Source organism: Monodelphis domestica, chromosome X (assembly GCF_027887165.1).
Source record: "Monodelphis domestica isolate mMonDom1 chromosome X, mMonDom1.pri, whole genome shotgun sequence".
Lineage (NCBI taxonomy): Eukaryota > Metazoa > Chordata > Mammalia > Didelphimorphia > Didelphidae > Monodelphis > Monodelphis domestica.
Window position 1 is genome coordinate 73,320,811 of NC_077235.1, and position 117,845 is coordinate 73,438,655.

Sequence of the window (117,845 nt, forward strand, 5' to 3'; positions counted from 1 at the left end):
CTTTTTAGCCTTCCGATTCCATCAGATCCCAAACTAGGCGATCCAAGGAAGGAAGGAAAGCAGTTAACCCTAAGCCTTGGTTCCTTTGGGGTACAGTAACAAAACCGAGGAACAGCTGGGAAGGCAGGTTCCAATCCTGAATGTGCCACTCCCCAAGCACAAAAGCTTCACCCTCCCGCTGAAGGGGAATCTCCTCTCCCAAATCCTCAACAGGTGCTCCCCCAAGCTGGAAGTCGGCTCCTTTGGAGAACGGGCCTAGCTCACTTATGGCCAAGTGATCCCCTTCCCTTCCGATTAATTCCTCTCACCCCTATTTTCATCATTCATGGGGACAAATTGAGAACGTCTAGACAACCCTTAAATGAACACTTTCCCCCAGCTAAGTGTTCCTTTCAGCAGGCTAAATCATCCATCCCTTTCTCTTCTCTTCTCTTCTTCTAGTTCAGTCCGTCCACCTCTCCGTGACTTCACCTGGGGTGCTTGGCAAAGATCCTGGAGTAGTTTGGAATTTCCTTCTCCCCTTCATTTTACAGATGAGGCAAACAGACTTAAGCAATTTGCCCAGGGTCACGTAGCTAGTGCTTTAGGCTGGATTTGAACTCAGATCCTCCTGGATCCAGGCCCAGCTGTGGATACACTGTGCCACCTAGCTGCCTGAATTTCTCATTTTAGCACCTCAGAACTGCCTTCTTTTAAGACTTAGTCACCATCTAAATCCCCAAAGCCCACCCAGTTGTTTTTTAAAAAACTCTTTTACCGTCCATCTTAGAATTGGTTCCAAGGCAGAAGAGAGGTTAGGCAATGAGGGTGAAGTGATTTGTCCAGGGTCCCACAGCTGGCGAGTGTCTGAGGACAGATTGGAACCCAGGACCTCCCATCTCTAGGCCTGGCTGTCTATCCACTGAGCCACCCAGCTGCCCCCACAATGCTTTCACAGAAGGCATCCAGACTCAAAGAAATGAGCTGGTTCAGTAAATAGAGCTGCTCATCAGGATTTGGAAAAGAATGAAGATGGCACTGGCGGTGCCCATCCCCAAGCTGGGATGGCAGAAGGCCCCAGACCCATGGTAGGTGGGTGCCAAAGAAATCTCCTTTACTACAGTGTTAAACAGGCCGATTACCTGCTGCCCCAGGGGAAAGAAACCAAAACAAAAGCTCATCCCCAAGATGGCTGTTTAGGGAAGTGCCAGCCAGGGCTCTGCCCTCGGCCCCTCCCCCCAGGGCCACTGCTCACATCTCACAGGAAGCTCGTGAGGAAGGCTGGATCCAGGAGCGTCACCCTGCTGTAATGAGCATGGGCTCCATCCTACCAGGGGGTGTGGGAAGAGAGGCCACTTGATTCCTGTGCAGGGTGAAGGGCAGGGATGCAAAAGGGGAAAAGGACCGGGGAAGCTTTGGACCTCACAGCCCCTGGGTCTAGAGAAGTCACGGCAGCCGCTTTGATGAACAAAGTTTATTTCTCCAAGAGCAGCTCTGTGTGCACACAGGAGGGAACCATGCCCAGACAAAACCCAGAAGTACCCGCACTGGAGAGAACACAAGAGTCCTCATCCCAAGAAAAAAAGCACAGGGTAAAAGGAGCACCACGCCAGACCTTGAACCACAGCCCAAGCAAACAAGGGCCCTCTCCCCAGACTGCCAACCCTCTGTTCTTTCTGGGGAAGACAAGGAAGGAGAGATGAAGGTAGATTTGGGATGGGGGCAGGGGCAGCAAGAAGGGGCCCAATCACCTCCAGGCACTCTGAAGAAGAAGCTCTCTTCTTCCATCCCCAACGCTGGGGCTGTCCTCTGGATTCAGGGTAAGGCAAGCACAGGACTGGGGCTGGGGCTGCAGTTCTGTGGTCCAAGTGGGGGGAATGTCAAAAGCAGTTGTGTCAGCCTGGGGAAGGGCATGGGCCCCAAAACCAAACAAATGAGGGTTGCATGGAGCAGGGAGCACATCCCTGCCCTCCTCCCTTCCAAGGTGACCCAGAGGGAGGTGGCTGGTTGTACTGGGTAGGAATGGAAGCCAGCTGATGGAAGGAGAGGAACTTGGGGAGGAAGGACACCAACCCTTCACTCTCCTTTCTTGTTTGTAGGACCATCCACAGCAGCCTAGGAGGGAAAGAAACCAGAGTAGCAGAATGGCACAAGAGCTCCCAACTTCCCCTTGGTAGTGGAGGAGACTGTGCACCCGGGCCTACTTACTACCTGGGGCTCCTTCCTTTAACCCTGGCCCCAGCAGGCTAGTGCCAAACATCCTGTTTTCACCCCTTCCCCCAAGAAACATCCAGGCTGGGGGGTTGGAGGGGGTGGAGAACCGTCAGCCTTCTGAATCTCAAATCCAAGTTAAACCTTCAAAAGGGGAGGCTCTCCCCATCATCCCTGGCAGTAACTCCAAGTCTTGGAGCCTGTGGCTGTGATGTGGCTGCCAGGACCCAGCCAGGAGCCTGGTGACTGAGAAGGGGATTGAGTGAAGCCTGGGAAGACAGCCCGAGCAGAGGCTTCAGGAGGGGCTGGGAGGCTGGGCCCCCACTACCGCCGCCGACAGGGTGGGGCCAACTGGAAGGGACCAGACTCTCCTGTTTACCTTCTCAGAGCACTAGCAAGAACCAACTCTACCACCAACAGTCTCACCAGCCCCTGTACCCCCTGGACTAAGGCCCCACCCCCCAAAGCCTTTTGTGCCTCCAGCCAGTTAAGAGTAAGGGAGGGGTGGCAGAGCAAAAAGCTGTCACCAATGGGTAGCAGCTTCTTTCTACCCCCCCCCACTCCTCACCCCCCCTCCCCCCGTCCAGCTGAGCCATGCCATCCCAGCTGTGGCAAGAGCCCATAGGGTCAAAGAGGGCAAAGATAGGAAAGCAATAAACAACCCTGAAGGGCTCAAACTGCTTCCTTGGCTACTTCGGGGCTCAAGCTATGTCCTATCAGCTGATGCCCACTACGGACACCAGAACAGGGCAGCTGCCAAGGTGGGCACCTAAGGACCTCCATGGCCAACCAAACCATTGCTCCCAACCCCCCTACAGGCCAGGACTGGCCGTGACTGCCCAGAATAGCTGCTGGGGGCCTATAAATAACTCCCTACCCCCACCTGAGACAAGATCACTTGGGCTCCAGAGTCGGCCCTTGTGGTTTCAGAGCTATTTTGGGGTAAGTATGGGGGTATGTGGGAAAGCTGGCCCATACCCCAACCTGTCATGCCCATTTCTGACTCAAGAGAGGGCAGTGGCCTGCCATCACTTAAGCAGACCTTCCAGGCAAGGGGGAAGCTAGGAGCTGCTGAGCCCAGCTGTGTGACCAGAGGGAAGCACGGCTGGCTTTTTTCCTTTTGCTACATCCAAGGGGAAGGGCACACACAGACCTGCGGGGAGGGCCATGGAAGCCAGCAGACCAGTCAGTAGCAGGGGAGTGATGGAAGAAGATGAAATCCCTAAGGTGCTGGTTTCTCTGGGCTGGGCCACCCCCAACCCCCCACCCTATACAGCCTCAAAACCTGGAGCCAGTTTCCCCTTGTGTTGTCTGCTCTGTCCCAGCATTCGATCTGGGCACTTTAAACAACTTAGCTGGGAGGGCACAGCAAAGATGCAGAGACAGAGGTCTGAGGGGCTGCCTGAGCCCTCCTCTCTGGGATCAGCTGTCCCCTCCCTCCCTACGGAGCTTCACTGCAATCCTCAAGGCCATTTTGGCAGCCAGCCTGGGAAGGAGTCCTCAAACATGCCCTCCATCCACCACATGCGCTGGCTCCCATTCTTCTTTCACAGAAGTGCTGGCCCAGCAACTGGCATCACTTGGCAAAAGGGAGGGGTAGTGCTGTCTGGACCCCCCTGCGCCTCGGCTATCAAAGGCCCAGGGCAAACCAGCTTTCCTTTTCTTCTCTGAACTGCACTCAGTGTCCCAGGGGATGGGGACAGAATGCCCTGTGACCATCCCACTCCCACTCACATACCTGGAGGCGTGCATGCTCTTCCAGCAAACGGTCATATTCTTTGGTCAGCCCGTCTGACTGCTTGCGCATGGCCAAAGCCTCATTTTCTGCTTTCTCCAGGCCTTGGAAGGGGAGACAGATGGGAGACAAGTTAGGCTGGGAGGGAATGGTCTGTGGTCTCCAATGGAGAGGCTGGTAAGTCCAAAAGGAGCTTACGCAGGCCTTGGGGATCTGCAGGGTTGCCCCTTCCCCCTCCAGCACACGTATAACCTTAGAGGCTAGGGAGTGATGGCAAGGAAGAAAGAAGAAATGTGCCACGAGAAATCATCCCTGTACTACCACACAGCAATGCTCTGAAAGCCAAAGCCACAGGAACCAGGTGGCCACAGAATGTGTTGGCAACAGAATACCCCAAATCCACGAAGTCTGGAGGCAGTGGGGGTCAGGACAAAGAAACTGACCAAATGACCAACCAACCAATCAAGCCCTGGGCTTTTTGTACATTTAGTCCTGAGCTTGGCCTTGGAAGGCTCGTCTAGCCCACCTGCCATGGTAGGGGAAAAAAAGCCCATCATCTCTTAGGACTCTCCCCCACTGACCAGTGGGGAGCAATAATCAGAGACCTCAGGAAGAAAGCAGAAGCAGGCCAAAGCTGGTGGGAGGAGATAGAACAGATGGAATGAGAATTGGGATGCTTGGAGCCAATCGGGATTTATGAGAAACTCCACGGTCCACTTCCTTCCTGAATTTCTCCCTTTCTTCATGGCCTTTGAGCCTTTCTCCTTCCACCTTCAGCACTCTACCCCAACACCCTTTTCTGTTCTCAGCTCTCCCTTGGCACAGCCCATTTACACTGTGTGCTCCTGCAAAACATCATTCGCCTTTCTGTACCCACTGGCACTGCCAGCCCCTGGCCTCTGCTTGACATTGCTGGGTCCCAGGATATCTTGGCGTGGTCAGTAAATGGGGTGGGGGTGGGGGTGGCCTGGCAGGAAAAAGCAAGGGGGCAAACTCCCAGCGGGCAAGCTGGGGAGTTTTTCTTCCCCAGCTTCCCGGAACAGGGGGGCAGCCCAAGGGCCAAGCTCTTACTTCGCTTGTTTACAGCCAACTCTTGAGTCAGTTTCTTGAGCTCGGCCTTCAGGTTTTTGTTCTCCGCCAGCACTTCATCTTTCAGGTCCAATTTGCCAACCCCAGTGCCAGCTCCCTAGGAAGAGCACCACAGAGGCTGGGGTTACTCAGCTTACAGGGCATAACCAGACCCACCCTTCAACAACTCCCAATTGTGTTGCCATGGTAGGGAGTAAGGGAGGAAAGCCTAAGCCACTGGTCCTCCTGAGCGGGCCAAGAGGAAGTCTTGCCCATGGTCTTGATTTCGAGTCATTCTTGCTTTCGGGCTGTGGGGAAGGTGTAAGCAAGCCATTTACTCTCTCTCATGACCCCCATAACCAATGTGTTGGCAAGACTCTAACAGCTCTCACATCCATTTGCCTTTTCTCCTGACACTGACCTGCCCAGTCCTGTCATTACTGCCACAGCCTGCCTCATCTCTTCCCACTGCAATCCATCCTCCATTGAGCTGTCAAATTGATTTTCCTAGAACTCGGGTCTAGCCATGTCCCACCTACACCACCCCACCCCCAGCCCCCTCAAGCAACTGCAATGACTCCCTATCACCTCCAGGATCAAATATAAAATCCTGTGTGATACTCAAAGCCTTCCATCACCACCCCCACTCCCCCCTCCAGGCTTCTGATGCTATTCAGCCCAATATACTCTGCAACCTAGTGACACTGTACTGCATGCCTGGAATGTTCTCTGCCCTCCCTGGCTTCCTTCAAGCCTCAGCTTAAATCCCACCTTCTAGGGGAAGCCTTCCCTCATCCCCTTTCATGCTCCTGCCTTCCATCAGTCAATAGAGTCAATAAATATTGATTCTGTGCCTACTAGATACCAGGCTCTGTGCTAAATGCTAGGGATCCAAAAAGAGGCAAAAGAGAATCAATCCCTGCCCCCCGAGGATTACCCCCAATCGAACAGCACTTAATGCTGTTAACTGAATATGGCAGGGTGACCCTATATCCCAGAGTAAGGACCAGACCCTTCCCAGGAGAAGAAGCAACTTTCCTTCCCCAATCAATGGGCCTACTAGCAGGATACCCATCCTAGGCCCCTATCATCACAGCAAACAAATCCCATTATATTGTTCTCTGCCTCTGACTATCCACTTCAGTCAAGATAACTTCATGTGAAACATCCATTTAGCCCTTCAGCCAAGAAAATCTTCAAGAAAAAGATTGACCCAACACAACTGCGGGCACTCATTACTCATGGCAGCCATCTCAGTCCTCAGGGATTTAGATCTACCCTAGCTTAGCAGTCAGATCCCTCCACCATATCAGGGATTTGCCAGTCCAGGGATGAGAAAAAGAGAACCCTGGATCCTAGCAGTATCATCCCCTGTTGCTGAAGCTGATACTTATTTTCACTAGACTGTCGTCTAGCTAGAATGGATTTGGGCCCATTGGCTCCTATTTCTAGTCCAACTTCTTACAGTTCCCAGTAAAAGGCAGCGCGCACACACACACACACCAGCCAGGCTGCTGGCTCACTGGTTTGCCTCAGAAAAAGCCCAGAGGTGTGCTGGAACCAGCTGGGACCAGCTACCAAAAGCCAATTGACAAATTGGGCCTCAATTTATTGCTCTGTTGATTGTCTAAACCAGGGGTGGGTAAACTACAGTCCCACTGCTCCATGAGTTTGTGCAGGTTGCTTTTGTACTATGCCTGCCTGAGCTAAAAATGGTTTTTACTTTTTGAAATAAAACTTTTGATTTCATTAAAAAATATTCATGGGCCTTCAGGCTAGAGAGTTTGCCAATCCCCGAGCTCAACTTAAGAAAGTGATGAAGAATCCATTAATAATGCAGAATAAAAGTATTTCACGTACATGGTCTTCCCCAAGATACGGCTGTTAAACATTTGCCAGTACGCCCTTGGAAAAGAATCCTAGGGAGTAAGGAAAAGTGGAAAAGAAAGGGGAGGGGGGAGGTGTCCTGCCACCTCAGTGATGGAAACCTTAGAGCTGAATCACTGGGGCACCTGGGAATGAGTCAACACCACAGGAAACAGCCCACCCAGTCAGGCAGGCTTCTTGGGTCTTTCCACAGGCCAGCGGTTTTACAAGATGTTGTCGGGAGGGACATTTCCAGGCAGTATGAGGCGAGGCCACTTGGAGTCCTGGCAGCTGTAGCCAGAGCAGGAGCCCTTGTGCCCAGCCGATTGCTCGAGGCTGCCCACCTGGCACAGCCCCAGGGTGTCATGTGGTGAAGGGAGGGGCCAGAACTCACCTTCTTCAACTTGTCATTCTCTTCTATGTATTTCTTGGCGGCTTCACTGGCACCCTCAGCCTGTTTTTTGAAGGCCTCGTTGGAAGCCAACAGTGTGGCCTGCTGGGAGATAAGGGTCACCAGGCGTCTGAGCAGACTACAATTGTTTAAAAAGAAAGAGGATGATATTAAAAAAAAGGAGCTGGAAAGGGAGAGAGATGTCATGACCTTGTCTCAGTGGGGCACACTGTCCCCCACCTTCTCTCCAGCCCTGACACTTCTGGGTGAAGGGGAAGGTTCCTGCAGCATCCCTAACAAGGCACCCACTGTCTCAATTTATATCTGAGTTTGGGGAGGGGGGGGAGAGAGAAAGAGAGGGAGATAAAGACAGAGAGAGAGGGAAAGAAAGAGAGAAAGGGGAGGGGGAAGAGACGGAGGAAAGGAGAGCACATGTTTGCGGTCAAAGGGCTGGGAAGCAATCTCATCTCATTACAAATAGAGCTACCTGAAGGTCTGGGTCCAAGAGCTCACCAGGGTACCTAAACATCATCAGACTGAGCCCCTGATATTGGATTTCTCAGGGAGGGAGAAGACACACACCAGGGTCCTTGGAGATGAAGTGGGAAGTGAGGATCAGAAGCACTTACAGCCCAGGCCTGTTGATATCTATATATATCATCTAGGCCTCCTGGGTCTGGGAAGAGTTGCATCGGGCATTCCCAAGGAGAGTGGAGAGGATGCTTCTTTAACTCCCACAGGAGCAGGCCTGCTTTGTGTGGTGAGGGAAGGGCAGCAGCCCCTTAGACTCCACTTTAACTTCCCATCCCAAACTTCACAGCAGGCTAAAGTCTGATTAGCAGAAAGCCATCCCAGGAAGCGCAGTCTTCGGGGCAGCATCAAAAACAACAATGCAGGCCCAGGGCCCAGTCTGGCTGAGCTGCCTCCCTCACCCTCCTCCTGTCCCCAATCTTGGTCGTCTGTGAGAGACTTAAGGATTCCCCCATTTCCCTGAAATCTGGGGAGACACTTCTTTGCCCTCCTAATTTGGGGAGCCATTTCTTCCACACACAGTTGGGGGGGAGGGAGAGATTTGCTGGATTTCTCCCCTCCCATTTGGCAGAAGGACACAAAGGTCACAGTAGGAGTGAGCAAGAAGGCTTTGCTTCTCAAGTCCATTCTCAGAAAGGGATAGCGAACAAACAGAAGAACTGCAACAGGCCAAAAAAGTGAGGCCTGAGCTATGGCACTGGTGGGAGGCAGGGGGCAGTGCTCACTTGGGATCTCTGCCACCCTTTTCCTTCTTCCTTCTCCCCACGCCCAACAAATGCTCACCTCTTCTTGGTGGATTTAACAGGGAAAAACCCTTCCAAAATGAAGATGTGGGAGATTTCCCCAACACTACCCCCACCCTTCCCAGTGCTTGGCTTTGCCCAGCCTTGGACAGCACTCAGAAGACAGGAGTGGGGGTGGGTCATGGAGGAACCCCCTGCCTTTGCCTTTTCATGAATTAACAGCTACTCAGCCACATCCCAAGTCAGGGGTTCAGGAACCAGGGGGGCTCCTCCAGGAACAGGCCTAGGGCTGGCCAAATTGCTGCCATCTGGCAAGACCAGTGAGTTTCCAGTGACATGTACCCTCTAAAATTAGCGGGCTCTGGGATCTCGTGGCCCAAGGCTCAGATTTCCCCAACTCAGGTTGTAGGACCCCTACTCAGCCAGGCCCTTAGGCCCAAAGGCCTTCCACCAGGCCAGGCTGAACTGCTTAGGAGCCACCAGGCCACTGTCTCATTCATCTACACACAAAGAGGAGGCCTGGAACCAACCACTAAGGGGGAGGGGGGGCAGCGGGGAGGTTGGCGCAGTGAAGGCAAGAGATAGATGGGGACCACAGGGATTGGAAAGGCAGCCATGTCTGAGTCACATTAGCCCCCGTTCTGCCAGCACAAAGCCCTCTGTGGCTCCAGTACAGAGGGAAAGATGACGCCAGGCCTGGAGGACCACCCCCTCTATGGAGGAAGCAGGGGACATCGGGGTGCCACCTGGTGGCCAAGATCAGAACCAGCAGGCACTGAAGGAACTTGGAGGGCCAGGCGCGGAGCTGCTGAGCACAGACAGCATTGCCCTCCCCTTCTTGAACAAGTGGCTGGCATGAGAAGTGTTCGAGAACACTGGTAAGTGGCCAGAGGTACATTGTTAAGAGGCCTGGGTCAGGCAGTGGCAGGAGCCCATCATGTGCAGGGGCGGGGGGGACAGACTCAGCCAATCCCAAGCCCAAGAGCTCCCCTCTACCCCCTTCCCTGTCCCTGCCAAACCAAGCCAAGGTGAAGCCTCGTCTCCCCACCATCCATCCCTTTGATTTTTCCAGAAAAATCAAGGCCATCCGTCTTGGCCTTTGGCTCCTCCAAGCCCCTCACGCTCCTCTCTTCAATCTGGGGAAGACATAACCCTACATCTCACCAAGGGCCACTTAGGGTCCTGACCCCATATGTATGAAAAGTGCTCTACAGCTTACCCTGTAGCCAACTGGGCTGTCCCCACGGCCTTCAAGTGGGTTTTGGTCTCCTCAGATAGATACTTCCCTGACTGGACTCTGCCATGCTCTTAAATTATCATCCAGGGGGGCAGCTAGGTGGTTCAGTGGTTAGAGCCAGGCCTGAAGACTGGAGGTTCTGAGTTCAAATCTGACCTCAGACACTTCCCAGCTGTGTGACCCTGGGCAAGTCACCTACCACCCATTGCCTAGCCCTTAGCATTCTTCTGCCTTGGAGCCAATACACAGTATTGATTCCAAAACTGAAGGTAAGGATTTTTTGCTCTGTGTGTGTGTGTGTGTATTTTTAAGTTATCCATCTCTCTACCCCATAGCACAATTAAACTCATGGAAAAAGCTATCTAGAGGACTGCTGGAGGTTGAGACGTGAGAGAAGAAGGGGCTTCTGGGCCCTCAGGCTGAAGTTGTGCTCTCCGAGGTTGGCCAAGTCCTTCTCAGGCCTTTTCTCCTGCCACTTAGCCATCACTTCTGACAACTATCACCCACTCCCTCCTATTTTCCGCAACGCTATTTATCTGTTTTTCCCATTACCTGACGTTATCGGAATCTTTTTCTGAGATATCACCTACCTTCCAACCTGAGGCGTACCCTCAAGGCTCTCTCCTGAGCCACCTTCTCTTCATAGCCACATAGCCAGCCCTCATCTGTCTCCTAAACTCCAGTTCTATGCCATCAGCTACCAGGCAGATCTCTCTCCAGGGATGTTCCATCTGTATCTTGAACTCAGCATCTCAAACTGAACTCGCCCCCAAACTTCCTTATTTCCTTCTAGTTAACCAGATTCATAATCCAGAAGTCTTCCTTCTTTGTTGCCCCTATATCTGATCAGTTGCCAAGCCTTATCAAACGTACCACCACCACCTCCCAAGTCACACTCACTGGGTCAGCACTTTAGCTCAGAGTCCTGTCACATCCAACCCGGACTACTGTAACAGCTTCCTCATTGGTCTCCCTGTCTCCAGTTTCTCCCTATACCAATCCATCCCCCACACAGATGCCAAAAGAATCTTCCTAAAGCACAGGTCTGATCATGTCACTCCCCTCCTCAGAGATCCCTTGGGGTTGTCTTAATGCCCACTTGTTGTCTTAATGCAAACTCCTCTGAGCAAGGGCATTGCAGGCCCTTTGCAATTGGGCTCCAGCCCATTTTTGCAGACATGTTTCCCATGATTCCTTTTCCTGTACTCTGTTCAGCTAGACAAGCCTACTTGCTCATTCCCAAACATTCCACCTCTCTTCTCCATTCCTGTGAATATAGGCTGTTCCCCATGCTGGAAATGTAGTCCCTCCCTCCCCTTCTGTTTCTTAGAATCTGTAGCTTCCTGCCAGGCTCAACTAGGACACTTTTCCTAGGGAATCTTTTGAAGTTCTTCTAGTGGTCTGTCTTGTCTCTCTATACTTACCTGTTGGGAGGTTCCCATTTCCCACCTGCCACCTGGGGGAAGGAACACCTCAGGGCTGTTTTCCAAGTACGCACAATACCTTATTCTACACAGCAAGTATTCAATATCTGTTGGAACCCCTATTTTACATATGGAGATGATGGAAAGGGAAGGGTCACAATATAGCCACCTTTTCCAAATTACGAACTCAAAGAAGCCAATACAGAAAGTTGGTTGGTAACATCTATGGTCTTACCTAAAAGGCCTTGATACAGGCCCTAGCCTGTAGGCCCAGAGCCAGAGGAAATAGCTGGGCTGGATATGAATGCCCATTATGAAAAGCACAAGGAAAAAAGGATGAGGAAAGAGGTAGCCAGGTAGACTACAGGGGAGAACATGGGGTCAAAATGAAAGCAGGGAGGAAGGGCTGGAGGAAGACTTGAGAGCAAGCAGGCAGAATGATGAGAACAACTGTTCTCTCCATCTCCCTAGGAAAGCTCACATGGCCAAAAAATCAAGCCATTCCTCAATTGATAAATGGGCAAGAGACATGAATAGGCAGTTTTCAGTTAAAGAAATCAAAACTACTAATAAGCACATGAAAAAGTATTCTAAATTTCTTATAATCAGAGAAATGCAAATCAAAACAACTCTGAGGTACCACCTTACATCTAGCAGATTGGCCAATATGGTAGCAAAGGAAAGTAACGAATGTTAGAGGGGATGTGGCAAAATTGGGACACTAATGCATTGCTGGTGGAGTTGTAAATTGATCCAAACCATTCTGGAAGGCAACTTGGAACTATGTCCAAAGGGAGCTAAAAGACTGTCTGCCTGGATTTGTACCCCATAGATAATAGGGAAAAACACGCACACAAAAATATTCATAGCCGCGCTCTTTTGTTGTGGCAAAAAATTGGAAAATGAGGGGATGCCCTTCGATTGGGGAATGGCTAAACAAATTATGGTATCTGTTGGTGATGGAATACTATTGTGCCCAAAGGAATAATAAAGTGGAGGAATTCCATGTGAACTGGAACAACCTCCAGGAATTGATACAGAGTGAGAGGAGCAGAACCAGGAGCACATTGTACACAGAGACTGATACACTGTGGTACAATTGAATGTCATGGACTTCTCTACTAGCAGCAATGCAATGACCCAGGCCAATCCAGAGGAACTTAGCAGAAATGCAGAAGAAAAACAGCTGCTTGATCACAAGGGTCGATGGCGATATGACTGGGGATGCTGACTTAAAAAGATCACTCTATAACCAGTGGAATCATGCGTCGGCTATGGGAGAGGGAAAGGCGGGGGGGGGGGGGGGGGGGGGGGAGGGGAGGAAAAGAAAACGATCTTTGTTTCCAGTGAATAATGTATGAAAACGACCAAATAAAATAATATTAAAATTAAAAAAAAAAAAGATCACTCTATTATAAATATTAATAATATGGAAATAGGTTTTGAACAATGATACATGTAAAACTCAGTGGGATTGCTCAGGAAGGGGGAAGGGAGAAGGGGAAGGAAAGAATATGAATCATGTAACCATGGAAAAATATTCTAAATTAATGAATTAAATAAATTTCAGAAAGATCATTCACATGCCTTACTTTCTTGGGTGGAGGAGACCCTGTCTCTGATTCTTTTTCCATCCATGGTACTGCCATTCTTCTAAATCACCTGAGCTTAAAACCCCCATCACCCTTGATTTCTCCTTTCCTCTCTTCCAGGCCTCCATCCCGCCAGATGGTGAGCTCTGCTGCTTCTATCTCAAGAATTTCTCCCAAATTCATCTACCTTTTTTTCTGAAAAGGCCCCCTCTTTTCTCATTGAAACAACCATGAGCTCATTTCAACTAGCCACTACTCACTCCCAAATCTATCCTGTGCTTTCTGGCCTCACTCTCCTCAAGTATTCCCTCCTTGGCCTAGAATGCCACACTCACAACCAAATCTCTACTGACTGGGACCCAACCCCTTCTTTCAAGGTTCAGTCCACCCCTCACCTGCTATCTCTTCAGAGAAACAGAATACTTGTATCCCTCTCTCATTCATGAGCTTCCATTTTAATTCCTATTAGGAGCACATTACTGCACAGAGCTCACTTCTACTCAGTTTGAAGTTCCTTCAGGGCTAAGGACTGAATCTTCTTGTCCTTATATCTCACAGCCTGGCAAGTACAGGCCCTTGAGTATCAAGTTCCAAAATGCAAGGCTTACATTAGATCAGTAGTTCCATGAACTTAAAATATGCATACGTATGTATATAAATATCTCAATATCATTAGTTCCCTTTTTAACCTTATTGTTTTTACTTTATGCATTTAAAACCATTCTGAGAAGTGATCTCGAGGCTTTACCAAGCTGCCAAAGGGATCCACGAGCCAAGGTTCGGAATCCTTGGTCTAGTTGATCTGAGGTCCTTCTAGCTCAAACGTTCTGGGATTCTGAGGGCTTAGGTCCAACTCGGGGGCAGGGGAGTAGTAACTTAGATCCCCAGGGAAGGCTGGTTCCCTGTTCCTCAGGAGGTGCCTTGAAGCTCGCTTATAGCAATATGACCCAATTTGATGATTAGAGGGGACCTCGGGGGTTATCTAGCACAATCTGGCTCTGAAAAAGAGCCTCTGCTGCAATATCCACACCAAGCTGCCGTATGGTCTTTTCTGGAAGCCTTAGGTGAGCCTATGTCCAAAGGTGGTATTGAGGGGCAGCTCAAATCAATCTGAATTTGTCTCTGAAGCGTTCCTCCATTGCTCCAAGCTCTACCCTCTGAAGTCAAGGAGCAGAAGTCTAATCCCTCTTCCATGAGAGCTATCAGTATGTATTTAAGTGGAGAGATGGGGATAGCTAGATAGCTCAGTGGATTGAGAGCCAGGCCTATAGATGAAACGTCCTGGGTTTAAATCTGACCTCAGATACTTCCTAGCTGGGTGACCCTGGACAAGTCACTTCACCTCCATTGCCTAGCCCTTACCACTCTTCTGCCTTGGAACTAATCCACAGGATTGATTCTAACATGGAAGGTGAGGGTTGTTTGTTTGTTTATCCAAGTTCATTCATTTCCTGGGGCATCTAGATCAGTCTCGTTAGAGAGATGCCTTTTTTCTACACTTTCTGGAGAGCTCCCCACACCTCCTGGCCCACTTCTTCAATGGAATTTTAGGCCATGGGGTCCTACCTAGCTTGTCTCCGACACCTTTGAAATCTACTCTCCTGCAATCTAGGAGCTGGGACTGGCTTCCTCCTTGTATCTACTACAAAAATTCAAGATTTCCCACTCAAGTGCCCAGGTTCTCTGAGCTGAGGAGAAAGCACTTGGTTTCCTAATACCGAAGAAATTGTAGGGTTTCCACTACCAGGCAAAACCTGTCACCAGAGTGCCACCTACTGGACAGCAAATGAGCTCACCCAGTCTGCTGTGGCGGAGGGCTTGGCCTTTGCCTATCTCTGATCTTCCTTTATCAGGCCTCCATATGTACTGACCACATTATAATTTGCCTTATAACGCCAAGGACCTCTAGTCATCTCAGTACCCTACAGACAAAAGGTGTTTAATAAAGGTATTAAAAAAGAAAAAAACAAGCAAACCCATAAGAGCCTATTTAGGTTGCAAACCTGCATTTGAGCACCTGGGAAGCTATGTGAGGGTAGCTACAAGGAATTAGGAGATGGGGATAAGCAACTTGGGACCATGATTCCTGTTCTAGGATCCTAGAAATGAGGGACAAATATTAGTAGAAAGGATGCATTCCAAAAACTTAGGAGAAACAAGGGGCTCCAAAGGGTGTACCTGACACCTCGCCGGAGCAAAGGATTATAGCCAACAGAATTGAAGCTCCTTGAGGGTAGAAACTAGGTACCACCTTTGTATTTTGATCTCAGAAAGTCTCAAAGGTAATGGGAGAAAAACCCAGCAGTCCAGCTCTGAGTCTAATATAAATGGCAGAGCCTACTTCACTGGCCAAAGTTTGGCCTGGGAAAGAATGCACCAAAGATTGAGCAAGAAATGCAAAACATCTAAGGAAGCAGGAGAACGGGAAACAAGAGCTTTGGATAAAGTTTCTCAGATAAAGTATCCATCAGATAAAAAGCATTCCTCAAGTCCGGGGGGGGGGGGGGTCACACAGACAAATCTTTAGGAAAGTAAAGCCTCCCAATCTGACAAAAACTGCTGAAGAAATTGCAAATCAGTCTAGTAGAAATTTGGTTTAAACCACTATCTCAGATCACACTCCACCATAAACTCCAAACGAATATGAGTGAAATATTTTTTTTCAAATACCTATAAAAATGAGAAGAGAAGCAGACGATATGCCACCTTTCAATTATCTGAAGCATATGTATTGTTGTTTTCTTAACCCCTTACTTTCCATCTTAGAATCAATACTCTGTATTGGTTCCAAGGCAGAAGAGCAGTAAGGGCTAGGCAATGGGGGTGAAGTGACTTGTCCAGGGTCACCCAGCTAGGAAGTGTCTGAGGCCAGATTTGAACCTAGGACCTCCTGTCTCTAGGCCTGGCTTTCAATCCACTGAGCCACCCAGCTGCCTCCAGCTCATGTGTTCTTAATCAAAGAGACAGAATCCCAGTACAAAGAGTGGTGCTATGTGATCAAAGGCTACAGACGACAATTCTCAAAGGAAGAAATCCAAAACTATTGACAGCCATAGAAAACAAAACCTCAAAGTACTAGTAAAAGAAAGACAGGGTACCCCAAACATCTTAGTGCAGTTTTAAGGGAAGAAAGCTTAAAGCTATTCATCTTTTGTCTTCTTTGGCACTCTTGGGCATGAAATAAAAAGCTGTTTTGATTTATACAAGGTATTACAAAAGTCAGTGCACTTGAAAAGACTTCTTACTATCAGTTCTAAGACAGAAGAACAGAAAGGGCTAGGCAATAGGGATTAAGTGACTTGCTCAGGGTCACATAGCTAGGAAGTATCTGAGGCCTGACTTGAACCCAGGACCTCCTGGCTCCAAGCCTAGAACTCTATCCACTGTGCTACCTAGCTACTTCTGAAGTCAGCACACTTTTAGACTAAGAAAGGATATGGGAAGAAAAGAGACACTGATATACTATTGGTAGAATTGTTAATTGGTCTAACAATTCTGGAAAACAAATTGAAATTATACTCCAAGTCATAGCCTTTGACAGAGCAAAAGTACTACTAGAATATTCCCCATGGAGGTCAAAGATAGAGGGGAAGGTTCCATATACACAAAAGCGTTTACAGCAGCATTTTGGATATGTGCTGCAAATGTAAGAAAAAACTATGCCATAAGAAATTAATATGAACAATTCAGGGAAATTTGGGAACACTCAAGTGAACTAATGCAGAGTGGAATAAGCAGAAACAGGAAGATTTATACTAGACCAAAATGTAAAGACTTCCCAACTCTAGGACAGCTAGGTGGTTGAGTGAATAGAGAGCCAGGTCTGGAGATGGGAGGTGCTGGGTTCAAATCTAGGCTCAGACACTTCCATAGCTAGGTGATTCTGGCCAAGTTACCCAACCCCCATTGCCTAGCCTTTAAGGTCTTCTGCCTTGAAACTGCTATTTACTGTTCTAAACCAGAAAGTAAGGGTTTAGGAAAAAAGACTTCCCAACTTTGATTAATGCAGTGCCCGTCCCTTCCCACATAACGAGGCCTGGCCAATGAGTTGATTTGTTTGGCTTGATTATATTTATTTGTTAAAAGAGAGGGTAGGAAAGTGGTCATTGAGAAGGGGGAATTAAAAGCATAAAATGATCATTTTTTTAGGTGTTGGCATAAAGATGTAAAGTAAAAACAAAAAAAAATGTCTCCAAAATAATACACCAAGTGTGCCCCTCACCAAAACAACCATGAGCTCATTTCCCTCCCAAATCTACCCTGTGCTTTCTGGCCTTACTCTGCTCAAGCATTCCCTCCTTAGCCTAGAATGCAACCAAATTTCTACTCAAACACCCCCCCCCCCCCCCAGCATCCCAAGTCAGGAACTAACAGGCAGGACAAATTCATTCCTTCAACTGTCTGCCCTTTGATCCAGCCATAGCACTGCTGGGTTTGTACCCCAAAGAGATAATAAGGAAAAAGACTTGTACAAGAATATTCATAGCTGCGCTCTTTGTGGTGGCCAAAAACTGGAAAATGAGGGGCTGCCCTTCGATTGGGAAATGACTGAACAAATTGTGGTATCTGTTGGTGATGGAATACTATTGTGCTCAAAGGAATAATAAAGTGGAGGAATTCCATGGAGACTGGAACGACCTCCAGTAATTGATGCAGAGCAAAAGGAGCAGAACCAGGAAAACATTGTACACAGAGACCGATACACTGTGGTACAATCAAATGTCATGGACTTCTCCATTAGTGGCAGTGCAGTGATCCTGAACAACCTGGAGGGATCTAAGAGAAAGAACATTATCCACATTCAGAGGAAAAACCGTGGGAGTAGAAACACCGAAGAAAAACAACTGCTTGATCACATGGTTCGATGGGGATATGATCGGGGATGTAGACTCTAAAGGATCACCCTAGTGAAAATATCAATAATATGGAAATAGGTCTTGATCAAGGACACATATAAAACCCAGTGGGATTGCATATTGGCTACAGGAAGGGAGAGAGGGGAGGGAAGGAAAGAATATGATTCTTATAACCAAGGAATTATGTTCTAAATTGACTAAATAAAATTTAAAAAAAAAAAAATTCATTCCTTCATTCCTGCTTGTCCAGAAGAGGGAGCCACTAAAGGAGGAAAACAGGTAAGGCCATGAAGCCCATCCATCAAAGAGAAACAGGCCTACAAAATTACCATTAGAGTTCTCTGTCCATATCAGAGGCTATAAATCCCCATCTATGCCTCTTTGGAGAAATCAATTTGACTATTATTTTGTATTTTACACCAACAAAATTTCCCCTAGTATCCCTACCTCTCCCAGAGAGCCATTCCAAGTAACAAATATCTTTAAAGAAAGAAAATAACCAGGGGCTCCTGGGTGGCTCAGTGGATAGAAAGCCACGCCTGGAGAAGGGAGGTCCTGGGTTCAAATGTGGCCTCAGCCACTTCCCAGCTGTGTGACCTGGACAAGTCACTTAACTCCCATTGCTTAGCCCTTACTACTCTTCTGCCTTGGAACCAATACTCAGAATTGATTCTAAGAAGGAAGGCGAGGGCTTAAAAAAAAAATCTAAAAAAATATGCAGTGTTCTACACTTACTTCTGCAGAGGAGTAGGGTGGGGGACATCTTCTATCTCTTCTGGGGGGAAGGGGGTTGTAATTTTGTAGCATTCACTTCTGACTGCTTGCATTTTATTTGCTTAGTTCTAAATTGCTTTCCAAAACGGTACACATCATAATCCATGTCTAATCCAGATGGACTCACTTGTCGGCACTGGGAAGGGAAAAGGAAAGGAAGGGAAGGAGGGAGATAAAGTTCAATCACGTAACTTGGGAAAACTTGTGTGGAGACTTGTTATAGTAATATGTAATTGGCAATAAATTAATTAACTAAAAAAAATTACTTTCCAAAGTGGCTATACCGATTTGCAGTTCCACTAACAACACATTAGTGTGTCTATCTTTCCACATCGCCTCCAACACTGCCTACTGCCATCTTTTTTCATTGTTCCCAATTTGCTGAGTTTGAGGTGAGCGAATCATCAGGGGTGAGTCGAATTCTTTCACATGATTATTAATAGTTTTCTGTTCTTCTTTAGGGAACATTTCGTTCATATCCTCTGATCCCTTATTTATGGAGCAATGGTTTTTGGCCCTAGGCCTTTTTATATTCATGTGGGTAGAAAATAAAGTTATCAGAAATTCCAAGGGAAGAAGAGTCCGTGCAGTTTTGAAAACAAGCAACTCGCCAAGGAGCTAGCCAAGAATCTAAGACCACTTTTCAGAAAAACCCCAAATCTCTGACTAGACCTTTAAAGGTTTAAACTAATGAATACAGAGCATAGGAAGACAAAAGTGAAGTAAGCAAACCAGGGGGGAAAAACAGGAAGAACAAAATAATATTTGAAGCTTAATGCTGCAAAATTAAATAGACCAAATTGGGCCCCAAAGGAAAGGCAAAAATATCTACACCCTCCTCTTTGAAGTTCTTTGCAGAGGTGGGGAAGGAATTTGGAACACATGATAAAAGACTTTTTCTGTGTCAACTAGTTTTGTAAAATAGGTTTCCCCCTCTCTTTGTAGGGGATGATTCTTTGGGAGAAGGAACACTCATGGAGAAAGGCAGATGCCATGAAAACAAAAGCTAACCAAAATCCATTTTTTTTTAAAGTATGAGATTTCGATTTAGCCAAGAAGAGTTCAAGAGGAAACTCCACACAAGAAGGCCTAATCAGTCACCACTGTTAATAAAAGCAAATTTGGCAACCAGATGGTTCTATGTAGATAGCACAGTCAGACAGCTTTGACAAAAATCTGGACTTAATGGTCACTGATCGCCTATACCCTCTTCTCTTCCAGAAAATCTGGCAATGAATGACTGTCAGGAATCTCCTAGCTGACAAAGCTGTATAGCAATGGGGAGTAGCAAATGAACTGTTAGATTTCAAAAGTTGGGACAAAGGTCTACAAAGATCAAGCCAGTATTCTGCGCTTGGGAGGTGTAGTCAGGGATGGCAATGGAGACAAAAGGTTTCTCAGTGGATAGTGCTCGGGCTGGAGGCAGGAAGACTTGAATTTAAATCTGGTCTCAGACACTTACTAGCTGTGTGACCCTAGGCAAGTCACCTAACCTGTTTGCCTTAATCCATTAGAGAAGGCAATATCAAACCACCCCCATATCTTTGCCAAGAAAACCCATGAATACTATTTTTACAACATGGTCCACAGGGTCACAAAAAGTTGGACATGACTCAACAACACCAAAGTGGAGGCAAAAATTCTGACAAAGGAACTAGGAGATCCACTAGTGAAACATGAAGCCCTGAGAAAAGAATTTGTAAGGGCATCTAAGTGGCTCGGTGGAATGGCCTAGAGTCCAGGAGGACCTGGGTTCAAATCTGACCTCAGACCCTTCCTAGCTATGTGACCCTGGGCAAATCACTTAACCTCAATCACCTAACCTTTGCTTCTCTTCTATCTTACCTTGTCTACCAAGACAAAAAGTAAGGATTTTAAAAAGAATGAAAAGAACCTGTGAAGATATAGTGATCTGACCAGATCCCTGGAGAACCTTGAATCCAAGGCACAGTGAGAACTTGAAGAAGGGTAGGCAAAAGTATAAAGAGACTAGAAGTGACCTAGCAGGAGGTAGCCTAGTCAAGTTTATTTTCTTTCTTTACAAAAACAAAAAAAATCTAACCTTCCATTTTAGAATCAAGTATTGGTTCCAAGGGAGAAGAGTGGTATGGGCTAGGCAATGGGGGCCAAGTGACTTGCTCAGGGTCACCCAGCTAGGAAGTGTCCAAGGCCACATTTGAACCCAAGACCTCCCATTTCTAGGCCTGTCTCTCAACCCACTGAGCCACTTGGTTGCCCCTCATTTATTTTGCCAAGTTCATAAGACAAGAACTTTTAAACTGAGCATCAAAAGTGCCAAGCTAAGGGGAGGGATGAAAAATGACAAAGCACCAATTACTACTTACCGATTTATAGAGACCAACTGAACCCAGATTGTAAACAAGCCTCAGTGAGAGTTTAGGAATTGTGGATCTGGAAGACTGAGCGCCACTTCAGGACCCAGACCTATGCCCTGGGCGGAGACTTCATTCCTACTTGAAAGATCAATTTGTCTTTTGAGGTCTAAAGAATAGGAAATCTGTTCAAGCTATATCCATCTAGATCACCAAAGAAAAGCCGATCATCAGAGTACTGGAGCCTAGCTAAATTTGGAAAGGCTCTCATCAAAGAAGGCTGGCCACAACACATGAAGACTGTCTGTGGCACAGGACTGAAATCTGTCAGGAGGCAATGCCTATCCCAAGATGGTCAGGGAAAACCAGGCCTTGGTTAGCCACAAGATAGATATAGAAGACTACATACAAGATACCTCCCCCTTTGGGGTGAATATTCTCACAGAGGCTATTAAGACCCTACAATTGGAAGCAACTTCCCCACAGAAGAACCTGGTCTTTGGTACATCAAGATTCTAGGTGTATTAGAGAAAGGGAAGAACAAACAAAACAAAACCTATCTCAGAAAGGCTGAGAGTCCTTGGCAGCTTCACTGATGTCACCATTTTTAGCTCAGTTAAGGAAATACATCTGGGCCATTTATAGATTCTTCTCTAGGTCAGGCAGAAAAAAGGGACAGCTATGAAAGCTAACTGGCACTGAACCAAGGCCCACAGTAGAAGCAGCAAAATCACCTGCTTGGATACCAAGGAGGAAGCAATTCAAAAGTAGGGAACCCCAAAGACAAAGAAAGGGGCTAGGCTAGGCTCTGTGGATCTGACATACATCCCCCTTTTAGTTTATAGCCCACAGCCCATCAACATCTACCCCAGCCTGGATTTTTCTTGGCTATAAGCCTGACTTGGACCCAAGGGTCTAGAAAGTATTGCCAATTTAAAATCCAGTTTTCTAGGGGCTGAAAATCCCCAGTTATTCTAAGAGATTTTTAGCAGCATTCTACTCTAAACCATGGTTTGTAGTCTCCTTATGCCAGACTAAGTAAGGAAAGGGTCCTATAGTTTCTTAGCAGAAGTGATGCTAGAGAAGCTGCAACATAATGCAATATACTTACTGTCAGGCTTCTGGAAAAACTGAAATCATTGGTGGGCCTAATCTTTTTTTTTTTAAACCCCTCACTTTGTCTTAGAATCAACACTGTGTATTGGTTTCAAGGCAGAAGAATGGTAAGGGCTAGGCGATGGGGGTTAAATGACTTACCTCCCATCTCTAGGATAGCCAGGGCTCTCTATCCACTGAGCCACCCAGCTGCCTACCCTGCTGTCTAATCTTTATAAAACTGGGGAAGTAACAGAAGATGAAAACATGATGGGGGTGGAGGACGGAAGAGATAAATTTTGGAAACTATCAACAGTTGGGCTTAATTTTGATTCCAGGCAGAATTCTAGTGTAATTAAATGGATGGTGTCTAGACACTTGGGAAAAGATACAAGGAGCCAACATAACTCAGGAGGGCCAAATTAATCTTCGGTTGTTTTTTTTTCCCCCAACAGTACTACGAGACTAATGATTCAAGTCTGGACTACTACTAAAGAACGCCAAAGGGCAGTCTGACCAAAAATCTCCCACCAGCTCTTTGGGGCCAAGGTGGAAAAGAGTGGTTTCTTCTATGGCCATGATCATCAAAAAGGGCTTCCTGGAAGAGGTGCATCTGAGCTGAAGCTTGAAGGATAACCATAGTCCCAAAGACTGGGGAGAAAGGAAAACTCTTGAGCAAATCCACAGGTGGCTTCCTGTCAACATGGGCATTCTCTGGTGGCACCCCTGAGGGTTCAACATCAGCATAGCTGAGAGATTGGCTTCTTCAATTTACATCCAGTAAATCTGGAAAGCTGCTTTCTCGGCTGCCATCATCACCGTAAGCTTGCTGTCATTAGAAGTGTTAATGCAGAAGCAAGAGAAGCACCTGTCAGGATGCTGCAGAAGGTTCCCCTGTGGAGTAGGTCATGCTGAAGGCTCTCAAAGGGCCCTTCCAACTCCCAAGATTTTATACATAGTGCTAAATGAGTGGCATGATGAGTGTGACAGAAGCCAGAGTGGCTGGGCAAGGAGTGGGAGACAAAATAGCTGCAGGGCTGGCAGTCTGTCCTCGGGCCAAAGGAGCCTCAGTTCTGACTCTGCCACAACCCCACAGACACACATATGTCCCACAGTAGCCAAAACTTTGAATTTTTTCCACTGCCCATATAATGTGCTAAAAAGAGCACTGAATTGGATTTTCAAGTCCAATTTCAATTTTACAGATTAAGATCTTGAGGCTTAAGGAAGTGCCTTGGCCATGCTTAACAGAGTTGGTCGAGTTATCAGAGGCAGGATCTGAACCTAAGCCTTCTTAAGTCCAGAGTGCTACCAAACAGGACAACCTTCAGGTATCTATGAAACAGTTCTGCCCCATAGATTATGAGCTCCTTGAAGGCAGGGAGCATCTTCTGCCTCCTCTTGTACCCTCAGCACTTAGCCTGGTACACAGTAGGCTCTTCGTGAATATTTATTGACTTGAACAGCCTGCTAATAATTTGTCTTTCATTTTTCCTCTCCCAGATGCCGGTCTCTGAAGTATTGGGTTCCCCTCAATTCTTTCCTATTTACCAAGTTTGATATCTATGTGGAAATCTACCAAGAGTACCAATCTACCAACCTTAGGTACTGTTTTGCAGAGGTCCCCTCTATTACTGGATTCCAGTCAGAGGACTCGGGGGCACTAAAGTTCATCATTTGTCATTTTGTACAAAGATCACGTTTCTTTTGTTCCCCATGGACATACAGGTGTGTTTATCACTTGTTTCTAAACCATTACCTTCTTAGAATCCATACTAAGTATAAGCGGTAAGGGCTAGGCAATGAAGATTGAGTGACTTGACCAGGGTCACCCAGCTAGAAAGTGTCTGAGGCCAGCTTTGAATCTGAGACCAAATGTCTCCAGGCCTGGCTCTCTAGCCACTGAGCTACTTAGCTGCACCAGATGAGAATATCATTCCTGAACCGCTATTATCTTCTTCTGTGAATTGTTAGGCATCTCTCTCTCCACTGTAGTGCCTTTTGTATATCCAAGTTTATCACATTTAAACTCAAAAATGAAGGAGAGGGAAGAAAGAACTCATGTGAATATTCTCAATTAAATCAGTAAGTCTCTAGTCAAAGAAATCTGCTAGCCCGTGAAAGACATTCCGTCCCTAGACAAAAGACCATCATTCTGCCATCTTCAACCATGGTTCAGAATAATAAATTCCACTGATAGCATCTAAATATGTGGCCATTTGTTGCCCTTATCCTCTCACTTGCAAAGCCACCACTTTCAAAAGAAAGGGAATGAAGACATCACTTATGCCCATGTGTCTCTGTCTCCCTCACCCCCACCCCAACCTAAAGTCCTTTGTTTTCCTGCCCAGAATTTCACTCCAGGAGATGCTTTTAGGTTTCTTTTGCTTGTATTTTTTATCTCCACATAAATCAGTAGAAATGGGTAGTAGGCCAGCAAGTGGAGTAAATCTATCTCTGCAGGTTCGGTCTTATCCTGGGTCCATTTACCAAGATGAGAATCTGATTTCCTCCTGGCCACATCAGGCCCACACATAGCCACCTGCATATTGTTGCCTTGCCCCAGGGAGTCACAGACTCTTGGCTAGTGCCATTAAAGGGATTCCTCACACTTGTCATTCCCAGGAAACCTCTTCCTTGGGTTATTATTATTATTAATATTTTAACATTTACCTTCTGTCTCAGAATCAATACTGAGTATCGGTTCCAGGGCAGAAAAGGGCTAAGGCAAGGCAAAAGGGATTATATGACTTGCCCAGGGTCACCCAGCTGAGAAGTGTTTAAGGCCATATTTGAAGAAGCCTCTTCCTTGTTTCACAGAGCACTGGGCGGGGTTTCTCTTTTCTGAGAAGCTCTGTGGGGAAAACCTAATGCCTCCTATCTAGCTTCAGAAGTTTGGCTTCTTTCTCCTCCTCCCCTCCATACCACATTCTTCTACTCTACAACTCGACTTTGGTGTCGGTTCATCCCCTTTTCCACCCCACACCTTCTTCCTAGATCATTTCTTCATCGTACCTACTCAAATCAGGCAGCATTTCACAGGCTAGGCACTGGAGATCCAAAGACAAAAACAAAACCTCAAGTAGCTTATGTACTATTGGGGAGGGGGAGACAAGACAACACATACAGAAAACTGTAAAACCCAGGCGAGGAAAAATAATGATTTCTGGAGAGAATGGAGGACACGAATGACAATGTCAGGAATTCCATGGCTCAAGGGAGAAGGAAGCAGATTTTGAGCAAATGTGTCAGCCTCAGCAAAGGCAAGGCAACTGGAGATGGAATGGCAAACATGAGAAAGAACAAATGAAGGCCAATTTGGCTGACCCTCGAGTACACAAAGAAACAGTTTAGAAAAAGCCTGGAAAGGCAGGTCAGAGACCTGATAGTGCAGGCTTTATATGCCCTGCTGAGGAGGCTGCATGTTGCCCTAAAGGCAGCTAGCACTAGAGCTGCTTCAGAAGTATCCCTTTGGCAACCCTGTGGCAAAGGCTTGAATAAGAGCAAAGAATTGAGGCCTGGCAATAGCACAGTCCCTGCAAATCACTGAAGCCTCCCCTTGGTTTCCACACTTCCTCATATCTTTACAATAGGGTGCAAGAAATCTAGGAGCTCACCCAGCAAACTCCTGTTCCCCACTGACTGCTTGCTACACCCAGGCCTGCTGCAATGTAAGCTAGACTCTTCCACTTTTGTGCCATTACAAACCTGAATCCCTAAAGAAACCTCACTGATCGGACTATAAGAATCACACATTTGCTACACCCATTTGTGGCTGGTTCTCAGTGTCAGAGCCAACTGGCATGCCACAGGCATGAACATGGCATCCTGAGGCCATAGGGCAGGGGCACAGTAGCCAATTTGGGCAGACCCAACACTTCCACAGCCTTTCTTCTTCCTACTTCCCAAACTAATCCCATACTCCAGGCTCCAGGCATTCCATTCAGGCCACTTCAGCCCATATGTTTGCACAGCTCTATCTATGGCACTCATTTGAACTCTGGTTGATTTGAGGGCTTTCTAAGGTCAGGAGTTACCTCTATTCCTTCCTACAGTCAGAATAGACTCAGTAACTTTTGAAGCAGTACTAGGGTCTCATAGGAGGGGTCCATAGCAGCGGCTCTTCCTTGAGAGAAAGGGGAAATTCCACTCTTGGAACTAGAAGGGACTACTATGGGAATATACCATTCTTTACTTTATTTCCCCCATGAATTTTCCTCTAGTGTAAGCAATACATATCTTCTTTCACATGATGAACATGGAAATAGATAGTATATGATAATACCTGTACAACCTAAATCATATTATCTGCCTTCTTAGGGAGGAGTGGAAAGGAGAGAGAGAGAGAGAGAGAGAGAGAGAGAGAGAGAGAGAGAGAGAGAGAGAGAGAGAGAGAGAGAGAGAGAGAGAAAGCATGGGTTGAAAAAATATAAGAAAACAAATATAAAGAAATTGTATTGATATGTAATCTGGAAAAAAATAAACTTTATAAAATGTTTTAAAAAAAGGACTAGAAAGGACTTTTACCATTGGCTAACCCAAGTCCTTTATTCTGTGGGAGACACAGACACAGAGCCCAGTTACTGTCTAATCAACAGAATTTGATTTGGCCTTTTCCAGGAAGAAGACCCTGAGGGAATCAGACTGGCAGCCCCAAAACAACCCAAGTTTAAGCACAGAAAAACATCTCCAAATAGGAGAGCCAGTCTCCTGGCTTCTTTCCCTCCTTGCCCTTGCCCCCTCCCCCATTGGATTTTGGTGACATGGTCCAGAGAAGAGTCATGTCTCAGCAGCTGCTCAAAGATAGCCAGCCCCCACCCTCCTAAGTAGTGGGGACTCACAAAGACAGCAGCAGAGAGAAGCCAGCGATGTGGAGGTTTCTCTGGGCCCGGAACAACTTCATGTGGAAGTGCTCCATGGCCCCAGGGTTATTCTGCAGGTTCACCTTCTCTGTCACGTCATCATACTTCCTGATCTCCCGCACGGCATCTGTTGGGGGGCAGGAGAGGAAATACAGGAAGGGGCTCAACCACACCCCAGCAGGCAGTTGAGGCTGCAGTGTGAGGCCATGACGTTTCCTCGCTGCTTCAAGTTCTACTGTCTTCTCATCAAAACTCCCCATGCTAGTGAGCTTCCCTCTGCTATCCATCTTCTGGAAGGGCAGCCCAGGAATATGGCCTCCCAATCCCTCTCCTGAAAGATGTGAGATTCTGGAAATTCTAAAATTCCCCAAAGTTCCTACCCCATGGTTTTTGCTGCATTTTGATATGTTCCAGGCTGCCTAAAAATTTCGTTTTTTTCCTTTGGTCTAGACCTTCAACCTCATTAGTCTAGGAAATTCTTCATAGAAAATCTCTCTTTAACTCAGTTTTAGAGATTGCCTGGGGACATTAAGAGCCCATCACTAGCTTAAACTCTGCCCAAGTAGCAGAGGCAGACCTTAAACCTCAAGATCAGCCTGCTCTCCACACTGCCTTTCAGCCCCTCAAGTCTTCTGTGTACCAAGTTGTAAGCTGATGGGAGGGCCGTACCTAACAAACCCTGCTGTGCCTAGCACCATACCAGTCATCTGCCAGCACTGGTTTAGGAAGGCAGAGAGAGAACCAGCTCTGGGAAAACACCTGTCCACAAAGTTACTTGGCAGTAATTCGTTCTAATGCCCAAACCATACACTGAGAGCCCAGAATGAAATCCAATCATTTCATTCTCTGCCAGACGGTCTTATTTTCTCTAATCTTTCCCTACCATCACTACCTCTTCCCCACAAGGCTCACTTAAATTTACTGAGAAGTATCAACAGGGTGAAATGAGAAAGCAAAGACATTTGTTAATAAATGACTCTCCCATCCACCTAACTCTCTTCACACTCAGCCTTTGGTCAACTTCAGAGGCAAACAGAAGGCCTCTCTTTAAGCACTCCCTGAAACTGATATTAGTCCCACAGCTAGCCTGTCTCTCATTGATTATCTTAATATATATTATTAATAAGAGATATAGATTATGTATGTCTATATTAATAGTTCTATTGGCAGGGAAATGTTCTCTTTTTGTGTAAACACGTGTATGTGTACACACACACACACACACTCTTTCTGTTAAGACCAAAAACTGCTTGGGATTCAATTGTCCTTACTGAAAAATGGCAAGGGGGGGGGGGGGGGGGGGGAATGAGAAATACTGAATTAGAGTGAGTGAACTGTCTGCAGTTATGCAATCAAAGTGGGAAAGGATAATCCCAGAATTGCCAAGTGCTCACAGTCAACCCAAAAAGGGAGACTTGGAACCTAGGCCTGGTTCATGTGGTTTTGAATTTCCAGCTCATTGTACTAACCAAAACACATGGGATCAAAAAAGTAGGAGCACATGTACCATCTGGATTGAGATAGAGTCCTGAACTGAGTCCTAAAGCCATCCCACCCTCCCACCAAAAAAACCTCAGCCTCAAAATGGCCCAGAGGACAACATAGTCTACTGGCACTATCTGACTCAAAGCCCTGGGAGTAAGAACCTTGCTTAAAAGCAGCTACCTTCCAGGTAAATGTATCATACATAGCTATGGGTATGGTATGCAGGCAGCTGAATATGCTTGAAACTGGTGTGTCACACCCATCTTACTAAGAAACAACCTTGCCTGGACACATCCCCTTGAGTCTTATGAATTAACCTGCCAAGCCCTAACTAGAGAGGTAGGATGGGAGCTTAATATTGTTACGGCATGGAATTCTGCCCTGCTTGGACTAACAGGGAAACAGAAGACCAGTTAGTGAAGCCACTAAAGCTCTTTTGAAGCAGTGGCCTGTTCTTTCCTTCCCACTGTGGGGTCCATTTACCCCCAAACCCAAAGTGGATTAAGAGAGCTAGGTTCTAGTTCCAATTGTGACACCAGCTCCTAGGTCCAATGTCTCTTTTATGCTCTCCTATTGCTTTTCTTGAGTCTTTGTTAGGAAATTTACTCTTTCTGCCTTTCTTTTGCCATAAGCTCTTCAAGGATTAAAAAAATGGAACTTCAAATTTATCTTTTCAACTTTTACATGGCTGGCTGATTCTAAAAACCTATATTGGTTACTGTAAGGAAAAGCTTGTCCAAGCCTGGGGTCCAGATCTGTTAGACCAGTGGGTAGAGCCTGGTAGGACTGAGAAATCAAGGCATCCTGAAGATCATCCAATAACATTATCCCTATTTAGGAAGGGTATCAGAGGAGGACGGATGCCTGTGATCCCAGACAGAGTCTGGGAAAGGGGGTGCGCCACAATGTTGGAGACTAGATGAATGGAAGAAATGGAATGTGAGAGGTTCCAACTTGGGGTCCTGCCCCCAACCACATCTCTGTCACTCACCAATGAGAAGCAGAACCAGAATAACAATGAGAACCACGAAGAAGGTGTTACCATAGCTCACCACCAGCTGCACCAGGCGAGACTTAAAGATCTTCTGCCATCTAAGGAGAAAGAAACAAAAGCTAGAGGCATTCGAAGACCAGAGGCTGAGATCCTTCTCAGGCCCAATCAGTTGAAGAAAAGATTAGCCTCACTTTCTTATCCCACCCTCATCACAGTTAACTTTCTCAACTTTCCAGTTTGGGAAGTCTGTGCCCTTGGACAGCCAATTGCTTAATTCCTGACAATTCTGGAGAGAAGAGTTAGGTAAGAGATACAACTAAGAAGAAGTAACTTAGAGACCTTGGCTATTGGTTGCATAAGGACCTCTAGCCTCCCCCATTCACCTCCATTCCAGACAAGTCACACTAATAACTTGGCTCAATAGCAAAGACCCAAAGGTAAAAGGGGAATGGGGGAGGGGAAAAGATATCGGTAAGATTCCCTGTTATAGATAAAGGGCTTTATATAAAATGGTATTAGCAGATGAAGAACCATACAGGAGGCTCTGCCTCCCTTTAGGAAAAACATGCCTAGAAAAGCTCAGTCATTCCACTAGGGAAGCCCACTGGCAACAAGTTTTCTTTGCTTCAGCCTGTTCTGACTCCTAGGGCTGTATGGGTTAGCCATCAAACCTATACACACAGGTCATGGAGCTCAGCATTGCACAATTCATTGTCCAGGCACTTTGAGGCCTAAAGTTGATTGCTCTATAGGCTGTACCTTTTAGGAGAAATGAAAGGAATGCAGAGCAACAGCACAGCAAAGACCTCAGCATAAAGGAAGGTAGCAACCGCTGTCCACTGGAGACTCATCTTTAATCAATAGCTGGTTCAGACCTAGAGGCAAAATAGACTGAGCTTTGAAATGTTCAGAAAGATTTGAGGGAAAAAAGGACATAAGAAATAGGGTAAAGGGAATGGATTGACTGGCAACAAACCCTCCAAAGAGCCTGTGCTCACCCATACTTCAGCAATTCTATGCTCCAGCTTTCAGAACCTCCCTGTCATTCTTCAAATAGGAATTAAAACAAGCAAGACAACTGAACCCCATTAACAAGGCAACTTCCAAAGGACATGGGAAATCTCTTGGTTTCTGTAAATAACCTACCAAAGTCTTGAGAGTATGGGCTTTAAAAGTCACAAACATAGGAACTGCTAGTGTTATTCACAGAACTACTATGTTCCTTAAATCAGGTAGCCGAGTAGAATCTTGAAATACCAAGAGAAATTAAATCTAGTTGATTTCCAATGGATAAAGCACTAAAAGTAATCTGGACGACTTTGGCCAAGTCACTTTACCTCTCTGGGCTTCTTTTTCTTTTATATGTATAATACAAATTAATAATGATGAACATAGCTGAGAGTGTGGGCTTTAACGGCCCCAAACATGGGGGATCAAATCTAGTTGACTTCTGGTGAACAAAGCAATAAAGATGATCTAACGACTTTAGCTAAGCCATTTTACCTCTCTGGGTTTTGTTTGGGGTTTTTTTAATCGATATAACACATTAATAATGATAATTATATCAGCTTACATTTGCGGAGTGATTTCAAGTTTTTCAAATCACTCTACATATTTATCGTAAAACGAATGAACTGAACTAGACGACTTCTGGCCCCTGTAGGGAAGAATCTGGAAGGGTCTGGGTCTTCCAGATAGGCAGGAATTAGGTCCCCTTCTCTCCCAATGAGTAACCCTACTCCACCCCTTTGCTGGAACCTGATCTGGGCTCTTTGACTATGCAGTAGGAGCCCTTCGCTGTTCACGCCCTGGTCAGAACGCTGCGACAGCTATGGGTAGCTGGCAGTGCTAAGGAGGAGGCCCGGTCCGCTACTTGGGGCCCAAGGGGTCCTATTTCCTGCTGCTGCGTGAGCAGCTGTCACTGCCCACGCAGCCTCGCCTGCCCCCCAGTCCCTTTATTCCCCAGTTCCCTAAGCACCCCTCTTACGCCAGCCCTGCAGACGCCTCCTGCTCCCCCCCCCCCCCTTCCAGGCGTGAGTTTTACTGACTGGCCTGGCGGGAGGAGGCTCTTTCAACTCGGGAGATCAGCTTCGTGGGGGTCCCTCCCCAAGGCTCACGGTGACCCACTGGGCGCCTTGCCCGCCCCCGGAAGCTGCGCCTTACCTGCTCGCCTCAGCACCACAACCGCAAGATCAGAGAGCTCGAACTCTAAACTCTCTCTTCCAAATCCCTCCCCTCTGCCTTGTGCCCACCGGCCGGAAACAGGAAGTCGTATGCTCAAGCCCCTCCTCCTCTCCACCCTCCCACCAACCGCAACACAGCTTCCACTTACGGCCACCGTGACCTCCGAGGCCTGGCAGGAAAGCGTGAGAATCCGAAAGCGCTTGCGCCGAAAAGGAGTCAACGCCTGCTCTCTACCGGTGCCACCTTCCCTGGGGGCGGGGCCAGCCGGAAGGTGGCCTGGAAGGTGGCCTCTCCAGCCGGCTGAGTCCTCCACGGTCTCTATGATTTCGGAGGCGGGAGGAGGGGAGTAGCTAGAGGCGTGAGGTGGGCGGAGTCGCCGTAGCCCGCGGCGATCCAAGCAGCTGCGGCTCCGCCTCTTCTCCCCCCTCAATCTGTCTCGCCCCCGGGGAGGGGTGGGTGGGGATTATGGGCCGGTGGCGGAGTCTCAGTCGCTCCAGTCGGGCTGAGGAGCGGTCGAGTTTGCTGCCCTGGGGAGGGGCCGCGCCCTGGGAGGAGGAGGAGGAGGAGGAGGAGGAGGAGGAGAAGGACTAAGAAGAGGAGGAAGAAGAGAAGATAGCACTCCCTTCCCAGGACCCCCTCTACCCCAAATCCTGACCCTACATGGTTCACGAGACTGTCAGAGGGGTAGGGATCCCTGACGGCTGACTGACTGCCTGACTGAGGAGGGTGAAGAAGGAGAGTGAGACTTTGATAGAGGAGAGAGAGAGAGAGCGAAGACAGAGACACACGGAGAGACAGAGACTAGAGAGACAGACAGACTGACTGAAAGCTAGGGAGACCCAGAGAAGTTACCCCGGGGAGACCTGGAGAGACCGCAAGGCCACCCCGCCAGGCTGGTTGCTGGGAGCAACCACTTAGGTGGAAGCCCTTTTGCCTGCTGGGATCCCTGGGAACCGGCCTGTTACCAGGGCAACCCTCCCAGAAGCCCCAGCGAGCAGTTCACGTGCCCACCCTCTCAGGCAGACGCCATGCCAGTGCTCTCGAAGGCACAGCCCTCCCGGGCGACCTCCCTGCGGCGCCTGGCTGTGGTGGTGGCCCTGACAGCCTATGGGGTGCACAAGATCTACCCCCTGGTTCGCCAGGCACTGGCGATGCAGGCCCAGTCCTCTTCTTTAGCTGAGGCAGAGGCTGGTGGCCAAGGCGGCAGAGGCAGCAACAGTGGTGGTGGAGGCAGTGGGGGCGACCGAGGCAGCGGAGGCAGCCGCAGCAGGGACCTGAAGATCAGGGCAAGCGCTGGGGCAGTCACCGGGGGCAGCAAAAGTAGTGCCAGCGCCAGCGCCAATCGGGTGTTCGCACACCGGCTGCTATGGCTTCTCAGGCTCCTCTTCCCTAAGGTCCTGTGCCGGGAAACTGCGCTGCTGGGCTTGCATACAGCAGCCCTGGTCAGCCGCACCTTCCTGTCGGTGTATGTAGCCCGACTGGATGGGCGCCTGGCCCGCTGCATCGTTCGGAAGCAGCCACGGGCCTTCAGTTGGCAGCTGCTGCAGTGGCTGCTCATAGCGCTGCCAGCCACTTTTGTGAATAGCGCTATCCGCTACCTGGAGGGCCGCCTGGCGCTGGCCTTCCGCAGCCGCCTTGTAGGGCATGCCTACCGCCTCTACTTCAGCCGCCAAACATACTACCGAGTCAGCAACATGGATGGCCGCCTGCGCAACCCTGACCAGTCCCTCACGGAGGACTTGGTGGCCTTCGCAGCCTCCGTGGCCCACCTCTATTCCAACCTGACCAAGCCCCTGCTTGATGTGGCCGTGACCTCCTACACCCTGCTTCGAACGGCGCGCTCCCGAGGAGCCAGCACGACCTGGCCCTCAGCGATTGCCGGCCTCGTAGTCTTCCTCACTGCCAAGGTGCTCCGGGCCTGCTCGCCCAAGTTCGGGGAGCTGGTGGCCGAGGAGGCTCGCCGAAAAGGAGAGCTGCGCTACATGCACTCCAGGGTGGTGGCCAACTCGGAGGAGATCGCCTTCTACGGAGGCCACGAGGTGGGGAGCTGGCAAAATGGGGGGTAGGGGGAGACTGGGCCCACCCTCAAGAAAGGCTCTCCCTAGCCTTGGAGTTGGTGGCAGAAATGGGGGAGGGATTATTGGGGTTAGTGATGGGGAGGGAGTCTGGGTCCACACTAGATAAAGACCCCGGAGTTGGTGGCAGAGATGGAGGCAGGGAATATTGGGGTTAGTGATGAAGAGGGAACCTAACATGGGGCGGGGGTGTCACACTGTGCTTGTGGCTAGTTGAAGGGAAGATGCCTGGCTTGGGGGGCTGTATAAGAGTTGGGGAATGCCCCTCTGGGTAGCACAAGAGAACATCCATGGTTGGTAAAGGGTTCTTTCCCAGCCTGCCTGTGTTACAAACCACTGCTTTCTTGTATACTAATGTTTATTTTGTTCTCGGATTGTCAGCCAGAAAATCTTAGCGGTTTGAGACTAGAGCATCCCATTCAAGTCTCTGCTTGTCCCTCTTCATCTCTAAGAGCCTCCCTGGCCCCCTCAGCCTTGTTCCTTGAGATCTTCCCAGCTTTCCATACTCTAGGGCAAGTTCCCTTTTGCCCTAAGCCCCAGGAAGTCCCTGGGTTGGGTCTGTCTAACCTAATGACTGAGCTGGGAAGATGCCAAGGACTCACAAGGGGATGTGTTCTATGAGGACAGAGCTCTTGGCTTCCCTGCTGAGACATGGGGAAGGAAGAGAAATGCCGAGTCAGAGGGACTCAGAAAGATAGAATACAGGGTTTGGGGGGTTTGGGCCATCTGGGATTTTGGTGGGCCCTGAATGAAGGAAGGAGGGCAGAATGGGGCCAGGGAAAAGGGGAACTATAGAGCTGCCTTTAGCCATGTGCCTGGAACTGGTTGAATCAAGACCCAGTTTCTTGATCTTCTGACCCCTCCCTTCTCCTCAGTTGTTGAAACCCAGGTAGCCCTCTGATGGGCCCCATAAGGCGGGGGTGTTCAAAGAGTGAGTCAGACCCACGCGGGGTTAACAAGCGGCACCAGCACAGACTGGCCATTTGGGGTTGGGGGCCAGGCCTCTGCTGACCTCCTTCCTCCTCCAGAAGATCCAATACCTCCATGGCTGCTCCTGCCTGCACAGCTCTGCAGCCAGATTGGGGCCCCAGCACCCTCCCTTTTGCTCATTTCCTTGAAAGGGAGGGAATGAGGGGATGCTGAGATAACAGACCCAGTCGACAGAGGTCACGGGAAGTTGTGTAACTCCTGTTTGTCTTGGCCTCTGCTGCCAGCTTTCTCCTTGTCCCCTCGCCCCTCCCTCACTTTGCTATAACCCATCTCTCACCCGGGAATTGGATACTCGAAGGCTATCCTGAGCCCTTTCTCCCCACCGACCTGCCGGCCCCTTGGGAGATGAGGCTGCTGTGGGCCTCTTCCTGCCCATGCTTCCCTACCACGGAGGGTGACCGCCCTTCCGCAGCTCTGACCAAATCCTGCTGCCTTCTGGGGAGACTGGATCCCCAATTGGCCTGGCAGAGACTGCCCCCAACCCGAGGAGAGGAGGAGGATCCCAAGTCGGAGCGGAGCGCCGGTTGGAGTTTTTGCAGCCCTTGGCTATGGCCTGTGGAATGCTCCCGCAGTGTGGAGTCAGCCCCAGCCCAAGCTGCATACATAACTCTGGGGCTTCGGGAAAGGTTACTCAAGGCCAGTGCTCTCTTTATCTCCGCTCCCCTCCTCGGGGCTAAGTGGCTCCAGCACGCAGGCGCGCAGGCGCACGAGCGCCAGCGCCTGCATCCCTCTTTCACTTTCACCCAGAGCTGAGGGAACTAATCCCCCAGTCCCCCCGCCAAGGCCATGCTTTAACACTGAACTCTTACTGGAGATGGGCCCGAGGGGAAAGGTCTTTCCCTGAGATCTCTTTGTACCAGGCTCTGTGCTCTGGGGAAACATCTCCCCTGCTGTTTGTTAGTCCAGTGACACGTGGCTCTCGGGGAAGTGCGTGTGCATGTGTGTTTGTGTGCGCGTGCCCGCCAGCCAGTGAGGGGAGGAGGAGTGGAAAAGGGGAGGCATGATGTACTCATTCCCTCCTCCGAAGTTAGATATTAAAAGATACATCTTTGAAGAAGTTCGATGGAGCCACTCAGAAGGGCTTCCAAACCAGGGAGCTGCCCCCACCTGAGGACTAGCAGCCAAAGGAAATGGGACGTCAGATCCTCGAGCTCAAACCCCCAAGGGAAGCGAATCCTTGGACCTCAGTGTTGAATGAGAGCCAATTGGCAAAGTCCCCAAATGGAAATCGTCAGCCTGCATCCCCAGATCCTCCTATACCTAGCAGGACAGCCCCTGGATTCAGGGGTGCCACGGCAGTCAGAGCCAGCAGCCTTATCTCATTTCTGGGCCAATTACTGTACTTGGTTTGCTCCAAGCAAACACAGTCCAATCTCTGGCAATCTGGATTTACCTGACAGATAATTGGAGAAGGAATGCTTAGTAAGGCCTTATCAAAGGTTTTGCCACAGGACAGCAACACAGCTATTAGACTTCAGATTATATTTCACTTCCATAATCATTTCCCAAGTCCCCTACTCGAGGTTCTGCAGCCTTGCCCTCCGGAACCTCTTCCTCTGGTACGAAGTTGTAAGGCTTGCCCAAATAACTACAGTACAAATTAGGTAGCATGCTTTAGGAACTAGATTTCGGTATCTTTGATTTCCTTCGTTAATCCTACGGATTTCATTTTATACATTTGAAAACATGATTCTGAGAAAGGGTCCGTAGGCTTCACCAGACGGTCAAAGAAGACTGACCTCAAAAAGTCAAGAACTCCTAGAATAGTGGCTAGACGGCCGGGCTGGAAGGGAGGCATGGGTTCTCTCCATGACTGACAGAATCAGGCTGATTGATCCTGAACGTGGAAAGCAGCATGATAGAGTCACAGGAACTGGATTTGAGCCCCGACTCTTCTTTTCTACCTATGTGACTTGGGCTGGTCTCTAAATCTCCTTGGGCCTCAGTTTCCCTCTTCTATAAACTGAAAAAGTAATGAGGGGCTTTCCAGTCCCACACATATAATCCTATGACTCTAAATTGTTTCATTTCTCAGGGGCTCAGGCAACTCTCGGAGATGCTAAATTGGAGGAAACTGAGGCTCAAAAGAGAGAGGACAGTTTGCCAGGGCTCCCAACTCCAAGACCAACCATTTTACTGTTTCTCAGATCAAAATTATAAATGAGAAAGACTCCTCTGTGAGGAAAGAGTTAGAATTAAGGAGGCCCACCTGGCTGAGATTAGAAGGAAGGAGGAGAGGCTGGGGAAGGAGCTATTTGGAGGAGAGCAGTTGAGGAACCACACAGTGGATCACTACCATCTTCTCTGTAAAGGCGCAGGCAGGGTCAGCTGCCAAGATCACTGATAGAGTTGATAGGGAGGTAGGGTTGAAAGACCAAAGAAAGAGGAGACACTGTGGACAGCTGGCTAGTGAGTCAGTTTAGAAGTAAATCAATTTGGCCAGTGAGCAGGGCCGCCTGAGGTTTGGCACCCTGTATGTAGCTGGAAAGGGCTCACTCATCCAAGTTTCAAGATTTCCGGTTCTGTCTTTCCAGAATTGGAGTCAGTAATGGTAAGGTCAGTAGGGTAAGACCAAAGCAGGTCATGAGCACAAGGAACTCCCAGTGTTGATGAGACTCAGGTAGGTGAGAAGGTGCCCGCCTGGGGAAATCGGCTCCCCAGGAGGCCAGAACCTCCAGATGACTGAGGAGCCCTAGAACTCCTAGAAGGGATTCCTTTCAGAGCTGTACTTGTTATTTCTTTTATGTAGTAGTTACTTGATATAACACCAAGTTGAATATGATTTCCTTTTCATTTAAGGCAACTCCCTTGTGTATATTCTGTTGTAAAAGAATCCAGGAAAGAAATATAATTATATAGCCATCTCTCCCACACACGTGTGTGTGTGTGTGTGTGTGTGTGTGTGTGTGTGTATTTGCAAGGGAAGTAAAGGTGGAACTAGAACCCAGATCTCCAGACATCCCGTCCTGGTCTTTCTCTGCTCTAATCACAGATCCCCAGTTCCCAGTTCAACTCTCAGGGTAAATATATGAAAGGTATACTCAACACATTTTTTGTCTGTGCACATAAATACACTTTTATTATAACACACAGTTCACTTATATTACAATACACAGATGTTATCGACATATATGTATAGTTCAAACTTTAATAGCTTAAAATTACACTTAAGACTTTTGGGACATCCAGTATAGATGCCATTTCAAAGCCAATTAGAACTGATTTGTTTTGGATTATCTGGGTCATGGATATTTTTTGTTGATAGGTTGAGATCGTTGATGATTGACCAACTCTTTCTGTGGTATAAGTTTTGGGGAGCCAAGAAATGCAGTGAAGCCTGCCTTCTATATACTTGCCCTGATTCTGAAGTCTGACTTGTCCCTCACACCTAAGAGACCACCATGGTTGGTCAAGGATTTCTGTCCCACCTGGGACTCACCACTACTGGGGAACTCCATCCCCTTCCTGTCGTTAGGGCCCTTATCCCCTTCTCTCTTCCTATTCCTGCTACCACAGGGGGCTAGTTTTTTCTCCTTCTTCCCTTCCACTGCTAAGTCACTTGGCCTCAGATTCCTCCTCTGTAAGAACTAGATGAACTCTAAAGATACTTGCAGGTCTTGAGTCTTCTCTTCTTTCTGGGGCTGATGCCACCAAAGAGCTCCTTCACCTGCTCCCTGCTCTGATTCTATAACAAGAAGGCAATTAGAAAATAGAGTTGATTTCAGATTCTGGCTCCTTAAGCAAGTGACTTTACCTCTTGAGTTTCTATCTCTGTAAACCCAAGGAGGTTAGGTGTTCAAGGTGGGGGAAGTACAGATAGTGGAAGGGTCTTGAAGGGCCATTGAAATGAAAGTCATTGTGCCCTATATAGGGCACAGGAGATGGGGGAAGGGGAAGAGGGAAGAAGGGAATGAGCCTTTGTTACTTCTCAAGCTTCACCCATAAGCTTTCTTACAGAAACCATGTTATGTATGGAAGATAGTAATAGTATAATTTGTATATTTGGTCCAAGTCACAACATTCATTTAGCTACGTTGTGGGTTAAAAGGGACCTTGTGGACTGGCCCAAGAGCCTGAGTACCACATACTTTTAAAATTGTTTCTGTGACTCACACCACTTGAATACTCTGGAACCCAGGTTTCATATTATCTACTCAAAGGAATCTTGGGAAGAAAACCCATTAGTGAGCTGAGGGGTGGGATGCAAAAGGACATTTACTCTTCCTCCCTCTCCTCATCTCTTGCTGACCATCTGACCACACAAGGACTGTGTGAAGGAAATTATTGGGTAAATTGAGTCATAAGGGTAGAACAGCAGCCAGAAAAATGGAGTCAAGAATATCACGAGACAGGGGGCAGGGCAATCTTCCCTGGACTGCTTCCCCCTGGGCAGCCCAGGCAAAATGGAGCGCCATGGTTTGCAGTGAACCTTTCTGTGACTCTGTAGATGTCCCCGGCAATGGTTGGCTCCTGAGATATCACATGTGAGAGTTAGTAGGTAGATAATAGGTTTGATAAACTGAGGCAAGAGTGGATTTCCTTCTCTTCACTTCTGTATTCTGGTACTGACTGGACTGCTTTGTGAGCTTGGCTAAGGAGGCCCTCATGGTAGCCATAGATTGAGCAAGCTAAATGTAGCAGTAAGTATCTTATATCTCTTCCTCCTATTTTTCCATCTTTTCTCCTACGACTTTTGATTTAATAAATTTATTAATTTATGGCCAGTTTCTTAATTTTAATTCTTATAGGGGACTATCTGTAGATGTACATATTATACATGTATATGCAGAATATGCATACAATATACACACACATAAACATATGAATGTGTGCCATTTCAGAGTCAACTAGAACTGAATTTGATGCTATCTGTTCTTTTGAATTATCTGTATCATGAGTATTTGCTTTTGAAATATTGAGGTGATCAATAATTAACCATCTCTTCCAGCGCTATAGGTATTGGAGAGCCAAGAAATGCAGTGAGGTGTGCCCTGCCACATTCTTAGCATAAGAGTTAAACTGTGGAAAGAGATATTGTCATAAAGTAAAAGAGAGAGCCCTGGGCTAGGAGTGGAGAAATCTGCGTTCCAATCCTGCCTTTCCTTGGGACATGTCCCTTTATAACTCTGAGCCCCAGTTTTCCCATCTGTTCAATGAGATTAATTTAAACCAGAGGTTCTTGTTTGAAGTATTGCATTTTCATTTTTAGGGATTTCTTTTCTTCAGTAAGTTTTTGTTCTCCGCTGTTGATTTTTTTCTATCATTTTCTAATTTTTCTTAGTCTTTTGTTATTTGTTTTTCTATCCTTTTTTGGAGCTCCTCTAGGAGTTCATTTTGGGAGGTCAGAAGTTCTTGACTTGAGTTCCATGAATTTGTTTGTTTGTTTTTAATAACTATTTTAATATAATTGGTTTCCTTTATTATCCTATATATTTTGTGCACTTAAAAACACGATTCTGAGAAGGGGTCCATCAGCTTTGCCAGATTGCCCAAGTGGACTAGGACACAAGAAAGGCTAAGAGTCCCTGGTCTCGATTCTGTCCAATCACATGGTTATAAGAACACCTCACTGACTACATCTCCTGCTTTGCCCAGGCTGTCCACTCCAAAGGCAGGGCAAGTGGGCAAGCCCTCATCAAGCCTCTTCTTTTCACCCAGGTGGAGCTGGCCCTGCTTCGGCACTCTTACCAGGACCTGGCCTCCCAGATTAATCTCATTCTGCTAGAGAGGCTTTGGTATGTCATGCTGGAACAGTTTCTCATGAAGTATGTGTGGAGTGCCTCAGGCCTTGTGATGGTTGCTGTTCCTATCATCACTGCAACTGGGTACTCTGAGTCAGGTAAGAAGACCTGAAGGGTCTGGGAAAAGGAATCCATAAAAAGGGCCTAGATATGGATGTGGGGGACTAGAGAGGAATTGGGGAGAGTTCTACAGTCAGGGCCTGGGGTCTACTCCCAGCTCTCCCACCTCCTCCCCATGTGACCTGAGCCAAGTCACTACCTTCAATTGCTCATCTATGATAACCAGCTGAACTCTAAGCGCCATGTCTGCCTCACATCAGTGATCACTGGCTTAAGGCTCAGATCTCCTGACTCCTTCCTGCTCCTGGCCTCATTCTTTATACTATATCAGGCTAAAAAAAGGAGCCTACTTTTCCATTCTAGTCTGCTTCCTTGCCCCTACATACAATACACATCTTGCCCACAATTTCTCTTTCTTTTCATTTCAAACACACAAACTCACCTTTGTACTCTTCCCCAGGTGAACCACCAGAAATTTAGGTAAAAAGCTTCACTTGACTCATCACCAGATATACTCTCCCTCCTCACACACGCAATTGATTTTCATTATTAAACCACCAAATGGATGCCTTCTGTCTTTCCTTCACAGCCTTTGCCTACCTCCTTCAGATCAAATCCTCTTATGGAGCACAAATGGCCTCTACTAAGATAGTGTCTGTTTTAGTTGGCCCCTGGCCCATCTTTCTGCCCTAAGGGAAGAGATATGGTTTATTGCCTCTTTTCTGAGACCTTCTACCTTCCACTTAATTAGTTGGCATCATTGTTCATGTTTTTCTCTTGATTCTTCCAACTTCACCCTGGCTCACTTCCTACAAATCCACTCAGTTTTTCTGAATTCACATTTGTCATTTTGTGCTGCATAATAATACGCTAATACATCATGGGCTTTTTTTCAGCCATTCCCCAAACAGGGACACCCACTTGGTTTCCAGCTCTTTGTTATTACAAAAGTACTTCCCGGAATATTTTGGTGTATGTATGCCTTTGTTTTAGCCTTGAACTTCCTTGGGGCATATGCCCAGTAGTGAGATTGCTGGATAAGAGAAAGGCTTTGAACAATTTAGCCTGTTTTCCTGGGTAATTATAAATTGAAGTCCAGAATGGGTGGTGACTGTGCAACTCCTGTAACACTGAATATTCTTTATCTTTGCCTTGGTGTGGTTCAGATTTGCCTTTTTCTCACTCTTGGTGATTCACAGCATATTTTCATGTGGTCACTTTTCATTTGCAATTCTTTTGAAAACTCTTCAAAAAAAGATGGAAGTAGTCGATTTCAGAAGGGCTTCAGGAAGACAAGCTTGTTCATATACTATTGGCTCAGCTGTAAATTTGGCCAAGTGTTCTCAAAAACAATTTGAAATTATGCTAAAACAAAGGTGACTAAAATGCTTATACCCTTTGACCCAGAGATCCCATTGCTAAGCATGATATACCACAAGGAGATCACTGACAAAAAAGAAAGGCCCCATCTACACCAAAATATTTTATCAGTTGGGGAATGGCTGAACAACTTGTAGTCCATGAATGTGATGGAATATTCTTGTGCAATAAGAAACAGTGACCATGATGACTACAGAGAAACCCAAGGAGACTTATATGAACAGATGCAAATCCAGGCAGACAATTAGAGGAGGACACAACAATGTAGACAGAAAGAACCAAAACCATAACCTAAGCCAGGCTGGGCACCAGGAAAGATGTAAGGCAAGGCCCTTCCCTCTTTGCTTTTCTGAGGTTAGTGTCCATGGTTATGGAACATTGCACCTGCTGGCAGACACTGCTGACACTCTGATATGTTTTATGGAACTGCCTTCTTCCCCCCTCTCTCTTCTATTGGCACCACTCTGAACTGGTATGGACTGAAGTGAGCGGGACCAGAAAGACACTGTGTTCAATGACTATAATAATATAAACAAAACATCAAAGAAACTGACCACTCTGTGATTTTTAAATTTATTTTTATTGATACCTTGTCTTCATTTTCCATCGTCTCCCCCTCGTCTCCTCTGCCTAACAATAAGAATAAGAAAGAAAAGGGAATAAAAAGTTCGACAAAACCAGCCAATGCATCTACCATGTCTGAGAGTATATACGGCGGCCCACGTTGATAGTGCATTTTTTAAACCATTCTCTGAAACCAAGCTTGTTAACACTGGATAATTATAATGACCAAAGACCTGGCAGGTCTACTGGGGAGCTGCTGCCTGCCATTCAGAACAATTCTACCTTCCCCCAAGCTGTCTCCTCCCTGTCCCACCCACCCAGTAAGATGTGTCCGAGGAGGAAAGGTTTGTTAATGCTATGCACCTTTCGTTCAAACCTTTTCTCATTATTTCCTTTGACCTTCTTTGTTCTTCTATTATTTTGTCTAGTTCTAAAAACTATCTCTGAAGTAATTCGGTATGGCACCAAGTCTGTAAATTAATTTAGCTTGCTTTGTCATTTTTATTATTTTGGCAGGTCCTAACTGTGAGTGGTGAATGTTTTTCCAGTTATTTGTTCCCCTTTACTTCTGCCAATGTTTTGTGATTTTATTTATATAAATCCTGGGTGTGTCTTGGTAGGTTAACTCAAATATTTATGCATTTTATAGTTGTTTTGAATATCATTTCTCTTATTTCCTTGGGGGTTTTAATGAATATTTTATAGAAGCACTGGTGATTTTTATGGATTTATTCTATATCCTGCTTCCCTGCCAAAGCCATTAATTGTCTCAGTTTCTTTGCTGATTCTCTGGGATTTTCTAAGTATATTGTCAAGTTATCTGCAGATAGAGGAATAGTTTTGTCTCCTTTGCTAATGTATGTATATACCTTTGATTTCATTTTCTTGTCCTATTACTATAGGAAGCGTTTCTAGAATTATTCCATTATTAGGGAAAAGGGGGCACACACACAGTCACAATCACAATCACAATCACACAATCTAGCCAGCCTTTGATCACCTGACCCTAAGAAAGATCCATTATCCAAACACTACTTGGCTTGTTTTCTAGCCTCCATCATTTACAGGGTGTGTATAGGAGTGGAACATGTCAGGGATCGGGGAGATAGAATAATCATTGTTATATTAAAATCCTTACCTCTCTCAGGCCTCAGTTTCCTCATATGTAAAATGAGGGAGTCAGACTAAGTCAAAGTCCTTTTCCAGGTCTAACACTCCATAACTATGAAATAACTTTCTTGAGTATCATCTACTCATTCAGCAAACATTAAGCTGTCTTATTTATGCAAGGCACTTTGAGAGATACACAAATAAAATTCACTCCTGTGTGGAGGAGTCAAGACACAGAGTCATAAAAAAAGAATGAATATTCCAGTGTAGTTAATACTCGGCATTTAATGAGGAAGCAAACAGAAAAATAACCATTGTAGGCAGGACAGGAGCTAGGCCTTGAGGGGCGAATAAGATTTAGATGAACAGAGTCATCTTTTGGGTTTCCTTTGGGTTCCAGACAGATTCCCTCATTCTGATAAAATGGTTCATTGTCTGGAATCTTGGTTGAGGGTGACCTTCCGATCACACACTGATTACCTGAAGAGACTTTACCTGCAGAGATGACCAGAACCTGATTACACCTAGTGGCAACTATTGCTGCTGCCCTTCCTGCAGGGTCTTCTCTTCCCCCTGCTTTGCTCTGCCTAAACAAGGAGGGCTTGTGTTCCCACACATGCTTGACCTTGGTGGGCCCTCATGTATGTATCCCATATGTCCAGGGGATGATGCCTCAGGCTTCTCTGTTACTATTTCAGTAGACAGCAAGCAGTTGCTTCTTTCATCTCTTTGCGGGGAGGCCAATTCTTTTCCTCTTTGTTAGTTATGGTCCCTGGAGGACCATCGCACGTTAGCCTGTTAGAGCTAAAGGAAACCTCTGAGATTAGCACAACCAAGCAGCGAAGCTGAGGTTTTCTGTCCTGCCCCCAAGTCCAGACCCTTTCCTTGGACACCAACTGCCTCTTGGCTCCGAAACCATACAGATTTGAAGGATGATTTCTTGCAATGAATTCTTTACCTCCTTCCTCCACTATTCCTCTCCCCTCCCCACTATGGATCTGGGCCTCCACTTTGTCATCTGTAAAATGAAGGGCTTTAACTAGATGATCTTAAAGGTCCCTTCCAGTGCCCAAACCCCACAATTCTACTGCTGATTCCCACCCATTACCTGGTTACATTGGCCCATCAATGAGCCTTTCCCTTGGCATGGGCCATTTCATAGCCATTGTCTCAGGTGAGCCATATGACAACCTAGTAAGAGAGGTAGGTCAAGCCCAGGTCACCGAGGGCTTTGAATATATCCAGCCAAGGGATGTGCACATTGACCAGGGGGCAGTTGGGAACTGTTGCAGGTACTCCTGCAGAGGGATCTCATGATCTAATGCCTGCTGTAGGCAGACCAATCTGCAAAGGAGGGATTAGAAGGGAGAGAGGTTAGAGTTTCCAGAAGGCTAGACTAAAAGAAAGATAAGCCCAACAGCTAGGTAAGTCTTCATTCTGCTCCCTTTGCCTCCCCTATAGATTCGGAGGCAGTAAAGAAAGCAGCCTTGGAGATGAAGGAAGAGGACCTGGTGAGCGAACGCACAGAGGCCTTCACCATTGCCCGTAATCTGCTGACAGCAGCTGCAGATGCTATCGAGCGAGTGATGTCATCCTATAAGGAGGTACTCCTGCCCCCCACTTTCTCCAGACCTCCCACTAGAGTGCTAAGGCAAAACTGACTTCTCTCCCTCACCCCTAGATAACAGAGCTGGCAGGCTACACTGCCCGCGTGTTTGAGATGTTCCAAGTGTTTGAGGATGTCCAGCAGGGTAGTTTCAAGAGGCCTGGGGAGCTAGAGGACTCCCCAAATAAGGCCCGAACTGGAATGCTTGTGAAGCATGGGGTGCGAATGGAGGGACCCCTGAAAATCAGAGGTAAGGACCCTCTTTCAGTCCCCTTCATTCATTCAGCTCCTCAACATGCCAAGCACCGGTTGTGTTCCTTTCCTTCTTCCTTTTGTTCTTTTAACCCTTATTTTCTTTCCTAGAATCAATACTGAGTAGCAGTTCCAAACAGAAGAGCAGTAAGGGCTAGGGAATTAGGATTAATCACTTACCCAGGGTCAAACAGCTAGGAAGTACCTGAGGCCAGATTTGAACCCAGGACCTCTCATCTCTAGGTCTGGTTATTTATCCAGTAAGCCACCTAACTGCCCCACCATTTGTATTTCTTGAATGGTTTCTATCTTGTGCTGGCCCTATTCATCAACCCCCATAATTCCCTATTGCCTATCACAATCTTAACTCTATTGTTCATGGCCGCACCTACAACCCAGTTCTGTCCTGTATCTTCAGACTCATCTCTCTCTGCCCCTACACAAATCTTTTACGCCAGATGGGCCAAGCTTATATGGTCTCATTCCTCTACCCCTCTGAATCCCCCCTCCCATCCTTCAAGGCCCAGCTCTAGGTTCCCCTCCTCAATGGAGCCTTCCTTGTCTAACCCCCTCATTTGGCTCATTACTGCTGCTACTGCTGTGTGGCTCATTCTCTCTGGGCACCTAGGATTAAAGGGTCAAGAGGGAAAATAGATGGCCGAGGTCAGGTAGTCTAATGCCTTGGGATTTCCAGTGAGAAAACGGAATCCCTAAAAGTTTGCCCTGCGTCCCATGAGGAGGTAATTACTAATGCCTCCTTTTGGACCCAGCCCAGTGCCCCTGCCTTCAAGCTCGGTGTGGCCTTTTCCCAATAAGCCTTGGCATGGCTGCTGGATAATCTCTTCCTGTTGGGGACTTCCCACTCAGTCAGTGCTCAGTGGGTCAGTCTGGTGCCCTCTGGGGTCCCTGTCAACTTACCTCTATATACAGATGCCATCTCTCCAGCCACTGCACAGACTCACAGATGTCCGTGGGGGCCGGGCAGGCCCTCACTTGTATGCTACATAGATACACACATGTCTGTACACATACCCCCCCTTATAGTCTTTAAGTGCTAATTTGCATCTGCTTTGCATATGAGAGACCTGCTTCCCCCATGACGCTCCAAGCTTGAGGCCTTTAGTCTCTGTATCCCCCAGCATGCCTAACCCAGTACCCTACCACATCCGGGAGTACCTGGGTCTCTCTCTTCTGCCTATCCCTCCATTTCCTTCTAGCCCCTGGCTGGCACGGTAGGGCATAGTTTTGAATCCTGGGCTGGCCTCCAGAGTCAGTCATTCTACCCCACACAAGTCTTAGCAGAGACCTCCAGGCAAAGCATCAGTCCATCCACCAGTATAGACGTTGATCTCCTACTGTGGGTGACCCATATCACACTAGGCATTGGACGGGCAGGTACACCCAAGTGCCAAGGCTCCAGGCCTGCCCTGTCCTCTGCACCTTCTAGTTTAGTCACTAGGGAGCTGGGATATATACAGAAGAACAATTGTACACAGTCTAAGATAGAATATGTGTGACGAGTAAGTGGTTGTACTTGGATAGGTGGTAGGGAAGCAATGGGAAAGCAGGAGTGTTTGGGGAAGGAGTACTTCCCAGAGGCATGGGGGTACAGTTAGAGAGTTTTGTAGAGGCGCAAGGGAGACAGATGAGACATTCCAGAGAAGAGGAAGGCATACAGCTGGGGGTGAGCGTGGTGGATAAGCTGCTGTGACGATGGCCAGGCTGGAGCAATGTGTGTATGTGTGTGTTTGTGAGCACGTGTATGTGTGTATGGGGGGAGGGGGCTACGTATAGGAATTCTTCTGAATGGAAGTGTATGTGTACATGTGTTTGTGTTGGAGGGCTATGGGTGAAGTCTTGAGAGCCAGGCAGGGGATCCAAGATGTGAATTGGAGGTAGGGTCCTAGAGCATTCGGTGTGATGGCAGAGAGCCATAGCCTCCGGCCTTGGGGATCCCCTGGTAGACAGACGGACAGACAATATGAAAGGGTTTGGTAAGAGCCTCTTCCTAGCTCCTGGTTCCTCATCTGGGTGACCCATTCTGCATCCTGCCCTCTAACAACTCTGGGTGATTTCCAGTGGCCTACCATGAGAGGTGTGGCCTGGGGGCTCTTCAACTTTAGGCCCTAGTGCAGCTGGGCCTTCACAGAGCTCTTTGGCAGCCCTGCCCACCCATTGCCTGCCTCTGGGTAACCAGCCTTCCTTGCTCTTTTTCCCTCTCATTCTCCCCTCAGGCCAGGTAGTAGACGTGGAACAGGGGATCATCTGTGAGAACATCCCCATCATCACCCCAACAGGAGACGTGGTGGTAGCCAACCTCAACATCAGGGTAGGCCAAGGCTACGTGTGCTGTCAACCTCTGCCCTGGCAGGGGGCAAGGGAGTAGGCCCAGGGCAGCTAGAAGGAAGACAGGCACCCAGAACTTGTATGCCCCAGGCTCCTGATACCTTTGAAGAAAATGAGGGGAGCATCTCTACATGGTTCCTGAGGTTCCTTCTAGCTCCAGAGCTCTCTATATGGCTTGATAATTTGAGGGCAAGAGGGCTTCCCCAGAGAAATGCCCTATGCCCGGGCAACCGGGTCCTGGCCTGCATGTGTTGGCAGCAGGACGATGCCCCCAGGCTCCAGGGTCAATGTAAGCAACCCATGGGTCATAAGGTGCTGCCAGCAGGGCAGAATTGATCAAAAAGGCCTTTAATTGTTGTGAGCTGGCCAAGGGTCCCTGGGCCTGGCTGCTACCAGTTATGCTCCTGACTATCAGTGAGCTTGGTCGGCTCCTCCCGCCTCCAAGCAGATAGGGAAAGACATTGTAGACTTGCCTACCTGTGCTCTGGGGAGGCAGGAGCATTGTCCTTTGAACCGCCTGCTCTCAGGATCATCACACATTGACCTGTGATGCCTGCCGAGTTAGAAGTCCAAAGGCTGGGCTCCACCTGAAGGGATAACAGCTAGCTGGGAGGAAATGAATTCTCTTCCATGCACACGCTAGGGAAGCTCAGCATTGAAAGAAAGGTCCAAGTCACCAGTCATTCTGTGTTCATGGAGTGTGGCTCAGGGCTGAAGAAGAGGGAGACAGGGGCAGGAAATAAGAGAGAAAAGACTACTCGGTCTGTTCTCAGGGAGCTTCCAGTCTCTTGGGAAAACAGATGCCTGAACCCAAAACAGAAAACATTTGAGTCAACAGATGCCATCATAAAGTATCTGGGTTAAGAGAGAGGAGAGATCAATGCATGTGGAAGAGAGTAGGCCCAAGCTAGGCCTCGAAGGATGGGGGGGAGGGTTTGAAAGGCAGCAAAGGCTTACCTAGAACACACTTTACGCAAAGCCCTTTGCCCAGCACCCCTGGGGGGTAGCACTCCCAAATCAGGGAGAAAAGGAATATTGTACTAAGCAGTGGTAACCAGCTAGTGCCGGGGAAGCCTTCCTGGCAGAGGTGGTACTTGAGCCAGGAAGGAAGGCCTAGGACATTTCAGACAAGGGGACAGACTTGTGCAAAGGTTCAGAGGTATAAATGAGCCAAGTGAGGAGAGCAGTACAGCTACATTGAAGGAAGCTGAGCAACAGGATGAGGCTAGATCATGGAAGGCCTTGAATGCCAGGCCCAAGGTGTGGGCTTAGTGAGGGTCATGGGGAGGTTCTCCTCAAAAGGTAAAGAAGGGAGGGAATGTGAGTGTCCCTAAGTACACCAGGTCTCCCTCTCTTGTTCCTCCCCCTATAGGTGGAAGAAGGGATGCACCTGCTCATCACTGGCCCCAATGGTTGTGGCAAAAGCTCCCTGTTCCGGATTTTGGGTGGGCTGTGGCCAGCCTACGCTGGGGTCCTCTACAAACCCCCACCGCAGCGTATGTTCTATATCCCACAAAGGTGAGCAAGCCTATAGGCCTCTACACAGCCCCCAGACAGAACCGGCTGGGACCACTGGGCTGGTCCTTGGAGTGGCACAGGCAGGGCAGGGAGCCAAGGAAGCTAAAGCCCCCCAACTCCTGTGTGTCTTTCACAGGCCCTACATGTCAGTGGGCTCTCTGAGGGACCAGGTGATCTATCCTGACACTGTGGAAGACATGAAAAGGAAGGGCTACTCTGACAGCTACCTGGAGGCCATATTGGACATTGTAAACCTCAACCATATTGTCCAAAGAGAAGGAGGTGAGTGCTTGCGGATTGGCGGGCAGATCCTCCCCAACAGCCCCTCACCCAGGCACATAGCCTACAAAGGACCCAATGGCATGCGTTTCTTTCAGCCACTCTGGCCAAAATGAGCACGTCAGCCTCCCAGGGTGGTCTAGATGACCCCTTGTTTGTGGCCAGCTCTCCTCGGGGAAGCTCTAGCCTGATCCTTCTTTTCATTTGGAGATCCATCCTGAGACTCTGCTGTACATGGGGCTCAGTTGGGGGATGCAGAGGAGACATTATGGAGTAGGACCACAGGTCAGCTCTCCCCATACCGCATCACAGAGAAATGCTAGTGGCCATGAGCTCCCAAGCACAGGGGAGATTCCTCTGATCATGAGGGAAGGCCGTTCAGGATACTCTGTCCCTTGGGCTTCTCCCTTCTGGACTCTCTTGGGGAGGAAAGGGAGAGTAGCCTCAAGCCGGAGCTCTGATGGCTCCAGAGGGACCGGCGATGTGGCGGCACATCCGTCCACTCTCCCTCATGCTCCTTTAGTCGGTGCCTGCTATGTTCCAAGAACCGTGCTGAGAGCTCTCTCCTCCCAACCAGAGCAGCCTCTTCCTAGGTCCCCACTCACACACCAGGCTCATTCTTACCTTTGCCCATGTGCTCTCCCTCCTCGTTTGCTGCTCACCCTGCCCATGGCAGGAGGGTATCCTGGGTAACTTCAGTCCTCGTGATGATCTTTTCCCTATTCTGAAAGAAGGGAGGCAGATACAGCTAAGGAGAAAGAGGCCTGGAGTCATGGACCCAGAATTTAAAAGGCAGCTCTACTCTGAATGAGGAATGTTACTGAGACCTCAGATTATTTGGATACCGTCACACAGCACACTAATTCTGGACTCCCTGGACCAGGGTTTGAGGCCATTTGTTTGCTGGCTGTGGGATCCCTGTTCCATCCCAGTGCTCATTCAGTCTTTATCGATTTGTTGTTGTTGACCATGGCCGAGTCACTAATGTTATAAGGCCTCTATTTCTTCATCTGTAAAATGTAATAATGTGAGAGTCGAACTACTTCCCTCCCAGGGTTGTTGTAAGCAAAGTGCTTTTTAAAGCTGCCAATGGTACCCGAGCCCAGGCAGAAAGCCCTGGATTCAAATCCAGCCCCGTAAATTGGGTCAGTTCACCTCTCAGCCTCATTCATCTGTAAAATGGGACTAATAATAACACTGATCTGACACGGTCAAACAAGATCCTCTAAGTCAAACATTTTGCCCATCTGAAATCTCGAAATGCTAAGTATTATTACACCTGGACCCACTAGAGAAATGGGGTTATGAGTAGCCCAAGCCCCAGGACAATGAGCGTCCCCTCTGAGCCTCCACTAGCTCAGAAGCTAGGCACAGTACAGGGGCTAAGTGAAGCCTCCTCTTCCACTTTCTTTCTCTGCAGGTTGGGAAGCCTCCTGTGACTGGAAGGACGTCCTATCAGGTGGGGAGAAGCAGAGAATCGGAATGGCCCGGATGTTCTACCACAGGTCAGTTGGACTTTTGCTGGTACTTTTCTCTCCGGTGCCCAGCCGGCACTGAGTGACTTCCCTTCTTTCACACCTGGGTCTGACTGGGAAGCCTGGAAGGCAGCAGGGGGAGGAGGATTCCTTTGGTATAGTGCATGTCCCTCTGTGCTATCCGCATAGGAGAAAAACCAAAGCAGAAGGCCTCCGAGCTGGAGGCTGCAGCCAAGCCTCAGGGCGGTATGTTCTCCCTAGAGAGAAGAAAGTGATGTGGAGAAGGAGGGAGGCATCCCCCTGAGGGAGAGTCCAGGCCAGAAAGAAAAACTACACTTCAGGATTGTTTATGTCCTTGGACAAAGGTCCTGGAGATAACCCCAGCGTGTGGGGGCCGTCCTTGTCCTGACATATTGGGCCTTGGGCTCTCTGTGGAGCTGGCCCTTGTGCCCTTTCCCCCACAAGCCTGGTCTAAGCAGCTGGGAGTTGGAGCACTTTCCTCATTTGTGGACACGTGAGATCCCAGCTGTGGCACCAGAAGGGTCCTCAGAGGCTTCCTCTTCACTAGAACACAGCTCCAAAGGAAGCCCTCTTGCCAGTAAGGCTGTGCTTAAACATTGTGTTGGAGCCTCTGCCCAGGAAAGCCAAACATAGGCTAATGAGTGAAGATAGCACTGAGCTAGAACCCACTGAGCTCTAGAATGGAGAACAGTGGCAGCCACGTATCTGGAGAAATAATCTCCTTTGGAATTCCTCCTCTTTAGAAATATCCCAAGGGTCTTGAATTTGAGAGTGCTGGGCGCTGCAAAACCAAAAACCATTTCCAGGAACCCAGGCTGTCCTGAGCAGAATATTGTGCCCTGCTCCCGAGCTCTGAGCAGCTCCCTCTTGGAGCCTCCTCTCTGCCTCCACTCTCATTCCTCCATTCCCTGAGTGTCATTTTGGGCAACACCCCAGGCTCAACCATGCTGTGGGGGAAACAGACATGCTGTCAAGGAACCCTCAGTCTAGTTGGGACTAGAAGCTATACATATCCAAAAAGGAAATCCAAGGACTCGGACCGTGGTGGCGGGAGATCCACTGGGCCTAAGGTGAACTGGACCCTGTGGACAACTCACAAGTAGTTCCTCAGAGGCGGCTACATGTTCCCTCTCTCTCGGGGAAGTCCTAGAGTTCTCCTTTTAGCCGTGGAAAGGCTAAGTTGTCATCTACTAGTCTTTGAAAACCAACTGAAGAGGGGGCAGCTGAGTACCTCAGTGGATGGAGAGTCAGGCCCAGAGACGGGAGGTCCTGGGTTCAAACCTTGCCTTAGACACTTCCTAGCTGGGTGACCCTGGGCAAGTCACTTGTCCCCCATTGCCTAGCCCTTACCACTCTTCTGCCTTAGAACCAATACACAGTAGTGACTCCAAGACGGAAAGTGACTGTTTTAAAAAATAAGAAGAAGAAGAAAAAGAAAAAGAAAACCAACCGAGGCCCAGAGAAGTTAGGCCTTGCCCAAGGCAGCATAGTCAGTAACAGAACTTGGACTGTCCGGCCTTCTTCCTGCTGGGTTGTGGGGCCCTTCGTTTTCCAGGTGCTGGAACTAAAGCCCAGAGGGGGCCATTAAGTGACTTTCCTTTGCAGAGGTTTTTCCCCTAGCAGAGGTGGGCCCTGAAAGGTGGGCAGCATGAGCTCCAACAGCAGGGTTTTTTCTAAGGGGAAGAAGGATTTGTCTTCCTCTTTGTCTCCCCCTGCAGGCCCAAGTATGCCCTTCTGGATGAGTGTACCAGTGCTGTGAGCATTGATGTGGAGGGCAAGATTTTCCAGGCTGCCAAGGATGCGGGCATTGCCCTGCTATCCATCACCCACCGGCCCTCCCTGTGGTAGGTACCCCTCCCCCAGAAGACACACTCAGTTCCAGATATGGTGCCCTCTACCCGATGAGGCCTGAGTGGACACCCTTGTGGCCTGGCCGGCCCAGGTGCCGACAGACAGCTCGGTTGACAGGGCTCACAGTGCCCTACTGAATCACTCAGCTGCATAGACATAGGGGCCAGAGATGAGATGGGGGAGCTGGTTGCCTGAAGGAAATAAGAGAATAGAATGAGAGTAGAGGTGCCAGCTCAAGGGTCTCAGCCAAGGAGCTAGTGCTCAGGCACCTGCCCACCAGCCCTCTCCTGCCCACCCCACAGGAAGTATCACACACACCTACTACAGTTTGATGGTGAGGGAGGCTGGAAGTTTGAGAAGCTCGACTCGGCCACCCGCCTGACCCTGAGAGAAGAGAAGCAGCGTCTGGAACAGCAGCTGGCGGGCATCCCCAAGATGCAGCAGCGTCTCAGTGAACTTTGTGAGATCCTAGCCGAGGATGCAGACTCCCGCCCGGTTGAGCCACCTCAAACCTCCGACCCCTGAGGCCCCAGCCTCCATCTGGGAGGCTCTCCTACAGCCAAATACCCCCTGGAGCCTCTTGTCCTGTGTCCCTTAAGCCACAGCCCTCCCTCACCCTGGCCCTCATCCTCACGAATCTCTCCAGATTTCTTGAAAGAAGCAGTAGCGTCTCCCTTGCCTGCCCCCTCCCGAGGAGATAGATGCTGATGGAACCCTGCTTGGGGACTTGTTTCCTGGGTGGGGGTGGGGGTGGGGGGAGGGAGGGATACTTACCTAAGGAACTTTGCCAACAGCCTGGCCTGCTCCAGGTCTCTGGAGGGAGAAGGGAGGAGGAGGGTTGTTGGTGATTAGTAACTGTGAAGTAGATAGATAGCATGTATGTAGCCTTTCCTTTTCTCTGCGGGGGGGGGGGGGTGTAATCCAGGGCCATTGCCCTGCTTGTACCAGCACACAACCTCGTCCAGTATTCTTATATGAAGGCAGAGGTGTTTGGGACAGGAAGGAAGGGCAGGAGGTGCTCCTGGCAGGTGCATGGGGAGCCTGGGACCAGCCAGCATTCACATGGAAGGCCCCATTTTACCCATGACCCTCCCACTGTGGCCTCTTCCCCTTTCTCCCTTCCCTGAGACATCCTCCTTCTGCCTGCCCCTGCCCCTCTTGCCTCCTGTCCCTGGCGAGCAGTGGCCAAAGGGCCACTTCTCCAACGTCAGTTGTTCCAAAGAGCCCTTGCCCTCACCCGTCTGCCCGGCCCCACAAGAGAAAGAGTTGCACAATCCTTCCTGCTGCTGAGAATGTAGGCCTTTCTTGTTTCTCCAGAGCACTATTGGGGCTGCCTTTCTCTCTCTCTCTCTCTCTCTCTCTCTCTGGTTAATTTATTTGATCCACTTTTATATTTGTAATGATTGCCAATGTGAGTATTCCAGCACAGAAATGGCGAGGTAGGGCCAGAGGCTAAGGGAGTGCTCCCTCGCCCAGTTGGGTTGGCATGAAGGGTGTGATCTGCCCACATCTTTGCCCTGGTGTCTCAGTGGTGAGGGATGGGGGGATGAAGATGGGGAGCTGCTCAGATAGGCCAGTGCCCCCCAAGTTATCACCAGGAGCTGTGGGCCCACTCCAAGGCCCACTGACACCAGCTGACACTGCCAACCACCTACCAACCAACCAGCCAACTCCCCCACCACCTCACTGAAGTGAGGGACCTAGGGAAGGGGGAAGTATATCCCCCTGCTTGCCAAAACCACTCGACTCTTCCACTCCCGCCCCCATGGAGGAGGCAGATGCTGTGAGGGGTCCCTTCCCTTCCTTTCTTTTCTGCCCCCTCCCCAATGCCAAAGTGTACTAAGGAGGAGAGAGAGATCAACTATGCAAATCCACACGATCCCTTGTGGATGGAGACTCAACAGAAACCATGTGCCTTAGCTCTCCTCCTCAGGGCTGGGGGGGAGCTGGGCCCTCCTGTCCTCCCCCACCTTCTCAGTAAAGAAAATGTGTTTGAGATTCGCCCCTGCCTCTTTATTTCGGGGGCGGGCGGCGGGGGGGGGGTAGGTTAAACCTACCCACATCCTGAAACCTCTGAGGCCCCCCAGAGTGTTCTAACTTGTTCTCTGCTGCAGAGTACCTGGGAATCTTTACTGTGTATCTATCCATCCCCCCTTGGTCGGGGCAGGCAGGGAGGGAGGGAGGGGCAGCGTTTTTGTGCAGTGCACGGGCCTATGCCTATGGTGGGGTCAGGGTGTCTGCACAAGTCCAAGCCAGCCTCCATTTCCTCCATCAGAGGGGGGCCTGCCACCTCTAGTAGCTACTCCCATTGAGTGGTTGGGAGGTACAAGTGAGATCATGGATGTCAAGGGCCTTCCCGTGCTACAGGCAGGGAAGCGAAACTGGGTTCAGATTCTGCCTCTCCTGGCAGTGAGACTCTGAATCTCCGCTTTCCTGTCTGAAAATAGGATACGTGGTCAATAAAGAAACAGCCAGGCACCTCACTGAGGCCCAGGGCTACAAAGAGAGATCAGGGCCCCAGCCTCCAGACCACTAGGTTCAAAGGAGTTCTAGGCGGGAGAAACTGGAAATGAGCAGCAGAGGGAGGCAGAGATGGGGGAGAGCATTCTAAGCGCGGAGGACAGCCAGAGGCTGGAGAAGGCTTGTGTGACAGACCACAAAGAGGCAACTAGTGTCACTCGGTTAGAAGTAGCTGCCTCGATGGAGCCTGGGTGGGGGCAGGTGACAAGGGGCCCTGAAGGCCAAACGGGATTCTCTGTCTGATCCTGGAGCCACTGGAGTTGGGGGTAGCTGGGGAATGTGGTCACAACCTGGGTTTGAAAGTCCATTTGAGTGGCCGTGGGTGGCCTGGAGTGGGGAGAGATTGGAGGCAGGGAGCCCCCCCCCCCCCAGTATTCCAAGTGGGAAGGGATTGAGGACCTGCACCGGGGGACATTAGGAAGGGAAAGTTGACAGCCCTTGCTGGGCAACGAACGCGCAGTTTAAGGTGTCTACACGGCCAAACGCTCGGCGCTGGAGAAGTTCGACCTGAGAGCAATGCTCGGGGATCCCATGCAGGGGACCCCCACTTTGAGAGTGCAGGCCGAGAAGCGGGAGAGCAGCGGCCTCCAAACCAAAGAGGGACAGCCATGGAGTCAAGAGGCGCGGCTAGCCTGGCCAAGTCACTGCAGCCGGATTGCCTGGCCTTTGCCACTCTTCGGGCCGAGTCAATACTCCGACAGAAGGAGGGGCTCTTTGTGTGCTTGAGCAACGTCTAAGAAAGCTTCCGACTGTTCACGTGGCGGGCTTTGGCCCCACTGACACAAGCCCGCTCCCTCCCTCCCTCGGAGAGCAGAGAGTAAGAGAAAGAAGATGGCACAGCCCTCCCTTTCCCTTTGCAGCTTGGGCCTCTCTGCGGCCACCAGGGGGCGGAGGCGGGATGGGTATTTGGGGTCCCTCCTCCCTCCAGCCCCCAGGCTTAACCGGGAGACTGCGTAAACAGCCATTTATTCGCCAATTAGTTGTCTCCTGGGGCTGTTTAATCAAAGGGGAAGAAAGTGTAAAAGTGAAAGGGAGCAAAGCTGTGGGCAAATTGCACCGTTCAGCTGCCCAGGGGTAGAGTTCCTGGGGTTCTGCTGGCCGGCCCGGAACCGGAAGACACAAAGAGCCACAGTCCTTGCTGACCCCCTCCAGGACGGGGCCTTAAACCCAAGTAATTGGGCCGGAGCTGAGTGGAGGAGGAAATGACCCGAAGGATAACAGCATCATCAAGATAACAGCACCTAAAGGGGGCCAAAGAGCTTTACAGACGCTATCTCATTTGGGCTTCCCACAACCCTGAGAGGCGGGGGCTCGTATTCTCATTTTACTCATGCGGAGAGTGTCGAAGGCTAGACTTGAATTCACGTCTTCCTGACCCCAGGCTCAGCCTTCCACCCACTGCAACAGCTAACTACCCGCTCCCAGGCCTGTTTGGGGGCAGGAGCAAGAAGGGATAAGACAACAAAGTACAGAAAGGTAGAGGGATGCTGAAATGTTGAATTTTGAGGGACCAGCCCACCTGATGACTTGCTTGGAATTGGACCGGGGAGGGAGTAAGAGGAGCAATGTGAACCATGTAGGAGACATGTAGTGAAGAATATTGCTCCATACAGTATCCTTTTTTAGAGATGATAGGGAGCCATTGATGGTTTTTGAGCATAACAGTTCTAAAATGAGAAATTTCTAGGAAATGACAAATCTCTCCAGTGTCCTTACCAAGAAAGCCCCAAATGGGGTGGGGGTGGGGAGAGAGGGCCTGAAACAGCTGAACAACAAGTTATAAAATCCTGTCAACTCCCTCTTCTCAGCTCACAGAGCCACCATCCTTGTTCTGAGGAGCTCAGTTTTCTCGGGAGGCAAGGGACACACAACATTCCCATGCGGAAAGTTACAGAGCAGGATTTAAAAAAATTAATTCTTTACCTGCCTGGAATGCACTCCTTACTTCCCTCCTACCTAACGTGATCCTCCTGCCTTGTCATGGCGAAGGGACTTAAGGAAACTGAGCCGTGCCATTCAGGGTTGCCCAAGACAATGGGGTCATAGCGGAGAGCGAGCTCTGACAAAAGGCGATCCACCAGAGAAGAAACGGGCAAATCACTGCAGTACCTTTGCCAAGAAAACCTCCATTAAAATGATAAAAGAGATGACACCAGAAGAGGAGCCCCTCGGGGCAGAAGGTGGCCCGTACGCTTCTGGGAAAGAGCAAAGCGCAACTACAAGTAACTCCAGGACTAACAAAGGGGCTGTGGAGGTGTCTGGGGACAAGAGCCAAGTTTGGTGTTGTAAAGATCAGGTTTGCATAGGAATCTGCAACATTATGTCCATGAACCAAGTAAGCTGCATGTGGTCAAACAGGAGACAGAAAGCTTACCCACCAAATTCTTAGGTGTCGGTGAACTTTCTAAATGGGTGGGAATGACTACATTTAATTAATTCAGATGATCACTACATCTACTACTGTGGGCGAGAATCCTTTAGAAGAAATGGAGGTGCCATCATAGTAAAAGGGTGAGAAAAGCAGTTACTGCGGTGTAATCTCAAAAATAACACGATGATGTATTCGAGTCCATAGCACATCAGTCAAAGTCACAGTACTACAAGTCTGCGTGCTAACCACTGATGCCTAAGAGCCTTGGTTCGTTAAAGACCTACAACATCTTCTAGAAAAAAACACCCCCCAAAAGACGTCCCGTTTATCAGAGGATTTTGGAAGAAGCTCAAGTAGGAGATCAAAAGATAGTTGGAATAACAGGCAAGTTTGGCCTTGGAGTACAAAAGAAAGTAGGGTAGATAGAGACTAATAGGATTGTACAGGAGGCAGAGACAAAAAAATAGAGTTTTGTCAAGGTAATTCGATGGCCATAGGAAACCCTCTTTTCCAACAACCCAAAAGGCAACTCTACACAGGAACATTATCAAATGGTCAATACAGAAATCGGATGAATTCTATACTTTGTAGCCAGAGGTGGAGAAGTTCCATACAATCAGTTAAAACAGAACTCAGAGCGGACTCTGGCTCAGATCAAGAGCTTCTTGTTGCAAAATTCAGATTTAAATGGAAGAAAGTAGGGAAAACCATCAGACCATATAGGTATGAGATAAACAATATCCCTTATGATTATGAATTGGAAGTGATGAAGATTTAAGGGATTGCCCTGGTAGCCAGGGGACCTGAAGAACTCTGGCAGAGGTTCCCAATATTGTACAGGAGGCAGAAACAAAAAATATCCCAAAGAGAAAGAAGAGTAAGAAATCGGAATGGTTCTCTGATGAGGTTTTACAAATAGCTGAGGAAAGAAAGAAAGGCAAAGGAGAAAAGGGGAGGGGAGCCCAGCTGGATGCCGAATTCTAGACAATAGCAAGGAGAAATGAGAGGGATTACTTAAATGAACATTGCAAAGTAATAGGAGAAAACAATGGAATGGGAAAGACAAGACAACTTAAGAAAATTTGAGCTCTCAAGGCAATATTTCATGCCAAAATGGGCGTGATACAAGACAAAAAAGATTGATAGGGACTTAACAGAAACAGAAGAGGTCGCAAGAACACACCAAAGAACTGTAGAAGAAGAAAGCTTATTAATATCATCAATAACTAAGATGGTGTGGTTACTGGCCTCAAATCAGACATCCTGTGATTTCAGAAAGAACTGGAAAGACCTAGGTGAACGGATGCAGAGTGAAACAAGCAGAACCAGGAAAACACTGTACACAGTAACAGCAATATTGTGGGACGATCAACTGGGATAGACTTGGCTTCTCTCAGCAATACAATGCTCCGGGACTGAGGACAAAGAATGCTCTCCACCCCCAGAGAAAGGACTCCGTAGATGAAAGCAGATGGCTTCTCACTTGTTTGTTTGGGTTTATGTTTGGGGATTTTTTTATTTTACTCACTGACAAAAATGAACAATATGGGAAAAAACACAATCCAAATGTCCAATCAAACAAAACCCTACATCCTGGAGTGTGAATTCAGGTGGGCCTTGCTTGGGAAGCACTGCTAACCATCAGGCTAGTGGAGGTGACTGAATTCCAACTGAGTCACTTAAAACCCTGACAGAGGACGCGGTAAAGTGCTGCATTCAATACACCCGCCAATTTAGGAAAGTCAGCAGTGGCCTCGGCATTGGAAAAGAGCTGTTTACGTGCAGATCCTAAAGAAGGGCAGTGCCAAAGAATATTCAAATGACCCAGGAACTGAGCTCATCTCACATGCCAGCAAGGCTATGCCTAAGGCTTTGCGAGCACGAGCGCGAGGCTTCAGCAACGTGGGAACCAAGAATTACCAGAAGAGCAGGCTGGTTCTTGAGGAGGCCGAGGAGCTGAGCTGGAGCCGCTGGCATTCACTCGATCGTGGCAAAAGCAGGGCAGTTCCAGAAAGGCATCCACTGCTGCCTCGCTGATTACATACACTTGCGCTTTTGACTGTGTGGGTCTCAGCAGAACGTGGCAAGGCCTCAAAGAGATGGGAGCGCCTCATGGGCTTACCTGTCCCCTGAGGAGCCTGTACGCAGGTCAAGAAGCACACATGGAGCAACAGCTCGGTTTAAGCTTGGGAAAGCTGTGTGTCGCCCTCTTATTTGTTTAGTTTACCTCATGGGCAATGCCAGGCTGGATGAATGAAGGTAGCTGAGGAACACGGACAGCCTCGGGGCTGCAGATGAGGGCCAGAGGGGAAATGAACTTGAGCAGAGCCCCTAAGATCTTGGCAAGTGATCCCACATCATCTCCTGGAGAAGACGTCGCGTTCTGCAGCGCAGCCAGGAGCTTCCGAGACATTTGCTCCTTGGAAGGAGAACTCCGGCAAGTCGGGCCAGCAGAGTAAAATGCAGGGCCGCCGCCGCCGCCTGGCCCACAAAGGGCCCCAGAGAGAGTCACTGAAAGCCGTCGGACCACCGGCGAATCGTGGCCCGAGTCCCCCGCGGCCCAGTGAACTCACTAGTAACTGGAAGGTCAGATGCTCAAGCGGAGGGAAGCCACAGATGGCGAGAGAGGACTCACTGGGAAAGCCCCCGGCATGGCGGAAGGAAGACGGAAGGTAAAGGGAGAGGTGACGTCACCGGACGGGCTGGACAGGAAGCAGCGAGCACGAGTTTGGACAGGCTTTGGGAGACAGTGGAGGGTAGAAGGGCCTGGCATGCTCTGGCCGGCCCATGGGGCCACAGCGAACGACCGAACGACCGCAGCAAAGGTTTGCGAGCGCTGGAACGCCTGGCGTCTGCCTTTTCCCGGGCTCCACTGGTTCCCAGCAAGCCTGCCCAAGTGTCATTTCCCAGGGGGCCTTTGTTCCCCAAGAAGTGTGCCCAGCTCAGCGAGTGGCATCTCTGCCCTGTCTTTTCCTATAACGGGGAGCTGCAATATCATTTCGAGCCAGTGTAATTCTTGAACGGGTTTTATGCCTTCTGCTGACCGAGGAGGGGAAGCCAGGGCGCGCTTTAGAGTCAGTTTGTGCTGCATTTCTCTTAGCGCCTTAGCCTGTCCTGTGCTCAATAGGGTGCCCCCGGTTGTGTTCCCAGCCTGTGCAGGTGTTTAGTGGACAAAGTGAGCCTCCTCTCCTCCCCTGAGCTCCCTAGGGGTGTCTGGCTTCCTCTTCTATAAGGGACCGCCTGGATACTCTCCAGCCCAGGCCCTGAGCAGAGCGACAATAGGAAAAGTGAGTGTCTGTCTCCCTTCTCTTCGGGGCCCTCCCACACTCTGAATCCATCCATCTGGGCAGCCCCGGAGGGATCGGATTCCCTGGGGGGGGGGGGGGAGGAACCAGAGAGGAAGGGGAAATCATTGTAAATCGGGACCCCAGCTTCATTAGACATTGCTCGCTCTCCCTCCCCCACCCCACGTCCAGCCAAACCGGCCTCCCCACAGACGTAACATCTCTTGTCTTGCTCACCTAGCACTCCTCCTTTATCTCCTAGAATCCCTGTCTTCCTCCAAGCCGCAGCCCAAATACCGCTTGAGGCCTTTTCTAACCTCCCTAGATGCTTCAACCTTCCCTCCCCAGCCAGCTTCTGGAACCTGCTGTTTAATTTCTGAAGCAACAAAAACCTGCGTTTGAATCCAGCCATGTGACCCTGGGCAAGTCACTTCAGCCCTGTAAAATGGAGATGATTGTTGTGTCTATTTGGCAGAGCTGTTCTGGGGCTCAATGCAGCTCTATATGGTGTTTTGTAACACCCCCCCCCCAAAGCGCCATAGAAAGAGGAGGTGTCACTGCTATCTACGGATTTTTAGACGTGGCTTCCTCGAGGGCAAAAATGGCTTCGAGCTTGTGTCCTCGGCACCTGACCAGTGCTGGGAATTTAGCAGGCGATTAATAAATGCTTGGGGGCTGATTGTTTGATTGGGAGGTTTCCTGGAAGTGGGTGGACCCCGCCAGGGTAGGTTAGGGCAAGAGCAAGGCCTTGAGAACTGGGTGCCTGGCCTTGTCCTTCCTCTCCTCTCCACCAGGAGCCCCCTTCTCTTCATCATCTCAATCCTTTCCTTCATCCTAGTGCCCATGTGCGCATGCCTGCCAGCACACTCCAGCCACACACACACACACACACACACACACACACACACGCACATGCCAGCACCCCCTTCGAGGCCTGCAGAGGGCAGCAGCCACCTGCCTTGGGATGGGCGTCCAGAAACTGGGAATGGGAGGAGGCGGTGGGGGGAGGGCGGGCAAAGGGGCCGGGCTGGCTGGGTTGGTTTGGGCATATTGCATTCTGGGGAGGCTGGGGCACCGGCTAGGAGGGAAGAAGGAGGGAGGGAGGGAAAGTGGGAGGGAAGATTCCTGCCTGGCTGTCCAACTCCCCCAGTTCCCGCCTGGGACAGCCTGTACCCTCGCTCCCCTCCTCCCTTCTTTCTGCCCCTGCAGGAATCTTTGCCCAGGTAGGTGGGTACATGCCCTTGCCTTGTGGGGAAGCCCCTGAGCAGCCTGGAGGGGGACAGAGGCAGCTTTGGGGGTGCGGGTGGGGAGCAGGTTGCCCCACCCTTCCTGCTCCCCCATCTTAGCTCGGGAGATGGAAAAATAGGGACCCCCGGGGTGGAGGAGATAGACAGGTGGCAAGAATGGCAAGGTCTGAGAAGGGTCCCCTTTCCTGCCCCCAGTCGGGGAAGGGGGGAAGTGGCAGCTTTGGGGGCGCCAAGCTGTCCCCTCCCAACAGGCCGAAGACCCTGAGTCCCAGCTGCTCCCCCCTGAGGAGAGGAGAGTGCAGGCAGCAGCCTCAGAGTTCTGGCCCTCTCTCCCTGCCCCTCAACAGTAGTTGCCAGGGCAACTCAGAGCGGCCTGGATTAGAAAGGTGCCTCTCGCCTCTACTAGGGAGCAGATAAGGCAAGAAACAAAGTAGCGATTGGTAGAGCTGCCCATCCATGCCACCCTGCCCAGCCCTGGCCGGCAGCACATTGGCACCGGGTGGGCAGATGGGTGAAGGGAGGGATGCCTTCCCGGGAGAGCAACGGCTCAGGGAGAATTCTGGCTGGGGCTTCAGAAAGGGTAGCGACTCCCTTCCCCCAGAGCTGCCCAACCAGCCTGGCCGGGCTACGGATCCAGCAGGCACCTCCTCTGGCTGCCCCTTCCTCCCCTCCCCACTGCCTCCCCCAGGCACCCGAAAGTGGAAATCCCCCCACCCTCCGAATACCTCCCCCGCCCCCCCCCCCCTCTTCCACTCGGGACTGCCCCCATTCGGCAGCCCGACAGGACACTTGCGCCTTTCTCCCCTGAACCATTGTACAAGTGCGGTGAGCTGCGGAGAGGCAGATGCCAGAGAAGGGCATCCGCTGCCCCACGCAGTCACACCCACCCACGTAGGCTTCCCCAACACCAGGGGATGGCACCACTTGCCCGGGGTGGCCCAGGCCAGCAGGGAGCTAGCTGGCCGGGGGAATAGGATTTTCCAGAAGATCCTTAATCTCCAAGGATTACTTCTTTTTTCCTGGAGTGGGTGGCCAGGAAGGGGGTGGGGTCTTGTGACGATGTTTTCCATACCTGAGGCCATGAAGGTGGTTGCCATGAAATGTGTTGAGGTGCCATCTCTGGGGGCCCCACCCTTCCTGTACCAGGTGAAGAAGGGGCTCTCCTCCCCTCCCATCATCCCCTGTTCCCTCTCCTAGGCATCTTCCAGTTGGGGTTGGTGCTGCTCACCATTTCTTTCCTGTGCCTGGCACAGCTGCCATGAGGTGGGCCACCCTGCTGTAGGCAAAAGGGTCACCCTGTGGGAGGGGGAAATGTGGGTGCTAGGCTGAGCTGGTGAGCTCAGGGTTAACATGGGGGTGAGGGGGGCACGCCCCAGGGGAGACAGCCACTCACTGGGGGTGGGGGGAAGGTCTTGGGCACTGTGTTGCCTTTTATCAGCAAGGGCTCTGTCTCCAGCCCCCTGCCCCCTCCCTCTTGCTAGACAAAGGCAGGCATTGAACCCCTAAGGCTGGCAATTCATTTCAAGGGGGAGAGGAGGAGCTGGGGAGGGCACAGAGACTGGGGTGGGCACGTGCCAGGGCCACCCATCCCATTCCTGAGGCACTGTCCACTCTCTCTTCCCATTCCAGCTCCAGGCCAAACACTCCCATCCCCCTTTTTCTAGCCAAACTGGGGATAGGAGTGACCCCGGGAGACACAGGGGACAAAGGGGTGGCCAGCCTTTCTGAAGAGCTTGTCTTTCCATACCGCAAAAGGGTCGGGTCAGCTTACCGGATGCCAGGCTGGCCTTGAGACCCTACGAGGGCATCTTTCTTCTGTTCTTGTATCCTAAGGGAGAAGGCTTAGATTGGTGGGTTGGCATTTCTGCTCCCCTTGCCCCACCTATGCCAGGAGAGCACCTCTGTGACTGGCAAGGGTCCTTGGAGTGGCAGAAAAGCTCTCTCAACTCCCAGGAAGTGTGGTCAAGGAGCCTAGGATAGAACCCTGGGAGGGGAGGGTTGGCTACCCCCCTGGGTGGGGTTAGGGAAACAGAGGGGACATTGTTGGGGACGAGGGGAGAAAATTACCATCATAGCCGCTATTGACGAAACTGCCAGCTGTGCTCAGGGTGGACCCCACTGGCCCTCCCCCAGATGGGCCTGAGTGGACAAGGGCTCAAGCATCTCCCCCTCTCGCCCCCTTTTAGGACAATGCCTACGATATCCACAGTGTACCAGGCGGCAGTGCCCTGGGGCAGCTGAGTGGAGGAGGTCCCCCTCTGCTTCCATATTCCTGGTAAGTGACTGACACACCTTCCCACCCACCCCCACCCACCCCCACCCCCAGACCCTGGACTGGCTTCCCATCATGGGCATTGTTCTCTTCCGGGGTCCCACCTCTCACTTGCTTCACCCAAAGCCAGCTGGGCCAGTGGTTGGGAGGAGGGAAGAGGGAGCCCCCCCAGGGAAAAAGAGGGTCTCACCTCCCCCAGTCCAGCTCTGGGGCCCGGGCCTGCCACTGCCATATTATTTGCACGTGTCCTGGACATGTCGGCACACGTATGTACAAGCCTTGATGGAAGTTGACAACAGGGTTAGCCCCGTGGCCCCAGGGACTGAAGGAAATCCATTCTCCAGAGTGGGGGCCCCACCCCCATCCCCTGTGCTGCCCCAGCTCCCTGGCCCATCCCCACACTTCCAGCCCTTTGCCACTGGGTCTTCCTGTCTCTGGCCTCTAGAGATAAGGGGATCCTGGAGGAAAGGAGAAGATAGATGGGAGCCATGTCTTTGTGGAGAGCCAGTCCCCCCCTCCACTGGGGGGAGAGCTCTGACCCCAGCCCAAGGAGTGTCGGGGTGTGTGTGTGTGTGTGTGTGTGTGTGTGTGTGTGTGTGTGTGTGTGAGAGAGAGAGAGAGAGAGAGAGAGAGAGAGAGAGAGAGAGAGAGAGGGAGGGAGGGAGGGAGAGAGAGAGAGAGAGGGAGGGAGGGAGAGGGAAGGAGAGAGGGAGGAGAGAGAGGAAGAGGAAGAGAGGAGGGAAGAGGGAGGAAGAGGGAGAGAGGGAGGGAAAGAGAGAAGGAGAGGAAGAGAAGGAGGGAGAGAGAGAGGAAGGGAGGGGAAGAGAGTGAGAGAGAAACAAAGGAAGAGAGAGAGGAAGGGAGAGAGAGAGGAGAGAGAGGCAGGGGGGAGAGGGAGGAAGAGGGAGAGGGAGGGAGAGAGGAAGAGAGAGAAGGAGAGAGAGGGAGAGAGAGAGGGAGGGAGGGCGAGAGAGAGGGGGAGGGAGAGGGAGAGGGAGGGAGAGAGGAAGAAAGAGAGGGAGAGAGAGAGGGAGGGAGGGAGAGAGAGAGGGAGGGAGAGGGAGGAAGAGGGAGAGAGAGAAGGAGGGAGGGAGAGAGAGAGAGGGAGGGAGAGAGGGGGAGAGGGAGGAAGAGGGAGAGAGAGGGAGAAGGGGGAGAGGGAGGAAGAGGGAGAGAGAAAGGGAGAGAGGGAGGGAGAGAGGGACGGGGGAGAGAGAGAGATGGAGAGACAGAGACATAGACACACAGAGACAGACAATGCATGAGTGCATCTGTCTGAATTTGTGTGTTTTGGGAGGCATGCACAGAGGGGTGAAAGTCAGTCAGGGGGAATGGGGTGGACAGACCCTCATGTATATACATACTTGAAAATATGTGCTTGTGTTCGTGTGTAGACAGGCTCGGGTCTAAGTATGTTTCAGGGATGGAGGGCCACTCTGCGCGTACATGCGAAAGGGAAGAGTCTGTGCATTTGTGTGTCTGTTTGTAGGGGGCAATCTGTATGCCTCTGGGGCAGGAGGGCTTCTGTACACTGGGAGCACAGTGTGTTGGGGGTGCTGAGTCTCTGGGAGGAAGGACACAAGTCCTGGGGCTCGACACGCCTCCACACGCCCGCCTGCTTGCCGGAGTGTGCATGTCACCATCTCTAAGCTGGTGCCTGAGCTCCTTGCCCCAGCCTGCCTGGCCTGCTGGGACTGGGCGTCTGCACTGGCTCTTGGCTCCCTACCCTCGGCCTGCAGCCCTGCGGTTCCTTGCCTTGGTGTCTCTGAATGGCTCTCTGGCTCGGATAATTTCCCCAGTTCTCCCTCTTGGCCTTGGGTGTCTTTGACTCCTCTGACTTTCTGTCTCTTGGAGTCTCAGCATCTCTGCATCTCTGGCCTCTCTTTCCCATTCCTCCCATCCCAGGCAAGGTTAAGGGATCCCGGGCCATCACACACCACTGATAATACCTGACCCTCACAGAAGGGCTGGCACAACTGTGCTCCTCCCTGCAGAACTCTGGGGCCAAGGCTGGCCATCTAAGCTCTACCAGGGCCCAACCCAGCAGGCAAGGGACTACCTAAAGCTTCTCCTGTTACTGCCGCAAGGTGTGTCTGCTTCAGAATCTGTCCGGGTGTCTTAGAGTCCCTGTTCTTGTTTCTCCCTAGGATCCCAAGGCCGGAAGGGACCCTAGAGGCCTCCAGGGGGATGAAGTGCTAACACCTAAGGTTCTGAAGCACAATTCAAACCCAAGTCTTGACTACTGTGCTTTAGGGCAACTGGGTGGTCCAGTGGATAGAATGCCGGGTGAACCTGGAGTAAGGAAGATCTTTTCTTTTTTTCTTATTTGAAAAATTTTATCTAATTAATTTAGAATATTTTTCCATGGTTACATGATTCATGTTCTTTCCCTCCCCTCTCCCCCTCTTTCCCCCCCCCCCAGCCGACAAGCAATTCCACTGGGTTTTCCATGTGTCATTGATCAAGACCTATTTCCATATTGTTAGTATTTGCACAGGGTGATCATTTAGGGTCTACATTCTCAATCCTATCCCCATCGACCCACGTGATCAAGTAGTTGATTTTCTTCTGCATTTCTGCTCCCACAGTTCTTTCTCTGGGTGTGGATAGCTTCTTTCTCATAAGTCCCTCAGAATTGTCCTGGCTCATTGCATTGCTGCTAGTAGAGAAGTCCATTACATTTGATTGTGCCCCAGTGTATCCGTCTCTGTGTACAATGCTCTCCTGGTTCAAGTCAGAAAGATCTAAGTTCAAATCCAGCTTCAGACACCTACTAGTTGTGTGATCCTGGGCAAATCACTTCACCCTGTTTGCCTCAATTTCCTCTACTGTATATAATCCCTACATCCCAGAATTGTTGGGAAAATCAGACAAGATAGATAATATTTGTAAAGTTTTTAGCATATTGAACAGCATGTAGATGTTTGTTTGCTCCCTTTCTTCTTAGGATTCCATTCATTGCATCACACATCTCCTTTTGTCTCCCTCCCTTCCCTTCTTACTCCTCTCTGTCTTGATTTTCTTCTCTCTGTCTTCCCCCCACATCTTTCTGCTCCTCTCTTCTTGCTTTTCTCCATTTCTCTCTCTCTCTTCCCCTTCTCTTTCTCCTCTATGTCCTTCTCTGTCTCTGTCTCTCATCTACTCACTCCTCTCTCTCTTCTCTTTGCTCTTTTTTTCTTTCTGTGCCTATCTCTGTCTCTGTCGGTCTCTCCCCTCTCTCTTTCTCTCTCTCCTTTTCTATTTGTGTATGTCTCTCTCTCTCTCCTCTCTGTCTGTCTGTCTCTCTCTCCTTTCTCTCTCATCTACTCACTCCTCTCTCATTTTGCCTTCTCTCTTCTCTTTGCCCTTCTCTTTTTCTGTGCCTATCTGTCTCTGTCTCCGTCTCTTTCTCTCTCTCTTTGTCTCTCCCCCCTTTCCCCCCTCTCTGTCTCTCTCTCCCTCTTTCTCTCTCTCTGTCTGTATCTCTCTCTCCCCTCCCCCCTGTACCCCTTCTCATTCAACAAGCATTTCATTTCATACGCTTGGCTCTGGACATACAAGGAAAAGTTCTTGCTCTCAAGAAGTGTACACTGTATTGATGGGAAATGAAAAGTACACATAGAAGTAACCCTCAAAGCTGTTTTGAGCCCAGCCCATCCAGTGCAGCTGCATCCACTGATCTCAGGCCACAAGTCCCTCATATTGACTTGCTCTGGGTGGCTTTCCCAGGGTCCTGAGCACTGGGACAATCTGCCTAGGGTCGGTCCGATAGGTGTTGGGTGTCAATTGTCTGCCCTGGGTGCCAGTACTTACAAAGTCAGTTTTGATCAACTGGAGGGCAAGAGGAAAAGCCTACAAAGGCTGGATGGAAGGAGGAAGTGCCCTCTGCTTTGTTCCCTGGCTGGAGGCCCACTCAGCCATACCCTTCCAGATGTGGGGCCCTGGCCAAGTCTCCCTTCACGGAGGCCTCGGAGCTTGCATCCTCGAAGTCTGGTTCTTTGGCTTAGTGTTTCTCTCTTTGGCTCTGGGGCAGACTAACCAGACTTCTGCCTCTGGCTCTCCATCAGTGGCATCCTGGTGTCTCTGGGGTTCCTCCTCTGGTTGGGGAAAGTGTCTGAAGATAGAGAGAATGATTGGGACGTGTGTGTGTAATGGGGGTAACAAGTGGGCTGGGTAGGGCGATGTGGTGCGTGTCCGTGTCATCGGGGGATATGGAAGGGAGAGGAATCAAGAGACACTGAGCTCCTCCAAGATCACCCTTGGTGAGGAATGGCCCATCCAGGCAGTGGGAAGACTTCCTGCTGACTGGACCTGGCACCATTTGAGTGGCCAGTGCCCCTCCTGGATCTCCTCTGGTTCTATTTTAGAGAGAGAAGACGGCCTCGGGGCCAGGGTAGACCAGTGCCTTGGACTCCTTCCTTCTAGCCCTAAGGAGTACTGCTCTGGTCTAGGGTCTGGGATCTAGAAGCATGTTCCCTTTGCTCACTCCCTCAAGAGTCCCCTCCATAACGAGTGCCTATCCAGTCTTTGATTGGAGATCTCCGAGGACAGGGAGCCCTCCTGTGCCTTTCCAAGCAGGATGAACTGTCGGTGGCCTCCCCTGCCATCTGCCTCTCTGTAGCCTCCCCCGTCCTCCCTCACACTTGGCAGCTAGCATCCCCCCACCTCACCTGCCAACTCTCTGCGGGGCTGGTTCGTGTATGCCCCCCCACCCCGAGAGAATGCCATCTCCCCCCCTTGGACTCCGAGGTCCTTTCGACAGGACTGTGTCTGCCTGTCTTGGGATCTCCCTTGTCCCTTAGTACAGTGCCAGGTGCTTTCCAAATGCCTATTCACTGATTGCTCCCCACGCCTTTCTGGTATAGGTCCCCAAGATGACCAGCCTGCTGCCAACCCTCTTCCTCCTGCTGTTGCCACTACCATCACGGAGAAGTTGGCATCTTGCCCTTGCCCAGCATTTCTCTGCCCCCAATACCACCTTCAACCACCTGGCCATGGATGCTGCTACAGGCATGCTCTATGTTGGTGCTGTGAACCACCTGTACCAGCTGACACCTGACTTACAGCAAGTAGGTGAGGCAGTCACAGGCCCCATATGGGACAGCCCCGACTGCCTGCCCTTCCGGGACCGAACTGAGTGCCCACAGGCCCGACCCACAGACAATGCCAACCAATTGCTGCTGGTGAGCGGGCAGGCCCGGGAGCTAGTGGCCTGTGGGCAGGTTCGCCAAGGTGTGTGCGAGAAACGGAGTCTTGGGAATGTGGCACAACTTGTGTTCCGGGCAGAGGATCCCGGCGACGGGCAGTTTGTGGCTGCCAATGCCCCAGGAGTGGCCACCGTGGGCCTCGTAGTGTCAGCCCCAGGGAGAGACCTGCTGTACGTGGCCCGGGGCCTTGCAGGCAAGCTGTCTGCTGGGGTGCCCCCCTTGACTGTACGCCAGCTGGCCGGGCCCCAGGCCTTCTCTAGTGAAGGCCTGGGCCGCTTGGTGGTAGGAGACTTCTCTGACTACAACAACAGTTATGTGGGGGCCTTTGCGGGCACCCAGTTTGCTTACTTTCTCTTCCGCCGCCGGGGGTCTCGGACCCAAGCCGACTACCGCTCTTACGTTGCCCGCGTGTGCCTGAATGACGCCAATCTCTACTCCTATGTAGAGATGCCGCTTGTTTGCCAGGGGTACAGCCTGGTGCAAGCAGCTTACCTGGCCCCGGGTCAAGGAGGGGGAACCCTGCTGGTAGTGGCTTCCCCAGGGCCTATGGGAGGCTCCGCACTATGTGCCTTCCCACTCCAGGAGGTCGACAGCCGGATGGAGCGGGCCCGGAGGCTCTGCTACACTATGGGAGGACACAGCCCAGCTGGGGAAGAGGCCACCATTGAGTATGGCGTCACGTCCCGATGCGTCTTCCTGCCCTCAGTGAGCCAGTTGGAATGGGGAGGGGGCAATGGGTCCTCATCGCTTTGGCTCCATCCCTTTTCTCTCTCCATTTTTCTGGGTCTCTCTGTGTCTCTGGCTCTTAGTATAGGTCTGTCTTGTTGGGCTTCCTTTTCTCCCCTCGTGCCCATCTGTCTGCGTGCCACAATCCTCTCTCTGTTTGATCATGTGAGTGGCTCCTGGGGGCTTTGGCCTGAAGGCTCTCCCTGGACCCCTTACCCCTAGGACTCCCCGGACTCATACCCTTGTGGGGACGAGCACACGCCCAGTCCCATCGCCAGTCATCAGCCCCTGGAAGCAGAGCCCCTACTCACCAGCATCCCCCACCTCAGCGCTGTTGCTGCTCTTGAAGAGGCCGGCCACACCATCGTCTTCCTGGGGGACACCCAGGGCCAGCTCCACAAGGTGAGATACTCCAGCCAGGACTTTATGGAAAGCAAACCAGAGGGCGGGGTTGGGGTGAGATGGGAGGCAAGAATCTTTCTAGGCTACTAGAATATTCCTTCCAAAAAGGATCTTCAAAGCTAGCTAGTCAGAGTCCATTGCTCCCATTTTCCAGATGGGAAAATTGATGCTAAACCAAGGGAACTTGGCCCAGGGCACATTAGCAGCCAAGCCAAGGCTACATAATGATGCTTTTGACCTCCAAGACTTCTAGATACCTTTTGTACTGTCCTACTATCTGCCTCCTTTATTAAGGACCAGGAAAACCTGGAGAAAGTGAATGGGGGAAGGCCTTGGTGAGATCCATCACTTTCTCCGAATTGGAAGATCGGTTCTGGGGTCCTCCACTGTGGAAGAGGCTCTTCAGGGATCTGAGCGCTGTGCTGCCCCATTGTGTGTGTGTGTGTGTGTGTGTGTGTGTGTGGCCTTCTGGGACGTGTGTTCAGTCAGACCCAGGCTTCTCCTTGCTACCTCCAGTTCCAGGTGTTGAGGGGTATTTGACAGCCTTCGGGGTTCTCCTTTGGAGTAGAAAGGCAAGTTCCCGAGTGTGTAGGAAAGAAATAAGCACCCATTAAGGGCCTTCTATGTACCAGGCACTGGTCTGAGCATTTGCCGAATTGGATCTCGTTGCATCCTCAAAACAGCTCTGGGAGGTAGGTGCCATTTTCTCCCCATTGTACAGATGAAGAAATTGAGGGAAGTAGCAGTGAAGTGATTTGCTCAGCTAATAAGTGCCTGAGGTTGCATTTGAACTCAGGTCTTCCTGACCCCAGGCCTCCGGCTCAGTCCACTGTGACTCCATTTAGCTGCCGTAGAATTCCATTCAACAAGCATTTGTCACTATGTGCCTAGTACTGTACAAAGAAAGGCAAAAGCCTAAGCTGGCTTCTCTTCCAAGCGGGAGGCAACCTCAGAGGGAAGACGCTGGCAATAAGGGAAACTGAGAAAGACCTCATGCTGAAGGCACGGTTTGAGGTGAGCCTTGAAGGCAGAGGGCAGAGACAACGAAGGGGAGAGCATTCCAAGGAGCCAGCCAGTGCAAATGTCTGCGGTCAGCAAACGGCATATACTGTCCCGAGAGCAGCGAAATGACCAAGACGACATCGAGGGGAAGAAGGTGTCGAGGCCTGGAAAGATAGGACCAGGAAGCACTTGGAATGCCAGACGAAGATGCTCTGGGTGATCTAGAGCCACCAAAGGCGATCGATTGAGTGGGCCAGAGGGCCATTTGGACAGCTGAATGGAAGATAGATGTGGTATGGATGCAGGCGACCTCCAGCCCCATCGCCTGACCTCCAGTAGCTGTTGCAATAGCCCAGGGATCGAGGTGATGAGGGCTGGCACCAGAGGAGTGGCTGTGCCAGGGAAGAGGAAGGGGCCCATCCGTGAGACTTGTCAAAGAGGAAACCTGGAGGACTTGACCATAAGTTGGGTATAGGGCGGGGGAGAGGGTAAAGATTTGAGGATGGTGCCTAGGATGGGAGCCTGGGTGACTGGGAGGATGACGGTCCCTTTGACTGTAACAGAGGAGGTGGGAAGATGGGAGGGCAGGGGGAGATGATGAGCTCAGTGTGGGACGTTTTGATCTTGATGTGTCTACAGAACATCCAGCTGGAGATGTCTCATAGGCAAGTGGGGATGCACGATTGGAGGTTAACGGAGAGTTTGGGACCTTGAAGGTAGAATGGAGAGCAATCAGCGTAGGGATAGGTGGTGATGAACATGGGCTCTGACGAGATCCCCGTGCAAAGTAGCTAGAGGGAGAAGGGAAGAGGACCTAGGAGAGAGCCCTAAGGGGTGCCTCTGGTTAGGGCATGACCTAGAGGAGGGTACAGGAAAGGAGACAGAGAGAGAGCAGTAGTGCCCAAGGATGAGGACTGAGAAGAGGTAAAGAGCTCTTTGGAACTTCTGAAAGACTGAGAAAACACTTTCTTTTTGTTTTTAAACCCTCCCCTTCCATCTTAGTATCAATACTGAGTATTGGCGCCAAGGCAGAAGTGTGCTAAGGGGTAGGTCATGAGGGTCAAGTGACTTGCCCAGGGTCACACAGCTGGGAAGTGTCTGAGGCCAGACTGGAACCCAGGACCTCCTGTCCCTAGGCCTGGCTCTCAATCTACTGAGCCACCCCCCTACCAGTTGTTTTTAAATGGGAACAGGAAATGGGATCTGTACAACAACCAGGGATTCTAAATCCCTGGAATAGAGAGAGTAGGAAGGAGGGGGAATATGACAGCCTTTGAGGAAGGCGTCCAAGCACTCTAAGTGCTGCACCAAGTGGTATACTCTGCCACCAGCTTTTGTGCCAGGCAGTGGAGAACACAGACACACAAGGGAATCTGTCTCTGCCCCCCTGGGAGGGGTGGAGGGAGAAGAGATGCAATGCATGCACGGAAAGGCATTTCAGGAGAAAGAGTGTGAAAACTAGGAAGACGATGAGGAAAAGCCTCATCCAGGAGCTGACTCCTGAGGTGTGCTGGGAGACTCACTCACTTTCCTCTCAAATACTAAAGCATCTTTTCCTTATCCTTCTTTTCAAAATGGCAGTATTTGTTTTGCCATCACTTTGCTTTCCAAGTATATTCCTTCCCTCTTCCCTTTCCAGTGAGGCACCTCATGCAATAGTGATTCCAAAAGAAGCAGTAAAGGGCAGCTGGGTGGCTCAGTGGATTGAGAGCCAGCCCTGGGTTCAAATGTGACCCTCTTCTGCCTTGGAACCAATACACAGTAGTGACTCCAAGACAGAAGGTGAGGGTTTATTTTTCAAAAAGAGAGAAAGAGTAAGAGGGCAGCTAGGTGGCTCAGTGGATAGAGAACAAGGCCTGGAGACAGGTTGTCCTGTGTTCAAATCTGACCCCAGACACTTCCTATCCTGGGCAAGTCGCATAACCCTGTTTCTCCAGCCCTTCATCAATTCTAAGTCAGAAGATAAAGGTGCTTTTTAAATTTCTTTTTTTAAGAGGAAAGAATAGACACCCCAACATCACATGCAGTCATCTACATCCATATCCCTCCACCTCTTCTCCCCTGTAATGACAAATTATTCGTTTGTGCATCTCTAGTTGTATTGCTTTAATTCCCGTGCAGATTACTTTCCTGGTTCTGCTTTTTTTCATCCTGCATCAGTTCCTACAAGTCTTCTGTTTCTCTTGTATCCTTTCTCTGGTGTGGTAATATTCCGTTCCGTGCATATGTGCCACCATTCGCCATTGGATGGCCATCGGCCTTGTTTTCATCTCTTTGTTTCAAAGATTCAGCCTGCCCTGACCTGATGATGCCCCCCTCCCCCTAACATCGTCATCATTTTTGTTGTTGCTGCTGCTGCCAGCCATGGTGGATAGCCTCCATTGCTCTTCTGCCATCGTCCCCTGCATTCTGGGACACTTTTCTGGGCATCGCCAGTCTTTGGAGTAATGGAGAGCACCCTCAGGGCCATCCTGAAGCTCTTCATCCCTGGATGCAGCTGGGTGTCATCTCTATGTACAGAAAGGGCACTTGGAGCTTTGAAGAATGGCAGCAGAACAACACCATGTTTTGTTTCACTCTCCCCCCGCATGTTTCTCCAGCACCTTCCTCTTCTGTGTGCTGGGGCATTACAGTTCTCTGGTCTCATCTCCCCCAGGTGTTCCTCAATGGCTCCACAGGGCAGCTGTATAGCTCCCTTCCGGTGGGCCCCCCAGGGACTGCTGTGAACCCTGATTTGCTCCTGGACAGAAATGGGAGTCACCTCTACGTCATGACGTCTTCTCAAGTGAGGCAGGGGTGAGAGGATGGGGGGCGGTGAGAAGGAAGGGGTGTCAGAGTCTCCCTAATCCCCTCCCACTGAACCAGGACTCCTCCTTCACAGGTGACCAAGGTGCCCATCTCCTCCTGCCAAAATTTCCCTGACTGCCCCAGCTGCCTCCAAGCCCAAGACCCCTTCTGTGGCTGGTGTGTCCTTCAGGGCAGGTGAGTGGGGCACCTGAGGCTTGGGAGCCTGGGATCAGATCAGCACCCTGCAAAGGTGGGACCAACAGTCCTGCTGCCAGAAGCCTGGTCCTAGCACCTCCTACGAAGGCCACTGCAGTTTAGGTAGACAGTACACAGCCGAGGTTTGTTTGTCCTTTTCAGTTTAGGGCCTGCTTAGTGCAGGATGCCCCTAACCGCATTGGCTGGAGGTGGAGTGCCTTGTTTACGGAGGACCTCTGGAAGGGACACAGGGAGTTTCCCTGTTACCATAAGCGCTCTGCAAACACACGTGACCACTCTTGGGTGGCTTCTCACGTTCTTGCCCTCTCAAACCTGCTCCCCTTTCTAACTTCATCACCCAGGCTTGACAGGGCCCTCCTCCCCACCCTGACAGGACCTCATCACCACCCACCTAGACTCCATCTCTGTCCCCTGCCTCAGACTTCTCCCCATTCCAGCATGTCCTTGACACAGCTTAGCTGAGGTCTCCAGCTGCTTGCCCTCTGCACCAGCCTCCCTCCACCCCCTTCACATCAGGGCCAAGTATTCCTTGGGATAACTGAGGGTCCAGATGCCCCGATCCTGCCCTGGGGACCCAACCCTCTCATCTAGGAGTGTAGAAAGGGCTTCTAGCAGAAGCGTTCCTCCACTTGGCCCTCAGAGCCGCCTTTCCAAGCTGTTTTGGGCCTGGTTTTGCCCCAAGCTCCAGCCACGGTGGCAGTTCAGCCCCTTGGTACTCTGTTCCCCTAGCCTGTCCCAAGGCGATCCATCTTTGAAGGCTGGTCTCAGGTGCTGCCACCACCTCCTTCTCCCCAAGGCAGCTCTCTCCCTCAGTCTCTACAGACCTCCCTGTCATAGCCACCACCTGGGCTCCCAGGGTTCTGAAGCCTGGCTCCCTAACTAGACAGAGGGGCACAGTCTCTTTCCTCCCGAATTCTGCCCAATATTAGGGGGCAGGGGCGGGGCTGCTGTCCATACTGTGTAAGGGCCCAGAGAAACCTCTTTAAGATTTGGGCAAGGGGAGCTAGAAGGCTTAGTGGATTGAGAGTCAGGCCCCAAGACATGGGGGGGGGGGTTCTGGGCTCAAATCTGGCCTCAGACACTTCCTAGCTGGGTGACCCTGGGTAGGTTACTTAACTCCCATTACCTAGCCCTCACCACTCTTCTGCCCTACAGCCAATACATAGTATTGATTCTAAGATGGAAGGCAAAGGATTAAAAAAAAAAAGACCTGGGCAAGGGCAGCTGGGCGGCTCAGTGGATGGAGAGCCAAGCCTAGAAACAGGAGGTCCTGGGTTCCAATCTGGCCTCAGACACTTCCTAGCTGTGGGACCCTGGGCAAGTCACTTGACCCTCATTGCCTCGCCCTTATTGTTCTGCCTTAGAACCAACCTACAGTATTGATTCTAAGACAGAGGTAGGCAAGGGTAGCTGGGTGACTCAGTGGATAGAGTCAGACTTAGAAACATGAAGTCTTGGGTTTAAATGTAGCCTCAGCCACTTCCTACGAAGCTGTGTGACCCTGGGCAGGTCACTTAACTGCCTTCGTTCCCCAGGCTGTGTAACTTTTCCAGGAAACCAGTCAAAGGGGGCTGCCAACAGTCAGACCCGACTGGAAAATGACTGGGCAATGAGGGAAGAACTGGACTGGGATGGGCCAGTGCTCCCAGAATTCTTAGGGAAGGGCTGGCCTGGGCCACAATGGAGGGAGTGGTGGTGCCCTGCCACCACCCTGCCCCCATCATGTATGTGCTCACAGGTGTGTGAGGAAGGAGCAATGCGCGGGCTCCGAACAGAGCCATCAATGGCTGTGGAGCTACGGGGCCCCTGAGGGCAGCCTCTGCTTGGCTATCCAGAGCCTGGTGCCTAGCCAGCAGCCCCGCCAGGAGCAGGGCCAGGTAAATGGAGGTGCCACGGGGGGAGGGGGAGTCACGTGGAGGGCTCTCTCCCACAGCCATGTCCTCCGCCCTCAGGTCACCATGGTGGTGCCACGGCTGCCAGTCTTGGCGCCCGATAAGTACTTCCACTGTGCCTTTGATGACTATGAGACACTGGCGCAGGTGGACGACAGCCAGGTGGTATGTGAGTCCCCCCCACAGGAGCAGCTGCCCCCCAGTGGAGAGGGCACAGGTGAGAGGGGCCAGGCGGCCCGGGCAGGCGGGTGTTGGCAGAGTGCCAAGCCTGGGCTGCCCCTCACCGTGCTCCCTTCTCCAGATCACATCACTGTGCCTCTGGCCCTGATGTTCGAGGACATCTCAGTGGCCGTCACCAATTTCTCCTTCTATGACTGCCAGGCTACTGGGGCCCTGGATGTGGCCGCTCCGTGAGTCCCGGGAGTGCCCCTAGGGGAGACACTGGAGTGGCTGTCACCCAGGGCGGGGGAGGGAGGAGCCCACGGGGGAGAGGTCGGGGCTGAGTGTCCCCCTGTGCCCAGGTGCAGTGCATGTGTGAGGAGCCCCTGGCGATGCCACTGGTGCCCCCAAAGTGCCTCCTGTGTGTCAGGAGACAGCTGCCCAGATGGGGAGAGGACCGTCTATCACTCCCAAGAAGTAAGTTCCTCCAGGGAGTGAGAGGAAGCCAGGCTGGGCTTTGCTGCTCCCTCTCCCTGCCTCAACCCACTCCCATGGGTGCCTTGTGGCCCAGCCATGTGCCCCACCCCCGCCACTGAGGGTGCCCGTTTCCCCAGGCAGACGTCCTGACGAAGGGCCCTGATTTCTGCCCCCATGTGGAAGGTCTGGCCACATCCCATCTTGTTCCTGTGGGCTGGGAGACCAGGCTTGCCCTGCGGGTCCGGAACCTACATCACTACCAGGTACAGGCCAGGGCAGTAGGGTGGGGACAAGGGGCCAACTATAGAGAAGCAAAGAAGGGAGGGAAGACTGTGCCCGAGTCACTGGGGCCTTGTTTCTTCTCACTCAGAGCAAGGCAGCCTCCTATCACTGCTGGCTGGAGCTGCCGGGAGCCCTTCTGGGGCTCCAGGCGTCCCTGGAAGAGGGAGACGGTGATACCCAGCTCATCCGGTGCCAGGCTCAGCAGGTATGCCTCCTGGGGCCTCCTTCCCCTTTACCCATCCCCCAGAGCCCCACCCCAGGCCTCACTCCCCCTCACCATGGTTGCCCCTACAGTTCCGGCCCTCTCCCCCTCGGAAGGAGCTCCAGGTGCCCATCTACGTCACCAGGGGCAACACTCATAGGGTGGATAATGCTGGCAACATAAACGGTGAGCGCTGGGGGCCCCAGGAAGAGGGGGCCGGAGGCAGTCACAGGGGCTAAAGGTTAAAGGGGTGCCCATGGACAAGGGGTTCAGACCTGAGGTGCCAAGCTGCCTCCCTCTTCCTGTCCTCAGTGACCCTCTATGACTGCACCGTGGGTCATGAAGACTGCAGCCACTGCCAGGCAGCCGACAAGAACCTGAGCTGTGTGTGGTGTAGCCAGGGCAGGCCCACCTGTAGCTACAGGCCCCTGTGCCCGCCAGAAACTGTGGAGTCGCTCTGCCCTTTGCCCAGCATCCACTTGGTAAGGCAGCCCCAAAGTCCACTGGAGTTCCAAATCCTGAGCCCAGTAGGCTGGCCCCCTCCCGCCGCGCCCCCCCCCATCGGGTAGCCCAGCCCCCTCCAGGAAGAGCCATGCCCTTGCTGCCCATCCCACTGGCAGCTTAGCAACACTGGCCCACCTAGTTCCTGCAGAGCCTTTACCCCCATGATCCCAACCCTTTCCACCCCAGCCGGCCCCAGGGACGAGGCCCTGGCTTTGCAACCCAGCTCAGCCTCCCTGGGGCTTAGGTCCCTCCTGAGGAGGGAAGAGATCCTCTAGAACCCTTGGGGTGGCCCAGCCCAGCTCAGGCCCCAAGGCCGATGGAGCCTGCTCTTTGAGGCTTCCTGGAGTTCCCTTCTCTGTCCTCATCTGTCCTTGCAGATCAAGCCTCAGACTGGCCCCCCTGAAGGCGGGGTGGCCCTCACCATCCTGGGCTCCAACCTAGGCAGCCGCTTGGAGGATGTGGCAGACGCTGTGACCGTGGCGGGACAGCCTTGTCGCCTGGATCCAACCCTCTACCACATCTCTACCCAGTGAGGGGGCCGTCAGCATGGGCTGCTTGGTTTGGGAGGGGGGAGCCTGGAGGTGGAGATGGGGGACACAAGGCCAAGTGTGGAGCACGCCCAGCCAGGGAAAATGCCTGGAGTTGGGAGACCAAGCATCTTGTAAGAGGAACAGCAGGGAGGCCAGGATCCTGGGGTCCCAGAAAATGGACAGAAGGAAGGGCCATTGTGGGGAAGAGAGTCACCACAGTGGGCTGGCGCCAGCTCAGCCAACATCGCAAATGGTGGAGCTTTGGAGGGCAGGGAGCGGCCCTACTCAGCTCTGTACTGGGCCCCTGCTGCGGAGTAGGTGTTTGCTTGTTGAATGACTGAGAGAACTGAAGAGCCCAGGGACAGCTGAGACAGGAAAAGAGGGACAGAAGGACAGAAAGGGAATAGGCAGAGATGGAGGCCCAAACACAGAAAGATAAGGAGGGAGGGGGAGAGAGACAGAGACAGAGAGAAAAAGAGAAAGAAAGAAGTTCAGAGACAGAGACAGAGAGACAGAGGGGGAAGAGAGACAGTGACAGGACAAAGTGAGAGGCAGAGACAGAGGGAAGGAAGAAGAGACGGAGAAAGAAAGAGAGACAGTGGGAGAGAGGCAAACAGACAGAGACACAGAAAGGGAGAGAGACAGAGACAGAGAGACAGAGGGGGAAGAGAGACAGTGACAGGACAAAGTGAGAGGCAGAGACAGAGGGAAGGAAGAAGAGATGGAGAAAGAAAGAGAGACAGTGGGAGAGAGGCAAACAGACAGAGACACAGAAAGGGAGAGAGACAGAGACAGAGAGACAGAGGGGGAAGAGAGACAGTGACAGGACAAAGTGAGAGGCAGAAACAGAGGGAAGGAGGAAGAGACGGAGAAAGAAAGAGAGACAGTGGGAGAGAGGCAAACAGACAGAGACACAGAAAGGGAGAGAGACAGAGGGATGGAGAGACAGAGACAGAGACAGAGGAACAGGGGCAGAAAAAGAGAGGGGGAATGGAAAGACAGGGAGAGAGAAAGACAGAGACAGAGGGAGGGGGGAGACAGAAAGAGAGAGAGGGAAAGACAGAGAAGGGAGAGACAGAGGCAGAGGGAGACAAAGACAGAGAGAGACAGAATCCCATAGACACAGAGGGAAACTCAGAAGAATCGGGAGAGGGTGACAGAGAGACACAGAGAGGAAGAGGCAGAGACAGAGAGATGGACAGAAAGAGAGAGAGAGGGAGAGAAAGACAGAGGTAGAAAAAGAAGAAATGAGATAGAGACAGAGTGGGAGAGACAGAAAGAAGCAGAGATGGAGAGAGACAGACAGAAACAGAGGGGAGAACCTGACAAAGAAAGAGACAGAGACAGAAAAAGACTGAAAGAGAAAAGGAGAGAGAGACAAAGAAAGGTAAGGAGAGAAGGAGAAAAAAGAGAGAGAGAAAGAGGGAAAGCCAGAAAAAGAGAAGGAAAGACAGGCACACAGAGAGAACAGGGGAAAGCCAGAGAGAATAGAGAGAGGAAGAGAGAGAGACAGAGAAAGACAGAGGTGGGGGGAGGGGAGAGGAGGGGGGGACAAAGAAAGAGTGGAGAGAAACAGGGAAAACAAGGAGGCAGAACACAGAAGAAATGGGGGGAAGAGAGAGACAAACAGAGAAAGACACAGACAGAAGGAAACAGAGAGACAGAGGGAAAGACAGATAGATAGGGATAAAGAGACAGAGACAAGGGGAAAGGGGGAGAGAGGGGTGGAGGAGAGGGGCTGACAAAGAAAGAGAGAAGAGAAATGGAGAGAAGAAACAAGGGGGAGAGAGACAGAGACAGAGGGTGGGGAGATGGGGAGAGAAGGAGACAGAGAAAGAAAGAATAGGAACAGAGAGAAGAAACAAGGAGGCAAAAAAGAGAAGAAACAGAGGGAGAGAGACAGTAATGGAGACAAAGAGAGATTGAGACAGAGAATGAGAGAGAAACAGAGACAGAGGGTGGGGAGACAGGGAGAGAAGGAGACAGAGAAAGAAAGAATAGGAATGGAGAGAAGAAACAAGGAGGCAGAAATAGAGAAGAAATAGAGGAGGGGAAAGAGAGAGAGAGAGATGGACAGACACAGAGAGGTAGACAAAGACAAAGGAAATAGAGGGAAGAGGACAGAGGGCAACAAAGAAAGAGGGAAGAGAAACAGGTAGAGAGGAAACAAGGAGAACCTAAGAGAAGAAATATGGGGGAGAGAAGAGACCGAGAGATGGGCAGAAAAAAAGAGACACACAGAGAGAGGTAGACAGAGAATCAGAGATAAAGACAGACACACACCGAGAGAAAGAAAAAGGCAGTGACAGGAAGACAGATGCAGAGAGCAAGGGAGAGAGGGGAATAGGAGGAGGAAGACAAAGAAAGAGATCGAAGAGAAACAGAAGAAACAAGGGGGAGAGAGAAAGAGAGGGAGATATAGAGAAAGAGAAAGACAGACATAGTGGGAGAGACACAGAGAGAGAGGCAAAGAGACAGAGACAGAGAAACAGAGATAGTAAGAAAGGGAAAGACAGAGACAAGGAAAGAGAGAGGGAGAGAGAAAGACAAAGAAAGAAGGAGAGGCAGAGGCAAAGAGAGAAGGGAGGGATAGGCAGAGAGATAGAAAGAGACAGGCAGAGAGAAACAGAGGGAGACAGAGACAGTGTGAGAGAAAGAGAAATAGAGAGACAGAGACAGAGAGATGTCAGGGAGAGAGGCAGAGAGAGACAGGGAAAGAAAAAAGCACACAGAGAGAAAAGAAAAAGGGAGAGGTAGAGAGACAGAAACAGAGAGATGGAAACAAAGACAGTGAGAGAAAGAGAAAGAGACAGAAAGGCAGCGAGAGACTCAGAGACAGAGTGGCAGAGGCAGAGAGAGACCAACAGGAAGAGACAGAGACAAAAAAGGCAAAGAAACAAGGAGTGACAGAGAGGAAGGAGGGAGAGAGAGATTGAAACAAAGAGATAGTGAGAGAGACAGAGAGAAAGAAAGGCACACAGACACACACACAGAAAGAAAGACAGACAGGCAAAGAGACAGAAACGGAGAGACAGGCACATACACAGAGGCAGACAGAGAGACAGATGGAGTGAGAGAGAGAAACAGAGAGGGATGGGGGGAGGGCAGAGAGTGAAACAGAGACAGGGAGGCATACAGAGACAGAGAGGGAGAAGGGAAACAGAAATACACAGAGAGAGGGACAAGGAGACAGAGGAAGAGGTGGAGGAGAGAGAGAGAGGCAGATAGAGAGACAAAGAAGACAGAGATAGAGACAAACAGAGAAACAGAGAAAGCTGGGGAGAGAGAGACAGGGAGAGAGACAGAGAGTGATAGAGGCAAAGACAGAGAGACAGAACCTAAGAGAGAGAGACACAGACAGAGAGAGACAGACAGAGAGAGAGCAGGTAGAAAAGGAAAGAGAGAAAGTCAGAGACAGAGAGATAAGGAGAAGCAGAGTCAAGGAGAGGCAGAGAGAGACAGAGGGAGGGAGAGAAGGGAGGGACAGAAAGAGGCAGAGACAGGAGGAGGCAGAGATAGAGACAGACAGATGGGGAATAGAGGCAGAGAGTGAGACAGAAACAGACAGAAATAGACAGAGAACTTGAGAGAGATAGAAACAGAGATAGAGAAAGACAGAGAGAGAGACAGGGAGAGACAGAGAGAGGATGGGGAGAGAGAGACATGAAGAGACAGAGACAGAGGGAGAAAAGAAAGGCAGAAGGGAGAGAGGGAACAAGAGAGAGGAGGAAGAGACAGATACACACAGAATGAGGCAAAGACAGACAGAGAAAGAGAGAAGGTCGAGAGGAAAAGAGTGGGGAGGAGGCAGAGAGAAGAGGGAAACAGAGAGAAAGGAGAGAAATAGAGACAGAGATGGAGAAAGGGAAAAACAGAAGAGGAGAAACAAACAGAGACAGGGGAAAAGAGAGATAGGAAAGACAGAAGAGAAAGGGGGAGACAGAAAGACAAAGAGAAGGGAGAGACACACAGAGAGGAGAAGACAGAGATAGAGTGACAGAGAAACAAAGAGGAAAAGAGAGAGAGAGGAGGGAGACAGTGAAGGGAGAGAGAGACTAATAGAGAAAGAAAAAGAGAGGAAGGAAGGCTAGAGGGACAGAGATAGGAAGATACAGAGACACACAGCGGGAAAAACAGAGAAGGAAGAGAAGACAGGGGGAGAGAGAAACAGACAGAGAAAGATAGACAATGAGAGAGACAGATATGGAGATGAGGGAATAGCAGAGAATGGAGAGGGGAGAGACAGAGAGAGGGGAAGACAGGGAGAGAGGGAATGAGAGAGAAAGAGAGGGGGAGAGACAGAGAGACAGAGATACACACAGAATGAGGGAAAGACAGAGACAGAGAGAGAAGGGAGAGACAGAGACATGCAAAAAGAGGAAAGACAGAGAAAGGGAAAAACAGAGAGAAGAGATAGAGGGAAAGAGTGGGGAGGGGCAGAGAGAAGAGGGAGATAGAGATAGATAGATGGGGAAAGGGAAAGGCAGAGAAGGGAGAGATGGGGAGACGGAGAGACGGGAAAAGACAGAAAGAGGAGGGAGACAGTAAAGGGAGAGAGACAAATAGAGAAAAGAGAGCGAGGAAGGAGAGAGGGACAGAGATAGGGAGAAACAGAGACAGAGGGAAAACAGAAGAGAGATACACGTACAAAGGGAAAGACAGAGAGCTAGAGGACGGAGACAAAGAGAAGGGAGAGAGAAACAGAGACAGACACATACACAGAGGGAAAGACAGAGAGAAGAGAGAAACAGAGACAGGGAGAAACACACTGAGACATATACAGAGAGAGAGAGAAGAGACAGAGGCAGAGAGAGAGCAGGGAGAGAGGGAGAGACACAGAGAGAAAGGCAGACAGAGCCAGAGAGAGACCAAGAAAGAAACAGAGAATGAGAAAGGGTGAGAGACAGAGAGATAGAGAAAGAAAGGCAGAAAGAGAGACACTGAGACAAGGAGAAACAGAGTCAAGGAGAGGCAGAGAGTGAGACAGAGAGAAAGAGAACTTCGAGAGAGATAAAGACAGGGAGACAGACAGAGATGGGAAAACAGAGAGAAGGAAATAGAAGGAGAGACAGAGAGAAACAAGGAAAGGGATGCAGAAAGAGACACACACAGAGACAGGGAGAGACAGAAAGAGGATGGGGAAGGAAAGAGACATGAAGAGACAGGGAAAGACAGAGGGAGAAAGGAAAGACAAGGAAGAGAGGGAACGAGAGAAAGAGAGATACACAGAATGAGGGAAAGACAGACAGAGAAAGAGAGAGAAGGGAGAGAGGGAAAGAGTGGGGAGGGGGCAGAGAGAAGAGGGAAACAGAGAAAGGAGAGAAATAGAGACAGAGATGGGGAAAGGGAAAGAGAGACAGGGAAAAACAGATAAGGAAAGACAGGAGGGAGAGAAACAGAGAGAAAGAGAGACAAGAGACAGGGATGGGGAGGAGGGAGAGAGGAAGAGGGGGAGAGACAGAGAGAGAAGAGAGGCAGTGAAGGGAAACAGAGACAGAGACAGAAAAAGAGAGGGAGGAGGGAGAGAGGGCCATAGGCAGGGAGAGACAGAGAACATGATGGAGCAGAAGGGGATCTGGATTCACAGGGATTTGCCTGAAGTCCCAGAGCTCCTAAGTGGCAGCCATTGTCTGGCCAGAGTCAACAGCTGGGGATCTGGGAGCTGGGGAAGACGCCATAGAGGAGGGGGGCAGCGTGTCTTGCTGGCCCTCGGCCTCAGGGTGCTTTGGGGACAGCCCCTGGCCTCAGTGCTGGCTCAGACTCTCTGGAGGCTGAGAGCAGCCCCCATCCCTGCCCACTCCAGGATCGTGTGTGTGACCTCCCCTGCTCTAAAGGACACCACAGGCCCCATCAAAGTCACCATCAAGAATCGCCCACCTAGCGTGTCTGCCCAGCTCTTCAGCTACCAGGTCAGCCCCTGGCCCCCCTTCTCTCCCCATAATCCCTGTCCTAGATGGTGCTGCCTGGCGCTCGGGGTAAGGGAGCCCCATGAAGCGCTGGCCAAATGTCCCGTTTGGCGGCTAGAAGCGGGAGAGCCTGGTTGTGTGGCGGCTTAGCCCCTAGTGAGACCCAGAAGCCAAAGCTCAAGCGGCCTCTTCTGAGGGACAGAGAGGCAGGACTGGATAGTGACAAGCATTGGCGCGGAGGGAGGAGATGGTGGAGGCTGTGATGGCTCCGAGAGGTGGGGCTGGGGATGGAGCCTTTGCTAGAGAGAAACAGGAAGGACAAACTGAAGACCTGCTGTGGAGGGGTGGCTTTGGGGGGTTTGGGCCTCAGCACCATTCCTTTTTTTAACCCCTTATCTCTGCTCTTAGAATCAATACTGGGTATTGGTCCCAAGGCTGAAGAGCCAGAAGGGGGTTAAGGGACTTGCCCAGGGTCATCCAGATTAGAACCCAGGACCTCTCGTCTCTAAGGCTGGCGCTCAATCCGCTGAGCCACCCAGCTTCAGCACCATTTCAGTAATTTCAGGGGGGGCGGGGTAGACTTAACTCTCCATCAAGGTGGACATGTTACGCTCGTCGTCCTGTGTGCCAGGGGCCTGGGTCCAAAGGCAAACTTCCCAAGTCTCTCCCTGCTGGTCAGGGATGTTGTAGGGGAGATTCTTGCTCGGTTCCAACCCTCGTTGGACACCATCCCTTCCAGCTCCAAGTCTGATTCTGGGAGCCAGAGGAGTGCTTTGCATGTAGTAGGAGCGTGGACTCTTGGTGACTCAATGCACCGAGGGAATGGCAGGCAGATGACCAGGTGCCCAGGAGAAAGTGGGTTGCATGGAGAAGCTTGGCTGTGAAAGGGAGGCGGGAGCTGAAATGGTCACTAAGGCCATTTCCCTTCCCTGCCTCCTCTCCGAGAGCTCAAGATCCCTTGGTTCTTTGTCCTCTAGGACCCCGTCCTGCGCAATCTGAGTCCCCGACAGGGCCCTCGGGCAGGGGGCACCCTCCTCACCATCTTCGGGCACCACTTGCTGACAGAGAGTAATGTCAGAGCCTTCCTGGGAGATGAGCCCTGCCACATGTGAGTCAGTCCCTGGGCCACCTCTGGGAATCTGGCAAGGCTAGACAGCCTGGTTTCTGGTCCCCCACCCTGCAGGCCAGTCCTTTCCTTTATGTGGGTGAGCCTCAGTTCCCCCCTCTGTAAAAGCAAAGGGTCTAACTAAAGCCCCCCCACACCAAAGTGTGGGATCCCATCCTCTCTGGAGTCTTGGAATCAAATTGTGCCCCTGTTGCTCCTTTGTGGTCCCATGCCCAGCCCAGGGAGATGGTGGTGGATGGGGGGCAGGCTGGAGTCCAGGAAGTGGGGGGCAAGAACCGTCCAGCAGCCAGCCACAAAGAATGTCCACTCTCCCTTCAGCCTGGGGCCTGTATGCCCCGAAGCCATTGTATGCAGGACTGGGCCCTGGGCCACTCCTGGGGAGGCTGAGCTCCTCGTGGTCTTCGGCTTGGCACAGAGAAGGCTGGCCACTGGCCACTTCTCCTACACACCCGACCCCCAACTTCTGTCGGCTGAGCCCAGCGTGGGCTTCCGAGGGTGAGGACTCCAGGACAGCCCCCTCAGGGCCCTTGGTACTAATCATAGAGCCAGGCAGTAAGGGATGCCAGCCTGGGTGGGCACAAGCCCGAGGGGAAGAGGGTGCTGGGAGGGGGCGGGGCCTGGAATTGCTGCTCCCTCTGATGCTCAGCCCCTTGGGACAGGGGGGGTCGGATGATCCGGGTGACGGGGACCAATCTGGACGTGGTGCAGAGGCCTCTGTTGTCCGTGTGGCTGGAAGAGGCCCCTGCTGGGCCCCAGCAGCTAGACCCCCAGCAAGTAGCTGAGCATCGTTGTGCGGATGGGGGCCACCCCCAGGCTGCCCAGGACACTAAAGCCTGGCAGACCTGCTCCTGGCTGGAGACAGGGCTTCTGGAGGTGAGTACCCAAGCTGGCCCGCTGGCACTGAGCCTCTCCTTTCCCACTGGCTTGCTCTAAGTGCCCTCCCCTCCCCCATGGGGCTTGGCTGTCTTTTCTCCCCAAAGTGCTCCACGGGCTGCTCAGCCAATTCCTCTGGGCTGCTCCTGTGCCCAAGTCCTGCGCTCCCTGGGCTCGCCCGCCTCAGACGGATGTTCTTCACCCTGGACAACATCCGAGTGGACTTCGTCAATGCCAGTGGTGGGCAAGACTTCCTCTACCAGCCTGACCCCCATCTCCATCCACTCAGTCGCGACAGACCTGCCCACCCATACCGACTGAAGCCTGGCAATGTCCTGGATGTGGAGGTGACCGAGCGGGTGGGCGGGCGGGCACCCAGGAGAGGCCTGGCCCTGAGGTGGGCACGGGGGCTGTCTTGGAAGGCTGGGGAGGAAGGGACCAAGTCCTCCCCCTCAAGGCTGCCCCAGAGCATCCTCAGCCGTGGGACCATAAAGATAGAAGGGAGACCTCTGGAGCAGGCCGGTGAGGTCTCAGTGCCCCATTCCTCTTCCTGGTCCTCAGGGTGAGGGGCTGAACTTGGGGATCAGCAAGGACGAGGTCCAGGTGCAGATTGGGAAAGGCGAGTGTGTGGTGAAGACCTTGACGCTGACACACTTATACTGCGAGCCCCCCATGTGGCCTCCCCCACCCCTCAACAGCTCCAGTGCCCTGCCTGAGTTCATAGTGAGTTCCGGACCCCCTTGTCTCTACCTGATCCCGACTTGGGAAGACTCCATCTGGGGGAGGGGGCAGGGCGGGGAAGCCAATGAGGCAGCCCCTAAACAACTGCCTGCTCCCACTCCTTGCCCTCAGGTGCACATGGGGAACCTTCGGCTGAACCTGGGCCCGGTGAAGTACGAGGTGGAGGCCAGCCTGCCCAGCTTCCCCACTGAGGCCCAGATTGGGCTGGGGGTGGGAGTGTCGGTGCTCATCTCCATGGTCCTCCTCCTCATCCTCATGTACCGGTGAGCTCCCGTCTCCTCTCCTGCCAGCCTCCCCTTCCCAATGGCCCCAGAGCTCTAGACAACAATATCCGCCATTCTGAGACGTGGGCAGCCAATGGGGAAGTGCAAGTTTTGCTTCACTCTGCCTATTCATTGCAGTTCCTTTCTTCCTTTTTTCCCATGGGGTGGGGGTAGGGGGGCGTGTGAGAGAGAGAAAATAAATGGTTGGTCACAGAAAAACCAGACATCTTTAAAATCAGATCAACATGAATGGCAAACCAGCTCAGTGGATAGAGAGCTAGACTTGTGGATGAGAGGTCCTGGGTTCCAATCTGGTCTCAGACACTAAGAAAGCTGTGTGACCTTGGGCAAGTCACTTCACCCCAATTACCTAGCTCTTATACCACTCTTCGGCCTTGGAACCGATACTCTGTGCTGATTCCAAGACAGAAAATAAGAGTTGGGTTTTTTAAAGAACCACAATGTGTGATAATATATGTATAACCCAGTGCCATCGCTTGTCAGCCCCAGGAGTGGGGAGGGAGAGAATAGGAACCATGCGACCATGGGAAAAGATGAAAAGATAAAGCTTATAATGAAAGAACCTACTATGTGCAAGGTCCCACTAGGGATACAGACAGAAAGGAAACAGTTCCTGCCCTCCAGGGGCTTGCATGCTACTATTTCTCTTTCTATTTCTGTGCACACTGAGCCCTGTCTTCTTGCAGACGGAAGAGCAAACAGGCCATGAGGGACTACAAGAAAGTCCTCGTGCAGCTAGAAAACTTGGAGATCAGCGTTGGGGACCAGTGCCGCAAGGAGTTCACAGGTGACTGGCCTGGGCTGGGGGGAGGGAGGCGGTGAGTACCATCCGGCCTTTCTAGAGGATGTCCCGGAGAGCAGAGCCCTCCATCGCTGGCCTGAGGAGGCTGCAAATAGGGCAGAAAGTGGGGCGGCTAACCTGTACTCAGAGTTTCCTGCTGGCTTCTTGTTGACTTCGAAAAGTCCGTATTGGCATTATCCATGTCTTAGTGTGTTTTTATTTGTTTTGTTATTTCCCAGTTGCCTTTTTTTTGACAAACCCTCACCTTCTGTCTTGGAATCAATACCATGTGTTGGTTCAGAGGCAGAAGAACAGTTAAGGCTGAGCCCAGGATCACCCAGCTAGGAAGTATCTGAGGTCAGATTTGAACCTGGCACCTCCCTTCTCTAGGCCTGGCTCTCAATTATTGAGCCATCTACTGTCCCCACTCCCATTACATCTGAATTTGGCTCTCCTCCCCACCCCTCACTTGGGCAACCCCAGGCTCCGAGTTGGACACCAGTTTAGGAAATAAAGGCCTTGGCCTCAACAAAATCTAAGCTCAAATCCCACCACCTACTAGCTGTATGTATGATCCTGGACAAGTCGCTTAACCTCCCTCAGCCTCAACTTTCTCATCTGTAAAATGGATATAATAACCCTATGTCACAGGGTTATTTATGTCGAGGTTCAGATCAGATGCTATTTTAGAGCTCTTCAGGGCTGTTCTGATAAATGTTTAACTGTCTCTTCCGAGAAAAACGTCCACACGGATACACTTCCAAGTTGGATCTGCATCTCATCTTCTTAAGCCTAGACACTCAGCAAAAGAGCCAACCGAGCCCTGATTGGCCATGTTTGCCCATCCCGAGGGAGGCATAAGCTAGAGAAATGAATGCAGCTGTTGCTGCTGCCTACTGATGATGGCTAAGCACCTAAGCCAGAGGAGAGGAGCCATCTCTTTGGGAAGCGGGGCCTGACGCCTCTGACTCCCCCCCCCCCCCCCGCAGATCTGATGACCGAGATGACAGACCTCAGCAGTGACCTGGAAGGCAGCGGGATCCCTTTCCTGGATTATAAAACCTTCACCGAGCGGGTCTTCTTTCCTGGCCACCACGGCTCCCCCCTGCGGTCCGAGCTCGATGTGCCCGATGCCCGCCGGGCCACAGTAAAGCAGGGTCTCAACCAGCTTGCCAACTTGCTCAACAGCAAACTCTTCCTTATTAAGGTGAGGCGCAGCAGGGCCACGTTTGGCTGTCTGGAGGTAAGAAAGGCCAGTGTGGAAGGGGTGTGCCAGGTGGCTGGGTCTGTGAGGGACTGGATGAGGAGACTTTCATAAGGCTGGAAACACGTGAAATGGAAAGAATGCTGCTTGGAATTGAGAGTCCAAGTTCAAATTTTGCCTCCAACCCTACAAAGTCCTTTCCCCTCACCGTGCCTCAGTTTCCTCCTCTGTAAAATGAGAGAATTGAACTAACTGACCTCTGAGAGCCCTTACACCTACCTCTTAAGTCTAGGATTCTGTGAATGGGGCTACAACTACAGAAAGCTTTATTAGATGGACAATTTATGATCATTTCAGCTGGGCAGCAGAGATCATAGAGGGCCAGCATGGCATCACGAAGAAAACAGGTCTTGCAGGGGCAGCTGGATTACTCAGTGGATAGTGTCAGGCCTAGAGTCCAAAGGGTCTGGGTTCAAATGTGGCCGCAGATACTTTCTCGCTGTGTGACCTTGGGCATGCCACTTAACCCCAATTGGCTAGCCCTTTTTTCTTCAGCTTTGTAACTGATACTTGTATGGATTCTAAGACAGAAGGGGGAGCGGCAGAGAGAGAGAGAGAAAGAGAGAGACACAGAGAAAGGAGGGTGGAGAGAGAGGGGGAGGATGGTAGAGAGAGAGGAAGAGAGAGAGGGAGGGAGAGAGAAGAAGGAAGGGAGGGAAGGGGAGAGAGAGACAGAGAGAGAGACAAGGAGAGAGACAGAGAGATAGAGAGAGACACAGAGAAAGGAGGGTGGAGAGAGAGGGGGAGGATGGCAGAGAGAGAGGAAGAGAGAGAGGGAGGGAGAGAGAAGAAGGAAGGGAGGGAAGGGGAGAGAGAGACAAGGAGAGAGACAGAGAGATAGAGAGAGACACAGAGAAAGGAGGGTGGAGAGAGAGAGGGAGGATGGTAGAGAGAGAGGAAGAGAGAGAAGGAGGGAGAGAGAAGAAGGAAGGGAGGGAAGGGGAAAGAGAGACAAGGAGAGAGACAGAGAGATAGAGAGAGACACAGAGAAAGAACAGTGGAGAGAGAGAGAGAGGATGGTAGAGAGAGAGGAAGAGAGAGAAGGAGGGAGAGAGAAGAAGGAAGGGAGGGAAGGGGAGAGAGACAGAGAGAGAGAGAGAGGGAGGGAGGGAGGGAGAGACAGAGAGAGAGAGACAAGGAGAGAGACAGAGAGATAGAGAGACACAGAGAAAGGACGGTGGAGAGAGAGAGGGAGGATGGTAGAGAGAGAGGAAGAGAGAGAAGGAGGGAGAGAGAAGAAGGAAGGGAGGGAAGGGGAGAGAGAGACAGAGAGAGAGACAAGAAGAGAGATAGAGAGATAGAGAGAGACACAGAGAAAGAAGGGTGGAGAGAGAGAGGGAGGATGGTAGAGAGAGAGGAAGAGAGAGAAGGAGGGAGAGAGAAGAAGGAAGGGAGGGAAGGGGAGAGAGAGACAGAGAGATAGAGAGATAGAGAGAGACACAGAGAAAGAAGGGTGGAGAGAGAGAGGGAGGATGGTAGAGAGAGAGGAAGAGAGAGAAAGAGGGAGAGAGAAGAAGGAAGGGAGGGAAGGGGAGAGAGAGAGAGAGAGAGAGACAGAGAGAGACAGAGAGAGAGAGAGAGAGAGAGAGAGAGAGAGAGAGAGACAGAGAGAGAGAGAGAGAGACAGAGAGAGAGAGAGAGAGAGAGAGAGAGAGAACTTGCCAGACTCATCTGACTTCCTTCCTTGATGGGCTTACTAAACTATCATATCAATAAGGAAGTCGAGTTGACGTGGATTCTGGAAAGATCTTTGAAGACTTCTCTCGGCAACTTCTGGACCAGATGGACAGATGTAGGTCGAGGGCGATATAGTTGGAATTGGCTGAATGTCTAGACCCAAGTATTAGTGATCGAGCAGTCAATTTGGAATGAAAATGAAAATGTAAACCCTGCCGCTCTACGTGGTCTAGTCCAAATCACTTCGCCTCCTGGGGTTCCAGATGCCTCTTCTGTAAAATGTGGGCATTGGACTGAATCGATTTGACAGGGTCCCTTTGAACTCTAAAATCTTCTGACTTGGAGGCCACTGGGTGGCACCACAGTTCACAGAGCACTAGGACTGGAGTCAGGAAGACCTTAATTCAAATTCTATGTCAGACACCAGCTGTGGGACCCTGAGTAAGTCACTAAACCGCTCTCTGCCTCAGTTTCCTCAACTGTAGAATGGGGGCCATAATAGCACGTACCTCCTAGAGTTGTTGTGAGGATCAAATGAGCTCTTTGTAAAGCACCTAGCATAGTGCCTGGCACATAGCAGGAGCTTAAATGCTTGCATCCTTCCAAGTCATGAATCGGTAAATGAGGAAGTGAAGGAGATGTTAAAGATTGATTGGATCTGGAGTAGGGTGGGGAAGGGAAAATGGGGGATCCAGAAAGAAATAGCTGATGGGAGCCCAAGTGACTGGGCTAAATCAAAGTAGATTCTCTTTAATAAAGATTAATATACCTAAAATGTCAGAAAACTATTGTCAAAAATTGTTACTCCATGTAACTGAATTAATTAATTTTTAAACCCTCACCTTCCATCTTAGAATCAATTCTATGTGTATTGGTTCCAGGACAGAAGAATGGTAACAGCTGGGCAATGGGGGTCAAGTGACTTGCCCAGGGTCACACAGCTAGGAAGTGTCTGAGGTCACATTGGAACCCAGGACCTCCTGTCTCTAGGCCTGGCTCTCAATCCTCTGAGCTACCCAGTTGCCCCCAATTAATTAATTTTTTTAAAACATCAACAAATTGTTTATCATCTTCAGGAAAGGGGAAGGTACGGAGAGAGGGAGACAATTCGAATCATAACTTCAGAAAGCTTAAGTGGAAAATTGTTATTTCATTTAATTGATAAAATGTCTTTAAATTTAAAAAAAAGGATCAGTATAGGGGCATCTAAGTGATTCAGTGGCTAGAGCACCAGACCTAGAGACAGGAGATCTCGGGTTCCAATCTGACCTCAGACACTTCCTAGCTGGGTGACCCTGGACAAGTCACTTGACCCCCATTGCCTAGCCTTTACTACTCTTCTGCCTTACAACCAATACTCAGTATTGACTCCAATCCAGAAGGTAAAGTTTTAAAATAATACTATATTAATAATAAATATTTATTTATATGAAACATACAATTATATATGAAAAACATTTACATATAATAAATATGAATAAGCACGTATACGTAACAAGTAAATATTGAAATAGGAATATATAAATAAATAATGATATAAAGGTTAGGATTTGGGATGAAAAATGCTTGTCAACTCTGGGAGAGGGGAGGGAGACAGCATGAAGCGTGGAATCATGGGGGAATTTTTAAATTAAGTTTCAAATGAAAAGGAAAGAGGAAAATCCACTTTGTAGGGAGACATTGGAGGAGGAAGCAGGGCTAGCTAGTGGGTCGTGTGAAATCTGTGGGCTGGGAGCCGGAGAGGACCTTGGGTGAAAAGGTGCCGCCTGTCTGCTCGGGAGCCCCACTTTAGCTCATCGGGGGCTCCCAGGAGGTCGTCGTTTCTCTGGTCTATCTGGTCTGGAGGAAAGTGACCCGGGTGGTGAAGGGCTTTCAGTTCCTGTGGGCTAGAGGAACTGGGCATGTCTATTCTGGAGAGGAGAAGTTGGGGGCTCTGGAGGCTGCCTTCGAGCATTTGAAGGGCCGGCACATGGAGGGGGCGGGTTAGGCTTACTCTGCTTCCAGAGGGCAGAAGCGGGAGCCATGCACAGAGGTCAGGAAAACTGCCAGTCTGAGGAGTGGGTACTGCCACTCCCCGACTGACTGCGAAGTTTTTGACTGGGCTGGTTTGGAGAGCCCCAGGGAGCCTCCCGGACTCTGAGGTCCCAGAAGAGTCTAGAAACGTCTGATGGGAACTAAAGAAGTGCCCATGTGGCCTCGTGGCTGGGGGAGGATTAGCAAGTGAGAGCTAGCTCTGCCCCAGGATGCCCCAGATCTCCCAGACTCACTGCTGCCTCGTCTTCTTGTCTGATACCTCCTCTCCTTCTTCCCACCTTCATAGCATCAGGGAGAGTGATGCACTGTCCCACAATTCTTAACAAATAACAAACCTGAAGTCTTTGTTGTAGTAGTTCCAAGGCAGAAGAGCACTAAGGGCTAGGCAATGGGGGTCAAGTGACTTGCCCAGGGTCACCCAGCTGGGAAGTGTCTGAGGCCAGATTTGAACCCGAGACCTCCTGTCTCCAGGCCTGGCTCTTTGTCTCTATCAGCCACCTAGCTGCCCCCTTGAAGTCTTTTAAAGTAATATCGGAGCTTTGCTAATAACAGCAATGCAATGATCCAGGACAATTCTTTTTTTTTTAATTTTTAAGATTTAAAAATATTTTCCATGATTCCATGATTCATGTTTTCTCTCTCCCCTCATCTCTTCCCCCTCCCGGAGCCAACAACCACTGGATTATAATTATAATATATCATTAAAATTAATTTAATAATTAATATGCTATTAATTTCTACAAAAGAATGATCCTTTAAAACCAAAACCCCGAATCTCATATACCCACATAAAGAAGTGATAAATACTGTTTTCTTCTGCGTTTCCGCTCCCACAGTTCTTTCTCTGGATGTGGATAGTATCTTTCTCATAAGTCCCTCAGAATTGGCCTGGGTCACTGCATTGCTGCTAGCTCCTTTCTATGTACAGGGTTCTGGTTCTGCTTATTTCGGTCCACATCACTTCGTGGAGGTCTTTCCAGTTTTTATAGAAATCAACTGTTTCATCCTTCCTTCTAGCACAACAGTGCTTCTTCCCCATTGCAGACCACAGTTTGTTCAACCATTTCCCAATTGAAGGACACCCCTTTAGTTTCCAATTCTTTGCCACCACAAAAAGAGCTGCTATAGATATTTTTGGACAAACAGATCCTTGCCCAGTTTTTTGTATCATCTCTTGGGGATATAGACCCTTTTTTATTTTATAAAAACCCTCACCTTCCATCTTAGAATCAATACAATGTATTGGTGCCAAGGCAGAAGAGAGGTAAGGGCTAGGCAATGGGGGTTAAGTGACTTGACCAGGGTCATACAGCTGGGAAGTATCTGAGGTCACATTGGAACCCAGGACCTCCCATCTCTAAGTCTGGCTCTCAATCCACTGAACCACCCAGCTGCCCCTGGCATGCATTCCTTTAAAGCAATCCAGGATAATTTGGAGGGACTTAGGAAAAAGAATGCTGTCCACATCCAGAGAAAGAACAGTTGGAGTAGGAATGCAGATGAGAAGATGTGATTTCTCACTTGTTTATTTGGGTACGTGATCTGGGGTTTGGGTTTTATAGAATGATTCCCTTACAAAAATGAATAAGATGAAATAGGTTTTGAGTACATGTACAGCCCAGATCGAATGGCTTGTCAGCTCTAGGAAGGGAAAAGGAAAAAGGGAGGGAGACAGCATGAATCCTATACATTTGGAAGACTTATGTGGAAATTTGTTAAAAGAAAATTAAGATAAAACCAGTGTCGGAGGGGCAACTGGATGCTCAGTGGATTGAGAGCCAGGTCTAGAGATGAAAGGTCCTGGGTTTAAATCTGACCTCAGGCAGACACTTCCTAGCTGAGTGACCCTAGGCAAGTCACTTAACCCCCATTGCCTATCCTTACCGCTTTTCTGCATGAGGACCGATACATAGTACTGTTTGGTTTAAAACACGTTTAAAAAGATTTTTTTTAATGTTGGAGAGTTAGGTGGTACAGTGGATAGAATATTGGGCCTGGAGTCATGAAGACCTGAGTTCAAATGTAGCCCCAGACAATAACTGTGTGACCCTCGCTGAGTCACTTTACTCTGTTTGCCTTAGTTTCCTCCTCTGTAAAATGAGCTGGAGAAGGAAATGGCAAACCACTCCAGTATCTTTACCAAGAAAAGCCCCTAAAGGAGTCATCTAGAGTTAGACATTACTGAACACTTCTGGATATGAGTCCCCCCACTCCCAGAATTGTCCCACATCTCCTAACAAAGAAATGCAGCAAGACAAAAATAACACCAAGAGCAAGGTTGGCCAGCATGGTGATTACGTGTGGAAAGCAGGCTTAGCCCTTGTTATCAGCCTCTACCATCTCCACCCAGCTGTGGGAAGGCAAATCCTTATCTGTCCCTCTGCCAGGGATCAAGGCTTTAATAGCTCCGCATTCTTCCTTCGGAGACCTTCTTGCCATTGGAGAGCACACTGTTCTTTGCCTCTTCTCACTCCAGGGTTCTTTCAGATTGTTTCATTCTCAGCAGCGTCTGGCCATTTCCCTCCATCCAACCAACGTCTGCCGTCCTGAAACAAGCTCGGAAGTCTAGAGTAGGCATTTCATACATGTTTATTGATTGTCCAGCCCCAGTCAGTCAACCTGTAATCATGGCTCCTGGTTTGGCCCTCAAGGGTTCAGGTGGTCATGGACCTTCAAATACCTGAAGACTCCCCTCCCTGCTCAAAACCCCTTCTTTTTGGCTTGTTTAACCTTTGCCTTCCATTTTAGATTCAGTACTATGTACTGGTTCCAAGGCAGAAAGTTGGTGAAGACTAGGCAATGAGAGTTGTGACTTGCCCAGGGTCACCTAGCTAGGAAGTGTTTGAGGCCACTTTGGAACGTGGGACCTTCTGTTTCTAAGCCCATCTGTCTAACCACTGAGCCACCTAGCTGCCCCCCCCCATATTGTCTTATCTGGCTGCATTACTTTGGGATGTCTCGGTCTTCTACCCCATGCCCCAGGAGGTTTCATTACAGGGATAGCCTCCTCCCCCTGCAAAGTCCCCATAACTCCTCACCGTCCTCTGCCTCTTTGAATGGAGGATGGGGTCCTGAACTCTGACCTCTGACCTCCATTTGGCTCCTTCCTCTCCCCACCCCCCTCCATTTCAGCTTTTCTTTTTTCTTTCTCCATTAGATTATAAATTCCTCGGGGATAGGAACTTTTTTTTTCATATTTGTATCCTTAGGGATTAACACAATTCCTGGCACACAGTGGGTATTTAATAAATATTGACTGAATAATTGACACTTAGTAGGGCTTGGTCTCTCCTACTCCCTTTTTTTTTTTTTAACCCTTACCTTCCATCTTGGAGTCAATACTGTGTATTGGCTCCAAGGCAGAAGAGTGGTAAGGGCTAGGCAATGGGGGTCAAGTGACTTGCCCAGGGTCTCTCCTACTCCCTTTAAGACAAATCGAAGCCGATGCTGCTCTACAAAATGCATAGGAGAATACAAACAATATTTCTTGCACTCCTGCTGGGTGCTGCACAGGCTACCTGGGACCAGGGGAATTCAAAGTTCGGATGAGGCAGAGTACCTGCCCCCATGAAGCTTCCAGTCTAGTAGGGGTATAAGGATTGGACCTTAGATTTCCATGGCGTAGGAAGAACTCACATAGAAGGAACCTCCCTCTTCTAAATCATGTAGGCAACTTTTCTGTAACAGGGGCAGTGAGAGGCTAAGTGACTTACCCAGGATCACACAGCCAGTTTGTGTCAAGAGTCAGGACATGAATCTGCATCTTCCTGCCTCTAAAACTTGCTTTCTAACTACTCTATGGTATTGCGCTGATCTGGATCTCTCTTAAGACATAAGCTATACAATCTTACCGAATCCGTGTTCATCAGAGAGGGGTTAAGACAGAATACCATTTCAGAGCTCCTTGTAACCTACAAAGGGTTTAAGGCAGGCTTCCCGAAGGAAGCAGTATTGGAGTTGGGCATCGTTGCTGTTGTCGATCAGTCTTTTCAGTCATGTGTGGCTCTTGGTGACCCCATTTGGGGTTTTCCTGGTAGAGATACTGCAGTGGTTGGCCATTTCCTTCTCCAGCTCATTCGACAAAGGAGGAAACTGAGACAAAGAGGGTGAAGGGATTTGTCATATGGGTAGGAAGTGTCGGTCTGAGGTCAGTTTTGAACTTGGGTCTTCCTGATCCCAAGACTAGTTCTCTATACATTTTAGCACCACCTCGATGTCCCTGGGCATAACTAGAGAGTTGGTAAGTGAAGGAGAAGACTTGATTCAATCCTGAGGCAAAGAGGAGATATATTGAAGGCAGGAGGTGAAAGTGGACAGATATGTAGAATTGCCTTAGCTGAGACATAGTTATGGTGCATGAAGGATAAAAGACAAGGTTGGTTGACTTGAAGTTATTGAGGGCCTTGAATGCCAAGCAGAAGAACTTGAATCCTTTTACAAGTTGTCTTTGGATATAGGGAATTCCTAACACTTGGAAGGCATGGACACAATGCTTCAGCTAGGAGCTGGGTGGTTAGAGTGCTAAGCCTCAAATCAGGAAGACCTGGGTTCAAATCTGATCTCAGATGCTTAACTAGCTATGTGACCTATATAAATGCTTATTCGTTCCCTTCCCCTTTTTTCTATAGCCTGAGCAAGGCAGAGACCAGCAAGCACTGGCACCTCTCTAGTCTTGAAAACTGGTTCTTTTTTTTTAATTAAAAAAAAACTTTCCACAACTACATGATTCATGTTGTTTCCCTCCCCTCTTATCTCCCCGATCCTGGAGTTGACAAGTAATTCCACTGGGTTATACATGTATTATCACTCAAATCCTATTTCCATATTATTCATTTTTGTTATAATCTTTTAAAACCAAACCCCCAAATCATATATTCATATAAACAAGTGATAAACCACCTTTTCTTCTGTGTTTCTGCTCCCACAGTTCTTTCTCTGGATTGTGGATAGTATCTTTCTCATAAGGTCCCCTGGATTGTCCTGGGTCATTGCATTGCTGCTAGTAGAGAAGTCCATTACATTTGATTGTGCCACAGTGTATCAGTCTCTGTGTATAAGGTTCTCCTGGTTCTGCTCCTCTCGCTCTGCATCACTTCCTGGAGGTTGTTCCAGTTCCCATGGAATTTCTCCAGTTTATTATTCCTTTGGGCACAATAGTATTCCATCACCAACATATGCCACAATTTGTTCAGCCATTCCCCAATTGAAGGGCATCCCCTCATTTTCCAATTTTTTACCATCACAAAACACAAAAGCTAGTTCTCTTAATGCAGCCAAAGATCATATAGGATTTTTTTAACCCCTTACCTTTTGTCTTAGTTGGTTGTATTGGTTCCACAGCAGAAGAGTGGTAAGGGCTTGGCAGTGGGGGATTAAGTGACTTGCCCAGGGTCTCCAAGCTAGATCATATAAGATTTTTTAAAGTTAAATGTTTTATGAAAAATTCAGCTTTAAACCTCAACACAGATCATTGTAACTGTTTATAGCTATTGACATTTAATCTAACGAATGCGAATGTGCAGAGGTCTTCACAATTCTAGGAGCACTGGTTCCAGGAAAAGGCCTCTTAAAGTAAATCCTCTTTAAAGATCATTGCCTCCTAGTAAATATTGAAGTTTTTAAAAACCTTCCATCTTAAGGAAATAGTGAAAGAAGAAAGAGCAGGACTAGGAGTAGAAATCAAAATGTTGGGAAATACACAGCTGGTAAATGTAACTCTGAATGTGAATGTAATGAACTCACCCATAAAATGTAAGCAAATAGCAGAATGGATTAGAAACCAAAATCTTACAATATGTTGTCTATGAGAAACACACATGAGGAAGGTAGACACACATAGGGTAAAAGTAAGTGGATGGAGCCAAATCTATTGGGCATCAACTGAAAAAAAGAAGGCAGGAGTTGCAATCATATCTGAAAAAGCCAAAGTAAAAATAGATCTAGTCAAAATAGACAGGAAAGGTAATTACATCCTGATAAAAGTCAGTATAGACAATGAGGAAATATCAGTACTCAACATCCAAATTTCTAAAGGAGAAACTAGTGGAGCTCAAGGAGGATATAGATAGAAAAACTCTACTAGTGGGAGAACTGAACCTTCCTCTATCAGAACTAGATAAATTAAACCAAAAAATAAATGAGAAAGGTAAGAGAAGTGAATGAAATCTTAGAAAAGTTAGAGTTAATAGATATGTGAAGAAAAATAAATAGGGACAAGAAGGAATATACCTTCTTTTCAGCAGCACATGGTACATTAAGAAAGATGGACCATACACTAGGGCATAAAAACATTGCAAACAGGTGCAAAAGAGCAGAAATAATAAATGCAATCTTTTCAGATCACAATGCAATGAAAATAATAATTAGTAAGGGTACATGGAGAGGCAAATCAAAAATTAATTGGAAATTAAATAATAGAGTTCTCCAAAATTGGTTAAAGAACAAATCATAGAAACAATTAATGATTTCATTGAAGAAAATGACAATGATGAGACATCCTTTCAAAATCTATGGGATGCAGCCAAAGCAGTACTTAGGGGAAAATTTATATCCTTGAGTTCATGTATTAACACACTAGAGAGGGCAGAGGTCAATGAATTGTGCATGCAAATTAAAAAACTAGAAAGTGAACAAATTAAAAATCTTCAGATGAAAACTAAATTAGATATCCTAAAAAATCAAAGGAGAAATTAATAAAATTAATTAATAAAATTGAAAGTCAAAGAACTATTGAGTTAATAAATAAGATTAGAAGTGGGTACTTTGAAAAAAACAAATAAAATAGACAAAGTACTGGTCAATCTAATTTAAAAAAGGAAAGAAGAAAGAAAAAAGGAAAAAAGGAAAAAAGAAAGAAAAAAACAGTATCCAAGATGAAAAGGGAGACCTCACCTCTAATGAAGAGAAAATTAAGGCAATCATTAAAAACTATTATGCTGAATTATATGGCAAAAAATATGGTAATCTAGGTGATATGGATGAATGTTTACAAAAATACAAATTGTCTAGATTAACAGGAGAAGAAATAGACTAACTAAAAAACTCCATATCAGAAAAAGAAATTAAACAAGCCATCAAAGAACTCCCTAAGAAAAAATCCCCAGGACCAAATGGATTCACAAGTGAATTCTATCAAACATTCAAAGAACAACTAATTCCAATATTATACAAACTATTTGACATAATAAGCAAAGAGGGAGTTCTACCAAATTCCTTTTATGACACAAATATGGTACTGATTCCAAAGCCAGGCAGGTCAAAAACAGAGAAAGAAAACTACAGACCAATCTCCTTAATGAACATAGATGCGAAAATCTTAAATAGGATACTAGCAAAAAGACTCCAGCAAGTGGTCACGAGGGTCATTCATATGGGATTTATACCAGGAATACAAAGATGGTTCAATAATAGGAAAACCATCCACATAATTGACCACGTTAACAAGCAAACCAACAAAAATCACATGATTATCTCAATAGATGCAGAAAAAGGCTTTGACAAAATACAACACCCATTCCTATTGAAAACACTAGAAAGCATAGGAATAGAAAGGTCTTTCCTAAAAATAATAAACAGTATATATCTAAAGCCATCAGCCAACATCATCTGCAATGGGGATAAACTAGAAACTTTCCCAATAAGATCAGGAGTAAAGCAAGGATGCCCATTATCACCTCTACTATTTAACATTGTACTAGAAACACTAGCAGTAGCAGTTAGAGTAGAAAAAGAAATTGAAGGTATTAAAATAGGCAATGAGGAGACCAAGCTATCACTCTTTGCGGATGATATGATGGTCTACTTAAAGAATCGTATAGAATCAACAAAAAGATAGTCGAAATAATCAACAACTTTAGCAAAGCTGAAAGATACAAAATAAACCCACATAAATCATCAGCATTTCTATATATCTCCAACCCATTTCAGCAGCAAGAATTAGAAAGAGAAATTCCTAGACAATCATCCTAGACAATATAAAACAATTAGGAATCTGTCTGCCAAGACAAACACAGGAACTATATCAATACAACTACAAAACACTCTCTACTCAATTAAAACTAGATCTAAACAATTGGAAAAATATTGATTGCTCATGGGTAGGATGAGCTAACATAATAAAAATGACCATCCTACCCAAACTAATTTACTTATTAAGTGCCATACCCATTGAACTACCAAAAATCTTTTTTACTGAATTAGAAAAAATTATAGCAAAGTTCATTTGGAAGAACAAAAGATCAAGGATATCCAGGGAAATAATGAAAAAAATGCGAAGGAAGGTGGCCTTGCAGTACCAGATCTCAAACTATACTATAAAGCAGTGGTCATCAAAACAATTTGGTACTAAGAGACAGAAAGGAGGATCAGTGGAATAGACTTGGGGTAAATGACCTCAGCAGGACAGTCTATGATAAACCCAAAGATCCCAGCTTTTGGGACCAAAATCCACTATTTGATAAAAACTGCTGGGAAAATTGAAAGATAGTCTGGGAGAGATTAGGTTTGGCTCAACATCTCACACCCTACACCAAGATAAACTTAGAATGGGTGAATGACCTGAATATAAAAAAGCAAACTAGAAGTATATTAGGTGAACACAGAATAGTATACATGTCAGATCTTTGGGAAAGGAAAAATTTTAAGACCAAGCAAGAGTTAGAAAAAAAATCACAAAATATAAAATAAATTATTTTGATTACATTAAATTAAAAAGGTTTTGTACAAACAAAACCAATGCAACCAAAATAAGGAGGGAAACAAGAAATTGGGAAAAAATCTTCATAATAAAAACCTCTGACAAAGGTCTAATTACTCAAATTTATAAAGAGCTAAACCAATTGTACAAAAAATCAAATCATTCTCCAATTGATAAATGGTCAAGAGACATGAATAGGCAGTTTTCAGTTAAAGAAATCAAAACTATTAATAAGCACATGAAAAAGTATTCTAAATTTCTTATAATCAGAGAGATGCAAATCAAAACAACTCTGAGGCATCATCTCACACCTAGAAGATTGACTAACATGACAACAAAGGAAAGTAATGAATGCTGGAGGGGATGTGGCAAAGTAGGGACATTAATTCATTGCTGGTGGAGTTGTGAACTGATCCAACCATTCTGGAGGGCAATTTGGAACTATGCCCAAAGGGCTATAAAAGAATGTCTACCCTTTGATCCGGCCATAGCACTGCTGGGTTTGTACCCCAAAGAGGTAATAAGGAAAAAAAACATGTACAAGAATATTCATAGCTGGGCTCTTTGTGGTGGCAAAAAATTGGAAAATGAGGGGATGCCCGACAATTGGGGAATGGCTGAACACATTGTGGTACATGTTGGTGATGGAATACTATTGTGCTGAAAGGAATAATAAAGTGGAGAAATTCCATGGAGACTGGAACAACCTCCAGGAAGTGATGCAGAGCGAGAGGAGCAGAACCGGAAGAACATTGTACACAGAGACTGATACACTGTGGTACAATTGAATGTAATGGACTTCTCCATTAGTGGCAATGCAGTGTCCCTGAACAACCTGGAGGGATCTATGAGAAAGAACACTATCCACATCCAGAGAATGAACTGTGGGAGTAGAAACACAGAAGAAAACAACTGCTTGATCACTTGGGTTGATGGGGATATGATTGGGGATATAGACTCTAAAGGAACATCCTTGTGCAAATATCAATAATATGGAAATAAGTCTTGATCAATGATATATGTAAAACCCAGTGGAATTGTGTGTCAGCTATTGGAAAGGGTGGGGTGAGGGGAGGGAAATAATATGATTCTTGTAACCAAGGAATAATGTTCTAAATTGACTAATTAAATAAAATTTAAAAAAAACCCTTTCATCTTAGAATCAATACTGACTATAAGCTCCAAAGCAGAAGAGCAATAAGGACTAGGCAATGGGAGGTGAAGTGAAATTACCCAGAGTCACACAGCTAGGAGGGTCTTCAGTCAAATTTGAACCCAGAACCTTACGGCTCTAGGATTGCCTCTCAGTCCACTGAGCCACCTAGCTGCCCCAACAGCCTCTCCATTTTTTAATCAATAGCAAGTCATCTTGATGATTCCTTCTTTGTACTGCTTTAAAACCCTGCTTTTCTACCTTTATTCTTATTATCACTTCTCTCCATCTTCATGATCATTTGGTCCTCCATCTGAATTGTCTCCTTATTTTTCTAGCCATATAAGATAATATTTTGGTAGTTTGTCACCGAATAAGGAAATTCATTTTGGTAGCCTTTTCATTTTTATTATTTTTCACTGTGTGAATAATGAACATTTTGTCAATTATTTGTTTCTGTAAAGAGTGTTTTATAGGTTGAGTTCCTGGGTGTTTTTCAGTAGAAAAACTTCCAAATATTTTATTTCTTCTGTACAAAGTAATTTTTCTAAGGCAGAGATCTGGCCCCACTACTCATTCCCCTTCTCAAAAGCCTTAAATGGCTATCTCTGGCCTCTAGAATAAAATTCAAATTCCTGTATTGAATATTTCAAAGTTTCATAACCTGGGTCCAAGCAGGTTCTTTCCAGGCTTATCTCAAGCCTTTTCTTCTCCTATTGGTGCCTCCCCCTGCCCTCCCCCCATGACCTTGTATTTATTTCATGTCTACTTTGCAGTTTATATTTATTTTTTTATTGAATTGAAATTTGTTATTTAATTGATTTAGAATATTTTCCCATGTTCCATGATTCATGTTATTTCCCTTCCCTCCTTCCTCCCCCCTCCCAGAGCCAACAAGCAATTGCACTGGGTTTTCCATGTGTCATTGATCAAGACCTATTTCCATATTGTTAGTATTTGCACAGGGTGATCATTTAGGGTCTACATTCTCAATCCCATCCCCATCGACCCACGTGATCAAGTAGTTGTTTTTCTTCTGCATTTCTGCTCCCACAGTTCTTTCTCTGGGTGTGGATACTTTCTCTCTCATAAGTCCCTCTGAATTGTCCTGGCTCATTGCATTGCTGCTAGTAGAGAAGTCCATTACATTTGATTGTGCCATAGTGTATCTGTTTCTCTGTATGATGTTCTCCTGGTTCTGCTCCTCTCACTCTGCATCAGTTCCTGGAGGTCTTTAAGTTTATATATCTAAATGTATAAGATATCCAAGAAATATATAAATATATATTTATATAACATATACATATATTGATAAGTAATATAATAAATATGTAAAATCATAGATATATAGGTATACATGATATATAAAATAAATAAAACTATATAGATATTTCTATATAATAAAACAAATATTAAAATTATATAAAATTTAACTATATATTTATATATAATAAGCATAAATGTAAACATGTGCTCTATAATAAACATAAAGATATATGATATAATGCATGAATATATCTTTATATAATACATTATACGTATATGTATTTCTTTCTATTTTATATGATATATATATAATAGGTTTCTACCTTATATGATGAGTGTATGAAATAGTTCTAGATTATATGATGGATATGGGATATGTGTGTATAGTATATGAAGACTATATGGCGTCTCTGTACTTTCTACATATCATGATCAACTGCTGGCTCCAAGAAGAGCAGGGTCCTCCCTTCTCTGGCCCCACCTCCTAGCCCTGCACTAGGGAGAATTTCTGGCTAAGTGGCCCTTAAACAGGAAGGCCGCCACCCCACCCCAGCCTAAGCACCCCCTCCTCCTGGGCTCCTGGGCTCAATCTTTCCTCATTCAGTCTCCTCTGGGGCCTGCAATTCGCTCGCCTTTGGCTGGGGTGAGGGACGTAGTTGGGAGTCAAAGTTGGCGGGGAGGGTGTGGCTAGGGGCTCTGTGGATTGAGAGCTGGGCCTGGAGAGGTGACCCCCGTGGCCCAGCCCATGCTTTTGCCTTGGGACTGATTCTAAGAGGGAGGGGAGAGTTAAGACGAGGTTGGGAAAGTGCTGGAGAATGGTGGAAGGCAACTTCCTTTCTCTTCCCAAGTTCATCCACACCTTGGAGGAACAGCCCACGTTCTCCCAGCGGGATCGGTGCTACGTGGCCTCGCTGCTGTCCCTGGCTCTGCACGGCAAGCTGGAGTATCTGACGGACATCATGAAGACCCTGCTCAATGACCTGACGGCCCAGTACGTCCAGAAGAACCCCAAGCTGATGCTTCGCAGGTACGGATGGTCTGCCCCATGCTGGCCCTAGGAAGCCTGCCTGGGCTAGGCCTTTGATGACAGGCCTTGTGTCTCTTGGTCTCCAGGACTGAGACCATGGTGGAAAAGTTACTGACCAACTGGATGTCCATCTGCCTCTACTCCTTCCTGAAGGTGAAGTAACCTCGCCCGTGGAGCGCTCTCATCCCTGTCCACCCAGAAGTCCGACCCCTCCCCTTCCGTCTCGGAATGCAGACTGTGTCCAGGCTAGGCACTGGGGGTCAAGTGACTTGTCCAGGGTCACCGTGCCAGGAAGGGTCTGAGGCCACATTGGAACCTAAGACCGGGCCTGGCTCTCAATCCACTGAACCACCTAGCTGTCCCCCTCCTCAGATCTTCACCTCCCATTGAACAAGGCCACCCTCATTTCTGATCCCACTAGGCAATGCTTCCGGCCCCTGATGCTCTCTCTTCTCCTGCTCCTAGGAGGTGGCAGGGGAGCCCCTGTACATGCTATTCCGGGCCATCAAATACCAGGTGGACAAGGGCCCTGTGGACGCCGTGACAGGCAAGGCAAAACGGACCTTGAACGACAGCAGGCTTCTGCGGGAGGATGTGGAATTCTGGCCACTGACCCTGACTGTGCTGGTAGGGCCTGGGACTGGCACCGGTGAGCTGCAACGAGTGCCCGCCCGTGTGCTCAACACCGACACCATCACTCAGGTCAAGGAGAAGGTGCTAGACCAGGTCTACAAGGGCACGCCCTTCTCCCAGAGGCCTTCAGTGCATGCCCTGGACCTCGGTGAGCCACTCTCCACCCCCTGCCCTCCAGGATTCTTCCTATAGACATCCTGAGGAACAGCAATTCCTGCCAGGCCACGGAGGAGCCCGAGAGGGGCAGACAGTGTCTGTCGAAGCCTCTGTGATCAGGCTGGGGTGGGGAGAACCCTGGGGCCCGAGAATGAGCAAGCTTAGCAGCATAACTCCTATCAGGACAGACGGAGAGGAGGGCTGAAGGCACAGGGGAAGGGCAACAGGGACAGATCCACGGAATGTGGTTACCGTGAAGCTAGAAAGCTCATTTGATGCCAAGGTCATGGGGGGCCTTGACTGCCGAGCTAAAGTTTGACTTTTCATGGGGAGCCTTTGAAGGAGCAAGGGGATGAAGTCCTCATTCTCTATCTGACTGAAGAAAAGGGGTTGGCCCACATGACCTGGGCCCCCCAAGTCCAGCTCTAAGTCGGGGGGGGGGGTTCTTCTTGTTAAAGTGGATGCAGGACACCCGTCCGTGATCTCAATCTCATTCCCACTGAGAAGCTCTCAGACCCCCTTCTTTCTCTAGAGTGGCGTTCAGGGCTGGCTGGCCACCTGACTTTGTCAGATGAGGACTTGACTTCCGTGACCCAGAATCAGTGGAAAAGACTGAACACTTTGCAGCATTACAAGGTGCTGCTGGAAGGGCGCAGCTGGGGGCGGGAGCCAGAGCTGTTCCTGTCTTTGATCCTTGCCCCCCACAACTTGGCCTTGCTCCCCTCTCCCTCGGTAGGTCCCGGATGGAGCAACTGTGGGGCTCATCCCCCGAATGCACAACGGGAATGGCATCTCCAAAAGCCCCAATCAGAGTTTTCTCTCTGGAGAGAGTAAGTGGCAGCCCTGCTCCCCAGACCGCCCCCCCCCCCAGGTAGCAGAGTGTTGGGCTGCAAGGGGACATGCCTTCGGGGGCTGGGTTAGCCAAAGCAGGAGATGCTGGGAGAAAGGGGCGAAGGCAGAGGTGCCAAACTTGGTTCCAGAAGTGCTGTGGGGGAAGAACTGGGCCGGGACTCCAGATCATCCCAAGACAAGTTCTGGGGAGAGAGGAGCGTGTTTATGAGTTCCTCATAAAAGAACTATGAACTGATTGTCTAATTAGCCTCGTTAGCCTCTGGCCTGGGCTGAGCCAAGGAGGAGAGCGAAAGGAGATGGGATGCGGCTGGGAGGGTGCCAGAACTGGGCCCAGGCCATGGGGCTCCTCTGCAGGAACTTCCCATCTGGGCCACCCCTGGGGAGACGGGCAGGGTGGCGTCTCCCTCCACGTGGGCTGTGCCCCCTCAGGCTTACCTATGCTGGAGGACGGAGACGAGAGCGGCATCCGACTCTGGCACCTGGTCAAGTGTACCGAGGAGCCTGAGGTCCCCAAGCAGAGGAGAAGCAGCCTCCGAGAGCGAGAACGGGCCAAAGCCATCCCAGAAATCTACCTCACGCGCTTACTGTCCATGAAGGTGGGTGGGGGGAGGCCAGCCCGGAAGAGGCTTCTTGTCAGCTTCCCGCAGCCAAGCCACCAAGCCAGAGGGGGAAAGGGCCCGACCCAGAGCAACAGCTGCTCCGTACAGAGCCACTGACGAGTGTTGAGCAAAAACAGGGGACATTATTTGGCATAATTTGGAAGGGACGAGAGAGCGAGACAGACAGAGACACAGATTTCTTACAGGAAAAGAACTTAAACTAAAACTAAAGGTGCCAGGGGCAGCTGGGTGGCTCAGTGGATGGAAGGCCAGGAGGTCCTGGGTTCAAGTCTGGCCTCAGACAGATACCTCCCAGCGGTGTGACCCTGGGCAAGTCACTTGACCCCCATTGCCCAGCCCTTACCACTCTTCTGCCTGGGAACTGATACACAGTATTGCTTCCAAGACGGAAGGTGAGGGTTTAAACAAATAATAAATCAAGAAACAAAAGATGCCAGACAGGATGTCCCCTGTCTCCCACACAGGGCACACTGCAGAAGTTTGTAGATGATACCTTTCAAGCCATCCTCAGTGTGGACCGGCCTGTGCCCATTGCAGTCAAGTATTTATTTGATTTCTTGGATGAGTTGGCAGACAAATATGGCATTGAGGACCAAGAAACCCTGCATATCTGGAAAACCAACAGGTAGCTGTGTCCGACCCACCTCAAGGGGCATCACAGAGGATCCACAAAGACCCTTAGACCATTTGGTCCAATCCAGCCATTTCACAGATGGGCAAACTGAGGCCCAGAGCAGTGAGGTGATTTGCCAAGATTGTAGAGGAAACAAGAGAACCAAAGCCAGCATCCACATATCCTAGTTACCTGCTTGATCTTGGGAGGAGGGGACAACCCGAGTCAGGGGAAGGGAGATGAGACTTGGAAAAGTAAGTCATAGGAGGAGGATGAAAGAGTTTGAGGCCCTAAATGACGCCCCCCCCATCAAAGGAGCTCTATACCTCCAGGGATCCAAATGGGGAAGGGGCTTCCTTTCCACCTCCATGTTAGGAAGGACAGACAACTCTGTCATTTCCATGATGATTCAGGGAATCCACAGGAGCCAACAGGAGGCTATGTCCAGCCCTGATCATGGAGGGTTTTTTCAAATACTTTTTATTATAAACTTAATATTAGGGGCAGCTGGGGGGCTCAGTGGGTAGAGAGCCAAGCCTGGAAATAAAAGGTCCCTGGATTTAAATCTGGCCTCAGACCCTTCCTAGCTGGGTGACCCTGGGCAAGTCACCTCACCCCCATTGCCTAGCCCTCACCACTCTTCTGCCTTGCAACCAACTGATATGCAATATTGATTCTAAGATGGGAGATGTGGGGGGCTTTAACCTATCAATAAATAAATAAACTTAATATTACCACCCCAGCAATTACCAGAATAAAGGCCAATATGAACAGAGAATCAGAACTCTATAATAAAAAGAACTGCCCTTTGACCATTTCATCTGTACAGAGATGCCTAAGTAGGATCCTTCTATATTCCTCATGTTCCTCCTATTTGCCATTTGTAATGTTGCCATAATATTCGGTTTCCTCAAAATGCCATCGCTTGGCCATTCCTCTATGGTGCCTTAGTTGTCCATTTATCCAGTGAGCACCATTCAATGCCTTTTCAGTCTGCTACTGTGCAAAGCTTTGGGGCCCCAGAAATTAAACCCAAACTCCTGACTCCTATGACTTAAAAAGCAGCTTGGATTTTTCCCCATACAATTTATCATTCTATTCTTTGTCTCTATGCACAGTTGTGGGACTTCTAGATCCAACATTATCATTAGTTTCTTCAAATTCTTATTTAAGAAACTGTTGGATAGCTGTCCCAAGAGATTGTGCCTAGGGTTCATATCCACCAACAATGTATGAGTGTCTTGATTTCAGGGAAAGTCAAGTTTGGGGTGAGGTAACAAAATGTTTTTCCTTCTCTGGTCTCTGCTGTCAGCCTACTGCTGCGCTTCTGGGTAAACACCCTGAAGAACCCCCAGTTCATCTTTGATGTCCGGGTCTCAGACAATGTGGATGCTATTCTCACTGTCATCGCTCAAACCTTCATTGACTCTTGCACCATCTCTGAGCACAAAGTGGGCCGGGTGAGGAGGAATGGGGGAAATGGCATCTCTGGAGGTTTTTGACACATTGTTGGAGTGTCTGTGGTGAGGGAGGCTCAGAAAGCTAGGAAGGGGGTCTGGGAGAAGTTTGGGGGATGGCCCAGAATGGCATAGTAGTGTGAAAGTTGTTGTCCATGGGGGATGAAGCACCATGGATGAGGTGTTGGGAACTGTGGCCAGGGTCTGCTGGGGATTGCCAGAGGGTTGGCGGGGTACGGATTTGGCCTGGATCTTGAATCCTTCCTTCTTTTTCTGGGGCTGACAGGACTCTCCTGTGAATAAACTTCTCTATGCCCGGGAGATTCCCCGATACAAGCAGATGGTGGAGAAGTAAGTGGCTAGCTGACCCATAGAGCAGGGCTTACCAGGAGGGGAGGGGGACGTTGGGCCTGTTCCATGGGAGGTTGACATTTAGCTGAGGGAGGGTCCGTACGGGGCTCCCACTGGTCCTAGGGCTGGCTAACCCTTCCTTCATATCTCCCCTCTGCCCAGGTATTACGCAGATATTCGGCAGAATACAACTGCCAGTTACCAGGAAATGAACTCGGCCTTGACAGAGTTATCAGGGGTGAGTGGCAGAATCAGGCCTGGGGAGGGGAGGTGGGGCAGCTGTCCTGCATGGAATAGACAACCAGGCTTTGGCAGTGAAGATTAGGGAAGACAGAAGCAAGAGCAAGAGAGCCAGGCCTTAGCCGTATTATGGTCTGAGTGGGGAGACTGGCCTTAGCCCTAGAAAAGAATTTTTAAAATACAGCAACTACCTACACAGGAAAAGATGTGAGTTCAGCTTTCTGTGAGTGCTTTGAACTTTTAGGAGGGAGTGGTTGTCTTCTTGTGGATTGAGTTAAGCAGGGAAGACTGCCTGGAAGAGGGGCCACTTAAACTAAGTGTCCAGGAAGGATGGACAGGCAGGAGGAGGATAATTGAAGGCAATGCATCGTAGATCATAGATTTTCTTTGGTAAATTTGATTTTTTTCCAACAGCAAGCATTTATTTCCTCTCTGTGTCCTATCTCCCTTATCCAACCATGGGGAAAAGGGGGGACCCAAAAACTTTTGTAACAAATTGCACAGACAAGCCAAGTCTAATTCCCACAGGGGCCATCCCCCAAAATGTACGCCTCATTCTGCACCCCGGATCCACCAGCTCTCTGTCAGGAGTCCTCTGGAATCATGGCTGACCACTGCATTGATCAGAACTCTTTAGGTCTTTCAGGGTTGCTTGTCTGTACAACAGCGGCGATGCCATCATATAAATTAGTGCATCCGTTCATATGAATCTTCCCAGGTTTCTCTGAAACCATCCTCTTGACCATTTCTTCCCAGAGTAATATTCCATTACATCCATATGCTATAATGTGTTCGATAGATGGGCACTCCCTAAGTTTCTAGTTCTTTACCATTGCAAGAAGAGCAGCTATAACATTTTTGCACTCGGGGGTCCTTTTCACTCTTGAGGGTCATAGACTTTAGGGGAGACCGACCATAGGGCCATCAAATCCGACTCTGATTTCACAGATAAGGAAGCATAGACTGCCCACGCAGTATATCTCCTTTGACCCAGCAATACCATTACCAGGTTTGTATCCCTAAGGAAGTTTTTTAAAGGTGGGAGGAGCCAGACCTGCATACAGGAGGTCCTGGGTTCCAATCTGACCTCAGATGTGTTCCTAGCTGGGTGACCCTGGGCTAGTTTAAGATAGAAAGTGAGGGGTTTTAAATAATTAAATAAATAAGCGAATGAATGAATGAAGGTAGGGGGAGAAGGGGAAGGACCTCCATGTACAAAAAGATTTAAAGCATCTCTTTTCGTGGGAGGGCAAAGAATTGGAAAGTGAAGGGATGCCCATCAATTGAAGAATGACTGAGCAAGTGACAGCATATGACTGGAAAGGAATACTATTGTGCTGCAAGAAATGAGGAGCAGGGTGATCACAGAAAAACCTGGAGAGAATTACATGAACTGAAGCAGAGTGAAGTAAGCAGAACCCAGAGAACATTGTGTGCAGGAACAGCAATCGATACAGTGCACAGCTCTGAATAACTTGCCCGTTCTCAGCAATACAATACCCAACACAGAGACTCCTGCTCAAAAATGCCATCTGCTTCCAGAGAACGGACTGAGGGAGGCTGAATCCAGACCAAAGCAAACCTTTTTTGCTTTATTTATTAATTTTTTGTTCACATTTCCTTCCACAAAAAAGTTCATGTGGAAATCTGTTTTACGTGCTTGTTGCACACATCAAATCTATATCAGAATGCTTGCCATCTCAGCAGGGGGCAGGGGAGGGAGGGAGAGAATTTGTGGCTCAAAATTATCTGAAAGATGTTTTTATTTTTTTATTTTAACCCTCACCTTCCATCTTGGAATCAATGCTGGGTATTGGTTCCAAGGCAGAAGAGCGATAAGGGCTGGGCAATGGGGGTCAAGTGACTTGCCCAGGTGTCTGAGGCCAGATTTGAACCCAAGACCTCCCGTCTCTGGGCCTGGCTCTCTATCCACTGAGCCATCCAGCTCCCTCCAGACAATTATAATTGTAAATGATCCCCAGTTTTGATTTTTCTTTTCCTTGTCTCACTGGTGGGGTAATAAACATTGTTACCTTGCTGTTCTTCTGTCTTAAAATTGATACTAAGACAGAAGGTAAGGGTGAAAAAAAGGAGTTACTCAGGCTCATACGGGACCTAGAGCTTCCTAAAGACAAGGCCAGAACATGTGGGAGGCACCCTATAAACTCCAGGGCTATAGAAAAGCGCCGTGAGACCAACGTGGCCAGAGCAGAAGGGAGCTGAGGCATAAGACTGGAACAGCAGGATGGGGACAATTGTTGGGGGGGGGGCACAGAGGGAAGAGAGGAACGGAAAAAACTCCCAGTGCCCAAGGGTCCAAATGGGGATGATTCAGACCTCTTGGGTCCCCTCCCCACCGAGACCTGACACTCTTCCCAACAATGTGTCGTCCCCCCAAACTCCAGAACTATGCTTCTGACATCACCTGCCTGGTTGCCCTGCATGAACTGTATAATTACATCAACAAGTATTATGACCAGGTGAGAAGCAAGTGGGCTTCTGGGTGGGGGTTGGAAAAGGGTCTAGAACCTTGGAGGGAGGGGAGGGGGAGAACCCTTAAGATCCGTTATCTAGAACCACTTAAAGTTAGAGAGGAGGGAGTGAGCAGTTGACTGAAGCTCTCTTCCCAGCCCCTAAAGCCAGAGTGGGAAATCATCTCCCAGGTGATAAAAGGGACCCTGGGGCCAAAGCTGCAATTAACCATGCTGGGAGCAATGGTGTAGGCTCCATCTCTCCCAGGAAGTGCTCCAGGATTGCTTCTGGGAGGTATGCTCCGGCCTTGTGGGAGAGCTTGCCCTTGTCCAAGGAAGACCACCACTGTAGTCTCTAAGGTTCAGCAGAAGCAGAATTGGGGGGAGAGCTGAAAAGGGGGGGACTCTAGCTGATCGGCTCTCTCCGGCTTCTTCCAGATTATCAGTGCCCTGGAAGAAGACCCCGTGGGTCAGAAGATGCAGCTGGCCTACCGGCTTCAACAAATCGCTGCTCTGGTAGAGAACAAAGTTACTGACTTGTGAGGACCCCCCCCCCAGAGCCCGGATCTGGGGCTAAGGACAAGGAGACAGACCAGCCTGGTTGGGTGTGGGGAGCTACCCCAGCCAGGCTCTCCAGTCTAAAGTCAGCTGCCAGGGCTCCCACTCTCTCACCAGCAGTGCCTTTTGCCCCAGCTCCCCATTCAGTCACCTGGATGACTCTGCCCTTCCAAGTCTCCCTGCCCTCCCCACTACCAAGTACGGCCATACTAGTCAGAGAGGGCCCTAGAGCCTCAGAAGAAGTTAGGGGCAGAGTGATCCAGGAGGCCAGCCAGGCAGTGGAGTGGCCAAGGCTTGGCCCTACCTTCCCAAGTGGATCATGGGACACTTTTCCATGCTGGAGAAGGACCAGGGGGCAGCTAATGTTCAGGACTTCCTGCTCAAGTCAGTGTGGCTTCCATGGCTTCCCCTTGCCCTTGTCACTAGGAATATTAGTGTGTGGGGGGTGGGGGGGGGGGACACCAAGCTTTGCCTTTCTTATTCCAAGGCCTCTTAACTGTGGCATAGCTAGTCTCAGGCAGCCCTGGGTTATCTTAATTTGCACCAGCTCCAGCCCTATTGGGAAACGTCAAGGAAGGCCTGCTACCTCCCTACCCCCATCCCATGTATTTATTTACTTGCTGGAAAATTCCATTTGGAAATAAATGAGATCGAAGCCTTTAAATAAAAAGTTCAAAATAATCTGGTCTGTAGTTTATGTTTGTGGAGGGTCTGGAGGACAGGCAGTTCTCAAGAAGTGTCCTGAGGAGGACTCTCCTTCCCCCTTTTGGAGGCCTGTTTCTGGGCCCAAGGGCGCCGGGGGAGGGAGCCAGAAGTAGTCCTGACCCTACTTAGTCAGTAGCAATAGATAGCTGGGGCCGAGAACACCCTTGCTGGGAGTTGGGAAGGACTGGAGAGGGCTAGCTGGGTGCTCCTTCTCTGTCTTCGCTGCCAGATCCTCCTCCACATCCCGTCCCCTAGCCATAGGTGTCCCTGGGGGTCCTGTCCATTGGCCGACCTCCTCAGCTCCCATGGATGTAAGGACCATAGCTCTATGGCCAAGTCCCAAATCTGCCTGTCCTGCTCTAACCCTCTGCGTGCCCTCTTCAACCAATTGCCTTTCAGACATCTGAAACTGGATGTCCAGCAGACGTCTTGGGCCTGAAGTGGGAGGCGGGAGGGGAAGAAGGGAGAGGGCTCGGATCTTCTCATCTTGGAAAACAGGCAAAATGATTTTTATGTGCAACTGGGAAAATAAAATACCTTTGAATGAAGCGAGAGCTGAACTCGGGTCAAAATGGATGGATGATGGAGACACAGTGATACCGCAAGCAAAGTAATTAGGGGAGCCGAGAATAGTTTCACTGTCAGATCTATGGAGGAGAAGGGAAGAACTTGGGCCCAAACAAGAGGTGATAGAGTATTATAAGAGGAATAACTCTGATTATATTCAATTAAACAGCTTCTGTACAAACAAAGCCAACGTAAGGGAGATTAGAAGTTTCCAACACTAGATTGGAAACACTTTTACGGCAAATCTCTCCGATAAAGATCTCATTTCTCAAATAGAGAACAAAGTCAAATTTCTAAGAATACAAATCATTCTCCAGTTGACAAATTGGCAAAGGATATGACCAAGCTGTTTTTAGAGGAAGAAATCAAAGCTATCGGGAGGGGGGAGGGAGGAAGGGAGGGAAAGAACATGAACCATGGAAAAATATTCTAAATTAAATAAATACATAAAAAGGAACGTGGATAGCCAACTGAGTCAAACTACAACTGACAATTAGCCAACAAGCTAGCTTTCACTCAAGGTGAAATTTAAGAGTGATATAGCGATAAATCTAAGGCGATATTTTGGCTAAGATCAGAAGGAATCTAAGATGCTGATGAGCATTTAACACAAAACCTTCCTCTATCCAATTTCTACTTTTGAATTTTTGATATTATTCATTTTTGAGATTTTAAAGATAGTTTTTATTTTGAATCTATTTGAATCTATTCCTATACTATCCTTGTACCAAAGATTGTAAAAATATGTGGAAATATGATAAAAATAAAATAAAATTCTGCAAAACAAAAAAAAAAAGAAATGAAAGCTATCACTACTCATACGAAAACATGTTTTAAATCATTCTTGATTAGAAAAATGCACATTTTTCCTGTGGCAAAATTCTATAATAAATTATTTTTCTGGGTCTATACATGTATTATCATGCAAAACACATTTCCATATGTTCTTTTTGGAAAGGAATATTCACATAAAACCAAAGTACAAAAATAAAAACACAAATGAAATAAAGTGAAAAATCATATGTTCTGATCTGCATTCTAACTCCAGTGGTTCTTTCTCTGGCGGCGGAGAGCATTTTTTAAAATTAGTTAATTTAGAGTATTTTTCCATAGTTACAAGATTCATGTTCTTTCCCTCCCCTCCCACCAATCCCCTCCCATAGCTGACACGCAATTCCTATGGGTTTTACATGTTCATTTAGCATGATCGTTTAGAGTCTACATCCCCAATCCTATCCCCATCGAACCATGTGATTAAGCAGTGGTTTTTCTTCTGTGTTTCTGCTCCCACGGTTCTTTCTCCTAAGTTCCTCAGAATTGTCCTGGATCATTGCATTGCTGCTAGTAGAGAAGTCCATGACATTCAATTGTGCCACAGTATATCCGTCTCTGTGTAAAATGTTCTCCTGGTTCTGCTCCTTTCACTCTGCATCAGTTCATGGAGGTCTTTCCAGCTCTTTCTGCAATCATCCTGTTCATTTTTCCTTTTAGCACAATAGTATTCTCATCATATACCACAATTTGTTCAGCCATTCTCTAATTGATGGAAATCCCTTAAATTTCCAATTCTTTGCCACCACAAAGAGAGCTGCTGTAAAACTTTTTGTATAAGTAGGTCCTTTCTCCTTAAAAAAAATCTCTTTAGGATACAGACTCTTAGTACCACCTCACACCTCTCAGATTTGCCAATATAACAGTAAAGGAAAATGACAGATGTTGCAGGGGATGTGGCAAAATTGGAATGCTAATGCATTGCTAGTGGAGTTGTGAACTGACCCAACCCTTCTGGAGGGCAATTTGGAACTATGATCAAAGGGCCATAAAAGTGTGGTCCTGCAACACATGACTAGGTCTGTATCCCAAAGAGATCAAGAAAAGGGGGAGGACCTACTTGTACAAAAGTACTTGTAGCATCTCTCTTTGTGGTGGCAAAGAATTGGAAACTAGAGGGAGGTCTATCAATAGGGGAACAGAGGAACAAACTGTTGGAGAAGGAATACTATTGTGCTGTAAGGAATGGTGAGCTGGATGATTTCAGAAAGAACCGGAAAGACCTCCATGAACTGATGCAGAGTGAAAGGAGCAGAACCAGGAGAACGTTGGACACAGTGGCAGCAATATTGTGGGATGATCAACTGTGATGGACTCAGCTACTAACAGCAATACAATGATCCAGGCCAATTAGCAAGGACTTATGCCAGAGAATGCTATCCACTTCCAGAGAAAGAACTGCTGGACTCTCAATACAGCTCACTTTATTTCCTCCATGTTTTTATTGGGGGATTTGGGTTTTCCACCAGCATTCTCGCAAAAAGATGGGGGGGGGGGGAGGAATGTTGTTCATGATAATCCATGGATAATCCAGATCAAATTGCTTACTCTCTGGGACGGGGAAAGGGAGGGCAGGAGGCCATTTGGATCTTATAACTTCAGAAAACTTGTGTGGGAAAGTATTACACGTAACTGGTCAAATAAAGTCTTGTTACTAGAAGCAAACAAACAAGAAATGAAAAGCCATGAAGGGCTGCAGAGTGAAAGAAGCAGACCTGGAGAACACTGGCCACAGGAACTGCAAGAGGACCAACTGGGTGAGTTTTAGCTATTTTCAGCAACACAGTGACTGAGTCCATCCCCCTCCAGGGGATGACCCGTTGGACTCTCCATACAGATCCAAGCACGCCATTTCCCCCCTCTCTCTCATTCGTGTTTTTATTGGGGGATTGGCGTTGTACGTGAGTATTATGGGCAATAAACGTATTTTGATTTTGCTCTCCGGGAGGGAGGAGGGGAGAGGGGATCTCATCATTTTGGAGAACGTGTGCTGAGAATTGTTATTAAATGTAGCAGGGAAAAGAAAAGACTTTTAAAGAAACAAATAAATAACGAAGTGGAGGGGGAATGAACTCCTCACCTTCCCAGCCCCCTCCCCATCACTATGTGTCCAGACATAGGGTAGGGGAGTTCTAGCTTTAGGACAAAAAGTGAGGGAGTAGAGAACACCATAGGCTGCCCATTCCTCCCCTCCAGATACATCATCGAGGCTGGGACAAGCAGTAACGCCATTGTCCCAATCCCCCAGGCTCGCAACTCAAGTGTTCTTATCGACTT

At 49.2% G+C, this 117,845-nt stretch overlaps 3 protein-coding genes across 5 annotated transcripts; 2 read left to right on the forward strand and 1 right to left on the reverse strand.

Annotated features, from left to right (window-relative positions):
- Nucleotides 1-1,438: 1,438 nt before the first annotated feature.
- Nucleotides 1,439-31,677, reverse strand: BCAP31 (B cell receptor associated protein 31). Of its 2 annotated transcripts, none has more exons than XM_056808791.1 (8): nucleotides 31,509-31,677; nucleotides 29,936-30,051; nucleotides 29,174-29,274; nucleotides 26,677-26,824; nucleotides 7,254-7,389; nucleotides 4,997-5,111; nucleotides 3,929-4,029; nucleotides 1,439-2,094 (listed from the first exon to the last, which is right to left on the reverse strand). In XM_056808791.1, the coding sequence occupies exons 2-8, from the start codon at nucleotides 30,025-30,027 to the stop codon at nucleotides 2,056-2,058; spliced, it is 732 nt and encodes a 243-aa protein (XP_056664769.1). In that variant the 5' UTR covers nucleotides 30,028-30,051; nucleotides 31,509-31,677; the 3' UTR covers nucleotides 1,439-2,055. The 2 variants fall into 2 exon arrangements, with proteins under 2 accessions (XP_056664769.1, XP_056664768.1); XM_056808790.1 differs by having other exon boundaries at nucleotides 31,340-31,526.
- Nucleotides 31,678-31,814: 137 nt separating this feature from the next.
- On the forward strand, nucleotides 31,815-54,624 carry ABCD1 (ATP binding cassette subfamily D member 1). The gene is made up of 10 exons (XM_007506978.3): nucleotides 31,815-33,399; nucleotides 40,084-40,264; nucleotides 44,742-44,884; nucleotides 44,962-45,136; nucleotides 47,373-47,467; nucleotides 48,857-49,002; nucleotides 49,139-49,284; nucleotides 50,702-50,786; nucleotides 52,496-52,621; nucleotides 52,931-54,624. The coding sequence occupies exons 1-10, from the start codon at nucleotides 32,389-32,391 to the stop codon at nucleotides 53,151-53,153; spliced, it is 2,331 nt and encodes a 776-aa protein (XP_007507040.1). The 5' UTR covers nucleotides 31,815-32,388; the 3' UTR covers nucleotides 53,154-54,624.
- A 7,239-nt stretch (nucleotides 54,625-61,863) lies between these two features.
- On the forward strand, nucleotides 61,864-114,146 carry PLXNB3 (plexin B3). 2 transcript variants are annotated; one of them, XM_007506979.3, is made up of 37 exons: nucleotides 61,864-62,026; nucleotides 64,237-64,325; nucleotides 66,470-66,619; nucleotides 69,167-70,213; nucleotides 70,457-70,636; nucleotides 74,295-74,423; nucleotides 74,520-74,620; nucleotides 76,380-76,518; nucleotides 76,594-76,750; nucleotides 76,835-76,943; nucleotides 77,055-77,169; nucleotides 77,307-77,432; nucleotides 77,540-77,656; nucleotides 77,746-77,839; nucleotides 77,966-78,135; nucleotides 78,535-78,686; nucleotides 84,491-84,596; nucleotides 85,571-85,701; nucleotides 86,038-86,214; nucleotides 86,379-86,592; nucleotides 86,700-86,939; nucleotides 87,154-87,315; nucleotides 87,445-87,596; nucleotides 88,304-88,404; nucleotides 89,388-89,605; nucleotides 105,336-105,514; nucleotides 105,601-105,667; nucleotides 105,980-106,295; nucleotides 106,836-106,939; nucleotides 107,040-107,133; nucleotides 107,585-107,751; nucleotides 108,240-108,400; nucleotides 109,701-109,848; nucleotides 110,132-110,196; nucleotides 110,359-110,434; nucleotides 112,842-112,916; nucleotides 113,346-114,146. In XM_007506979.3, the coding sequence occupies exons 3-37, from the start codon at nucleotides 66,602-66,604 to the stop codon at nucleotides 113,448-113,450; spliced, it is 5,712 nt and encodes a 1,903-aa protein (XP_007507041.2). In that variant the 5' UTR covers nucleotides 61,864-62,026; nucleotides 64,237-64,325; nucleotides 66,470-66,601; the 3' UTR covers nucleotides 113,451-114,146. The 2 variants fall into 2 exon arrangements, with proteins under 2 accessions (XP_007507041.2, XP_007507043.2); XM_007506981.2 differs by lacking the exon at nucleotides 66,470-66,619 and having other exon boundaries at nucleotides 61,876-62,026.
- The last annotated feature ends 3,699 nt before the right edge of the window (nucleotides 114,147-117,845 follow it).

What these genes read in the sequence shown, in the direction of transcription:
- BCAP31 (XM_056808791.1), bottom strand. Translation starts at nt 30,027, where the DNA reads ATGAGTCTCCAGTGGACAGCGGTTGCTACCTTCCTTTATGCTGAGGTC. An exon ending in AGAATGACAAGTTGAAGAAG is followed by an intron (nt 5,112 to 7,253) that starts GTGAGTTCTGGC and finishes TGCTCTTCCTAG; the next exon opens with GGAGCTGGCACTGGGGTTGG. An exon ending in GTTGGCTGTAAACAAGCGAA is followed by an intron (nt 4,030 to 4,996) that starts GTAAGAGCTTGG and finishes TCCCCTTCCAAG; the next exon opens with GCCTGGAGAAAGCAGAAAAT.
- ABCD1 (XM_007506978.3), top strand. Translation starts at nt 32,389, where the DNA reads ATGCCAGTGCTCTCGAAGGCACAGCCCTCCCGGGCGACCTCCCTGCGG. An exon ending in AACTGGGTACTCTGAGTCAG is followed by an intron (nt 40,265 to 44,741) that starts GTAAGAAGACCT and finishes CCTCCCCTATAG; the next exon opens with ATTCGGAGGCAGTAAAGAAA. An exon ending in TGATGTCATCCTATAAGGAG is followed by an intron (nt 44,885 to 44,961) that starts GTACTCCTGCCC and finishes CCTCACCCCTAG; the next exon opens with ATAACAGAGCTGGCAGGCTA.
- PLXNB3 (XM_007506979.3), top strand. An exon ending in CCGTCTATCACTCCCAAGAA is followed by an intron (nt 77,170 to 77,306) that starts GTAAGTTCCTCC and finishes CCGTTTCCCCAG; the next exon opens with GCAGACGTCCTGACGAAGGG. An exon ending in TACAAGCAGATGGTGGAGAA is followed by an intron (nt 110,197 to 110,358) that starts GTAAGTGGCTAG and finishes CCCTCTGCCCAG; the next exon opens with GTATTACGCAGATATTCGGC.